Raw genomic sequence first — 144,179 nt, 5'->3', positions numbered from 1 at the left:
TTTTCAGTCCGGGGGACTCTGATGACCTCAAAGCTTCCGAACTTGCCGGCCAGGACACGGACCCTTTGCAGATATTTTATCATTCGCTCTTCACGGGCCTCATATACTCCTTGGATCTGACATACGACTAGCTGCGAATCGCAGTACGCCTTCAGTTTCTGAGCGTGGGCCTGAGTGGCGAGGTTCATTCCGGCGATGAGCGCTTCGTACTCTGCCTCATTGTTTGATGCACGGAATCCAAACCTCAGGGCATAATTCAGGACGAAATCATCTGGTCCTATGAGAACTAGCCCGGCACCGCTGCCACTTTTATTTGAAGACCCGTCAACATATACCTCCCAGAGCGGCTCTTCAGAACACGGAAGCGGACTGGTCAGAGGAGCTGCCCCCTCGAGTCCGGGAAGCGGAACCGCTTCGGCTTCGATCTGCTGCTCGGATATAACCGGTTCTGCTGCTGAAGGAAGCACTGCTTCTGACCCGGGGTCTGAATCTGGCATGGTACATTCAGCTATGAAATTTGCAAGAACCTGAGCTTTGATTGCTGGCCTGGGCAGATATTTGATGTCAAACTCGCTGAGCTCCACGGCCCACTTCACAAGTCGACCTGAAGTGTCTGGACGGTGGAGGATCTGCCTCAGTGGCTGTCCTGTCAGGACTTTGATCGTATGCGCCTGGAAATACAGCCTTAATTTTCTGGCCGCCATAACGAGGGCGTATACGAGCTTCTCGACCCATTGATATCTTGTCTCTGCATCATGGAGGACCTTACTGACATAGTAGATCACCTTTTGTTGGTGGTACTCCTCTCTGATCAGTACTGCTGCAACTGCCAAAGGTCCCGCTGAGAGATACAGAATCAGCTCTTCTCCTGGTTCTGGCTTCGACAACAACGGTGGAGAGGACAAGTACTGCTTCAGCTCTTCAAATGCCGCTTGGCACTCCGGAGTCCAGGGCGCGGTTTTTATACCCTTGACTGCGTTGAAGAAGGGAAGACATCTTTCTGCGGACTTAGAGATGAACCGTCCCAGGGCAGCTACTAATCCGGTCAGGCGCTGTACTTATCTGATAGTTCTGGGCGGAGTTAGCTCCATCACCGCCTTGATTTTCTCAGGATTTGCTTCTATCCCTCTTTGGCTTACCATGAAGCCCAGAAACTTGCCCGCTCTGACGCCGAACGTACACTTGGTCGGATTGAGCTTCATGTTGTGCTCCCTCAAGACTTGAAACGCTTCTTCGAGGTCGGCAACATGATTGCAGGCAGCTCTGCTCTTGACCAGCATATCGTCCACATACACTTCCATATTGCGGCCGATCTGCTCTTTGAACAACCTGTTGACGAGCCGCTGGTAGGTGGCTCCTGCGTTCTTCAGTCCAAAAGGCATAACTCGATAGCAATAAGTCCCCTGATCGGTTACAAAGGATGTCTTCGGAATGTCGGACTCATGCATTATGATCTGATTATATCCTGAGAAGGCGTCCATGAAGCTTAGCAGCTCGTGACCTGCAGTAGCGTCGATGAGCTGATCAATCTTTGGGAGCGGGTAGCTGTCCTTCGGGCATGCCTTATTCAGGTCCGTAAAATCTATGCACGTCCTCCACTTCCCATTAGACTTCTTCACCATCACAACATTCGCGAGCCAGTCCGGATACTGGATCTCGCGGATGAAGTCGGCCTTTAGAAGCCTTTCCACCTCTTCTCTGATGGCCCTTCGCCTTTCTGGTGCAAAGTGCCTCCTCTTCTGCTTCACGGGCTTACAGGTCTGATCAACCCCGAGCTCATGGGTGCTGATTGCAGGGTCGATGCCGGGCATGTCTGAAGGAGCCCAGGCAAAGACATCTGCATTGGCTCTGAGGAACTGAGCGAGATCCTGCTGCACGGCCTCTGGCAGGGCAGAGCCGATCTGAACAACCCTCTGGTCGTCGCCGCTATACAACGGGATAGATATAACGTCCTCAGCCGGCTCGTTTACTGTGATCTGGGCTTCGTCCCTTAGATCAAACAGCTCGATCGGCAGAGACTCGGACGCATTCTTCCCTTTCAGTGCCGCTGCATAGCACTGCCTTGACTGGGGCTGGTCCCCTCTGACTTCCCCTACACCCCCTGATGTACTGAACTTCATCTTCTGATGATAGGCGGAGGGAACGGCTCGGAGGAGATTCTGGCCAGGGCGGCCCAAGATAGCATTGTAGGCCGACTTGGCCCTTACCACCAAGAAGTTCACCATGGCGACGGACTGGCAGGGCGGCTCCCCGATAAGAACTGGAAGCTCGATCTGCCCTTCGACTTTGACAACTTCTCCGTAGAACCCGAACAGATCCAAGTTGGCCGGCTTCAGACGGTCGGTTCCGATCAGCATCCGCTCGAAGGCGTGATAATAGAGGATGTCTGCGGAGCTCCCGTTGTCGACCAAGATCTTCTTCATTTCCCAGTTTGCCACCAGCATGGTGATGACCAGGGCATCATCATGCGGGAGGATCAGGCCGTCGAGATCTGCATCTGAAAAGGATATCTCGTTCTCTAGCCTGGCCTTCTTGCTGCAGGTATGCACGGCGTTTACCTGCCGGGCATAAGTCCTGCGGGCTGATGAAGAGGTTCCTCCCGCGGTCGGCCCTCCTGAAATGGTACCAATAACACCATGAGGTTGAGGTTGAGGTACCTGAGGAGGGGGGCTGACCGGGGCCGGAGCTTGAATGCGGTCGCCTAGAGGTTGAGCGCAGCGAGGGCTTCTGCCTCTGGGCTTCGGCTTCTCCTTGCGTTCTCTTTTGTTGTCATCATTCTTCAAGTACCTTCCGAGGTACCCTCGGCTGATCAACTGCTCGATCTCCTCCTTCAGATGAAGGCACGCGTTGGTGTCGTGGCCGTGGTCCTTGTGGAACCTGCAGTACTGGGACATGTTTCTTTTTGTGGACGAGGTCTGCCTCTCCGGCCACCGGATGAAGTCCTCTTCCCGAATGGCTGCCAGGATCTGTGCTCTGGACGCGGTCAGCCGCGTGTAATGCTCTCTCGCTTGGGGGCTTTTCCCCTTTCGTGAAGGGCTTCTCTCCCTGCGGGAAGGGCTTCTCTCCTTCTTCTGAGACTTATCATCCCTACGCTGCTTGGTAGGGTTCTTCTCCTCGGGCCTTCTCTTGCTAGCAGAGTCCAGGGCGGCGAGAGTTTCCTCCACCGAGATGTACTCCTCCGCCCCGGCCATCAGGTCTGCGAGGGACTGCGGGTTGCGCCGGGCCACTGCTCGCCTGAAGTCAGTTGATCGGACGCCGGCCAGAAGGGCGTTCGTGGCTGCGGAGGGATCCAGGTTGGGAACCTGAAGAGCCTCCCTGTTAAAGCGACCAACGAACACTTTCAAGGCCTCATCATCTCCCTGCCTGAGGGCCATCAGCGAAGCGGTCGTCTTCCTGGGTCTCCTGCTGCTCATGAAATGGCGGGCCAGGTCATCCCCAAAATCATCAAAATTGTCCACTGACCTGGGCTTAAGCCGCGAGTACCAGTCCCGCGCTGCTTCGGTCAACGTGGTGGGGAATGCCCGGCAAAGGAATCCATCCGACGCCCCGTGGAGGAGCATTGTGGTCCTGAAAGTCTCCAGGTGGTCCACGGGGTCGGTGGTCCTGTCATACTGCGGAATCTGCGGCATCTTCCAGCCCGCAGGGGCCTCTGCGCTGAGCACTCTGTCCGAAAATGGTTGAGCGCTTGTGAAGATCCGGGAGGCAGGTCGGCCCTGCTCTCTGGCGAGCTCTTCGATCCGGTGGTCGATCTGCTGGATCCTTCGCAACACCGGGTCCTCTCTTTCCTCAGCCCGGTGGATGGGCCTCTCTCTCCTTGCTGGCGGGCTCATAGCCGATCCGGACTGACTGGCCGGACTCCTTCGCCGGTGCCGCGATCCCTCTCCGTGCGTGGCGTCTCTCTTGCTACCATGCCTTTGTACGGAGGGAGATCGCGACCGGTGATGTAGGCGAGGCTCGGGGCGCACATGCTTGTCCCAGGAGAAGTGATCTCGTCTTGTAGAGTGACGAGTCTGCTCCCAGGGCGGAGGCGTGTGCTCTCTGCGGGAGCTTCCCCTCCCCTGGGCGGGCTGAGAGGCCTCGGCCGGGTGCTGCTGGAGTGCGGTGGCCGGATTCCTGAACTGCGCAATCACAGCAGTCATTTCTTGGAAAAGGGCCCGCATCTCCCTCGGGGTCGGGGTAGGGTCTGAATGGTCCGAGCGAGTCGGACTGCGCTCCCCTGGCGCCCCGACCTCTATCTGCGAGGCCAATCGCTCGCTTCTTCCTTCGCGGGGGGCTGTAGCCCGGGTCGTCCGGGAGGTTGGCACATGCTTTCCGCTTTTTCCTACCATTGCTTAAGTGAGGTTCCGAACAGCTTTTTGTTGCGGGGTCCCACGGATGGCGCCAAATCTGTTAGGTCTAAAATTGGTAACAGGTTATGGTAGGGCCGGAAAGGCTGATTTGACAAGTCACAGCTGAAGGGCTGGTGGAGTCCTGCGCTGCACAAGGGCACAGACAAGAAGATAAAGGGTCAGAGGACCAACCCGGAGTGGTGCTCCGGACGGGCGCTTCGACACTTAAGTCAGTATGAGCAGGAGTGCAGAGCAATGTCAGAGCAAAAGCTTAGGGTTTTGATTTTCAGATCCCTCACCTTAGCACAAGTGAAGGCTATTTATAGTGATTCTGAGCCACCTGTCTAGGACAGGTGGTAGTTCTAAGCCACCTGTCCAGGACAGGTGGTGGCCTCTGTATGGACCAGGTCTCATACCTAGGAAGGGTAGGTGGAAGTCCCTGATTGGTCCAGGTGTCACACCTAGCAGGGACAGGTGTTGGCTTTGCAACGGTCCTTGTGAGGGCCACGTGCCAGCAGCCAATTGGTTGCTGAGTTCGGACCTTATCAGTGCTGAGTTCGGACCCATCAGTGCTGAGTCCGGACCCCATCAGCTGGTATCGAAGGGAGTATTGAAACACCGGTTCAGATACATAATTTGTGCTTCACTGGGTCCAATTGGTTGGAAGGATTCAAATGAAACCAAAGTTGTCTTTGCTTACGGGTCTCTCTTAGGAGTCAAGACACTCTTGAGGTACAAGGGAACTCCATGAATGTTGCCTTTAAAGGGGAAGTCTGATGGCCCATGGAGGCTTATAACCATAAAAAAATATTAGGGATCCGAACAGCCTGCTTAGTATTACCTTCGGACATACACCCCCCCCAAAGAGAGAATGAGAATGCAGAGATGCTCGCCAAGGGAGAATGTAAAGGCAGTCTCTTTGTTTGAAGTGAAATCTCTGCCCCTAGTGTAAATATTTAAGATCTATGTCAAATGTTCTAAAACATTTGAGAACAAAGAAAAATAATTTAAAAACATAAAAAAAAGCAAAAAAAAAAAGTCGATAAAAAATGGGCACAGACAAAGGGGCCAATGGTTTAACCACAAGCTGGTGAGAATCAATAGCATAAGAGTCTTTGTGTATGCTCTATGTGTTGGTTAACATGAGCATTTCATCAATGTACATGATCCTTTCGTCGGCAAAGTATACAATCACAGTGCTCACAAGTATAATTCATCTCAACACATTTTTGCAGAGGAGAGAACATGAATGTTCAAATTCAAGCATGCTGTAGATTGTACATGTGTATGATGTGTAAGCGGTATGTGCATCTTTTTTGGATGCATGTATCCACATGTATCTAGTGTGTTAGTTAGTAGTTATAAGCAAGGGTTTATATTATCATTTTAATGTGCACAAGAATGGCTGTGCAAGTGCAAGAATGCATACAGACGTGGTTCAAATTATGTGTGCGTGTGTGGAATTGAACATTTACATGGCTACATATCAAATCATGCAAGTTAGTCCTGAACATATGTCTAACTGTTTGTCAATGTGTTCATAAAAAAAATGTCCAGTCTTAAGAAACTATACAATAGCATGAGTATTTTGGCTAGAATGGATCGAAAAGGATGTCCTATATATCATGATTGGGGACCCAAACCTTCCTCAGGTTCCCTCTCATTGCCACCAGAACCACAGCCTTGCTCAGCATCAATGATAACATGATCTGAACTTTGAGTAGTGTTATCTATTACAGAATTTTCCAGAATGGACTCATTCTTGGGTACACTAGCCAATGGATCAACTTCTTCTTTGGATTTGTAAAGAAGTGCACACCCGTATTTATAGTATGCAATGGCACATTCTGGAGCAAGTTCAACATATTGCACAACCCTGAACAAATAGGAAAGCATGAAGAACAATTAGCATCACTGTACTGCTCTTTTGACAGAAATAAATGCGTCAAACAATATCGACCAAATAAACTATCATATATTTATTAGGTAAATTGTAAATATTTAATACCAACATGTGTGCAAATATCAGTGCACAACTCTGTAAGTGAAAGCCCTTGTTACAATGCTTAAACTGAAGCACTCTTCTGTGCGCTCAGAAGCCTATCTGTGGTTAAAAAAAAAAAAAAAACGGGGGCCCTAATGTTGATTACTAAAGCTTATTAACATGCATTTCGAAATTATGATTAATCATATTGACATATTTTTTCCATTTTTCTTTTGAATCTTGATATGCCTTTGTATGCTATTGTTTTCAAATAAAATTTTCATTTGATCACAAGAGTTGTTGAAAAGAAAAGAACTAAAAAAAATAACACGAAAAAGAAAATGACACATCAAAAGAAGATATAAAATAACTGTAAATATAACAAGAAAAAGAAAATGATACATCAAAAGAAAAAACAGATACAGAAATTAATTGAACCAAGATATTCAGTTTTTACGGAGAAGAACCTTCGATCTATAACAAGAAAAAGAAAATGATACATCAAAACTAGAAACTCTAACATGATGTTGAGGGCACGGCCGAAACAATCAACGGCAAGGATGAAATCGGCATCTTCAAAGGCTTTGGAACCCTTGTGCATCAACTCCTCAGCATACTCTACTGTCTTCTCAAAATCTCCTTCAAATTCCCCAGCAAGTTTCTTTGAAGAATCCATGGAGGAAGAAAGAAATGTTACCTCGAGCAGGGTTTCGAATTGTGTCTTTTTCTCTCTAATTTCATAGGACTGAGGAAATTTGAAAATGGCGGGAGAACGGGTGGAATAGCTTACAGCGGCTTATTTAGACCGATTTTAATGAAAATTTACTGAAGTACCATTGGTTTTTGTATTGGTAAGAAAATCATATATTGGTATGAATCCAAATGGACCATGTTAGCCTTGATCTAAAGAAAATCACATAAGTGCCATTATTATTGTAAGAAAATGATCCAATGTAAAAAATCTGCTTGGGCTGACCTTTAGGGCCCGTTTGGATACCCCTTGGATTTGGATTTAGAGGCGAATCCCTTTATGACATTTGGATTTGGATTTGAGTGAAATCCACAAGATTTACAAATTCCTCGTGTTAGTGTAATTTTTTGGATTTATAAATCCTTTCTGCGAGAGGTTATTTATAAATCTAAATCTGACCAGTAAGAGGTTAAAATGACCAAAATATACCAAAAAAGTATTAAATAACTTAAGTACCCACATGACATTAAAAACTGATCAAAATACATCGTATTAGGTAAAATGACTAGAAAAACCCCGAGTCAGGAAAAATGACCGAAATACCCCTATACCAGGTAAAATGACAAAATACACCCTAGTCATGCAAAATTACTAAAATACCCTTATGACATAAAAATGATCAAAATAACCTCTACAAGGTAAAATGACTAGAATACCCCAATATCATGAAAAATTACTAAAATACCCCTATATCAAGTAAAAATGACTCATGACTCATAAAAAATTGACTAAAATGACTAAGCCTTTAGGCATTTAGAAGGAATTTTAAATGCCATTCCTCATTTGGTTGCCAGTATTCCGTAGAATTCCCAAGAGACTCTTAAACATGTTTTCTAGGTAATTATTGCATGTCATCCCATGAGCCAATAATGATCATCTATATATGTTTCATTCCATGAAAATTTTTCACTTCGTTGGGGCCCACTATTTTACGCATGATGATAGATGGAGCACATTAATTTATACCCGTGCTTAACATGGTGGGACCAACCATTTTATACCTGATGTTTTGAAGGAGTGGGTCCAGCATCTCCACCCAAACCCATGCATAAGGTGCGGCCCACCATTTTACACCTCATGGTATTAGTAGGATGGGACCAGACCTCTACACCTCATGTTTTTGTATGGTATGGTGCCTACCATTTTACACTTTAGTCTTTGATGGGGTGGGACTCACCAACTCTACCCTAACAAATTCATGCGAAGGGTGGCCCCCAACATTTTGCCCTTAGGGCTTTGGCTACCACGAATATTGTCTCCCGGAATATTAGTTTACCTAATGGCGAGGGACATTGGGAGAGGCGTAGATAGGAGAGGGACTGAGTGAGGAGAGGGCAAGAAAAGCCTAAAAAACCATGAAACAAAAAACTCCCCTCAAAATCTGATCGATTTTTTCCTGGTTTTTAACTTCTCACCCTCAACCTATTCTTGCCCTCTCAAGTCTCTCCTTCTCCCACCCTATCCCTCTCTTACGACTTTGGAAACACTAATTTATCAGGAAAAAAATTCCTAGCTGCATAACCTACGCATTACTGCATGCCTACCAATTTAGACATGCATAGCATGGCCTCGAATACTAGTTCTATACTAAATATGTCCTTTCCTTTGTCATTCGTTTTCTTTTACGATACATTTGGCCACCATGAATTTTTTTCCATGATAAATCGGGGTCTCCAGGTGGAGATGAGGGTGAAGTAGCTAAAAATCAGGAAATTAAAAAATAGGATGCTAGTGTCTTCGATGATGGGCAATGACCAAAAAAAATCAGGAAACAAAAAAGTCTACTAAGATCTCAACGAGTTTTTTGCCACTTCCCATCACCGGAGACACTATCATCTTTTTTTCTTTTTTCTTTTTTTTTTAATGATTCTTAAGCCACTTCACCATCTCCACTTGGAGACCCCCGATTTACCATGAGAACAAATTCATGGTAGCCAAACGTTCCTTCAATGAAACATTTCTACTTGAATCTTTGATGGTGGATTTTCTTACACCTCATGCATAACATGGGTGGGGCCATCATCTCTACCCAACCCATGCATATGGAGAGACCCACCATTTTACATCCATCAGTGGACCCACCCTTCCCCACTCGTCAACTTTTGTAGTCTTTGTATGCTATGTCCGCTTTTCATGAGATCAATACCATCTGGGTCGGCTCATGATGATCTACAAGATCAACGATCTGGATTGCATAACATTTCCCTGTGTGGGACCCAAAACTTGCTTTTTAGCAACAGTGCAGACTAGTGACGGTTGGCCCGTTGTTCTCTACGAATAATTATTCCTTTTGATATGGGCTTTTCTTCTACACTTAGAATGTAATTACTCTTTTTTTAAAAAGTTGTGGCCCACCTGTTATAAAGATCCACCATTCATTTGCTGGGCCCCAACGTAAATAGGGTATGCCCCAATCATCATCTCTATATGTTAATCCTAACCCTCCGATCCATAGAGGGGCAGTACGTTATAGAAATTTCTGCAGACAGTAACGTAGGTTTACTAATAAAGTTTAAGGATATGAGGAAAAAACAATTTTTTCTTGAGGAAATTTTATTCTTAGGCCACAATTTTAGGAAAATTCCTGCAATCCAAAAGGGCCTAACTCTGTTTGGATTGCAGGAATTATCTGGAAAAGAAAACTTTTACAAAATATCCTAAATTTCTATTGTTTAATTACACATGAAAAAAGTAACCTGAACCATCATAGTTCAAGTTTCATTTACCGTGATCTTCAATTTACGATAAAATCCCTCTACATGAGCTATAGTCAAAATTTCCCACTAATTCATGAAAATGAAAAAAAAATAAAAATCCTATCAAAGAAAACTCCAAAATAAATATCTTCCCTGCAATCAAAATATGGCCTAAAGGTAATCAACATGCATTTCTATAATAACTAAGACAGCCATTTTAGAAAACCACTTACCTGTAACATGTCTACGATAGATTGCGCGCATTGTTAACATTTTGGAAAACCACTTAATAAACATGCCCATATAAAGATTTAATGACACCGACCAACCATAGTAAACATTTTAGAAAACCACTTACCAACCATATTTAAAAACCACTTACTTAAACTATAACTAATCACATACTTCTTGCTTTCTCATCAGATAAAGATTAAGGAGGGGATACAACACAAAAACCTCAGAGGGTGATGAAAAACATGTTTTAGTTTGCTTAGCTAGTAAGATATTTCAATCAATAAGAGTAAATAATTGAGTGTAGCTATTCATGCCCCTCCAGTTATTTTTTACTCAAGAGAGACTCAAGAAAGATCAGTAGCCATTTCCCAAAGTTCAGTTTCATAATGCCCATCGAAAAATTAAACTTAACATCAAGGTTTCAAATTTCGGTTTCGGAAAGCGTTTTGGTCCTCACCGAAACCTAAATTTTCGGCCGAAATTTTGGGTGAAATCCATGGAACCAGATAAAATAATATTTTATTACGTAGAAAATTGCGTCCGAAATTACTGTTTCGGTTGAAATTTCCGGAAAGTAATAAATAATTAAAACAATCTAGATTTTTGGGTGAAATTCCTTAAATTTTGGCTGAAATTTCGGGGAAAACAAATTTTTGAACGAAATATTGTAACGCTTCGGGTATATCCGATTTCGGTTTCGGGGTAGACTGAAACCTGAAATTTCGGTCGAAATTTAAAACCTTGCTTCACATCAGTTCCGGTTTGGATTCATTTACCATGCCTGCCCCCACAATTTTGGAATCCAAAAGGCCTTAGTAAAATCGCCAGTGGTCTGGGCAATCCCCTCTATAAGGACACACAAATTGCACAAGCTTCAAGACTACATTATGCCCCTTTGTACATAGAAGTGGAAGCAGATTCCCACCTCCAGAGTTCATCACCATAAAAATTTGATTGATCAACCAATAAGTCGAGTCCGAATGGCGACCATCCTGGTGCCAGAGCTGCCTGTAGACACCCAATTTTGTCAAGGTGGTACTAATGATAGGTTGTCGGAGGATGAGTCCCACGACAAGCCCAAGGCCCCTGCTCTATTTCTCTCGATCTCTCTTTGGTTTACGAAGTAGGAAACACTTCTCAAAAATGAATTTGCCTCAAAGTTAAGACCAAAAGCCTGTTGTCACATGGCACCCGCCCGCCTTTTACGGCACAACCAAAAAGCCCGTTTTTACACGAAATTCGCCTAAAACTTAACTTTGAGTAAAAACGTGTAAAAATTGCGTAAACCATTTCAAAGCATATAACTAGGTATATTGGATTCTTCTTTCCACAAGGAGTCCAACGAATCTGACCACGCGTGATTTGGAGTCCAAACGAAGGAGTTATGGTCTTTCAAAATTCTAGAAAACTCCCAAAAAAATCCTGGAAACCTGATTTCAGATACATCGAAATTTATTACACCGCTTCAAAGCATGAAAATAAGGTACATTGGATTCTCCTTGCCGCAAGGACCCCATCGGATCTGGCCGTGCAAAATTCGGAGTCTAAACGGAGGAGTTACGGCCCACCGAAAACACCCAAAAATACCCAAAATACACTCAACCGACCTAGGGAGGTCCCTCAAATCGCACCAGGTGATTTCAAAATTGTAAAATGTGATTTAAAATCATAATTTGCGATTTTAAAATCGCACTCTACCATTTGGCACCGAGCTTTATAAATGGGGAGGAGGTAAATGTAAAAATTAGATTATTAACCCATCCAGATCAGATTTCTAAACTCTAGAGAGATTTCTTCAGTATAAACCCTCTGACCTTTTGTTTTTCCGTCATTTTCGAGAAAACACTGTATGTAAACCCTAGTTTCCTTTCCAGAGGGTGAGAAACAAGAGAAATACTTAGGGAGCTTACACCAGGCGTCGGCATTCTGATGAATTTTTGAGGACTCAGAGTGACATCAATCAACTAGTGCCGTTGTTTTGCCAAATTTCGGAGAACTCAGAGCTACCCTAATCAACTAGCACCGTTGTTCTGCCGAATTTTCGGAGAACTCAAAGCTACACCGTCCAACAAGCGTTGTTGTTCTACCGAACTTTTCAGGGAATTCAAGGCCACACCATCCGACTTGAGCCGTTACGCCCCCGACTTTTTGGAGGACATTTTCACTTCATCGGTAAAATTACATTTGTTTCCCTGCTTTCTGTATTTCTGCTATCAAACCAGGTATAGGGTAGTTATAGGGTCCAGGGTTCCTCTTGCCCCGGATCCTATAATGTAAATCCCATACCTCTCTTTGTAAATAGGGTTACGTTCCCTCTCCTTATCACGCCGCCCTATCTCCAGTCCCACCATAGACAAAAGAGACAAAGGAGAGAGCCTAGCGCTCCAACGACGTTGGGCAAATAGATCAAAACCCACCCTCTTTTCTTTATTTTCGTTGTTTTGGTTATCCCGATTAAGGCCGTTACTACGAGATTTAGGAGTAATCCCTCAGGACTCAGACCACGCAATATACGCCCTCACTTCGGATAACTTTTAAACCGATTCTTTTCCTTCCTGTGTAAATCCATTCCTTTTCCACTTAGGAACTAAGCTCAATTGCAATAAAGGATAAAAAGATATGGTTTTTCGATAAAGATTTTTAAAACAGCCAACTCAAGTCAAGAGATCGGGTTTACCCGGGCATGAGGGGTGCCTAACACCTTCCCCGAATGTAAACATATCCCTTACTCAGATTTCTGTAAAGACCATGCCCTAAAAACATAGTAGAATTACAGGTTCTAGGCCCTGACCTAGAGGACAACATTGGTTATTGTGCTTCCCATGAAATTCAGATCTTTATTCCTAATTCATCGGAAAAGAAGACACGGGTCCTAGGCCCTAACATAGGTGGCGACTCTGAGAGATTCTCTTTTGCGTGGAATTCGAACCTCGGCCACAAGTCCACGGAAAACGCAGACACAAAAACCCCCTACACGCACCCCGAATGTGGCGCCTGCGGGAACCGGCACCACAGGCTAGTGACTCTGCTGGGGAAAAAGGTTAAAGCTCTAGAGTGACTTGAAATTGGCAGTTGTTAGAAAATTATCAAAAAAAAAAACTTAGCTTTCTCTGTCTTTATTAGGAATGATCTTAAACCCTATATTCATGCTTGGGGTAATCATAAGGTACGAATCTCTCTCAAGTTGCAGCTACACCTCGAAAGCAAAATAAAACAAGAGGTAGGTTTACTTTATGTACCATATGCTTGCTTTATTCTTCAGGATTGCTTGAGCCAATGCTCAAAATTGCCGCCAATTGCGTGGGGGTACTTAGGGTTTCCTATTTAAATTTCTGTCAAACACTGCACACGCCATATTTTGCATACCTATTACCCTTAGGAGTAACTAGCGCTCAGTTTGGATTGATGGCGTTTGGGATGTCATTACCCTGATTGCCGTTTGTCACGGTTCCGTTTGACGTGAAAGCACCACTTCTTTGCACGTCACCCTTGTGGTGGCGCTAAATCGAAACTGTACTGAACTTCCCGCCGCACCAGGGCCTCCTAGTAAGGGTTGTTCATGCATTTCAGCAAGAGGAACCGTCAAGCCTTTATCACAATGCATAAGCTAAGCATATTCATATAGTTGTATACCACGCCCATATAGGGTATATTGAGCTTAGAGTTAGGCTAATCCAAAACCATTTACTATCGAGAGATGTGAGCATGTTCCCGAATAAGGATACACTAAACCTTTGGCCCACATAGGGCATGTCCATTGAGTCTAGAAAGGTGTCCCCGGATTTCCTCAATTCTTGCTAGGGATTTCACTACCCTAGCCCAATGCGCATCGGTCACAGCTTTTTACCCAAAACAAAAAGTTATTTCAAAATCCTTTTGTATTGTTCAGGAGAAATTTTTTTTTTCAAAAAAGGGTCACTGTTTCTCCTCGAAACCTTGACCTCTCATTCCTCATTTTCTTGACCATCATTATGGTCAAAACATGTCTGAGCTCTGCTCAAAATTCATTCTTTTCACACAGGGTTAGATTATTCTCTAAACCCTCATTATTCTCGTCTCTGTGTTCTTGTCAGGGGTATTTCCCCGTGCTCATTCAAATAAAAAGGGCAGACCTCGGTTGAATCTCAACCCCTCACTGGTCAAAATTTGTAAAACTTACAAGAATCATAAAAATACAAAAAACAAATATTTTACCGTCTTTTGGTCTTTTGTCTCCTGTGTAGCAAAGTCATGGACTCGGGTAAGTTGATTGATTGGATCCATCGCTTCTATCCCTGAAAGTCTCGAATATAACCAGTGGCTAACCAGCCCAACCGAGCAATTCTTTACTTTGCTACCTTCCATCAAGATCGATTGGAACCTCCTTAGGGCAGCCGCCCAGTTTTGGGATAGGCGTAATCATGTTTTCCGCTTTGGTTCAGAAGAAATCTGTCCCACATATGAGGAATTCTACACCTTGCTTGGAGTACAGCATGAAGGTCCTACAGTCAGACTGTTAGCCCAAGGGTTCCCCATGGGTTCAACTAATCACCTTGTTTTGATGACTAACAAACCAAAATTGATTAGTCCTTTATGGACTGATGAGTTGCCTTGAGTGTTGTGATATAGACAGGTTTCACAGGTTAACATATGCTAGCATACCATCATACATGGACTATACTTGAGGATGAACCATTCAACTATCAAAGGAGCAGGAACAAACTCGGATCATCATTCCTTGAAGGTACAATTAAGGTGGAGCTAAAATTCAAGCATCACAAGCAAGTGAACATTCAAAGGAACATCATTGAAGGCCAAATCTTGAGGATCAACATACACAAAGGGAAAAGAGCTTGAACACAGTGGTGGCATCCTCCATGGAAGGTGTCAAAGTAAGAAGCTCTACTTGAAGATCTTATAAGCAAGCATTGCATCAAATGAAGATCGAAGGCTAGTTTAAGAATCATTCAAGAGAGTGCATAGAATGGTAAAATGTATATCCCTCTCTCTTAGGACTTATTCTTGATCAAGGTACACTAAAAAATACAACAAAATATTTTCAAAAGTGACCCAAAATCAAGTGGGCCCAAAGTCCAAGTGCTAATTTAAGATTTAAATTGGAAAGACATGAAATTAACACTTAAAATATGAATCCAGCAAATAAATCCTATCATAACCTGTTCAAAGTATTTTCAAATATTTTTGAAAATATTTTTAACAGAAAGATTTTCAAATATTTTTAAAAATATTTTTAACAGAAAGAACTCATCGTTTCCATTCAAATCGAGTACAAGAACGTCAAAATCTGATAAGAAACGAAGGAGATATAAATTTTATAAGTTTCAAGTTGAAATTTAGAATCCAGGTACGAAATTCCCTGGGATCCCACGAGAACCCCGCAAAGTTCCATGAACCACGCTGAAACTTAAAAAATATAGACGTTAGTTTTCTAAAAGTTTCACAGAATTACCGTTTTGCAACTGTAATTTCAAGTTTTTATTTTTGGCTATATATATGGGTCTAAACTTGCATTCTAACTTAAGAAAAATATTTTTCAACATATCTGAGGCCTATACAAATACTTGCAAACCTTCTTTGCCTTGAACATCTCTCTCCACCTCATTTGTGCCTTGATCTTGATTAAACCCTTTTGAGAGTGGATTAAGCTTTACTTGTAATTTTTTTTAGAGAATTTTTGTGTGAGCTTCAACTTGTAATCAAGCCTACATAAAGGCTATATATTCTTCTTGTTTCTTCAAGATTCTAAAGAGTATATTCGATTCGGCCCACTAAGAAAGGTGAATCAAGATTGTAAGAGGGTTTTACACTTCGGCCCTTAAGAAAGGACAAGCTTGCTTGTAAGAGGGTCTTATGCTTCAGCCCAAGAAAGGTGAAGCTTGTTGATTGTAATTGGCTCATTGATCCGTCCATTTGAAGGAGTATCGAGATAGTGATACCCTTGAGTACGACCTCAAGAAGAGTGGACGTAGGCTTTGAAGGCCGAACCACTTTAAATCTTGCGTGCAATCTCTTCTCCTTCTTGGTGCACTCACTCTCTATTCTACTCTTTTATTTGTGCTTTCTTATGTTTGCATTTACTTTGCTCTAATTCACTGAACATATTACAAAAAGGAAAATAGATTAATATTAGGTAATCCATAGTTATTTTGCTTTTTATGCTAATTACAACTTAATCAAGTTTGTAAGTTAACAAGGATATTAAGTGTTCATCATTTCTACCTATCTTATCTATTCAAACTTACTTGATTAAGATAAAGATAAAACTAGGGTGAACTTGGATAAGTTTTTAAAAGGAAAAATTTTGTAAGACAACTAATTCACCCCCCTCTTGGTTGCCCAACTGGGATTTCATAGACCCATTATCAGACCATGCTACGTACGAAGAGTCAAGCAACTGTTCTGCTTATGATACCAGGATCCTTCAACATTCATGATCCCTTGCGGCGTCTTGACTAATCGCCTCATCAGTACTTTCTCTACTACAGGAGATATAGAGGACGTCTCTTATCAGATGGTCCGGCACAAAGCCCTAATGTTCTCCATATATGCCAAGTACCTGACCAGGCAAAACTCTGATGAAGCCTATTAGGCATTCTTAGTATACTAGATCAGATTCCTGATGGAGCCAACCTCGTTGCCATCATCTTGGCAGAGACTCTGATTGGACTGGATAAAGTCCGTGGTAGCCCCGGTCATTCTTTCACAGGATGTCCAATTCTACTCTACATGTGGCTTTGTCTAAAGCTTCATATCGCCACCCCAAGGTCACGGTAGATATCTCTATCTACAACTACAACACTTGGCGTCATTTTAAGCACCATGAGACTGTACCCGAATGGGTTGTATGGCTGACCGATATTAATTTTGATAGCATCTTTTGGAGATTACGCAGGTACAATTCCACGGTTACGTCAACACCAAGAGCCAGCTATGTCCAACTCCTTGGTTTAGAGAGCACCTCGTTCTACATCCCAAAGCGCATCATGTGCCAGTACGGAGCCAGGAAGGAGGTTATCGAGCCACCCAGTCATTTCTTCCCCCCGTAAGAATTTAATAATGAACTCGCCAAGACTGTCGCTTCCAAGTGGAGGAAAAGGATCGCCATCCCACTGCTCGAGATGGCTGCCGCACGTGGTAATGAAGTTTCCACTGGCCACTACCCATTGCTCGAGATAGATGTCCTTCATAGGACACTAGATCTCGATCTCTGAACCACTCCTCACAGGAGGCAGGGGACACTGTTCTCTTTTCCTTTTTACCGCTTTATCATGTTTTGTTTTCAGCCTGCTACGGGCCACATAAAAAGGAAAGGAATATGCAAAAAAATAAAGTATGTGCATAAGGTTTTGTACCTATCATTTGTCTAAAAAATCCTCTTTTTATCTTCTGTATGAAGAAGCCCATAACTGCAAAAATGATGTCCGAATGGATTCGAAGTTAAAACTCACCTGAGAGTTCTAGAATCTTCAATTGTATGTTTTACAATGAGAAGTTGTTCCCTTTGTTTGAATCCATCCAAATAGAGTAGAACCTCCTCATAGCGACGATAAGGTTTTGGGATCCCCGGTATCACGTCTTTCGCTTCGGTCTTGAGGAAATTTGTCCTACCTTCGAAGAGTGTTGCACTCTATTACAGTTTCTCGATGATAGACATGTTTTCCTTCCCGAACTTAGGTACGGATCAAACAACTTCTTATGTCGTAGATTAGTCTGTATGACACACCAAGACAGAGTCGTCTTCATGACACCAGAAAGTGTCTCCACAGATAGGCTCATCCAAGCCTATGCTCCCAATGGAAACTTAGAAGACATGCTATTCCAACATTGTCGTCACAAAGCCTATGTATTCTGTGTGTATGTGAGGTACCTGTTACATCAAAGATCAGACCTAGATTCCCTTTCTATCCTTAGTGTGGTCGATCAGTTATCGGAAGATGCAAACCCGAAACCTACCATACTCGTAGAAACCTTTAATGGCTTGATGATATCTTCCTTTATCCTCGCCTCCCATTCACAGGGTGTCCATCCAACCCTCCTTTATATTTGGCTCTGCCTGAAGTTTCATACCGCATTCCCTCGACCTTGAACAATCCCTTCCATTCTGAACTTCGAATCATGGAGCTCTGTTGTTTATTTCAATAGTGAGATTCAGTGGTCCAACTGGTTAGGAACTTGTACAAACGAAGACATAATTTGGAGACTTCGAGGTCCTGATAGCGCCACTACGACCACATTCAAGACCAACTATGTTCGTCTCCTCGGCCTTCAAGACATTTCTTTCTACATCCCTCACTGAGTCATTCGTCAGTTCGAAGGTAGGCAACATCCATGAGAACCTCTCCCTCGATTTCACCCTCCAAAGGAATTTGATGCAAGGATCGCCAAAGCTGTGTTTTTGGCCTGGCAAAACTGCAGAGTAGTCACGATCCATAACATTTTCGTTCCTTGTGAAGAAAGCATATGTCCAGAGTACTACTCAACACTTCGCATGCTACTCCCTTCCAATACCAAGCCTTTGGATTCTTCCACTGAGTTAGAGGAATGAAGAATTACTCAGCCTCCATTGTCATCCACACGACTCAGATCCGCAAGTCTGGAGGCTACCTCAATACAGAAGATGTCTTTTTTTTCCCCTTTAATAACTTTTAAAAAGTACTTTCAAACTCAGGCAACCACAGGCCTTTTGTAAAAAAAAATGTAAAGTTGGTCAGACATGTAAATAAATAAGAAAATTCCATTGAAAATCAGTTTGTTTCTTACCTGTATGATTCTTTCTCCTTGCATGAAGAAGCTCTAAAACTAGTGTATGGATATTCCCATTTGCAGGTAGGAAGTTCACACACTTGAAACCATTGCACCTAGGAAAAAGAGAACCTGGTCCCGACCTACTACTCGTCTAGTAAGAACTTCAGAACCACCCAATCCTCTAACTCCTACTCCTATAGTAAGAGTAACGGAATCACCTAGTCCTTCAACCTCCTTCCCCGTCATGGCAGAACCTGTTGACCAGTCCTAGATCATTCAGGATTTGCAACAGGCAGTAGCAGACCTCTCACAGAAATTCAATCAAATATTTGAAGAGAATGCTTTGCTGAGATCACATCCTCAACCCACTACCAGACCCGAGACATCCCGAGAACCTCATTCCCCTACTGTTCAGGAAGTCCGACCTGCTCAACCTGCTAACCAGTCCACAACCCAACCTCTGGACTTGTTCCTAGAAGAGCAGTATGCCGATGATAATCATCCCTTTGCACAAATAGTCAAGCATTGGGAAGATAAGTTTGCCAAGGTTAATCAGGAGCTCATGGTCATCAAGTTTTAGCGGTCATCGAGACTCACCATGCGGGAAGTATATCTGTTCACTGATGTACAACTCCCTGCAAACTTTAAGTGGCCAGACATTAACAAGTACGATGGAACCAGATGTCCTCGCATGCATCCCGCAGTGTTTGAAAGCATGCTCCGGTCACAAGGTCTGTCCCCAAATCAGTTAGCCTTAGTCTTTCAGATGTCATTAATAGGAGTGGCTCAGAAATGGATTTTGAGTTTGTCTGAGTTACCAACCATGGGCTGGGACCACATAATGAATGAGTTTGTTAAGCAGTTCTCCTATGAGGATGGCACAGAACCCTCTCGCCGTGATCTTCAGACCACCAGGCAAGAATCCATGGAGTCTTTCTCAGACTTCATAAAATGTTGGCGTCAGAAGACAGCTCAGATGCTGAAACGACCTTCCGAGGAAGAGCAGATAGATATAATGCAAAATTCCATGGGTAAGTTTCCTAGTCTAAGCTCACATGAGTGATTTACACACATTTCCGTACTATATGCATGCCCTTAAAGGGTAGGCTAGGGTTCCCTTGACACAGTCGCTCCGATCAAGGTTTTAAATTTCGACCGAAACCAAAATTGGGTAAGCCCGAAACGTTAAAAAATTTCGACCTAAAATTTCGGTCCAAAATTTTAGGAAGATCAACAAAAAAATCCGGATTTTATTCATTATTTAATATTTTCCCAAAATTTCAGCTGTAATTACTTTTTTGGATTTCATCTGAAATTTCAAAATTTCGGCTTCGGTGAGGACCGAAACGCATTCCGAAAACGAAATTTGAAACCATGGCTCCAATATCCCCCTGAATGGCCCTTTTGCAAAGGGTCACTGTAGACACCAAATTTTGTCAAGGTGCCACTAATAATAGGTTGTCGCGAGGATGAGTCCCAAAGCGAGCCCAAGGCCCTTGTTCTCTTTCTCTCGATCTCTGTCTGGTTCGCGAAACAGGAAATACTTCTCAAAAAAAAATTTGTCCCAAAGTTAAGACCCAAAAGCCCGTTTCCACAATGCACCCGCCTTTTGCGGCACAATCAAAGAAGCCCACTTTCACATGGCATTCGCCTAAACTTAACTTCGAGTAAAAACTTACAAAATTACGTACACCATTTCAAAGAATGTAACTAGTTTTACTGGATTCTCCTTGCCGCGAGGTGTCCAACAGATATGACCACGTGCGATTTAGAGTCCAAACGAAGGAGTTGTGATCTTTGAAAGTTCCCGAAAACTCCTGAAAACCTGATTTCGAACTAGTGGGAGCCAGTTTTTTCCCGTTCTGCGCAGGACGACAGGGGATCACCACATCGGGTTATAAAGGGAGTGTTATTTGATCTGCGCTACTTGCGAACTCGGGACCGTAGTCCTAACTTCGCAAGTTAGAGAAACTCAGAGTTGCCACCTAGATTAGGGACTACTACCCATGTCTGTTCTTCTAAGGAAATGAGCAACAAGGTTCAAATTTCGTTAGGAGGACAGTAACCAAAGGGTTCTTTTGCTCTGGGCCTTTGAACCTTATAGTTTACTATGTTTTTAAGGCGCGGTCTTTACAAATATCTGGGTAAGGGTTGTGGTGACAATTGGGGAAGGTGTTAGGCACCCATTTTGCCCGGATTAATCCGATCTCTTAACTTAGATTGGCATTTTCGAAGGATTTGAAATGAAATAATTGGATTTTATATCCCTTGTTTGGTTATGGTTAATTCTGAATGTAAATGAAATGGATTTACAAAAAAAAAAAAAAACGCGAGGTTTGGTTCGATCCAGTTTGAGACCATATGTCACAGACTCCAAAGGAATACTGCACCTGATCCCAAGTAGGCCCCCTCTCCGTAAATCAAACGAAAAAGACAGTACTGAAAGTAAAAGAAAGGCAGAGGGGTTTATATTATAAGATCTAGGCAATTTACACCAGGGATCTTATAACGTCACCGCCTCGTACCTTACTTTGTAAAGTAAATTACAGAAAGCTGTAAATTGCAGTAAGCAAAAGAAAGATAGAGGGATTTATATCATAAGATCTAGGCAATTTACACTAGGGATCTTATAATGTCACCACCTTGTACCATACTTTGTAAGAGAAATTACAGAAAGCTGTAAGTTGCAAAAAGTAAAACAAAGGAAGAGGGATTTATATTATAAGATCTAGGCAATTTACACCAGGGATCTTATAATGTCACCACCTCGTACCGTACTTTGTAAAAGAAATTACATTGAATTAAACGTAATCTTTACCAGTGGAATATTGGGCAGCGTAACTGCGATTGTTTGGAAGAGGAGGCTTCGGTTTTACCAAGATTTCGGCAGCGTAACGGCGCTATATAGCCGAAAAGCCTCCGAGTTTGTCGAGATTTCGGCAGAACAATGACTCTGCTATTGAAAAGCAGCTCGTAGTTCTGTGAAATTTGGCAGAACAACAGCGTAAAAAGAGGGTGTCGTTCCGAACCTTCTGAATTTCGGCGGAGTGCCGACGCCCAGTGTGAGCTACCAGTGTTTATCTACTTTCTCTCTTCTAAAAAGCAAGCTAACTAGGATTTTTTCTGAATTTCTACAGGCGTTCAGTGCAGGAAAATACATCGAAGAGAGGGTGTATACACCCCAAAACAAAGGGGGATGGAGAGCAGAGAAGAGTGAAAAAAACCTTACCCCCTATCCTCTATTTATAGAGGAGGGGGGGGGGGTAAAAAAATATCTGGAAACGTCCAGAATTCATCCTAGACGAATTCAAATATTTCTGGGACGAATTTGGGGCGTGGTGCCATTCCCGGTTCCCTCGATGGTTTGTTTTATATCTTTTCGTCTTTTATCGGTAGTTTAAAATGCGCATAATTTCTTTGTTTGAACTCCGATTTACGCGCGGTCAGGTGCGTCGCGTACTTTCCAATGAACCTAATATTTCTTGATTTTGGGAGACAAAGTGTCTATTGGTTTGCCGAAAAAGGCGGGTGCTATGTAAAAATAGGCTTTCTAGTTGCCGAAAAGGCGGGTGCTGCCTAAAACAGGCATTTCAGTTGTATTTGTGAGATAACACGGTTTTCCAAAATCATTTCCCTTTGTAAATACCCTAGAGAGAGATTAAGAGAAGCACTACTGGTGCTCTGAGACTCGTCATAAGGTTCTTCCTCGCGACACCTATCATTAATACTTCCTTGACAAAATTGGGTGTCTATAGATGCCCATCTTTGGTAGAGGCTGCAAGGCACTTGAATCCAAAAGTAAGGAGACAACAAAATTTTGTCACTGGAGACTAATGATAGGCTTGCAAGACTCACATTGGATCCTAGGACGTGCAGCCCTCACCGAGGAATCTTGCTCTCAGGTCATTGAGTGGAAACCTCTCGCCGACGATTTTTGGGTTTTGAAAATGCGACCGTTAGAACAAGCCCTGGGATGGACGTCATTGCTAACAACCGGGAGGGTCATCGGAAGTCAGCTTTAGGTCACCTGACTTGGGAGGGTCCTCTGGGTCATCAGAAGTCAGAATCAGGACACCTGACTTAGGGAGGGACCTCGGGGATGTCACTTTGACATCCAGTGCGAATACTGATAACAGAAATGTCAGAGTAACACCTGTTGATTGATACGATGGATGGTATGCATGATTTTGGTTTGATGCTGTGGTTCGACAGTATACATGATTTTGACGAGTTATCATGTACAGACGGACTAACTCGGCTTTGAATTGATTTGCAGGCTCACTGCATAGGAACATACTTATTTTGATTTGGAGGGCTACCGCGTAGAAACAGACTTAGTTTGGAGAGCTACCGTATGATAATGGGTTTGCTCCGATTCGATACCATATGATAATGGGTTTACTCAGATTTTGAGGGGTATGTTTGAACATTGACTTGGTTGCGAAGGATCCAAGGTCAACGGAATCGACCAGGCAGACGAGTGAGCCTGGGTCGATGAGGGATTGGCTTGGCGCATGAGTGTGCCTAAAGCCAAAGGAATCGACTAGGCAGACGAGGGAGCCTATGTCGATAAGGGATTGGTCTGGCGAGCGACGGATCCAGGGCCAACGGAATCGACCAGGCAGACGAGGGAGCCTGGCATTAGGGATTGGCTTGGCGTGCAAGTGTGCCTAAAGCCAAAGAAATCTGTAAGCCCAAGGGTACATCCCTCTCTTGTTTTGATGATCAACAAACCCAAATTGATGGTAGTTTGCTAATGGTTGCTCTAGTGTTGTGATTAAGACATGTTTCATTCATATCAACACTTGGAGCAAGAAGAATAAGGGCCAGTCTTGGAGAAAGTCAAGTCTTGGTGGTTATCCTTCAAGCCGTATGGTGTATTGAAGAATCAAGGGAACCACAAGTGCAACAGCATGTTTGAAGACTATCTCAAGACAAGGATAAGCTCATGCAAGCACCCAAGAAGATTGAAGATCAAGATGACTCAAGGTTTATATGTTTAGAATGCATATGAATACTCTTGGCATTTAATGTTTGCATGTTTTGATGTTTTCAAATCATCTTTAAAAATATTTTTCTAAGTGCATTAATGTATTTGAAAATACATGTTTAAAGCCCAAAGACTAAGGCCCAAAGTCCCTTGCACAAATATTTTAAAAATAAGATTTTAAAGCAGAGCCGGTCGACCGGGCTGGGCCGGGCAACCGCGGGATGGAACCTGAAATTCCAGGACATCTCGAAATTTATCGGGCCGGTCGATCGGGACAATCCGGTCGACCGCAGAATGATTTCTCAATTATGAGAAATCATCCAGGTTGGTCTCGGCGGACGACCGCGACCCCCTCAGTCGACCGCGGAATGTTTTCCAGCCAAAACGTTCAAATCTTGAATTAGCCTAGGGCGGGCGACTGCCATAGGTCTGTTGACCGCGACAATATTTTTGCGCGAAAAAGTTTTCAAACAGGTTGTCCTCGGTGGGCGACCGCGGGGACACCGGTCGAACGCAACAGTTTAAAGTTTTAAAAATAAAAAAAGGGCGCCCGATACGAGCGGATGACCGTTGTGGCCCGGTCGACCGCGACGGTCTGACGATAGAGTTGTTTGAATGTGACAGTGGTAGGTGTACCTACCCCACTTACCCAGTTTTATTACAGATTTGTCATTGAGGGTTTAAAAATCATCCATTGGGTATTTATACTTCATCAAAAATCCTATTTTACACCTTTTGAACATTTATCAAATCCTTTTGCTCTCTTCTTTGAAAATCGAAAGGATTCTTCTTCTTCCTCTTGAGTATTAATCACTTGCATCCATTATTTGTCAAGAGGTACTCCCTTAAGCATTTAGTTTCAATCCTTGGGAGTTTATTGTGAGCTTGAGAGTTGTATATGCCTTAAAGAGGCTTGAGTGCTTTACTTTCCTTTTCTTCTTTCTTTTTTTGTATTTGGAGTTGCAAAGAGGAGTTTCTTTCTTCAAGGCGGTGGTGCAACGAAGAAGAACGTCCTCGGAGGCGGTTTGTATCCAAGGGTGTGTCCCCTTGTTGAGGTGGTGATTGTTGTATACGCCTTGTGAGGCGGCGTTGAGGAGTCTCACCGTAGTGGAGAAAATCCCAAGGAAAGACTAAGTACTTGGGTAGTGGAGTAGGTCAAGTTGTGACCGAACCACTATAAATCATTGTGTGGCCTCCTTACACTTCCCTCTCTATCTTGTGGTGTATGGTAATCTCTTTCCTCTTTCTATTTGAATATAATTTTGAACAAGGGTTAGAACTAACTAGGATTATTTCACAAGCCCTAATCCTTTAAGTAGAAATTTTTTGAAACACTCAATTCACCCCCTCTTGTGTGTTGTCCTTCGGAATTTCACTTGTATCAAAGCTAAAGGCTCTTATAGAGATTTTTGATCAAAACAATCTACAAGAGAAAGATCCATGGCAATCGATCCTCCTCCATCCTCATCCTCACCAAATCCTCTTCCGATAGCTCCCTCCGGGTACATTGAGGGTCACGCTTCAAATAGACCTCCATATTTCAATGGACTAAACTACGGATATTGAAAAATTAGAATGGCTTTTTATTTAAAATCCATAGACTTTAAAATTTGGGAGCTAGTCCAAGATGGGTACATTAAACCCACAATGGATAGGAAGGAATGGAGTCCCGCCGACAAAAGAAAGGCTACATTGGATGCTAAAGGAGTGACACTACTATTTTGTGCTCTCTCCCGAGGAATTCAATAGAGTCTCAACTTGTAAGACAGCTAGGAAAATTTGGACCACACTTGAGACAATCCATGAAGGGACAACTCAAGTGAAGAAATCTAAAGTTAATATGCTTATTAGTGATTTTGAGGCCTTTGAGATGCATGAAAGAGAGTGTATCTTCAACATGTTCACAAGGTTTACTAATATTATAAATGACTTGAATGCCTTAGGAAAGACATATAGAAATTATGAATTGGTCCAAAGACTTCCGAGATGCTTTCCGGACTCGTGGGATCCAATGGTCACGGCAATAGAACAATCTAAAGACTTAGACACCCTAAGACTTGATGACCTCATGGGGAACTTAATCACCCATGAGATGAAGATGAAGAAGAGGGAAAACAAAAGAAAAGAAAAGAAGGAAGAATCTAGGAAGAAGGATGTGGCTTTCAAAGCCAATATGGAAAGCGAAGAAGATTATAGTGAGAGGGAATTGAGCATAGAAAATTTAACATCGGAAATAGCTCTCATCAAAAAGAGGATAAGTCGATTCGGAAGATTCAACGGGAAGCCGAACAGAGACAAAGATAGAAGAAGAAGAGAAGATGATGATCCAGTTCGATGCTTCGAATGTGGCAAGGAGGGACACATACGTCCCAAGTGCCCATTACTCAAGAAGGATTTTGATAAAAGAAAAGGAAAGGATGACAAGAAGACGAAGAGCTTCAGTGCCAATTGGGATGGATTGAGCGACACCCTGGAAAGCAAATCTAGCGGAGATGAAAAGTCAAACCTTGTATGCTACATGGCAAGTGATCCATCTCAACTCAATGTAAGTCAAATTCTAGACTCTTTTGTTCAAAGTAGTGATAGTGATAGTAGTAGTGGTAGTGAAAGTGATAATGAAAATGAACAACCTACCATGAATGAATTAATAGACACTTGTCAAGAAGTCAAGAAAGCATTACTTCTTGAAGTTTTAAAAAATCAAAGATTTAAAAAGTCTCTTGAAATGATGACTAAGGACTTTGAAACCTTGAAGAATGAGCTTGATGAAAAATCTTCCTTAAATGATAAACTCTTTATGGAAAACACTTTACTAAAAGAAAGCATGAAAATCTAAGGTGTAAATTTGATCACTTAAAGGAAGAAAATGAAAAATTGTATATTGATATTGAAAAACTATGTGATGAGAACAAGAAACTTAAAAGTAAAAATGATAAACTTGTTGTTAGACATGCAGGTGAAAAAGACAAACTTGATGAGATTTTAGCAAGCAAGGTTTCTATTGGGAAACAAGGTCTTGGTTATCAAGATTCCCAAAAGAAAGTTGCTCATAAAATCAAGTTTGTTAAGTCCAAAACTCCTTACAAGAATTTTAACACTTATTCTCCTACATGTTATTATTGTGAAAAACTTGGACATTATAATTATAAATGTAGATTTAGAAAATCATCTAATCTTGTTTGGGTAAGAACGGATAAGTCTTTTGATACTAACAATGGATGACCCAACATAGCTTGGGTACCTAAGGGCAATACTTAAATCCTTTTTTGTAGGGGTGCTTGAGCTCAGGAGCTACACCGGATAGATGGTACTTGGATAGTGGATGCTCAAGGCACATGATGGGAGACCTCACCAAATTCTCAAGCATTATCATGGGAGACCAAGGACATGTCACTTTTGGAGACAATGGCAAAGAGAAAATCATCGGGGAAGGTACTATTAAGTTTAAAGGCCTTAGTATAAAAAATATTTTTCTTGTTGAAGGCCTACATCAAAATTTGCTAAGTATTAGCCAGCTATGCGATGTTGATTGTGAAGTTTTATTTAAAAACAACAAATGCATAGTTAAGAAAGAAAATGAAAGTAAAATCAAATTTGTAGTGGCTAGAGAAGGAAGTCTATATTCTTTGGTCCTAGAAGAGCTAGATGACCAAGACGTGAAATGTCTTTCCTCCGTGGAAGACAATTCATGGATTTGGCACAAAAGGCTAGGCCATGCGAATATGGATCTAATGTTTAGGCTTGCTTCAAAAGAGATTGTGAAAGGTTTACCCAAGTCAAAATACAAAAATGATCTTGTTTGTAGAGGTTGTCAACTTGGTAAACAACATAAAAATTCTTTCAAACCAAAGCATATTATATCTACTTTTAGACCATTACAATTGTTGCATATGGATTTGTTTGATCCCATGAAAATATGTAGTCTTAATAGTAGAAGATATGTGTTTGTACTTATTGATGATTTTTTTTATTTACTTGGGTTTGATTTCTTGCATCCAAAGATGAAACGTTTGAAAATTTTTGTACATTATGCAATAGATTACAAGTTGAAAAAGGTTGCAAGGTTTCAAAAATTAGGAGTGATCATGGAATCGAAGTTGAAAACATTCACTTTAGTTCATATTGTAAAGAACATGGAATTGATCACAACTTCTCAACACCTAGAACCCCACAACAAAATGGTGTGGTGGAAAGGAAAAATAGGGTTCTGCTCGGTTTGTGCTTATCTTTTGGGCGGAAGCCGTTAACACGGCTTGCTATGTCATTAACAGAGTCATGATTAGACCTCACACTCACAAAACACCTTATGAGATTTGGAATGATAGAAAATCAAATATTAAATACTTTAAGGTGTTTGGGTGTAAGTGTTATATCTTGAATATAAAAGATAACCTTCATAAATTTGATGCCAAATCCGATTAAGGTATTTTCCTTGGATACTCTACTAGAAGCAAATCATATACAGTATTCAATAGAAGAACACTATGTGTTGAAGAAGTCATCCATGTGAAATTTGATGAACTTAGTGAAGAAATAAAAATGTCACATGATGATGAAGATTATGAAGTCACCCCCAAAACACAAACCAAAATGAAATTATAAATGAAGTGCCTGTTGATAACATTAGTGAAACCTTAGAGACACTAGAGTTAGATAGTACCCCTAAAGAGGTTGATGATAAAGAAAAAATGAAACAGATTCTATCCGGTCACCCAAGTACCCAAATCATTGGTGATACCTCTCAAGGAGTCAAAACTAGGTCTCATTATAAAAATGTGTGTGAATTTGCTGTATTTTTGTCACATATAGAGCCTAAGAGTATAGATGAGGCGAAGAAAGATTTTTGGATTATTGCCATGCAAGAAGAACTAAATTAATTCAAAAGAAATAAAGTTTGGAAATTAGTTCCTAGACCTAGAGACCATCCAATGATTGGCACTAGATGGGTCTATAGAAATAAGTTGGATGAGCAAAGGTAGATTCAAAGGAACAAACCTCAATTGGTAGCCCAAGGTTACAATCAAGAAGAAGGAATTGACTATGATGAAACTTTTGCACCCGTAGCCCGGTTAGAAGCTATTATGATGCTTCTTGCATTTGCTTGCCTTAGAGGATTCAAGTTATATCAAATGGATGTGAAGAGTGCATTCCTAAATGGATACATAATGAGAAAGTTTATGTTGAACAACCTCCCAGATTTGAAGATTTTAAATTCCCTAACCATGTCTATAAGTTGGACAAAGCCTTATATGGATTAAAGCAAGCTCCTAGAGCTTGGTATGATAAGCTTAGTTCATTCTTATTAGATAAGGGCTTTGATATGGGTAGGGTTGATAAAACCCTTTTCATCAAACGACAAGGAGATAACATACTCGTTGTACAAGTATATGTTGATGATACCATTTTTGGATCATCAAATGAGAGTATGTGTAATGAGTTTGTCCAATGCATGCAAAATGAATTTGAAATGAGCATGATGGAAGAACTTAAATATTTTCTAGGTCTACAAATTCATCAATTGAAAAATGGCATATTCATTAATCAAGAAAAATATAGAAGAGAATTGCTTAAAAACTTTAGGATGGATAGCTCTCCAACAAAGCCTACTCCTACGAGTACATCCACCAGACTAAGTAAAGATGATCTCGACCCATCTATTGATCAAAAGAAGTATAGGGTTTTAAAAAAAACATAACCCAAAGAAGAACATAGTTCTTACCTTGTTATTTGCTTTCTTCTTCGAAAACTTGTTCTCCTCTTTCTTTCTCACGGATCTTCTCATAGGGCTGCAAAGATGGTTTATGGTTTCTTAATCTCTCATAAGATGTATTTATATGATTTTCTAAAGAAGCCCTAATCTAATTCAAACTCTTAAGGACAAAAACGCCCCTCACTAATAGAGGGGAACGAATTTTGGAGGGAGGGTATTTCGAGTATTTACATAACCCCATCTTTGTTTGCATAAAAATGTGAAATAATTAGTAAACTACCAACTTTATATACACAAAAAGAATAAGTAATCATTACCCTTTTGGAAACTCTTTTAAAAACGTTGGATTGTTGCATGGCGTGTATTCCAAGAAAAGGAATATGGCATGTTGCCATAAAAGACAAACATCTAATATTAAAAGCTTCTCTTTATCTTTCCATGCACATACACATGCTTATGTGTGTACTTTCCATTTAAATAATGCAACCTTCTCTTTCTTCCCATGCATATATATATATATATATATATATATATATATATATATATATATATATATATATATATAGGAAACGGTTCCTACGCATATGTGTAGAGAGTTCTCTACACACTAGCTTAAAATACAGTGGGGGCCCACATTGTTTGGGTGATCCAAGCCATCCATTTTAAAGGCCCTCACATAGATAGGGTGTCTACAAAAAATCAGATCCATAGGATCATCCCAACCCTACGATTTGTGGAGGTAAAATGGATGTCTTTAAACCTTCACAAATTAGTCCATTTTTTTCCTCCACAGTTCGAATGGTTAGGATGATCCTATGGATCTGATTTTTTGTGGACACCCTATCTATGAGAGGGCCTTAAAAATGAATGGTTTGGATCACCCAAATAATGTGGCCCCCACTGTATTTTAAGCTAGTGTGTAGATAACTTATCTACACATGTGTGTAGGAACCGTTCTCTCATATATATATATATATACCTTGCCTTATTATATATTATCTCTTTCCAAAGAACACTCGTTTGAGACAAAGCAATAAAGCAACAGACTTTAAGATGCACATTCAATAAAGACAAAATAGTGTTGGACTGTTTTAGATGGGACCCACACAATTTTGCCGCTATATTTTATATTCACATATAATGTCCATCTTAATTTATATCCAATAAAGCTCCATTATTTAAGTCCCTTAATGGATTTAGTTAACATTTAACTAATCTAAGTAATTATATTAAATACTTTAATATATACATATTACTTTTATGTGTATATCTTTCCCTTTCAAATGTCACGAACCTAGTTCGGATGTGCAACTCTATAAATGCGGGACCCGTATCCAATGGATACACATGGGTCATCGAGTAGTGAGTGAGATAGTTGCAGGGGTTCTGAAATGCAGGTGTGACAATCCAAGAGGGGGTGAATTGGTCAATTAGAAATTTTAGGCTTAATTAAGGGAGATTAAAAATTAATCCATTTAATTAAGCACTAATTAGTCTAACCCTTGTTCAAATAGGTATATCAATAAAATCTAGGGTTTAGACTTTCTAATCATGCACATTTAGCTAACCCTTGTTCAAATAGATATTGTAATGCAATTTAGGGTTTAGACATTTAACTTAAGTGCATTCATTAACCCTTGTTCAATTAAAGCATAAATATAAGTAAGGTTAGAGATTATCAATCACCACACGTGCGAGAGAGAGAGAGAGATAGAGATAGAGAGAGAGAGAGAGAGAGAGAGAGAGAGAGAGAGAAGAGCAAGCATCCACAATGCATAAGATTTATAGTGGTTCAGTCACAACTTGACCTACTCCACTCTTCCAAGTTTTACTCATTGGGATCTCCACTAAAATGATGAAGCCGTACACCCGACTCCTTCATCTCCAAAGGGAACAAACCCTTGCTTTTCGATTCTCAAGGGACAAAGCAAAGCCCATCACACGAAGCCTTCAGCGAGGGGACAACCTCTCATATGCCGTCTTCACCTTTCTTAGGCCGAAGAGGAGACCCTCGTCTTCACCTTTGTTCACGGGCCGAAGAGAAGACCCTCTTCTTCACAATTCTTTCCGGGCCGAATAGAAGACCCTTAATGAAGAACAAAAACAATGTAAAACTCTCAATGCCTCTTAATAGGCGGATTACAACATTGTAAGATCACAATCACTCCCAAGAAATAGCAAAAGAAAAGCCCTATGGAGTGTCTCTTGATAACATGTAGAAATGGAAGATCAAAGATGTTTTTAGCTTTACCTTTTCAAAAAAAAAAGATGTTTTTAGCTTTTGAAATAAAAATGTTGAAGCTCAAAGAGAAATGGGATTTGATCTTTCTCAAATGTTCAAAAGCTTGTAGAGATAGGTTTTAATCATGTATATATAGTGTATTTGAAAATATGACCGTTTGGGGTAAAACTGTAAATTATTGGCTTGAAAAAGTCAAGCAGAAAATGCCCCAACGGCTAGTTTGCTCGACCGCGACGGTCGACCGAGCTACGACGGTCGTCCGTCCCTATCGGGTGCCCTATTTTATTTTCAAATTTCTTACCGTCGCCGTCGACTGGCCACATGGCGGTCGCCCGACGAGGGCTAACTGTTTGCTCAAAAAATTTGGCTCAAAAACCTATCTCGGTCGACCGACCCACGGCGGTCGCCCGCCCTAGACCCAAATTGGATTGCCTCTATAGAAATAGAAGCGTATCTGCGGTCGCCCGGATCATCCCGGTCGACCGGCCCGATAAAATTCGAGATGGCCTGGATTTCCAGGTTCCATCCCGCGGTCGCCCGGAGTAGCCCGGTCGACCGGCCCTAAGTGAAATTCCATTTTTAACTTTAAAATTCAGGGGCTTTTGGGCTATGGTCTTTGGGTTTAAGTCCAAGATTTTCAAACACATTTTTGGGTGTGTTGATAGTTTTCAAAGATGTAGAATGTCAAGTATAAAAACCATTTGAAAACCTTTTGAAAGTGCATTTAAACATAAAATCAAGAGGATTCCAAAGACATTCTAAAAATAAGAACCTTGAGTCTTCTTGGAATGTCTTGGCTCCTTTGCACTTTCTTGGACTTCTTCAGCTTGGGTGAACATCTTGTCCTTGTCTTGGCTTTTGTGACTTATCATCCAATCTTCCATGCATGTTGAGGTACATGAGGTGTCACCATGGCATGTTCAACTCCAAGCTCCTTCTTAATAGGAACTTGTGGAATCTTCATGATAAGCTTCTTGATTTGAACATCTTCAAATGAGGATGAATCCAATGTAGGTGTGAGCTCTTGGTTCCTTTGATCCTTGATCCACAAGTCATGTGTTGTGAATAGTTGTGTAATGGCGATTATGACATGAAAATCTTGTATACAACACAACACCTCAAAGCAACACATCAGTCCATAAATGCTAATCAATTTGGTTTGCTAGCATCAAAACAAGAAGGTAAGATGAATGATTAACCCATGGGAACCCTTGGGCTTACAGACTCAACGGTAGATCCTGCATAACCGAATAAGCGGTCCCACTGCGATCTTGCTCCGTAGTCAACACTACAATCGCATTGAGTCAGTGGCCTCCATCGAGACATAACTCTGAAGATTAACCGTTAAACCTTCTTACCCTAAACCACATCCAAAATGTGCAAGTCCCTTCTCCATTCCTCATCTACCGAGTTGGGTCGGAGGGTGCACTGTGTTTACCCCCTGGGCCCACTCTTGGTATACCGTTTAGTCACACAGTTTTGACCCCCAAATGCATTTGTAAAACCTTTGATAAACCTTTTATCAAATCCACCTGGCTAGGTAATATCATAGGGCTACTGCTCTTGACAAAAACTGTAGATGATCCCTAATAATTTGGGCGGAGAATCCCATGTCGAGTATATTTATTAACCTTGAAGGTTTGTCAAACATTCCAGTACTACCCTTAAGTAATCCTTAGTGGAACCACTGTTAGATAGACCAAGAAAGAAAGATGTGCCCACAGACTAATATGATTTCTTAGGTCAAAGGACATGTAAAGGGTTCTGTCCGGTAGAATAGCCTTACTATCTCCTATCCACAAGCTAATCTAATGTGATCATGTTCAGTGCGGGATCCCATCGTCGCACCCACTCTTCCAGCGAGTGACTGAGATAAGCCACTCCATGACATGTGCATGTAGGCTAGATTGGTGCTAGTTGTATACAGGAAAAGATGTCCAATCTTGTCCCCAACTATGAACCTTTAAGGTCTGCAAAGAACCGAAATTCCATATCTCCTTGCTTCCTGAGATCTGTGAATCTCTCAGCATGGGATTCCTACTTTGCTACCTAAGGACAAATATGTGTCAATATCTCAAGCACATCTCACATATTCAAATAATAATACCCAATATTATCATGAAATATAAAAACTTTATTGATATTCAATCAATTTACACTGGTTTTTAGGGCACTAACTCTAATAATAGGAGGACACGTATTAGAAAGAAGTGGATAGCTGTAAGTTTTAAAAGGGAAGCAAGGATGTCGCTGCATATATATTTTCCGATTTTCTCCTCTGCTATATACAATAATTATATAGTTGTAAATGATGCTAAGGTCATTGAAGGAAAATTTAGAAGGGCAATAGATGTAAAAATTAATGCTGACATGTAATTCTCATAGAAAAAGAAAAGAAATGTCTTTTTCCTCTCGCTATATATATATATAGAGGAATAGAGGAATATGTTCGTGCGCTCAAGCTCTAATAAGGAATGGTGCGCTTGAGTGCACCAATCACATGGGTCCCACAATTTCTGTGAGGATCCAAACCATTCATTTGCAAGGGCCTATCATAGATAGGGTGCAAGTATACACATCAATGAAGTATAGGTGCAAGTATACACATCATCTCAATTTTGGAATGAATTAGAAACAACAATGAAGTATTACTTATAGGCAGCAGTTGGAATTTGCATGATGTGGTTGGCAATCACCAGGCTGTTGGATTGGTTTCTGGCTACATGAACTTCCAAATTGATTGATTTTTTCCCTTTATTGGGCTTGCTGAGTTACACATTGAAGGATCAATACATGCCTTTTTTTTCTCCTTCATTTCTATATTTCATTCCTTATACCGTTTAGAAAAAAAATCCTTATAGATCTGTGATTTTAGTCTCATTCCATACTGGTTTTGCTCATTTTCCCCTTGTATATATATATAGAGGAATATGTTCGTGCGCTCAAGCTCTAATAAGGAATGGTGCGCTTGAGTGCACCAATCACATGGGTCCCACAATTTCTGTGAGGATCCAAACCATTCATTTGCAAGGGCCTATCATAGATAGGGTGTGTACCAAAAATCAGCTCCATTGAATCATCCTAACCCCTCCAAAAGTGGAGGGCAAAAATGGGCAGATTTGTGGTATGTCCATTTTGACCTCCACAAATGGATGGGTTAGGATGATCCTATGGAGCTGATTTTTTGTACACACCCTATCTATGTAAGGCAATTGTGAGCTTGAGCGTTGGAACATATTCGTGAGCTTGAGCTCAAAAACCATTGAGGCCCACATTGTTAGGATGATCCAAAGCATTCACTAGAAAGGGTCTTACATAGATAGGGTGTGTACAAAAAATCAGCTCCATAGGATCCTAATCCATCCATTTGTGGAGGTCAAAATGGACAGACCACAAATCTGCCCATTTTTGCCCTCCACTTTTGGAGGGGTTAGGATGATTCAATGGAGCTGATTTTTGGTACACACCCTATCTATGATAGGCCCTTGCAAATGAATGGTTTGGATCCTCACAGAAATTGTGGGACCCATGTGATTGGTGCACTCAAGCGCACCATTCCTTATTAGAGCTTGAGCGCACGAACATATTCCTCTATATATATATATATATATATATATATATATATACAAGGGGAAAATGAGTAAAACCAGTATGGAATGAGACTAAAATCACAGATCTATAAGGATTTTTTTTCTAAACGGTATAAGGAATGAAATATAGAAATGAAGGAGAAAAAAAAGGCATGTATTGATCCTTCAATGTGTAACTCAGCAAGCCCAATAAAGGGAAAAAATCAATCAATTTGGAAGTTCATGTAGCCAGAAACCAATCCAACAGCCTGGTGATTGCCAACCACATCATGCAAATTCCAACTGCTGCCTATAAGTAATACTTCATTGTTGTTTCTAATTCATTCCAAAATTGAGATGATGTGTATACTTGCACCTATATTAGGCAAAATTTGCATATCAAGCATAAACAGATTACATCAGGCAAACTTTGCATATCAGCAAAGTTTAAAAAACTGCTTATCAATCAGGAAGCTACAACATTGTATATGGAGTAGACAGAGAAAACACTATGAAACATGCCGTAGTATGCAGTACGAACATAACTCCACAGAAAATATTAAATTCATCAATTGTTTAGAAGGTTGATAATTGATAGGAACATGGGTGACACAATAAAACAAATTAAAGAAGAAAAGGTGACGTAAACATGAATCTGGTTTGCCTAAGATCAAGAGGCTATTGAGGGTCAATATTCATTCAATTGTTTATGCTAAGATTGTAAATTCATGGCTTTAAGAGTCCCGTCATATATTGAAACTAAAAGCATCAAAAGAAGCACAAACTTTCAATTTCTGACACAGAGGTATCAAGGGTGTGCAAGGGCCCTTAAGTTTGACATTTATAGATAAGTACTTTCCCTAAGATGACCAGAGAATTGAAGACCAGTTCACATGTGAGACAGTTATCACATGTTAAACTGATGTTTTGAGATGCATGGTGGTGTAGTGCTTGGAAAATGTATTGCCAGCGGGTATCTGAACAAACTGTTGAAGTTTAAAATTTAAGCAACACATTGCAAGTTTCCAATACACATTTACTCCTGCTCCAAATGCAGGAAGCATCATTGTGATCATCTGAAACAGTAAATAGGTTTCCGTTCAAATGAAGTAACCTCTGCTATCATAATATCTTGTAAGTAACCTAAAGGTGTTAAAAGCTAAACGGTTAACACACTGCCTGGTGAACTGTTCCTACTCCCTAGAGTAAATAATAATAATAAAAAGATGGATTGAAACGATTTAGAAAGGAAAAAAAAAGATAGGTAATAAGTCCTACTTGGTGAACTGTTCAAGTCATTATACAAATTACCCATATTTGAACTTTTACTTTTATTTGCTCATTATACAAAAAAGAAATTACATGTTTATTGTTAAGCAGTGTGGAATGTAGAGTAAACCTTATGCAAAGTTACACAATACCTTGAAATATATACAATAAGAATTACTAACTTTTAATATTAATGTTTAACATCATGGCTAATCATACAAAAAAACTTACGAAGATTGAGAATCGAATTGGAGATGAAGGAGAAAAACCAAAATTATTGAAATATCCTTTAATTTCCATTTTCTAAGAAATCCATGAATCTAATAACAGTAGTAGAAAGTTAGAAAAAAACCAGATACAAAACCAACAAATAGTTGAAAGTGAAAATTACAATTTAATTAAGAAGCAACGGCTTCATTGATTTCACAAATAGAAAAGTAAATAATTGCTGAATTTTTTTTTAAAAAAAAATCAACTTTCAAAGCATATTTCTATTATCTTTGTCACTACTAAATAGTAACAATTTCATTCAAGTTATAGATCTAGAAGAAATAGTAAAACCCAACTCAAGTCTACATCTCAACAAATCTAATAATTTAAAGAAAAACCAAACAAAAAGGGTCAAAATATTGGGGAAGGCATGGATTCGTCTCCAGCCTTTTTCCAAACCCCTATACAGACCTGACAACAAATAGCATTAGAATAATTATAGAGAAAGGCGGATTTCACAACACCGGAAACGCCTCTTCTCAATTAGTGAAACCGACGTTTACACTAGCCCAAAATCAACAACCAAAATAGAAGAAGAACAATGCCCAAAAGAGATGTGCTTCAATATATGATAGAAAGAACAACACTACAAGATAAAGAACAATAAAAAAGAAGAAAGCTTCAAGAGGAAAGCTTGCACACAAGAGAGCTTCAATGGAGGTCTAATGGAGTTCTCTTGCTCAGTGGAGAATCTCTACCAAAAAAGGAGTTAATAAGAATAGGCTTTGTCAATGGAAAGTAAAGAGAAAATAGCTTAGGTAAGTGGTAGTGGGTATGGGAAAGTGGTGTCATTAAATGCTTAGGGAAGTAGTGGGTTTGGAGTTCCAAGTAAGGGTTTGAATTTGAAATAGGTAGGTAGTGGGAAAAGATGGAGCAAACATGTGTGGCACACATGTGCAAGCTAGGCCAACAAAAGACCAAAATGCCCATGGACACAAAATACATATTTCTCCTCACTACATCTCTCAAAATAAAATTAAAATAAAAGCTAACCAAAAAATACACTTTAAAATTAACACTCCCCTTAAAGTGATTTTTTAGAAACTACTCCTAGCTTACCCCGAAGTAGCTCAAATGGTCCTTTGGAAAGTGACTTGATAAAGATGTCGGCAATGTTATCTTTGCTCCTCACTTCCGCTACACCAATTATACCATCTAACACCTTTTCACGAATGAAATGATGCTTGATCTCAATATGCTTTGTTCTTGCATGACAAACCGGATTTGTGGCAAGTTTGAGTGTACTTTGGTTGTCACCAAGAATAGTTCTCGCCTTGTGAATAGGTAAATGAACATCTTCAATTAACCGTCGCAACTAAACACATTCTTGAGACGCAAGAGCGGCAACCTTATATTCCGCTTCCGTTGTTGAAAGAGACACCGAGGCTTGTTTCTTATTACACCAAGAAACACCCGGCGATCCACACAAAAACACATAACCGGAAGTAGATCTCCGATCATCCAAGTCTCCTCCATAGTCGGCATCACCCTTGACTGTTATCACCCTGTTGTTTCTGATGAACTTCAGTTTCTGGTGCAGTGAGGAAGGGATAACTCCAACCTTATGGAGCCAAGGTCGGCCAAGCAAGAGAAGGAAAGATGCTTTGATATCGAGCACTTGGAACTCTACTTCAAAGATTTCTCCTCCTATCAGAATTTCGGTTGCTAGCGTTCCAATAACATCGCGTCTGGTACCGTCATACGCCAAAATTCCTTGTTCAGAAGGGATGAAGTCATTCGGCCCAAATCCAAGGACAGCAGCAGTGGCTAACGGACATACGTTCAGTGCGGACCCGTTGTCAACTAATACATTTGGAACCTTCTTACCATTACAGACAACAGTGATATTCAGTGGACGCGTATGATTGTGACCCTCAGATGTCAGATCTTCATCAGTGAAAGAAAGAGTCTTGGACACCCTAGCCATCGCTACCAAACCAACCAGCTCATCAGATGTGATATCTACAGAGACCTGTGCAGCATTCAACTCTCTTAGAACAACTTGACGGTGCTTTGGGGAAGCCATAAGCAAACCCCAAATTGAAATATTAGCCTGGGTCTTTTTGAGTTGGCGTAAAAGACTCTCATCCTCTTCCTCGCAACTCAGCTTGCTCTGCTTCTGCGCTTCTGCGGCTCTTACAACTTCAGCTGGGTTCTCAGCTCTTAACTCGGCGGGTTTGAAAATTCGCCCACCTCGAGTAACATGGCGGACTTTGTCACATTGATCGTTCAAGAAATCAAAGTCATCGTCATCAAAGCTCAGAACATACGGAACCACCTCTTGCACTTCCTCTTCATCACATTGAAGGATGTAGGGACCAGTAGAAGACTCAGCATAATCATCTTCATCTCCACCAAGCACATAAGGCTTCTCTTCCTCTACTTCTTCAATTTCCTCGCCAAATGCCAAGACAGTCGGTGAATCGGAAGCGATAGCACAAATCAAGGAAGCAGGGTCAAGAATAGGCTCTTCAGTAAAAACTGCCCCAATTGTAGGTGGAGGGCGCGCAGCATGAGCTGGTAATGGATTCCGGGTAGTGTTTGGCATAAATACAGCAATTTTTTTCGCTTCTATCATATCCTGAATTTTATGCCTCAAGGCCATGCAGTTATCTGTTAGGTGTCCTGTTCCCTGATGATATGCACAATGCTGATCTTCACGCCAATATCTGGGGAGAATAGGCGGGGGAAGTTTCGGTTCTAAGAGAGTGATCTTTTTGTCTCTTAGTAACTTCTTGAGAGCGACAGATAAAGGGTAAGGTAGCGGATCAAAATGCCTTGGCGCTTTCCTCATGGGCTGCTCTATTTCTGCTACAACTCTTCTCATAGGGCACGCAGCAACCACATTGCTAACTTCAGGCTTTGAAACTACCATTGGCTTCTTTCCATTCCTCGGATCAAAAGATGATTTCGCCAGAGAACCCTTCAGCAACGCATCTTCAGTTATGGTTCCTGTCTTGATCAAGTGATTGAAATCAGAATAATACTGCGTCGCCATGAAGTGGTAGTACTGCGGAGACAGGTTCTTGACCACAATTTTGATCTGATCTTCTTCAGAAGGGCGGTTAGTCATCTGGGCCGCTTTTCTCCTCCATCTTCTTACAAAAGAGGTAAACGTTTCCTGAGGTCCTTGCTTGATCGCTTTCAGATCCCTCTTCGTAACTTCAATTCCTTCTTCCATTGAAAATTGCTCAACAAACTTGTTAGCAATTTCGTCTAAAGTTCCAAGCTCTTCGGGTTTCAGATGAAGGAACCACTTCTTAGCTACTCCTATCAGAGACATCGGAAATACCTTAGCGATCTGCTCTGGAGACAGCCCATACCCTTCTAGATTTGAAATGAACGACCTCAGATGACTCCACGGGCACCCCGTCCCATCATATTTATCAAAATCCGGCATTCTGAATTTTGGAGGAAGAGTGACACCAGGGAAAAGGGAAAAGTCAGACATATTTATCTTCTTTGGGCCCTTAACTTGCATGCTTTCAACTTGCTGAGTCAACTTTTCAACTCTATCAACCAATTCCTTCTTTTTGCCTGGCTTGACTGATTGCGGGAGACAGTTCTCCTCTACATACTGCTCGTCATAGAAATCATTTCAGGAGAGATGACAGACTGAACAAGGCCTGGAATCACATTGGGAGGATTCTGGACGACAGGTTGTTTCGAGGTAGCGGTCCTCTCACTTTTCAACTGAGTAACCTCTTCTTTTAGGGTAGAAACCTCTCTTGTAAGGTTCCTCATCATGTCCCTCATTTCAGCTAACATCTCATTTTACTCGGCCATTTGGTTAAGACAAGGGGAGACAAGTGGAAATACAGCTGGTGAGATAGGTGAAGAAGATCTACGACTTAGTCTCGACGTAGAAGATTGTCGGGACCAAGTAGGCTGTGAAATGGTAACTTTTTTCGAAGCAATGGCTATTGCTTAACTCAGACTCCTGAAATGGAAGTAAGAACACTAATTTAAATTAAGATAATCAGAAAGAATGTTATGCACAAATTGAAACAAGGGATAATACAAACACATCTCCCCTCTGGGTAAAAACCAGCAGTACAACAATTGTAAGAAGGGTCATGACGGCCCATCAAACCTAAACGGATAACCATCACACTCATGTTGTTTCAGATAAAAATCCGATAGCATAACGGCGTTACAAAAGGATCATGGCATGGTAAACTCCTGGTTTATCACTAACACTAGAGCATAAAGTCATACTCAGAAGGTTTTAAATAAGATCCGGCAGCATAACAGCCCCGTAGAAGGATCATGGGAAGGTAATCTCGTGGTTCCTCAATAACCCTAAAGAATACCGGTCACACTCAATATATTCTGGGTAAAATCCGGCAGCATAACGACTGTACAAAGAGATGTGATAAGGTAAGTACATGGTTTAGCTACCAGCCTAAAAAGATGATGACCACACTCAGGACATTTAGAGAAAATCCGGCAGCATAACAGCTGTACTAGGGGATATGGTACGGTAAGCACATGGTTTATCAATAACCCTAAAGGATAATGGTTACGCTTAAGGCTTTTTGGAGAAAATCTGGCAGCATAACGACTGTACAAGGAGGGTCTCGGCAACCAAGCATAAAGAATATGACGACAAGGTCAAGATGAAACATGGCTCTCAGCAAGAACACACTCTATTAGTGATAATGGCAAAGTAGACTCATAATTGGCATGCAGAGCGATCTGATCAAGATCGATCAAAGGATCAAGCTCAGGGAAGAGATCATGGCTATAAAGATAATGATGTGAAACCAATGATCTGATCATAATCCAAAAGACGGATGGACGGGAAAAAAGGATTAGATTAGGAAAGAAAACCTAGCTATGAAGCAAACCCTAATCTAGTAATAAATATATGTACATATATATACACCCTAACCAGGGGCACCAACCCTAGTCTAATCTAGCGGAGTCAAGGAAGTCTCGACTCATGACAGACAAGTGAGTGTACCAGGACCGCATTTGTAGCCACACGAGGTGAACTACCCTAGTCTATAAATGGGTCAAGGCTCCTAACTCTAGGTTCCACATGTGTAAGCAACACATGTTCATCCCCAAATGAATGCAATATATATATATAAACACGGGCACTTCCTAGTTGGATTTCACGAAGTCAGTATGTATATACATAATATATAAAGCAAAGTAGGGCTCCAGACTCAATCTATCGGGTACTATGCTTATGAACCATACTTAATATGTATAACTCAAGTGCACCAAGTGTTATACATAGTATGCTTCATTGCTCATCGGCTGCTGTAAACACAAGTGCACCGAGTGTTTACGGCTGCAGCGCTGACGCATAGCTTGGAAATAGATTCAACAGCACCATCAGGGTGTAATGACATCCCAGTCGGGCACGCATTGAATCAATCCCGTGGAGCAAATAATGAAAAACAAATAAAAAACAATGAAAGGAATAAAAAATATGATAATGCATGATGTGTAGTGTGTGAATCCCTTGTTTTAATTACGCACCTATCTGGTGCCCCTGGATTTCTAACGATAAAGTTCCCATTTAACTTGGTTTTGACCCAAATTTCTCCAAAATTAATTAAAATGGCATTTTTACAGAGTTAGACAATGTTTCAAAAACTCCCCAGCAGAGTCGCCAGCCTGTGGTCCCCAATCCCGAGGACGAATGGGCGAGGGACACGAGGTCCCCCGTCGATCCTCCAAGATCTCCACAATGTGAAGGAGAGCTCTACCAAGGAACTCTCGAAATGGTGCCACTCACAGCATGGGTGGCGATATAAGTGAGATACCTCTCGATTCCAGGACCGGCCCGGAACCCAGATGTACCTATAACAAAGAAGAGTCGCCATCCAGGGAAGTAGGCCCTGGATCCCATGAAATGCTCTGTTGCAACGGATAACCAGAGATACAAAAGTCCGTGCCTGATGACGAATGGGGAAGGTATTAAGCGCCCCCAATTCGCCCAAGTGCAAGCACCTGGTCTCTTATGCCCTTTTTAATTAATTTTGAAGAGTTTTGGGCTAAAATCATGTGAAATGGGAACGAGTATCCCCGATAAAACGTCTATCTAAGCATGCATGACCCGGGGATGGGCAAAAGAAGATAAACATCGAAATTCTAACTCATCGCATCTAGTCCTAACTCATCACATCTAGGAAAGCAGTAACATCCGCATGCACAGCTACAGCTAAGCAAGCAATATCAGATATGGTAAGCAGAAAAGCAGTAAACATCTGCAGCTAAGCATGTGAAACTAAACCCACAAGGAATAAGCAAGCTGAAAGTAAACACACAAGGAATCAAAGACAAACACACGATAAGCTAAAAGATGAGACGAAATAAAGGAATCAGAAAATAGACGGTATGCGCAGGCCCCAAAATGCCAGGGAAAATAAAAGGGAACGTACGATAGGCTCAGGGAGCGACTCTAATGACTCAAGCTCAGCGATCCTGATCCGCTAAAGATCGGATAAGTCTCACGATCGTCATAGCCTATCGTTGGGCTCAGCGAGGACAATCCCTGTAAAGGGGTCACGCTACGTCGTCGCCCGTCCCAAAACCCGATAAAACATCGGAAAACCGATAAAAAAACCGGAAAACCACGATCGAAATCGGAAATGGAATGAAAAAGGAGACTCCGAGTGACCTGGAGATCATCATCCTTGCCCATTTTGGTTTTTTGTATTTTTGAGAAAAGCTTGAAAGATATTTTCAGATGCTGAAATGATTTTTTTTTGAAGGGTTTAAAGGATTTTATTGAAAAGGTTTGACTGAACTTGGGATGACGATCCCAAGCTGCCTACGTACCCTGTGAAAAGTGATCAAGCCAACGTAGTTCGAACCAGCTTTTCGAAAAACGCTTTGAGTGTTTTTTATGTTTTTTGGATTTTTGTTATTTGATTTTTATGTATTTTTATCCCTTTTGATCGAAAGGGGGTTTTGGCTCAAGAGGTTGCCGTCCGTCATCGCCTAAACCCGATGGAAACTCCGAAAATCGATGAAAATCTCGAAAACCGAATGAAATCCCGAAACGCAGGAACTCGAAGGAGAAAACGGAACGGAAGGAGCCCCAAAATGAAAGAAAATCCCAAACTCTAAGGAAAGTCGAAAGCGAGGCAAAGGAAGAGTATTACCTGTTTGGAGGGAAATTGCCAATGCAGAGGATTCCTTGGAACTTTAGTGTCGGCACCGGAAATGGTGGCCGAGCATCTCCCGGATCGTGACGGTGCCGGATCTAAGCGGGAATTGTCGAAGTTTCTGATCCGATGGCGAGGTTGATGAATCGATTGCTGGAATTTTCAAGGATTGTTGGAATGAATGGCGAGGCGGCTTCGATGGTACAGTTGAAATAGAGAGTTAAATCTGATGGGGAGATGAGGCCTCGGTGGATGAAACGGGGTTGATCGGAGAGTATCCAGAAAGTGGAGCTCGAGCTCCCCTTTGGAAAATGCTTTTTTTTTTATATTATATATGTATATATATATATATATGTATATATATATATATATATATATATATATATATATTTATATATAAAAACAACGAGCCCCTCTTCTCTCCCTTTCTCTCTTTCTCTGTTTTTCCTTTTTTTTTTTTGAAAATGGGAGGTAGCGGTGGTGAAGGGGAAGATCGGCCGGCAGGAGGTGGCACGGCGGCTGGTGGTGGCGCGGTGAAGCTCGAGTTCCCTCCCTCTCTATGTTTCTCTGTCTCTCTCTCTCTCTCTCTTCTTTTCTTTTTAGATGAAATGGAAAAGGGGTTTAAGGGTGGCTGCTACTGGGAGAAAATCCAAGTGGGTTTGGTGGGGGAGACGAAGGTAGAAGATGAAGAAAAGGGTAGATGTGGTTGGTGATGGTGGTGGTTCTGATGGTGTTAATGGTTGAAATGGAAGAGGGTTTGAAGGTTATAGACTTGGGTTTTCGAAGTGGGTTTGGGGTGGAGGTGGGTTGCGATTTTGGAGGTGGGGATTGGAGGAGATGAAGGTAAGAGAGGGTTTTCGAATGGGTGGTGGTGGTGGTGGTTCGGTGGAGGTGAGTGGGGGTGTGGGTTTTCGGATCTGCAGAGGTGATGGAACAGGGAAGGTGGATTTGGGTTTCGGTTTTTTGAGGTATAGACAAAGGGGTTTCGGTTTTGGGGTTGAGGGTGGTGGAGGTGAAGAATGGGAGGGGATTTTCGAAGGGTGGTGTTAGGGTGAAAATGGGTTTTGGGTTTCGGGTTGGAGGTTGAGGGTGGTGGCTGGTGGTGGTGCGGCGGCTATGGAGGTGGAAGATGGGTTTTGGGTTTCGGGTTTGAGGTTGAGGATGGTGGCTGGAAGTGGTGGATGTCTGTGGTGGAGAAGGGTGATGGTGGGTTTGATGGGTTTTGGGTAGGGAAATGGTGTTGGCGGAGGTGGTGGATGTCGGTGGTTAGTGGAGGTGGGTGTAAGAGAGGGTGGAGATGGGTTCGGCTGGCAGTGGTGGTGAAGAGGAGGGGTTTTAATGGAGGTGGCGGCTTGGTGGTGGTGAGGATGGTGGTGGTGCCGACGGGGAGGGATGGTGGAGGCAGTGGTGGTGGCCGGAATCCGGTTGGGTGGCCAGGAAATGGATTTGGGGGTGGGTTTGGGTTTTGGGTTTAATGGTCGGCGGTGGCAGGTGATGGTGGCTGTCGAAATGGGAGTGGCTGAGGATGATGGTTAAGAGAAGAAGGGGGTGACTACTGCTACAAGAAGGGGACGGAACTCCGGTGGAGTTGACGGGGAAGATGACCTGAAGTCCTCCCTTTTTTCCTTTTTTTCTTTTTTTTCTCTTTGCCTCTCTCTCTCTCTTTTGCAGAAAAAAAAAATCGAGCCTCCCCTCTCTTCTCCACGATTTGATTTTTGCTTAAATAGCTAGGGTGCCCTCCTTGATCCCATCTCCACCCTCCATTTGCTGCCTTCTCATCTCAGCCATCCCTTTCCCTCTGCTAGCCCTAATGCCCTTTTAGAAACCCTAAAAATCTAGAAGGGTCTAATCTAATCCAAGCCCTACACTTCACTTTTTAGATCCTACAGCCAATGTTTATTGCTTGCAAAGGAAGCAACACCCATTTTATCAAAATACCCCTAGGACAAGGTGATTTTACAACCTCCTACCATTAGCCTCTACTTGCCTTTTCTTCCTATCAATGGGCACCCCCACTTGATTGTTTCACTCCCCTCTTTTAAAAGGGGAAAATATATACGCCTCCCCTTTTCCTCGGACAGCCCTCTTTAGCATATTTTCTAGTTATAGGGGGGGCCACTACCAAAAACTCAAGGGTATTGTGCAAATTTTGCAAATTCCGGAAAAACAATGCAGGGGAAAGCTGGGGTAATTGACCAGAGGATATCAGTGGGGTTTCGGGATCACTTGGGCTTCCAGAATATTTTGAAAATTAATTTTCGAACGGGCAATTTCGGATTTTCATGTTCTTTTGCCATTGGTCCTCAAATTTTAGAAACTTCGGGGCTCAGCTTTCAGGGCACTTCGGGAATCGGTTTCAGGAACTTGAAAGTTTGATTTTGGGGACTCGGGGTTCGATTTCAGGACTCAGGCTTCGGGAATTTTACCTAATTCCGGAAATTTATTCGACTTTGGGAAATTGGGGGAAATTGGGAAGTCAGTAAAATATCAAGGAGAGGTCGAGCTAGCATCATCCACACTTGAGAAATTCGCATAGAGGGGTGCCAATACCAAAACTCAGGGGTATTTTGTAACTCTTTCAAATTTTTGCGAAAATGAGATAGAGGATCAGGGCAATTTGAACGAGGGATGCCAATGGGGTTCAGAGATCATCCAGGCCTTCAAACGATTTCCAAAATATATGGGAATGTACATTTTTAGGATTTTCGGGTTCGATTTTTCGAAAATTTTGAGATTCGGTTCCGGGATCTCGACTCAACTTCGGGATTGGGATTTTATTCGATTTCGATAATTTATTCGATTTTGGGGAAAATGGTCTGGTCAAAATGGGGTGTCTACAGAGGCTCAAACTCAACAAGGATGTGCTCACCTACACCCACACCATTAGTGGAACCACCATCAAAACCATAATAAGAAGAGACTTCATCAAACACAACATCTCTTGAAATAATGGACTTGTGAGTTGTAGGATCCATGCACTTCCAACCTTTCTTCCTTTCATCATACCCAATGAAAATACACTTCTTCGCCTTAGCATCCAACTTGGTTCTCCTTTCATCCGGCACATGCACATAGTAAAATTGAACCAAAAATCTTGAAATGCTTGACATTAGGCTTCATCTCAAACATCAACTCATAAGGAGACTTCATATTAATCGGACTAAGAGGCACCCGATTAATCACATAAGTTGCACATGCCATACCTTCCGCCCATAAGGCCTTGGGTAAGTTCTTTGCATGTGTTAAAGTATAAAATATAAATAACGCTTTTCTCCAAAAACTTAAGCTTTTGGAGAAGTTGGTAAGTTAACATAGTATCAAAGCCAAAGGTCTCGAGTTCAAACCTCCCATATAGCAAAAATCCACATGTGATGGTCGCCCAAAGTGGGACCACATGTGCCACGTGTTTGCCGAGTGGGCCACACGTCCGGGGGAGTGTTAAAGTATAAAAGATAAATAACGCCTTTCTCCAACAGCTTAAGCTTTTGGAGAAGTTGGTTAGTTAACAGCATGCAACCAACTTTTACAAGTTTCCACAAGATGCCTAATCTTCTTCTCCGCAACTCCGTTTTGTTGAGGCGTATAGGCACAAGTGAGATCCCTTTGGATACCATGATCACAACAAAACATAGAAAATTCATGGAAAGAAAACTCCCCACCATTATCGGTTCTCAACCGCTTGATCTTCTTGTGAAGTACATCTTCAACGGTCTTCTTGAACTTAATAAACTTAGACACTGCATCGGATTTCTCCCTCATAAAATACACCCAAGTGAATCTAGTAAAATCATCAACAAATAATAACATATAGCGGAAGCCAAAAAATGAAGGTGTCCTACAAGGTCCCATTACATCACTATGGATAAGCTCCAATGGAGCCTTGCACCTTGAAAGAGACTTGTCAAATGGAAGACGGTGTGGCTTACCATATTGACAACCCTCACACACCTTTCCACCACCAAAAGAATTCAAATTTGGTAGCCCATTCACTAGATTCTTAATCACCATGACCTTCAATTTATCCATGCGAATATGACCCAATCTAGCATGCCAAATTGAAGCGCCATCATTTGTTCATTTTATCAACATATAAGGTTAAAACCGATAAAACAAACAAATCTTTAACTCTCTTACCGGTGTAGACAACATCCGCCTTCAACCTTGAAATATTTCGAAGAAATTTCACCTCCTTAGGCCCGAACAAAACATAATTTTCCGCATCTACCGCATTTGAGACCGAGAAAAGATTATTTTTCATACTGGGAACATGAAACACATTCTTAAGTGTAATAGGATCCTCATTTGCACCACCAATGGTAATGACCCCTTCTTTCTCTACCGGATGTACGGTGTTGTCCGCCGTGATGATAGCATCCCTGCCTTCATATTTTTGGAACTTTGAGAACTTAGACTCGTCGCCAGTAAGATGATGCCCACAACCGGAATCGGCAATCCAATCATCCTCAAAATTGATGGATGCCAAAGCACCCACCGTAGTAGTTTGCCAACTTATTCTCCAACATTTGTAGACGAGCCATATTTTTCTTGTTGAGCAATCCATCAAGGGTAATCCAAATCTCACTCGCTGATTTACACCCAATGATGTGTTCAAACAAGTCATGTGTAATAGACCGCTTCAAAAGAAATTCGGCCTTCGCATTCTTCATCCTCCACGCCTTTAATACCTCGGCATTTTCTTGTGTGTCTTCCGGCACTATAACGGCATTTCCACGAACAACCTCCCATAAATCTTCTCCCACTAGATAAGAGTCCATACATGTTCTCCATATCTTGTAATTTGATTGATTTAGCAACTCAATGCCGAGTCCACTAACCCTTCCACTCATATCCATCTTCAAAGCACCGATTGAACTTCTTCACCAAGGAAATCTAGACAAGCACCTACTACCACCCTTGTGGCTCTGATACCATATAGAGAACGGCGGATTTCACAACACCAGAAATGCCTCTTCTCAAATAGTGAAACCAAAGTTTTTACTAGCCCAAAATCAACAACCAAAGTAGAAGAAGAACAATGCCCCACTACAAGAAAACAACCAATTAGCGACGTTCTATTTCCGGCATTACAAAAGAGTGTCGCTAATAGTCAATAAACACCGACGTTTTTATAAAGAACGATTGTGAATGGTTATTCCCGCGCCACTAACTTCTCCCGCCCAAAAAATCCTCCTTAAGTATTGACCGACGTTTTAAGAACGTCACTAAACATGTTTATATACCGACGTTTTATAGTTAAAACGTAGCTAATTAATGGGTTAAATAAGGTTAGGATTTAGCGACATTCACGAGCGTCGGTGATTATAGTAATCTCTGGTGTTATTTTTAAAACGTCGGTGTGTGGGTTTCTTAATCGTCGAAAATCATGTCGACTTCCTCGCGCAGAAAAAAGCTATAAACGGAATAGCTCTCTAAAAACCCTCGACAAAAAAAAATCGCCTCTGCCCTAAAAATCAGATATGAAAGAGCTCTAAAAACCCAATTTCTTCCCTAAAATTTTGGGTTTTACTTAGTTTCTACACCTAAAACATTGGGGTTTGCTGCCATAGAGCAGAAAGGAGCCCTAAAATCTCCGTTTTTGTTCAGAATGGAGGAAGAAGAGGAAGAAGCAGAAGGAGATGGAAAAAAGGTAGGTTTTTATTTTAGATTCTGCTCTTTTCTTCACAAATATATAGATCTTTATTTTTCCCTCTTTTTTCCCATACAAGACCTTATTGATTGCAAGGATTTTAAATGCAAAATCTACTGATTATGAGCCCCATAGTGGTGTGGCCTGATGGTGGCTGGCTTTCTTCCATGGTGGTGTGGCCCAATGCAAAATCAAAACCCTGATCTGATCTAACATCATCTGCACCTCCCGAAAGCTATTACTGAAAGCCTCCCATACCTTGCTTCCCTTTTCATCATTCTCTTCATCTGCTCCTTCGTCTCCAAACCCTCGAAGAACAAGGGGTCTATTCTGATTATGAGCCCCACCTTCGTGATGGAGCTTGTAGGGCTGAGATGGGTTTGGTTGGCTTTCTTCCATGGTGGATTTTAAATTTTAATGCGTTTTTTGAAAATTGTCAATCTTAGTTTTATGTTTTGTCATATCCAGAGACATTGTCTTTCTTCAAAGCATTATTAATAGTCCAATGTCTTTTGGTGTGCATTGTTAATTGGAGTGATGTATTTTGATGCAGAAGGGGTAACAAATTACTGAGATTTTGACGAATTTTATAAGGAGTTTGTTGCTCCTATTATCTTTGGTAAAAATGTAATGAGGTTTTATTGAACTTTCATTCAGCTGTATACATTTAGATTATTGGAAATTTGGGAGTCAAACAAATTATATGGCTGTTATCTTTAAAGGTTTCTGCATTATTTAGTTTGTACTTCATATTTGTTTAAGGGTGTATTGAATGATTTTTTTAATTCTGAGTTGTTATATATGTGGTGTATGACACTTCTCAATTTTTGTCATCATTCTATTCATGTACCATGATAGTAGAGAGGCAAAATGTTTGAGTAAACAGGTACAATTGTATTTAAATTACTTGTTTTACCATATAGAAAAATAGATGTTATTTTATAAAAATAGGGAGTATATGTTCAGCTGCATTAGATTCGAAGTCTTCTTGAATGTTTTAATACATACAGAGAGCATGTGGTAATTCCAATCTCAGTTTTCTTCTTTTTCATATGAAATAAATTTCTGAAATAAAAATCTCTAGGAAATTATGGTATAGATTATTTGTTAGTGTCGGCTTGGATTATTATATTACTTGAATCTAGATCGATGCATGAATTTAGGTCATTAAATTATGCCATGGTAGAAAGTTGCTCAGTTAAGTCATAATTTAAAGGGGAAGTTTTCTGCTATAATTGCTCAATCCTATTAAGACATTCACTCTTAGTAAAAGCTTTTTCAACTGATAGCTTTTTGTATGACGTAATATATCTTTAGGTGTAAGGTACTTAGTTTAATTTTCTTCCTATAATCCTCGTATGGGAACTAGCTTCAGCTATTTTGAACTACTTTTATTACAATTCATGTCCAGGAATCATCTTGAATATTTTCTCTAAAATTCATCTTTTTTTAGTGCTATGGCTCACTGTGGTTATAATATGGCACAAAGGGCCAGGGGTACAACTTGGGCCAGGTTAGGTTGGGTTGAGCTTTTACTAAAAAAATGAATTGAAATCAACCTGATTTTATGGTAATAGCTCAACTGATTTTATGCGACGTTTTTAAACGTCGGTAAATACCAACTATTCACCAACGCTCGATAAACCGTCGCTGAATGTTAACATATACCGACGGTTATGTAAACGTCAGTGTATATATTATTTCAGGCATTTTAAAAGTCCTTTTTTGGGATGTTCATAAACGTCGCTGAAAGCGCTTTCACCAACGTTTTTTCATAAACGTTGCTATAACCCTTTAGCGACAGTGGATTTACCGACATTTTGGGTTGAACGTCGGTGAAAATTACTGCGGCATTTTTAGACGTGTACAGTGACATTCTGGAACGCCGGTGAAAGTCAATTTTGCTGTAGTGCCCAAAAGAGATGTGCTTCAATATATGATAGAAAGAACAACACTACAAGATAAAGAACAATAAAAAAGAAGAAAGCTTCAATGGAGGTCTAATGGAGGTCTCTTGCTTAGTGGAGAATCTCAACCAAAAAAAGAGTTAATAAGAATAGGGTTTGTCAGTGGAAAGTAAAGAGAAAATAGTTTAGTTAAATGGTAGTGGGTATGGGAAATTGGTGTCATTAAATGCTTAGGGAAGTAGTGGGTTTGGAGTTCCAAGTAAGGGTTTGAATTTTAAATAGGTAGGTAGTGGGAAAAGACGGAGCAAACATGTGTGGCTCACACATGTGCAAGCTAGGCTAACAAAAGACCAAAATGCCCATGGACACAAAATACAAATTTCTCCTCAATACATCTCTCAAAATAAAATTAAAATAAAAGCTAACCAAAAAAATACACTTTAAAATTAACAATAATTAACCTCCTATGGGGATACACGCCCAAAATCAATTATAAAAGAGTGTCACATGATTCACTATTATAACAACTAATGCTAAGCTATTGACTCTCAACAATTTAAATAATCCAACACATGTTTAGGCGGCAATAGGACAAAAACATATTTCATTCCTAACATGTAAATATTTAGATGGATGAAACCTCAAGCTTATAACAGAATCCAAATTTCAACAAAACAAAAATGACATGTAAACCAATCTCCTAAGCAGTTCAAAATCTAAAACATTAGAACAACAACATAGTGGCTATCTTACACACAATGACCATCTCTAAAGCATGGGGTTCAGATTAGCAAAGCTTCAACTACAACTAACTTCTCTTAGCTCTTAGAAAATATGGGGGAAATATTTTATAGAAAATAAAATTCCAGGTTCTAATAGCTTTGCAGTTTTCTTTCAAGAAACAAAGGAAATTCTCTATTTTGATAAAAGAAATCAAAAATAGAAAATTAACCCAAATATCTAATCCTATGTACGTAACAAAAATATAGCTAAGGAGGAAGGGGAGGCTGACACGTATGCGTGTACCCTTCCCTCTATATAATTGTTAGCCCAAGGGTTCAACAAGTACTCCCATTGAAATGTTTTGATGATTAACAAACTTAATTTGTTATAAAATAAAGGTTTTATACACTAATGATTTCCATTAGCAAAGTTATGATGTTCATAGCGTAGCATCTTCAAGAGTGCATGACAAATGGCAAATCATTCAAGCTCAAAGTGATATCAAAGGCATGAAGAAGGCATCACCATCTCAAAGGTATTCAAAGACAAGGTTGAACTCTAGCCTAACAAGAATGGCAATCAACTCAAAAGTTCAAGCTTGGCTCAAGCATTAATGGAGTTGAGTAAAGACATGTCAAAGCCTCTACAAGGTGCCAACAAGATTGAAGACCAAGTAGAATTAAGATGTAAATGGTCCTTCATGAATAATCTAGGTCTATGGCACAAAGGAGAGTTAAAATCAAACCAAGTAGAACTTAATGGGTTTGTGAATGTTCATAGTGGTGTCCCAACATTGTTGGACCCTCATGACATTCCATTTAACTTGATAAATTAGAGTTCCAAAAGCCCAAATAAAATCAGCAATAAAAACAGAAAATTCTGCTGATTATAGGCTTCTCGGAACTCCGAGAGTATTCTCGGAGCTCCGAGAATTGTTCCAGGTTCAAAAAAATAAGGCCTCGGAGCTCTGAGCCCGGAGTCCGAGAAGACCATTGGGGAGCTTAAAAATTGTGTATTTTTCTCCCCTCTATATATATGAACCTTGGGGCTTTTGGGTAAGCAAAAAAAGGAGTTCAAAAAATATTCTAAGAGCACTAAAAGGCTTGATTCTCTTTCTCCTCAAGATTTCCACTCTCCATCTCTCTCTTGTGCCTTTACCTTAGATTATTCTTGAGAGACTTTTGGGTTTTCATTTGTTGATCCTTTTCTTAGGAGACTGAGTGACCTTTACTTGTAATTAGCCTATCTAGAGGCAAGCAAGCTAAAATCTTTCATCTTCTTTGTATTTGGCACAAAGGGCGCCGTAGTAGACCCTTGGAGCTTGAAGCTCGATTTGTACAAGGCGGAAGGAACGCCGTATTTAAGTTCCTTGGAGAAGATAGTGGAATCCTCAAGGAGAGTAACTTGAGAAGAGTGGAGTAGGTCTTGAGCTAAGACCGAACCATTATAAAAATCCTTGTGTCAAAGCTTCATTGTCTCTTCACCTCTTCTCTTGTGGTAAGCTTTTTACTATTGCTTTAAATACTATTTTTGATTTCCTATTCAATCTAAAATTAGTGTAATCTAAGTTTTCAAAATTCTTAAAATTTGAAAAGAAACCCAATTCACCCCCTCTTGGGTTGCTAAGTGAAATTTCACTTGGTATCAGAGCATAGGCTCTTACATAGGATTTCTCTTTGAAAACCTACAAGGGAAAGATCCAAATGGCAACATTTTCCATAGCAATGAGGGGCAATCCACTACTAGACCTCACTTCTTCAATGGCTCAAACTATCCATATTGGAAAGCTAGAATGAAAGTGTTTTTAAAATGCTTAGATTTTGATGTTTGGAGAAGCATCCAAAATGGATATAAAGAACCTAGTGTTGATATGGAACTATGCGATGAAAATGAAAGAAAATAGTCCACTATCAATGCAAAAGCAATGAATGCCTTGATTTGTGCCTTATCTCCCGAGGAGTTCAATCGAGTTTCTACTCTTGAAACCGCTAAGGAGATTTGGGATATGTTAGAGATAGCTCATGAAGGAAAAAATCAAGTGAAAGAGTCCAAGATGAATCTTCTCTTTAGAGAGTATGAACTGTTCATGATGGACCCTAATGAAACCATTGCCGAAATGCATACTAGGTTCACAAACATAACAAATGGTTTGAGATCATTAGGTAAACAATTGTCCAGCAAGGACTTAGTTACCAAAATACTTAGGTCATTACCTAAAGATTGGGATCCCAAGGTCACCGCCATTGAAGAAACAAAAGACGTATAAAAAATGGGCTTAGAAGACTTAATAGGTTCCTTAATAACTTTTGAAATGGTTTTAAAAGGAAGAGAAACCTTAAACAAACAAAAGGAAGATACAAAAAGGAAATGAATAGCTTTTAAAGCAAGAGTTGAGAGTGAAGAGGAAGAGTGTGAAGAAGACACACAAGATGATCTTGCTCTCTTCACCAAGAGATTCAAGAAATTTCTGAAGTTCAAGAGAGGAGGCAACTCTAGCCAAGGAAGAAATAGGCCTTCAAGCAAAGAGGAGATGAGATGCTATAAGTGCAACAAGGTTGGTCATATAAGGCCAAATTGCCCACTCATCAACAACAATGACAAGGATAAGAAGAATAGAAGAAATGGCCAAAAGGCCTTATGTGCGGCGACTTGGGATGAAGGGAGTGCTTCATTCGGAAATGAATCCAACGGAAAGGATGAAGATAACCTTTGCTTCATGGGACTCGCCGATGTGACACAAGATATCTCTGTATCCGAGGTAAATGATGTTGATGATATATCTCATGAATTCTCTAATGATGAACTAATATTTGCTTATGAAAAACTTCATGAAAATTTAGATTTACAACTTGCCAAAAACAAAACAATGAAAAAGTCCTTACAAGATATAACTAGGGATTTTGGGTTCTTGAAAAAGGAATTCGATTTGCAAACCAATACAAGTGAAAAATTGATTTTGGAAAACAAAGCTTTGAATGAAGAAGTAGACAAATTAATTTTTGAAAATAAAAGCTTGAAAGAAGAAAATGAGAAACTTGTTTTGAAATGCAAAGAACTTGATTTAACGTTTAGAAAATTCTCATGTGGCAAAAATAAAGTAGATGAAATTCTTGAGAATAAGCTTGTATCTCTAGAAAAAATTGGTCTTGGTTACCAACCCCTCTCTAAAGGAGAAGCCTCATTCAAAAATAAGTTTATAATGAATTCCTCCCACATCCATGCTAACACTAGTGCTTTTATTCCTACTTGTCACTATTGTGGGAGAATAGGACACTTAAGGTTTGCATGCAATGTTAAGAAATCAAAAGCATCTAAATTTATGTGGGTTAGAAAAGATGAGCTTTATGATGTTGCTAAGCTTGAAGGACCCAAGAAAAAGTGGGTACCTAAAACTTCAACATGAGCTTTGGTTCTTGTAGGTGTGCTTGAAAGGAAAACCCTCAAATGACAAGTGGTTCTTGGATAGCGGTTGCTCAAGGCACATGACGGGAGATGTAACCAAGTTCGCCTTTGTCACCATGAGTCATCAAGGAAATGTCACCTTTGGGGATGATACAAGAAGCAAAATCATCGGTGAAGGTACCATTAAAATTAAGGACATTAAAGTTGAACATGTTTTGCTCGTTGACGGTCTTTCATTTAATTTGATAAGCATTAGTCAACTATGTGATCTTGGTCACAAAGTTCTTTTTGAAAAAGATAGATGTAAGATTTTGAAGGTTAAGAATAATGAAGTTGAATTTGTTGCATGTAGAGATGGCAATATGTATTCATTAGCATTAGAAGACCTTGAAAATCAAAACATCCAATGTCTCTCCTCCATGGATGATAACCCTTGGTTATGGCATAGGAGACTTGGTCATGCTCATATGGATTTGATTTCAAGATTATCTTCTAAGAATCTTGTGAGAGAGTTACCTAAACTCAAATACATTAGAGATATAGTTTGTAGTGCTTGCATTCATGGAAAACATGCTAAAGACTCTTTTAAAACCATAAGTGTATTATCTACCTCTTGTCCACTACAACTCCTTCACATGGACCTATTTGGTCCCATGAAGACTCGTAGTAGAGGAGGCAGTAGATATGTATAAGTGATTGTTGATGACTACTCTAGGTTCACTTGGGTATTGTTTTTAACTAGTAAAGATGAAACCTTCAAGAAATTTGTCAACTTGTGCAAGCGAATTCAAAATGAACAAGGGGTTTTCATAAATGAAATTAGAAGTGATCATGGAACCGAGTTTGAGAACATTGAGTTTGATACCTTTTGTAATGAAAATGGAATCAAGCACAATTTCTCGGCTCCAAGAACTCCCCAACAAAATGGGGTAGTTGAAAGGAAAAATAGATCACTTATTGAAATTGCTAGAACCATGTTAAATGAGCACAATGTTCCAAGAAACTTTTGGGCAGAAGCCGTTCACACGGCTTGCTATCTTTTAAATAGAGTGCTCATTAGACCTCACCTTAACAAAACACCTTATAAACTATGGAGTGGAACACCCCCAAAGTTAGCTATTTCAAAGTTTTCGGTTGTAAATGTTTTATATTAAATATGAAAGACACCTTGCACAAGTTTGATTCAAAAATCCGATGAAGGTATCTTCTTAGGCTATTCAACCCACAGTAAAGCTTATAGAGTCTATAACAAAAGAACTCAAATTGTGGAAGAATCCGTGCATGTCAAATTTGATGAGTCATTTGAACCTCTTAAAGTCATTAATGAAGAAGATGATGGTGTTAATCTTCTAGAGCCTCATAGTCAAGTAGAGTCCATTGTTCAACCCTTATAAAATCTTGATTGAGAAGGTCAACCTATAGAAGTACTTGAAGTAGAAGGTCTTCCCAAACATAGTAGAATCATGTCTAGTCACCCTTCTACGCAAATCATAGGTGAAACCTCACAAGGAGTCAAGACAAGATCTCACTATAAGAATGTTTGTGCCAACATGGCCTTTATCTCTCAAATAGAACCCAAGTCCATAAAAAAAGCTGAAAATGATGAATTTTGGATGATTGCTATGCAAGAGAAACTAAACCAATTTGAGAGAAACCAAGTATGGAGGTTAGTTCCTAGGCCTAGTGATCACCCGGTTATAAGGACTAAATGGGTGTTTAGAAACAAACTCGATGAGCATGGAGATATTCAAAGTAATAAAGCTAGATTGGTAGCCCAAGGTTACAACCAAGAGGAAGGTATCAATTATGATGAGACCTTTGCTTCGGTTGCTAGATTGGAAGCCATAAGGATGCTACTTGCATTTGCATCCCATAAAAACTTTAAGTTGTATCAAATGGATGTGAAGAGTGCATTCCTAAATGGGTATATTATGGAGGAAGTTTATGTTGAACAACCTCCCGGTTTTGAGGATTCAAATGGGCACAGTTGACAAAACCTTGTTCATTAAAAGAAAAGGAAAAGATATGCTTATTGTTCAAGTCTATGTAGATGATACAATATTTGGTGCTACAAATGATAAGATGTGTGAAGAATTCGCACAATTTATGCAAAAAGAGTTTGAGATGAGTATGATGGGAGAGCTTACCTATTTCCTAGGACTTCAAATCAAATAATGTAAAAATAGAATTTTCATCAACCAAGAGAAGTATACTAGGGAACTCCTTAAAAAATTTGGCATGGATAGCTCACAAATCAAGCCAACTCCTATGAGCACTTTCACTAAATTATAAAAGGATGAAAGTGGCAAACCGGTTGATGAGAAGAAGTTTAGAGGAATGATAGGTAGTCTATTATATTTGACCGGTAGTCGGCCGGATATAATGTTTAGCGTGTGCATTTGTGCTAGGTTTCAATTGGGTCGTAAAGAGTCTCATTTGAGTGCCGTTAAGAGGATATTCAAATATCTCAAAGGAACTCCTTCTTTAGGTTTATGGTAGGAACGATCGAATGAATTCAACCTAGTAGGATTTTCGGATGCCGACTTTGCCGGTTGTAGAATTGATAGAAAAAGCACAAGTGGCACTTGTCAATTTCTAGGAAGGTCTCTAGTGTCTTGGTTTAGCAAAAAACAAAACTCGGTAGCCTTGTCTACTACTGAAGCATAATACATTGCGGCCGGCGCTTGTTGTGCACAAATCCTACGGATGAAGAACACTCTCATGGACTACAATCTTGCATTTAGTAATGTTCCAATCCATTGTGATAATACAAGTGCCATCAACTTGACAAAAAATCCAATTCAACATTCTAGAACTAAGCACATAGAGGTAAGGCATCATTTCTTAAGAGATCATTCTCAAAAAGAGGATATTGAAATTAAGTACATCCACACCAATGAACAATTGGCGGATATTTTCACAAAACCCCTTAATGAGGATCGATTTTGTGACCTTAGGAGTGGACTCAACATTTGGAGTTTGGTTCAAGTCAAAGAGTTTGCACATGAAGCATGAATAGAAGACACAATTCTCCTAGTATATATCTATATATATATATATATATATATATATATATATATATATATCTCTTGTTTTGATAGTGACTACATGGTTTTAGATGATCCAACCCTAACTCTAAAACCCACTCAATTGGTACCCATAGCTCACTTCATTTCAAGGGGGAGTCGGTACCATCACCCTTAATTAAGATACCTAAAACTTTGGCCATGTGCCATCATCTAAACCTTCGGTAAGTCATATGTGTAATTCATGCATTGGATCATGGTTTGTACTTGCAATGTCACCTATATACATATCTATCTATGTGTATGTGTGTAACTATGTCCTCCTTACATTTTAAAAATAAAAAATAAAATAAATTCTCGGAACTCCGAGAATAGGGGCAGAGGGAACCTGGAAAGGTTCTCGGAACTCCGAGATTTCGTCCAGGTGGTCCTCGGAGCTCCGAGAAAATTTCTCGGAACTCCGAGATTCGGGCAGTAGAAAATAAAAAAATCCGTGTGTTCTCGGAACTCCGAGAGTTTTTCTCGAAGCTCCGAGAATCGGGCCAGGAGCGTTATAACCCTGGACCCGGTTCAGTTTTTCTTACTTTTCTTCTCTTCTTTCCCTCTTCCTTCCACTTCTCTTCAAACCCTAACTCCATTTTCCTTGTTTTTCTTCATTTTCTCCCTACATCTTCCTCCAAAACCCTCTTCTCCCTTCCAAATCCCTCTCTTCTTCCTAAAACCTTAGTTTTTTCCATTCAAACCCTAGGATTTCACCCCTTTTTTGTTTTTTCTTTCTTCATTTCTCTATTTCTCCTGTTTTCCTCCATTTTAGGGCTATTTCTCTCTTCGTTTTTTAACATATTATTTTTCTCTCCACCCACATTTTCTCTCACCATGCCTCCTAAAACCAAAAATCTCAACATTGGAGGCTCCTCCCAAGCTGCAGATCCCGAATACGTTCCTGAAGACATTCCCGAGGAAGAAGGGCCTTCACGAAAGAAGGCCAAGGCCAAGGCTGAGGCGGCCGAGGTTGTGTCCAACTCCTATTTCACTGGGGATAAGGCCAAGAAACTCTGGGCCGACGTCGGCACTAGAGGCATCCTTACCGGTAGGTACATTGATCCCCTGTCCTTCAAAATTTTGATTTAAAGGCCAAATTTGATGCCCTTCATTGGACACCCATCCTTCACCTCAACGAACCCGTTTACCCTCGATTGGTGCGTCTCTTCTATGCCAATCTCACCATTTCTCCTTCCTTCTTCAAAATCGAATCTAAGATCAAGAAAACTGTCATCAAACTCAACTATCACACTTTTGCCACACTTCTTGGGATTAGCCATGATGGCCTCTTACACTATTTTTGGCCGGAAGATGGGACACATTCACTTGATGATATTGATCATGACACTGTCTATGGTCGGATAACACGGCGCTACCACCCTAATATGCCCGTACAATCTGCCGACCTCATTCCGGTTGCGCGCATGCTCCATAACTTCATGTACCACATCTTCATACATCGTGCTGGGATGCGTGAAGCCCTAAGACCCTTAGAGGCATATATTATCTACAACATCCTAGAGGGCCGCCAGCTTTATCTGCCTTATATCATGTTTCGCTACATGTTTCAGACCCCTGGCCGCTACCGCTCTTCCTTGCCATATGGCATGATTCTCACCCGTGTCTTCCGCCACTTTGGCATCATCTTGGATGGAGAGATGACCATGACTCCTACTGCCCCGTTTGATGATCAGACCTTTAACCGCATGGCTCTTAATCAAGCAACGATTGACATTGATTCTGACGATGAAGGAGGCTATGAAGCCGAGGACCAGGCTGCACCGGCACCCCAGCCGTCACAAGATACATCTCAGTTCTGCACTCGCCAGGATTTGGTTCACATGTAGGAGGCTATTGAGCGATTCATGCCCTCACAGTTTGAGCGGTTGTCTACCCATGTCGACTCTGGAATTTCTACTCGCTTCCAGACCATGACTACCCACGTTGATGACCAGTGGGCCGCCTATTATCGCTACATCTCCAGTGGCCAGTGGGGCCAGGCACCGGGCAGTTCTTCTCATCAGCCACCGCCTCCTCCGAAGCAATAGATGGCTCTCGTTCTCTGATGATGGATCCTGTTGTGCTCAGACTTCTCTTTATATTAGGCTTATCTATATGTTTCTATTTGCCTCGGTCATCTTTGGATTATAAGTTGGTTGTATGAATCCTATTTAGCTAGATGCTTCTATAGTCAGTTGGATCTTTTTGGGATGTATTCGGTTTATCTAATTCTGTCACTGTTATGATGTGTCGTGGATGCTATGTCCTTTGACTGGTTGTGTGCACTTTTATGTATGCCATTTCACATCATCTATATATATATATATATATATATATATATATATATATATATATATATATATATCTCTTTGGTTTACTGTGCGGTTTGCTTCTCTATTATATTTTTTTTGCTTGCATACCTTGTCTTATGCCTGCTTTCTCTATTGCATTGCAATTCACTTGTCTCATTGGCTATCACCTACACTCTTTCCTTTTGTTCCACCTTTTTGGTGATGACAAAAGGGGGAGAATATTTGAGCTCCCAAGTCATAATAATATGCATATATTAAGGGAGAGCAAAGCTCCATGCTTATAATTTTGCAATCAAATTTCCATCATTAAAAGTAATGCCTTAAATGTTCGATTAAATCAAACTCTTAGGGGGAGCACAAATTGTTTTATTCATCCCTAAAGGGGGAGCTCCTACCCTAAAAAAAATTATGTTTGTCATCATAAAAAAGGGGGAGATTGTTAGCCCAAGGGTTCAACAAGTACTCCCTTTGAAATATTTTGATGATTAACAAACTCAATTTGTTATAAAATAAAGGTTTTATACACTAATGATTTCCATTGGCAAAGTATTGATGTTCATAGCGTAGCATCCTCAAGAGTGCATGACAAATGGCAAATCATTCAAGCTCAAAGTGATATCAAAGGCATGAAGAAGGCATCACCATCTCAAAGGTATTCAAAGACATGGTTGAACTCTAGCCTAACAAGAATGGCAATCAACTCAAAAGTTCAACCTTGGCTCAAGCATCAATGGAGTTGAGTAAAGACATGTCAAAGCCTCTACAAGGTGCCAACAAGATTGAAGACCAGGTAGAATTAAGATGTAAATGGTCCTTCATGAATAATCTAGGTCTATGGTACAAAGGAGAGTTAAAATCAAACCAAGTAGAACTTAATGTGTTTGTGAATGTTCATAGTGGTGTCCCAACATTGTTGGACTCTCATGACATTCCATTTAACTTGATAAATTAGAGTTCCAAATGCCCAAATAAAATCAGCAATAAAAACAAGAAATTCTGCTGATTATAGGCTTCTCGGAGCTCCGAGCTCGAAACTCTGAAAAAATTCTCGGGGCTCCGAGAATTGTTCCAGGTTAAAAAAAATAAGGACTCGGAGCTCCGAGCCCGGAGTCCGAGAAGACCGTTGGGGAGCTTAAAAATTATGTATTTTTGTCCCCTCTATATATATGAACCTTGGGACTTTTGGGTAAGCAAAAAAAGGCGTTCAAAAAACATTCTAAGAGCACTAAAAGGCTTTATTCTCTTTCTCCTCAAGATTTTCACTCTCCATCTCTCTCTTGTGCCTTTACCTTAGATTATTCTTGAGAGACTTTTGGGTTTTCATTTGTTGATCCTTTTCTTAGGAGGCTGAGTGAGCTTTACTTGTAATTAGCCTATCTAGAGGCAAGCAAGCTAAAACCTTTCATCTTCTTTGTATTTAGCACAAAGGGCGCCGTAGTAGACCCTTGGAGCTTGAAGCTCGATTTGTACAAGGCGGAAGGAACGCCGTATTTAAGTTCCTTGGAGAAGATAGTGGAATCCTCAAGGAGAGTAACTTGAGAAGAGTGGAGTAGGTCTTGTGCTAAGACCACTATAAAAATTCTTGTGTCAAAGCTTCATTGTCTCTTCACCTCTTCTCTTGTGGTAAGCTTTTTACTATTGCTTTAAATACTATTTTTGATTTCCTATTCAATCTAAAACTAGTGTAATCTAAGTTTTCAAAATCCTTAAAATTTGAAAAGAAACCCAATTCACCCCCTCTTGGGTTGCTAAGTGGAATTTCAATAATAGAGAGAGACAAAGGAGGGTTCGTTGAGATGGTGAAGATTTAACTGGAAATCTAAAGAGACGGAGTAGGGCGGTGAAAGGAAACAACATAGATAGCATTTAGGAGAGAGATAGGTAGACGTGTAATGTCAAAAGTATCTCTGATGCTAAAAAAATTATCTTTGACGCGTGGTAAATGGGGGGTAACAAAGGAAAACATAATTTGTTGGGAGGGTTAGACCGGAAAGAAGCGACCAAAAACGCCCACAAAATTCCACGTAGGAAATAAAAAAACCTAAAATTCTGTTTTATTAATTACCATAGATTGATTCAATGGAAAAAATCCTAATTGAAATGATGAATATATAGAGAGGGAGAAAGAAAACCTGGAAAAAAAAACTTGAGCTTTTTCTTCTAGTTCATAGATATGGAGGGTTAGAGCGAGAGAAGGAAGGGAACAAGGGCTTCACGCCTTGGTTGGCCGTACACTACGCGTCTTTGGACAGTGAGAGAGACGCGTAGAGGTCAAAAGGGCACAGATTAGCCATTGATTTGACATAGGGGTGTACTTATCAAATAGGGGCGGGGCGATACATATGGTAAAGAAAAAAAAAATTTCGATGCCAAAAAATCTCTGACACGTGGTAAATGGGGTAACAAAGGAAATCAGAATTTGTTGGGAGGGTTGGACCGGAAAGAAGCGATAAAAAAAGCACACAAAATTCCACGTCGGAAATTAAAAAAATAAAAAAAGCCTGAATTTCCTTCCAGCTTATTATAGTGGTAAATGGGGTAACAAAGGAAATCAGAATTTGTTGGGAGGGTTAGACCGGAAAGAAGCGACCAAGAAAGCCCACAAAATATCACGTCGGAAATTTAAAAAATAAAGGGAAAATTCTCAAAAAATTGTGATTTTTATGCGAAAATCTCAAAAAGGGTTAAGTTGGCTAATTTCTCAAAAAGGGGTGAAACGCATCCCCAGGAGTGTTTTAGGACGAAAATGCCCTTGGGTTACTTTTCACCTACCATGGACTTACCTTCTCCCTTTTACATCTCGTTTTTTACGTTTTTTTTTAAACAGAAATCTCCCTCCTCCTGAAACAACGAGCTATTGGCCGGAGAAGACGAGATTTTCACCGAAAATCTCCTTCCTTTTGCTACAAATCATCTTCCTTTCGTTGCAAATCTCCTTCTCTACGGTATGAGTTCGAATTTGAGATTAGGGTTTCCTTGTTTATGGTTTCTTCATCAAAATATTTTTATAGTTTGATTTGGTTTATGGTTTTCCTTCTTTATGGTTTCTTCATCAAAATGTTCGAATAAGAAACCCTTGAAGCCATTAATTTGTTGATTATTTTAGGGTATTTGTTCTTTAGGGTTTCAGATAGGGTGTTTATGGTTTGATTTGGTTTGGTCATTTTCGCAATCGTTCAAATTTGTTGGAGGGTCTGTAATTTGTTAGTCATTTTAGGGTATTTCTTCTTTAGGCTTTCAGATAGGGTTTTTATGCTTTGATTTGGTTTGGTCATTTTCACAATCGTTGAAATTTGTTGGAGGGTCTGTAACCCTTTCAATTCAGTGATAATTAGTGGTTCCATATAATTTTCAGCCTTGTTATAATTAGTGGTTCCATTTAATTTTCGATTTAATTTTGTGGTTCCATTTAATTTAATTTCTTGGAGGGTCTGTAACCCTTTCAATTCAGTGATAATTAGTGGTTCCATATAATTTTCAGCCTTGTTATAATTAGTGGTTCCATTTAATTTTCGATTTAATTTTGTGGTTCCATTTAATTTAATTTCTTGGAGGGTCTGTAACCCTTTCAATTCAGTGATAATTAGTGGTTCCATATAATTTTCAGCCTTGTTATAATTAGTGGTTCCATTTAATTTTAAATTTAATTTTGTGGTTCCATTTCAATCCAGTGATAATTAGTGGTTCCATTTAATTTTCAACCCTTTCAACCCATTAATTTTCAACCTTGTAACTGTGGTTCAAAGGATGCTATTAATTTTCAACCCTTTCAACCCATATACTTTTCAGCCTTTCAACCCATATATTTTGAATAATTTTTGTAGTTGTATGAGGTGAGAATCAGTAACAATTAGTGGTTCCATGGATGGTATTATTGTTCCTTGCATGTTTAGACAATTGTTACTGACATTTTGGAGACTGTAGGATCCTTGGAACCACTAAGTGCTTCGTAGGGTTGTAACAGTGGTTTCAAGGCATGTAACTGTGGTTCAAAGGCCTTTGAAACCATAACTCTTACATTTTGTAGAGTCTAGAACTCCTGGAACCACTAATAGCAGTAATTAATTTATTAGTGGTTTCAGTGACTGTAACTGTGGTTCCAAGTATCTGAAACCAATATTGTTTACATGTTCCCTTGAAAGCACTGTGGTTCCAGGCAATTGTTAGTATTTAATTATTGTTCCTTTAATGTAAATGTAATTCCATGGACCCTACAACCCAGTAATAATTGTTAGAAGGAGGTGATACAACTGTTTCCGAGAGTTGGGAGAGTTTAGGACCCTTGGAACCACTAGATTGATGCAAGTTTTTAAACAGTGGTTACAAGGGTTATAACTTTGGTTCCAAGGCCCTCAAAGCAATAAATTTGAGATGTTTAAGTGTTTTGAACCATTGAAACCAGTAATTGAAGGCACTAATTCTGGCTTCCCCCTGTTTCTCCAGATAAGGGCCAGAAGTTGTTATTCCATCTGCAGCTCCTCTCATGGTGATGAACTTTTTCCTTTTCCATTTGAATCTCCTCCAAGTACCACTTCAACTGTTAATGCTTCCATGTTCCATTTGCAGGCAAACTATGTTATATCTAGATGTTGTCCTTCCCGCTTTTACGACTCCGTCGAGGTGTTTCACTTTGGGGAGGCAGATAGAAATTTGATAAGTAAAACCCCGTTTCGAGATTTGATACTACACCTTGGAGATGTTGAGTTGCACAAGAAGATTTTGACGACATTGGTGAAATCATGGGGGAACCGAAACGGAAAGCTTTCAAAATAGGTGGCATTTTGGTTCAATTTGTAGCTAGTGATGTAGCAAAAATTTCAGGTTTAACTATGAGAGGCGAGAGGCCGAAATTAGTTTGGGATAGCACGACCGTTGTGGATGGATGGAGGTTCGAGGGTCCAATAGCCACTTTTGAACAGATTTTAGAGCTAATAAATGACGAAATGATTTCAAATGAGGAAGAATCGATTAGGTCAACTGTGAAGTATGTGATATTGCTATTTTGTAGCACTTTCTTGTTTGCACAGAGGGATCAGAAGGCATTTTCTTGCCTATTTCCATATATTGATCTGGAGACGGTAGGAAATGTTGCATGGGCCTACGTTGTCTATGACTTCTTGATAGAGTCATTAAATTCATATACTGGGAATGGAAAGGGGCATATAGTGGGATGCTCTATCTTATAACAGGTAAATTTCACATGCAGTCTTTAATATTTAATTTTTGTTAAGTATTGGATTGTCTAAACCATATTGGTTGATTTCAGGTATGGCTATTTGGGCATACCGTGTTATGGGTACCTTCTCATCCCGATGCGTATCCACGTCTATTGAACTGGACCTGTAAGATGGATACGAGGAGGAGGGAGAATAGAAAGTTGATTACGCATATTGCTGACGGGGTGTTGGAAGCATCACAGGTGAGAGAATAATTCCTATTGGTCGTTGTATTACATGTCTATTGGGTTATTATAGTCGAATTTGTGATAAGAAAATGAAATGCATTTCAGGTTCTGATGCGGCTAGAAGCTGTGGGAAGAGAAGAATGCCTCCTAGTCGCCAAGGATGAGGTTGACGGCGTTGGAGTTGCGGATGATAACATCGGTCTAAATATTTCTCTGGTGGGAGATGAGGGGAGAGAGGAAAGTTTTCTGTTGAAGAGGGAAGAATGGAGGAGGAAAAGAAGAGTAGGAGATGGGAAGGCGGAGAGAGGAAGTTTATTGTTGAAGAGGGATGAAAGGAGGAGAGAGAGGAAAGGAAGAGCTTCAGATGGGAAAGCAGGGAGAGAAAGGTTTTTGTTGAAGAGGGTAGAGAAACTTGAATGTCAAGTTAGGGAGTTAGATAGTGAGGTGAGAGATTTAAAGAAGAGGAAAGTGAGATATTTAATGAAGAGGAAAGTGAGATATTTAATGAAGAGGAAACTGAGAAATTTAACGAAGAGGAAAATTATAGGGTCAGTGAGTGTCCCTGATAAGGAGGAGATGGGGGAGGATGGAAAAGAAGATGCTTTAAAGAAGAGGAAGATTGTAGAGGAAGAATGTGACCTGGAGAAAATAGTGGAGGGTCAGAAGAAAGATGTGGTGTTGGATGAAATAGTGGAGGAAATAGGGGAGGGTCAAAAGAAAGATGGGGACAGCGATGAAAAATACCCTTTGTACGCTAACAGCCTAGTAAGCATAGATGGGAAAGACCATATCTACAACGTTGATAGCCAAGTCAGCATATATGAGAGGGATGATGTTGACATAGTTCATATCTTAAGTGATACTCAAGAGAAGAACCTTCTGGTTGGGAGCATTGAAAAAAAAGTGAAGCAACACCAGAGAAAAAGGAAACCTAGTAAGGCATTGAAGTCACCATACACCGTACGCAGGCGGAGGAAGAAGGACGATGTTGGCATCGTCACCGGGCTAGATCCCAACATGTTGGCGTCATTGAAAGCGCTTGAACCGGAGTAAATTTTCTAACTTACTGTGGTTGATTTGTCATAGATAAGATGCTAAGATTTAGGACAAACTAAGGTTCATTTGTTTCCTAAGGATCAAATATGCTAAGGGGTAACTGTTTTTTTACTGCTTCATTTGTTTTTGTTTCCTAAGGATGAAATCAACTAAGGTTCATTTGTGTTTTTGCAGTGAGAAGGTCATTCATAGTGATGAGTATTACATGTGTTCACAGGACTTGCTTATACTTACCAAACGTAGAGGGTGGTTAAGTGCTCCGGTATTATTTTCATAGCAATGGCTGCTTGATAGTGTTAATTGGCTTTTAAAAACTGAATTATGCTTTGTTTTGTAGATTATTAACGTATATACAGACTATTTAAACAAGCAGGATGAAGATTGCCAGAAAGAAGGAAAGGGAGCAAGCGTTTGCCTTTCTACCCATCTATATGTAAGATAATACTGATTCATATCTCTTGCATTCTATGTATAAACGTACATTAAATTATGACATATCTTTTTGTGTTTACAGCAATGTATAAGTAATAGTGGTTATCCCGGACCTGAGGCATGTACGAGGTTCGTACAACGTCTACAGACGATCCCGATTAAAGAGCTTAGAAAAGTCCTTGTTCCAATCAACACTTCGGTTCATTGGATTCTTCTAGTCTTGGATATGGTTCTGTGAACCTTCTTTCTATACAACTCTCTTAAAGGTCCCGTGTTTTCTAAAGCAGCAGAACCTGTTGTGACTAGAACCCTAAGGTTTATTTATAGGCAAAAGATTAATTCGTGGGAAGTATTGCACTAACTTAGTAATTATTGATTCCTAGGTTGAATTCCTTGTTGAATGGTTCAAAAGAGTAAAGGATGTTGATATAAGTGCATAGAAGGGGCAAAAGTACAGCAACGGCGTCAAGGGGAAGGGGGGGAAGCGGTGAGGGCTCCTCAAACCCAACCGCAGAGGCCCAACCCACCCAGATCGAATTGCTGTTCTTTGTCAATGATGAAGCGCGTACACTCTTCCACGAGTTTGGCTTCCGTGACATCCTATCTGGTAGGTACGTAAACTTTCCCGCACTGAATCGTTTTGCTATTGCTCCATATTTTGATGATCAAGGATGGACCTCCCTCTTATGTTTGGATATTCCCATCTACCCTAACCTAATCCGTTTATTCTATGCCAATCTTAGCCTTTCTGATGACCACCTCACCATTCAATCGAATGTGAAATCCATCCCAATTGTACTCTCTAGGAAGCGCTTTTGTCAACTCCTAGAAATTACTGATAGTGGTGAGCCTATTTTTTCTGGGAAATGGGTCTGCTTGACAAACAAGGTGTGGACAAGGATCGTTTCCCACAACATCACACCCCGGGCTGGCAGCCATGACTCGTTGCATCCGTTTGAAGCATTTATCGTCTATTGCCTCATCTTCAGACAGAAACTTAACCTTGGTCACATCATCTTCCGTTTCATGGATGAAGCCCGTACTCGCGCAAGTGCTTCATTGCCCTTTGGAATGATCCTAACCCGAATTTTTGAACACTTTAAATTACCCGTTGACCAGGAATTAACTTAGGATCCATCCCCTCCGTTTGATGGCTTGTCATTGAAGAAAATGGGCCTCGAAGTAGCCGAGCCCGTTCAACAAGCTCCCGCTGCTCCCCCGAATGAAGGACAGGGTCTAACTCTGGAGTTCTTCGCTGAACAAATGTTGGCTGTCCGTAACCTTCTGGCCATTCAACACAATGTTGTGCTCACCCGCATAACAGAGCAGGATCAGCAGATCGCCGCAATTGATGCAAAGGTCGTCACCCTTCAGAATGAAGTCAGTGAATTAAGGCGTAACGATGACGAGGATTTTGAAGAGGAGGAGGAGTAGATGGAGACATCTTCTGTTTTTTTTGTTCTGATTTAAGACAAAACTCTCTCCCTTTTGGTGTTGTCCTTTTATTAGTTGTCAATTGGCATGCATATCCCTTTTTGTTATTAATGTATTGTTTTAAACTTTTGGTCATGTGTTCCTTTGGAAATGGAATCACAATTCTATTACTAAGTAGGACCAAAGACAATTGAGTAGCATCAAAGACATTGAGAAGCTTTTTCTACCAAAATAAACAAAAAAGTTGCCTTGGTACAAAAAAAATTCTTAGAACAAACTACCTGATAAATATAATTGACTGGTGGACATATCCGCCAAAATTATCAATGGTCACCAAGGAATGCAAGGGCAAAATTTTGTGCACGAAAATCCAACAATTCCATATTCATCCCTAACAAAAGAATGGAGGTGGGAACGAAACGCCGGACCTACAAAAAAGATGGCACCGATCAATTAAATAATGGATGTATTATGGAAAGTCCCTACTCACTAATAATTCCACACATATATACCACGTACCTATCATGTGTAGGATCCGCAGGACCGATAGGAGTCATATTTAATTGACGATTTACAATGGGCGTATTTTTGCACGTTCTTTTGTTATGTCCAAGTTCCCCACATGTTTTGCAGTTGTTATGTTTTTCAGTTTGCAGCACTCTTTGTATTTGTACTTTTTTTGGCCGTCCAGGCTACTTTTTTGCTCGTGGTGGCAATACTTTTGCCAGATCGTGGGAAGGCGTCGCCCATTGTGTTCGATCTAAAGTAGGATGAACCACCTCCTCATATGTGCTCCGATACTTTGAGGCGAAATACCATTCCTGGCAGTAATCATATGGGTCCAAATTGTTCATTCCCATGGCTGCTATCGCATGCCCACACGGTAATCCAATCGTTTGGAAAAGACCACAAGTACATGTTCTCTTTACTAAATCCACCGATCAGAATTAGTTAATGATTTTACTTCATATAAAGTGAAACTACACGCATATGGTGTATTCTTACTACCATACTCACATGACTTTTGTAACCACTTTTCTGCCTTACGAGTCAAACGCGTTCGCCATTTAGCCCCCTCTTTCCGACGGACCTGAAAAAAGTTTTGTACTTTCCATCTACAATGATCAACCAGCGAAGCAATCAGCAACTCCCTTGCGCCCTTTAGTACGTTGTTGAAGCACTCTGCTGCATTCGTTGTCAGCACATTCCACCTAGCCCCTTTAAAATATGCGTTGGCCCAGTTTTCTTTAGGAATCTCAGATATCCATTTCTCCGCTTTTGCATTCTTTGATTTAGTACATTCCATCGCCTCCTTAAACTCACTCTCCCTTAGGGAATATGCGGCTTTCGAGAAAAGTTTATGAAGCACTACATTCTTAAAGGTTGCATAAAAATTTGCAGTCAGGTGACGAATACAGTAGCTGTGGTATGCACCAGGTAATGCTTCAGATATTGCTCTAGGTATACCCTTCATCCGACCGGAGCTAATTGTAAAGTCATCGTTCTTCTTCTCTGCTGACATAACCATCTGGCGAAATAAACGCAGGAACCATAGCCAACTTTCATACGACTCACTCTCAACCACTGCAAATGCTAACGGAAATAACCCACCATTACCATCTAGTGCAGTTGCGACTAGTAAAATTCCTTTATACTTGCCTCGCAAGTGTGTCCCATCAATTAGGACCAACGGTCTAATTGTTTAATTAAACGCACGTATGCTAGGCCCCAAGGACCAAAATAAACTGCCAAATGTCTCATCTCCATTCCTCCATAGCTCTCGACTTCGGTATACACGCATATTAGTACCAGGATTACATCTTTCCATCTCATGAGCATATGCGGGAAGGATGCGGTAAGAAGCCTCGGCATTTCCACACTTAATTTCATGTATAAGGACCTTCGCATTGAAAGCTTTTTTGTAGCTTATGGTTACACCCCACTGATTCTTGATGTTCTCTCTTATTAAACTAGGCTTCACGTCTTCTGGACGGGGAAATAACCCTAGGCAGGTTTCAGCTACCCAAGCTGCAGTGACAAGAGGACGATTATTACCGCTCAAAGTACTTGAGCATTTGTGCTCTGCCACAAACATTTTCACCTTCACATAATCCAAGTACTTTGTCCCAGTGATTCTAAAAGGGCAACTTGGAACCTTGCATTTAACAGCATACTTTCTAGGTTTTGTCTCAATTGGGACAAATGCAAACTTCCGTCCAATTGCATACTCTCTAACTATCCTCTTAAAGACCTTCAAATTTGGAAAGATTCCCCTGACCTTCAACTCCTCATCTCCTATATTCCCCTCAATTAATTCATCAACAACCATTTCATCCATTTCTATCTGGTCCCTTGCTAAGGCAATGCTGAATGGATCGCCCACAATGTTATGTACGTCATCCTCTTCCTCATCTTTGTCCTCATTGTCCTCACGAAAGTTCTTACCAACGTCTTCACCAAAGTCCTCACTAGAGTCCTCACCAAAGATCTCATCATCCTCAACAACGTCAATAGCATCATTAACACGACTATCGTTATGGAAGAAATTCCTACTGAACTCTGCATCGTACCTGCATGATTGGGACTAATAAGTTAGAATATTTTATGCGACAAACTTAGAAGTTTCAAATAAAGGAAAGCAATACATTACATTGCAGTGGTCGTATGTTGAGTTGTGTCGTACTATGTGTCATTACGGTTAGGATCTTCACAATCTTCATTCAAGTCCACTGAAAATCTGCGCAATCGATCATCATTACACTTAGAATACTGGAATGACATTTACATCAATGAATGGTACAAATTCCCCTACGAATCCGTCTCTAGTTTACCTATGCGTAGTATGTCCTTCACCGTATCTTCATCGTTTTCCAGGAGCAACTTCAGTCGAGTAGGTGTTGCAGAGACTGCAGGGACAAAATTGTTCCCATCTATTCTCTTCTTCTTCTCTTTTATCCCCTTTCTTCTATTTCTCTTCCCTATCCTACATCAAAATTAGTATCAGATCCAAAAGGTCCAACTCTCCGAAGATCAAGCTGCGAATCGCCTGTATATTCAAGTTCGTTTATCACTTTTTTTCCATTAAAAATCAGTCCCCAACCTATCTTTTTCCCTAACCTAGAACCCTTTTCCACCACCTCACTGCTGCCCAACCAGCCACCCATATCCATAAACCCTAGCCTAAACCAAATTTCCACCCCTCCTTCATTAACTTTAACCCATCACCATCGTGCATCAGCCGCAACCCACGCCACCACAGCCACCCACCTTGCTGCCCTTACATGTCAAGTTTTCCTTAAATTAGTCCCCTATGATCAACAAAAGCCTCTTTGTATGAGTTAACTAAAGCCCGAACAGTTCCCAATTCCTCCCTGAATATTAGATCCCAAGCCCCGGGTGAAAACCATCTTTCTCAACCCCTGTTTTCCTACCTTTTCAGTTCTTGAGGAAGAAACCTGCAAGAATAAGCAGATTTCTTATATGGGTTTCCATTCCTGTTTGGGCTTACTGCTCGTCTTTTGATCCTACATCTCTCAAATTCGGCACAAGGTGGTGCACGCTTGCCGAAATTTGTGCTTCCGATTTGCCAGAGACAATCGCGCGAATATTGCGGTACCTATTCTCCTGTTTGTCAATGGATTGCTCCATCACCTAGGAGTTTCCACGAAGATCGTGCTTACTTGGAGGAGAAGATTTTCCATTTTTCACAGCTTCCGTGCGGAAAGAAGAAACTGGAATAGTTTTCTTGGATAACAATCAACGAAAGGAAAGTGTTTACTGACTTTTCGGAGAGAAATAAGGAAAGTTGCTTATCTGTGAAGCAAGAAAGATTAAGTCCCAACAGACTTTTAGGAAAGGTTACTTTCTACAATAGCTGACTTTTCGGGTAAGAAAGAATTTCCTAATGCCCTGTTTGGTTGCTCGAATTTAATTGGAAGAAGTAGTCAAAGGGGGAGGTGACAAGCATGGAAGTTGTGTAGGCTTGTCTAGGGAAGAAGAGTGGTAGTCAAAAAGGAAAAAAAGCAGTAGGCATTTGGTTGCTAGAAGATGTGTGAAAATAATTGGGTGTCATTATCAAAATGGGTGGTGGAAGAGAGAGAAAGGGAAGAGAGAGAAAGAAAGGAAAAAGGCAACGATTATATAAGACAAACAAATTCCACTATTCTTCTCACAAAAAAACTTCAAAAATGAGGTTTGCCATTGGAATTTTAGTAGAGGGGACAACTCCTGTCACATCAGCGCCAACTAGCCCCTGTTTGGTTGCAAAAAAGGTGGAAGACGGTTGGGCATTTTAGGGGATATGGAATGCCAAATGTTGTTTGGTTGCAAAATTTGAGCTCAAATTCCATTTGACTTTAAAACATTGAGGAGACATCATCATTAGCTTTTTTTTCCTAGGTAGCACTGATGTGGCGGAGTTGTCCCCTCTACTAAAATTCAAATGCAAAACTTCCTTTTTGGAGTGTTTTTGGGAGAAGAAGAGTGGAATTTGTTTGTCTTATATAATCATTTCCCTTTTCCTTTCTTTCTCTCTCTTCCCTTTCTCTCTTCAACTACCATTTTTTATAATGACACGCAAATATTTCCACACCTCTTCTAGCAACCAAATGCCTTACCCCTTTTTTCCTTTTGACTACCACTCTTCTCCCCTATACAAGCCTACACAACTTCCATGCTTGTCACCTCCCCCTTTGACTACTTCCACTAAAATTCCACAAACCAAACAGAGCACTAGGAAAAAGTGTAATGATGATGTCTCCTCAATGTCTTGAAGTCAAATGGAATTTGAGCTCAAATTTTACAACCAAACAATTTTCCATGTTATTTAATTTTTAGGCTTTTATTTTTCATGTTATTTAGAATTAGGAAGTATAGTCTTTTAAAATTCTTATTTTAGTAGGTTTCTATCTTTTAGGTTGTTAATTGCCTATTTATAGGCCTCTTTACAGTTTTATTGTGAACTTTGATGCTTATTGAATAAAATTGATTGGCTTCTCACCTCTATAGGTTTCTTCTCCTCCCTCTAAGTTACTCTCATCTTCTCTCTCAGATTTCTTCCCCTATTTGTCTTCTCTTCTTCTTCTTCCCATATTCAAGGTACACCAATATTTTCATACAAAATAGGATCTTCATAATGTTCATTCATATCCACTTCATTTCTGACCAATGGTGAGTTATAATAATGGAATTAGAATTTCAATAATGGATGCAAAAAAACCCCAGTTTGTTTAATATTTTACCTCTGGATGGGTGCAATTGCTCTAGAATACGGTACACCAATATTTGTAGGGTTATGAGAAGTAATTCCTCCACCTTTGTACTCTTTATCTATGTACGGGCTCATAGAATTATAGACACCATTCTCAAAAAGCATCATCACCATATGTAGGTCATCATCATCTCCAATGTCATATAATAAGATTTGATATGGATCCACGACATATCGACATTTTATAGATAATGACACGTCGGTTCCTGTGGTCCCAATTTTCTGGTGAATAAGAGACTGCAATTCCGAAAATTTAATTTCGCGATTTACAATTAGACACATCTTCGTCCCACCAACATATTGGAATGATACTTCATCCTTCAAGTACCCATCAACGTGTAAGATAAAAGAAGCCCTTCTTTCTACCATCTTTGCAACAATCTACCTGTAAGATCAAAGAACCACTATTAGGACATCTAAACTCTGAGCCACCATAACATCTGAGGCCCAATGAAATACTATTAGATTGTGTGAAGCAATATTTGTACTATGGAACAACTATTTATACCTTGAAAACACTATTTATACCTTGAAACTACTACATATTGCTAAATAGTGGTTCCTAGGTAAAATTAGTGGTTCCTAGGTATAATTAGTGCTTCCTAGGTATAATTAGTGGTTCCGAGTGTTTAAAATCGAATAATACAGTCATTCTCACTTTTTATAATGATTTTAACTGCATAATTATTTCAATTTTATTGGAATTTAAACTCTCGGAACGGAATAAGTATTAGGTCATCTAAAATATGAACCACGATAAGATCTGACTGTTTAGACAACTATTTAACCCATTGTTCATACATTCATTGCAACTTTGACATCCACTGAAGTAATATTAGATTATGTGAAGCAATATTTTTACCTTAAAACCACTATTTAAACCTTGGAACCACTAAATATTGGTAAATAGTGGTTCCTAGGTATAATTAGTGGTTCCTAGTGTTTAAAATCCAATAAATACAGTCATTCTCACTATTTATAGTAGTTTTGACTGCATAACTATTTCAATCTCACAATTTAAACTCTCAGAACGGAACAAGTATTAGGCCATCTAAACTATGAACCATGATAAGATCTGACTGTTTAGACAACTATTTAACCCGTTGTTCATACATTCATTGCAACTTTGACATCCACTAAAGTAATATTAGATTGTGTGAAGCAATATTTCTACCTTGAAACCACTATTTAAACCTTGGAACCACTAAATATTGGGAAATAGTGGTTCCTAGGTAAAATTAGTGGTTCCTAGGTCTATTTAGTGGTTCCGAGTGCTTAAAATCCAATAAATACTGTCATTCTCACTATTTATAGTAATTTTAACTGCATAACTATTTCAATTTCACAATTTAAACTTCCGGAATGGAACAAGTATTAGGCCATCTAAACTATGAACCACGATAAGATCTGACTGTTTAGACAACTATTTAACCCATTGTTCATACATTCATTACAACTTTGACATCCACTGAAGTAATATTAGATTGTGTGAACCACTATTTATACCTTGGAACCACTATTTATACCTTGGAACCACTAAATACTGATAAATAGTGTTTCCTAGGTAAAATTAGTGGTTCCTAGGTATAATTAGTGGTTCGTAGGTCTAATTAGTGGTTCCGAGTGTTTAAAATCCAATAAATACAGTCATTCTCACTATATATAGTAGTTTTGACTGCATAACTATTTCAATCTCACAATTTAAACTCCCGGAACAGAACAAGTATTAGACCATCTAAACTATGAACCACGATAAGATCTGACTGTTTAGACAACTATTTAACTCATTGTTCATACATTCATTACAACTTTGACATCCATTGAAGTAATATTAGATTGTGTGAACCAGTATTTATACCTTGGAACCACTAAATACTGGTAAATAGTAGTTCCTAGGTAAAATTAGTGGTTCTTAGGTATAATTAGTGGTTCCTAGGTCTAATTAGTGGTTCCGAGTGTTTAAAATCTAATAAATACAGTCATTCTCACTATTTATAGTGGTTGTAATTGTATAGACATGAGTTTCATCCTGGTTTACTCTAAATAGAAACATAGAGGGCAATAGAGAGATAGAGAGATTATAATAATAAACCATAGCATTGGAAAGAGGATGATGACAATAACAAATGCCTAACACAACCATAACAAATCCCTAATAAGTAAACAAGATGACAATACATCATAGCAGTGTAAGGAACATGTTAAATGTATGCACAATGGACCTACTTGAGAAGCTTAGGTTTGATAGCCAAAGAAAAGATCCAATAAAATCTACATTTTCACCTCTCTGTAATGGATTTTCGTTTGGGATTTTTACAACAGCCAATGGAGTTTGATTTTGGTGTGGGAAGAAGAGGGTAAAAAAGTCAAATCGGTTGGTGAAATGCATTGGGATTTGTTGCTCATTTTCTTGGAGGGAAAGGCAACATAAGGGCATTTTAGTCATAAAACACTCCTTGGGATGTGTTTCACCCATTTTTGAGAAATTAGCCAACTTCACCCTTTTTTGAGATTTTAAGATAAAAATCACAATTTTTTGAGAATTTTTCCAAAAATAAAAAAAGCGTGAATTTCCTCCTAGCTTATTATAGCACACATATTCTCCGTGTTATACACGTTGCTTCAAATAACACCCTGGGCTTTTGGCAACTTAACTAGATACATAGATACATGAGTCAAATACGCTATCCTCGTGGGGTCATGCTTGCATAGATACTCTAAAACAATCAAGTCATTTTCGGCTTTTCAACGATACTCTATAAAATCAAGTCTCATAAAAACCAGTGGTAAAAGGTTGAGATTGTCTTGCTCTCAGTTTTCAGTGAACACAAACAAAACATAGCCGCCACGTCCTTCTTATTTTTTTCAACACTCGAACTAGGGCTGCAACTCGGGTCGGGTTTTGGAGAACCCAACCCTACCCGAGAAATATCTCGGGTCGGGTCGGGTCGGGTTTTTTTTCGGAAAACCCACGATTCCCAAACCCGGCCCTACCCATGATAAATCTCGGGTCGGGTCGGGTTTTTTCACGTTGACGCAATTTTTTAAGGAAAATTCTTGTTTGGCAAGGCAACTCAACTCATAGAAGCAGAAATTACACTCACATTACACTTGAATCAAACAATGTTATAATTACACTCACATTACACTTGAATCAAACAATGTTGTGATCAAACAATGTTGTAATTACAATCAAACAATGCTGAATCAAACACTTGAATCAACTCAACTCATAGAAGCAGAAATTACACTCACATACAATAACAGTGGGTGCGTGGGTTTTCACTTTTAACTTTTAACTTTTAATTAACAATAGAAAAAAATGTACATACTATAACTTATGTAACTCGGGTCGGGTCGGGTCGGGCCCCTTCAAACCCGGCTCGACCCGAGATTCATGCGGGCTTCTGAATGCTCAACCCGGCTCGACCCGAAACCCATGAAACCTGAACCCAACCCAGGCTATTTTCGGGTCGGGTCGATGCGGGTCCGGTAAAACCCGGCTCGAGTTGCAGCCCTAACTCGAACCATAGCCACATCTTCGTCTAAGATTCTTTTCTTCCAATTTGATATAACCATATAACCCACCTAACAAATGAACATATTTCCCACCTAACAAATGAACATATCTCCTTGCCCTCTCCGTTAATCTTTCACCCAGCTATGGACTTTCTACTCCCACTCCAAGCTCTTACTGGGCTTATTGCCTTGGTTATTTTATTCAACCTATGGATGGGAAGGACCAAGAATAACAAGAGTAACAGCAAGGAAGCACCGCAACCAACCGGAGCTTGGCCTATAATTGGCCACCTCCATCTCCTCGGAGGCCACAAGCAACGGTGTCGAACACTTGGTGACATGGCAGATAAGTACAGCCCAGCCTTCATGATGCACCTCGGTATGCGTCGCGTGCTTGTTGTGAGTAGTCCGGAGCTAGCAAAGGAGTGCTTCACTACCAATGACAAGGTTCTTGCTACTCGCCCTAGAATCGCAGCTGCCAAGTACATGATGTATGATCATGCCGTGATTGGCCTTGCACCATATGGGCCATATTGGCGCGAGACTCGCAAGATTGTCACCCTCGAGCTTCTATCCAATAGCAGACTTGAGATGCTCAAGAACATCAGTGTCACCGAGGTTGAATTTTGCATTAAACAGTTATATAAACTTTGGGTGAAGAACAATCAGAATCCGGTGAAGGTTGATATGCAGCGATGGTTTGATGACTTGGCATTGAATGTGGTCGTCATGATGATTGTCGGAAAACGATATTTTCGGGAATGATGTTGCCGATGATGACTGTGATGCAAGACGATTTCGGGAAGCAATCGATAAATTTTCGAATGTTTTTGAGGTCTTTGAACTGTCGGATGCACTACCTTTTCTTGAGTGGATGGATTTGCAAGGGAACTTGAAAGTCATGAAGAAGATTGCTAAGGAAATTGATTCTTTCCTCGGTAGTTGCCTGGACGAGCAGCCGGAAGAAACTCTCCGGCGAAGCCGAAGGTCATAAAGACTTCATGGATGTGATGCTATCAATCCTAGAAGGTGCTCAGTTTCCCGGCTATGATGTTGATAGAGTCATTAAGGCAATTTCCGAGGTAATAAGCCACAACTTTTATTTTGTAATTTTTCATTCAAGATATATATCGTATTGCCACAGTAAAAATTTGGCACCCAGCATCATTGGTCCTATGTGTCAAGGATGGCATGAAGGCTAGGGATGTCAAACACAGTTCGGGTCGGACTCACGTATCTCTTGGTCAGGATCGATTTGGATTCCTTATCAGCTGGATTTTATTATTTGCTCGAAGAGCTTTTGGGATCCTATTTTTTGATTGAGTCACGATCCGTTTCAAATCAGACAGTCCATTGGAATGTCATAGGGCCTTCTTACATTTCACACAATTAGGATCAACCCTCTATTATATATTCAGTCCCTCTATAGATCGGAGGGTTGGGATCAGCCTATGGAAATGATTTTTCAGTCACAACCTATTTAGGCATTAGCCCATCTAATGGACGGTTTGGATCATCCTCTTGTGCAGGCCATACCATACTTTTTGATAAAGTGAAGAGTACGATCATCAAAATAGAGTAGTGGTGAAATGCCTTTTGCGATGGACGCTAGCAATTCCCATATATATATATATATATATATATGAGGAAAAGGATTGTGAGCTTGAGCGTTGGAACATATTCGTGAGCTTGAGCTCAAAAACCATTGAGGCCCACATTGTTAGGATGATCCAAAGCATTCACTAGAAAGGGCCTTACATAGATAGGGTGTATACAAAAAATCAGCTCCATAGGATCATCCTAACCCATCCATTTGTGGAGGTCAAAATGGACAGACCACAAATCTGCCCATTTTTGCCCTTCACTTTTGGAGGGGTTAGGATGATTCAATGGAGCTGATTTTTGATACACACCCTATCTATGATAGGCCCTTGCAAATGAATGGTTTGGATCCTCACAGAAATTGTGGGACCCATGTGATTGGTACACTCAAGCGCACCATTCCTTATTAGAGCTTGAGCGCACGGACATATTCCTCATATATATATATATATATATATATATATATATATATATATATATATATATATATATGAGAGAACGGTTCCTACACACATGTGTAGATAAGTTATCTACACACTAGCTTAAAATAGAGTGGGGGCCACATTATTTGGGTGATCCAAACCATTCATTTTTAAGGCCCTCACATAGATAGGGTGTCCACAAAAAATCAAATCCATTGGATCATCCTAACCATTCAAACTGTGGAGGCAAAAAATGGACTAATTTGTGAAGGTTTTAAGACATCCATTTTACCTCCACAAATCGTAGGGTTGGGATGATCCTATGGATCTGATTTTTTGTAGACACCCTATCTATGTGAGGACCTTTAAAATGGATGGCTTGGATCACGCAAACAATGTGGGCCCCCACTGTATTTTAAGCTAGTGTGTAGAGAACTCTCTACACATATGTATAGGAACCGTTTTCTCTCTCTCTCTCTATATATATATATATTGTGCTCCTTTTATAATGAAGCAGATATTTACATTGCCCTGCTTCCTTTTTAAGCAGGGTTCATTATGAAGAAAGCACGGTAATTGTGTCTATGCCAGTTGCCTTCTTTAATGTGAGTTTTTAATGAATGGCCCTAATTAATCATCTGATGAGTAGGACATCACAATTTAAAAACTCTACAGATTAGAGGGAGAGATGGATTTTGGGGCCAACCTATTTACGTTTGTTCGGATCTTGGAACAAGGTGGACATCTATACGTTTTGAAAAACACACACACAGACTCTGATAATAGCTGGCCCAGACAGCACGTCGATCACTCTAACATGGATACTCTCTTTGCTACTAAGCAATCCCTATGTAATAAAAAAGGCACAAGATGAGTTGGACCTCCACATTGGAAAGAATAGACAAGTGGATGAATCGGATATCAGGAACCTCGTGTACCTCCAAGCCATTGTCAAGGAAACTATGCATCTCTACCCTGCGGCCCCACTGGCAATACTCCACGAGGCTATCGAGGATTGCTACATCGGTGGGTGCCACATCCAGGCAGGCACACGAGTGTTTGTGAACCTGTGGAAGCTGCACCGTGATCCTCGTGTTTGGTCAGACCCATTAGATTTCCGACCTGAGAGATTTCTAACCCACAACATTAATATGGATTTGAAGGGTCATAATTTTGATTACATCCCTTTCGGGTCGGGCCGGCGATCGTGCCCAGGCATGTCGTTTGCTTTCCATGTCATGCACTTGATGCTCGCTCGTCTGCTTCATAGCTTCGACATGGTCACCCCCTCCAATGCGCCTGTGGATTTGGATGAGGGCATAAGCGTAACAACAACGAAAGCAACTCCACTAGAAGTACTCTTCACCCCTCGCCTCCAATGTAATCTTTATTAAGTGGCATAATTGCAGTACATGGTGTGTATTAACTAATACATTGTAGTAGTTCTATAAAAAATGTTTGTAATGAATAAATATTGCATTTCAAATAGGGTGAGGTACACTAAAGAATAGTTCGTATTATGAAAACTGAAATTGAATAGAATTCTAGATCTACGTCCAAAAAAAAAAAAAAAAGAAAGTTCAATCTTTTCCTTCATATATGATTACTTTTTTAACCTAAAAAAGAACGTGGAGTCGGGCAGACATCTTATAATTAATTCAAAATAAAAGGTGGAGGGAATTTCTCCTAGCATTTTTTTTTTGACATAGGGTATCCTCACCCCATTTTAGAGCGGGACTAATCCTGTTCAATCACCCGTAAACCACGTGCATCGGGTTTACTACAGGGGATTCGAACACTCATCACAGGGGAGCATACCCATGACTTCAAACCAAAGAGCCACACCCGCCCGGGTTAACATTTTTCCTAGCCTCATAATGCCAGGAATAAAGAGTATAGCCCCTACAAAATTATATAACCTCAAGACAATAGCGACCGAATGAAAAAGCACTAGACGGCCTCATTTGGCTGGATGAAAATTGGAAAGCCCCAATTCATTGCATTTTGGCAGCCCCATAGATTCCTTAGGCATCTCCTTCCACGAGAGGAACACATGATTAGTTTTTACATTGCAGGCTTCATTGGTTAAGGTATCTACCTCTTCTCGGAGGGAAGATCAACCTCTTTACCCACTTTGAGGGAAGGATCGTCCTCCTTTGTGCGCAAGTCATAGTTTTTCGAAACAAATGTTCTTCCTGCCTTTTTTCCCACTAACAACAAAGCTTTAAATACAATCAAAAAGATTATACGCTTGAAGCGCATTTCGTTATTTACGCTTGAAGAGAGAGAAGTACGCTGATTGGCTGAAATGGTGGGCCCAATTGGCATTTTTGAAAACAAATGTTGCGGCGTTACAGAGGGTACGTCTTCGACGTACCCTCGAAAAAAAATTAAAACAAAAAAATGTTCGTCTCTCTCACGGAGTTCTCTCTCTCTCTGTGTTTTGAAAAACTAAAAAAAACCCAAACCCATCGTAATTTCTTCATCTCTCTCGTTCTATCGCACGGTTTGGATCACCCAAAAATATCTTCATCTCTCTCGTTCTCTCTCACTCTCACTGTGTGATTTTGGTTAACAAAAAAACCCAAACCCATCGTAATTTCTGGAAGAGAATCTCTCAAATCCATCGGCTCTCTCTCACGGGTACGTCGCAAACCCATCGTCTCGTTCTCTCTCACTCTCACTCTGCAGCATCTTCTCCAAGGTTAGTAGCTTCTCCTTCTTCAACTCTCTATTCCCTTTTTTTTTGTTTTCAGCAGCCATTTTCATATTATTTTCGTCAAATAGGGTTTTAAGGAGACAAATCTTGTTTCGGTTTTTTCTTGATTCTGAACATAGGGTTTTGAGCAGACGTATTTCATCTTGTTAAAAAAAAATTTGGGTGAAATAGGGGTGCTGAAAACCCTAAGCCTTCGATTTTTTTGGGGCGAAATAGGGCTGAAATAGGGGTTTGATTTGGGTGAAATAGGGCTGCGGAAATAACCTTTACATGATTGAAATCTTGTCTGGGTTCCATCGTTTCCGTCAAACTGGGTTTTCACCAACCCCATGTCATCTTGTTAGTTTTTTTTTTGGGTGATCTCATGAGTTTCTCTTGAGACATTTGATCTCTCTGAAATAGGGTTTTTCTTCTTCCTTTCACCTCTTACCTGGTTTTGGCATTGATTTTGTAATACCAAAAAAAACCTATTCAGAAACGACATTGTCAAAAGTCATTGTGTTTTTTCATGTGGGCATCTTCCCTTTTTCTTTTTCTGTTTTTTTTTTACCTTTTATTCTGCCCATAATAATTGTGATTGGGCCATCGAAGAGAAAAAAGTGTTGAGGACAACAACTGAATATATAATTTGGATGAAAAAGTAAGAATAGGGGTGATGAGAAGGAAGATCACAGTGTTTACACCCATTTTTTTAACATATGTTCAGCCTTGTTTAACATAGGTTCAGCCTTGTTTAATAGGTCTGGCCTTGCATGGTCCAATAAATGTTGTTCATATGGTTCACACCGAATTTATTGAGTAGGAAGATCACAGTTTTTTCACTCATGAATTTGGATGCCATAGAAGGGCAATGGGATCATCCTAGATGATAAGTGTTTCCTTTTAGTTTCATATTCTGCATTTACACATTGGTTGTTGTTCATCCTCATTGTCATTTGCCAAAGGGATATTACTTGACTGTTTCCGCTTGCATTCTTGCATTCCTGTCTATTTTTGCTTGCATTTTGGCACCATTTGGTTCTTTTGTTTCTTTAAAAAGGCATTAAGAGCCAAAGGACCTGAATCCTGAAAAATGTATTCTGATTCTTTTGTGTCGAGTTTTTTATACTTGGGTATTAAATGAGACCCTTGAGCATGTACTGAGTTAGCAGATTCCTACAACAATATTTTTGTGAAGTATTGGCAAAAAACAAGTTCTGCAGGTTAATGGCAAAAAACAAGTTCTATGTCGTTTTTAAGGGAAGACAGGTAGGAGTATATGACAGTTGGCAATACTGTCATGTTCAAGTTAACGGGTTTAGTGGAGGGTGCTTCCGTTCGTATGGGAGTAGGGAGGAGGCAGAAGCTGAACTTACTGCGTATTTACATGCCATTAGTGGTCTCAACAAAGATAGAAAAGAAGAGACCAACATTCCTCCGGATTCCCAAGCCTCAACAAGTTCTTCTGTGACGAGTTCCTCTTCCAGTTAGGTTTTATTGTGGTCTTTGTTACTATGCTTTCCATTTTATTTCTTAACATGTATAAATTCTAATGTTGGAAATGACATGCAGGGCTACCCGTGTGAATATTTTGAATGGGTTGATATTGATTTCGACGGTACCGAGTCAGCCACTTACCGAAGGATTCACAATCGACGAGAAGGCAATGGCGGAAAAAAATGATCAAAGACCGCGTAACAGCACTCGAGCATAAGAATACCATGCGAAAGAATGAATTTAACATATGTTCAAAGTGTTTGTAATTATGGGGTTTATGTTTGTATTTATGGGGTTTATGTTTGCATTTTTCGTGTCTTTCTACCTTGAGGTGAGTAGTAGTAGTATCCTTTGGTAGGGTTCTACCTTTAGGTAATGAGTAGTAGTAGTATCAAGTGATCCCACATGTGCTATTTTTAACTTTTGGAAATAATACTCTGTTTATGCTTCTGTTACTTTGGGTGGGAGAAAGACTCCTGGGAATGGATGGATGGACTTTATAGCAATTAGCTATTGTGATGTAATCTTTGATTTTTGATGGGTTTTGGGCTTTCTCTGTTTATTCCCATGTTTCCATTTTCATCTTTGAAAATCTTAGTTGCTTCTTCTGTCTGTGATGGAATTCTAGGCTTTTTTACATCATAGCAGTCAATTTACTACTTTGCACCATTAGGTTTTTTAGGTCATCACAGTTATTGCATTATCTCTATTACGCATGTAATTTGATCCAGGTCACTTGCCCTCGTATTGGACACAAAGATGACATGTTTAAGCTGAAAATATATATCCCGAAAATTCAGTGGATAATCAAGGACTGGAGTACTGGTTCATACAACAATTGCAATGTTGCAGTCCTGGTCGCTCCCTCACCAACTGATGTGCATAGCTGCCTCTACAGTTCATGGCCATGTTTGACTATGTTGAAATTTTATAAAGAAGATTCAGGGAAAATATTGTAGCAAAAAACAAAAAAACAAAAAAACACAACTATAGGATTGGTTGCTTCTCGCTATTCAAAAAAAAAAAAAAAAAACGAAAAGGCATTGGTTGCTTCTTTCAAGGTGTCTTGATGAATTTTTTTACCTGAGGAGTTTGGCATAGAATGAGATCATGGGCCATGTCTATGTTTTACTCTGATTTTGTAGTACCCTATTAAACCCTTAATTTACATCCATTTTACACTCTGTCATAGAAAATAATACCAAAGTCATTGAATCAATGAAGCCATGACACTGGCTCGTCAGATGTGCTTGAATGCAGGATAGGCCAATGATTTGGTCATTTCCACAGCTTTTTTTTTTAACATTTGGTAGGGATTCAAGCTCACTTCCTTGTCTTCTTGAGCATGTGTGACAACAGACTATTTCATCTTTTTTAACAAAACAGATTTCTGTTTTTGCTAGCAGCCCTCTTCTGAAAACTATCAATGCATCCAATGTGCTGTATCCATAACTAGCTTTTTTGCCCTCTAGTCTCTACCTTTCAGTTTTATGGCCCGTTTTTAAGCTGTGATTTGGTCATTTCCAATGTGTAGTATCAATGCATGGTCCATAAAACTGTGATATGGCCCGTTTAAAAGCTGTGAAAAAAAACTATCAATGCATCCAATGTGTAGTAGTTCTATTCAGTTTTATGGACCAAATTTTTAGTGCAAATACAGGTCCTGAAATGCATATAATTGAATAGAATGGCACAAATTGCTACTGCAAATACACGTCCCGAATTGTATAAAACTGAATAGAACTACTACTCACTTATCAGAACGTGCCAAAGATGGGTTTTAGTAAGTTCAATAAACTAGACTATCATTCAAAAAGAAGTTCAATAAAGTAGACCTCAGAAGGTACTTCTGCATAGCATAAACAAGAATTAAAGTGACAGAACTGATATATGATTGTCACGGCAAGAAGGATTCCAGTCCCAGAACCAATGGCGCCAATGAAATCTGCTAGCACTCTCAATGCACCAATGCACAACCCTCCAAAGGCAGCCACGGTAGGTATGTACCTGTTCAGTTCCCCCTCTAGATTTGAATCTCGATGCCCGGCCAGCACCATTTGTTGCTCCTGAATCAGTAATAAGAACACAAAACAAAGAACTCAACTACATGATAATGAAAGGTTGAAGGATTATTTAGTAAATACAGATAGATACAGTACTCCAGTTCAGTGTACTGTAATGGATAACGTTCGATTTCATGATACAGTACTCAAGTTCAGTGTACTGTAATGGATAACCAAATACAGATAGATATTTATCTGTGGGACATTTTGTCCCCTTGGCTGTAACATACTATTTAGTCTTTAATAAATCGTTACCATTCTCAAAAAAGTCATTCGAGCATGCAGATCCAAAGAACTTTTGGGCTGTGTTTCATAACCTCGAAGTGCAGAAATGCTCATAAAATGCTTTAAGAAATTATACATATATGAGAAAGGGAAAATTGAGCTTTAAATCTCTGGTAAACACAACATCATCAAATATGTCACCCAAAGAATTGACAGTAATTTGAAGAATATTAACACTTACCTCAAATGTGATGCTTCTCCACCTTTATTTTCTCCATTGAAAATGCTCCTTTTCACCTGAAAAATTAAGGCAGTTCTTTTAAACTTACAACGCATAATATACTTATGATGGCTGAAAAGAAGGTCAACAACAATTTTTTGCACTTAATATCAAAGTAAATGAGAGCACAAACATGGCAATGCTTTCAACATTTTGGTCCCCCTCAGCTTCTTCTCCCTTATCATCCTTTTTCTTCTCATTTGCAGCCACCTATTAGCAAGCAGATTAGTAGATATTTAAACAAAAAAGAAAAAAATGCGGGGCATAATAAAAATGACGAGTAATAACCATATTTTGTTTCACCTTAGCCCTCTTTTGACAGCTTGTTCTGTAATGTCCATATTCCCCACAGTTTTTGCATTGGCGTTGCTGTTTTTTTGCTTGAGTGGCCTCTATGCCAGATACATGACGCGTGGCACGCTTTGGCCTGCCCTTCGTCCTTACAACTTCGGGGTCGCGAATTGTAAACCCAAGTATTTGACTGGAATCAATGTTTGACAGAGGTATTTGACAGGGACCAATGTTTGACTGAGGTATTTGACTTGGACCAATGTTTGACTGCACTTGGCTACCAACTGTTACCAAGTCACTCTGCGGAGAGACAATCTCCTTCTCCTTCTTTTCAACTTCTACAGCAAGCTCTGTACAAAAATCAGTCATCTTCTTGAAGAGAATCTCGTCATTACCAACTTTTTCAATCAATTGCTGCCATGTTGACATTAGACACCACCTCTTCAGTCCATTCACGCCACTAGTATTGTTGTGCCCCCAGCTCGATACCTTGCATCAATTGACCATCTCTTTAATAAATAGTGTTTGGGGATAGTAGTTACTTGCTTTCTATCCATAACGTGAATGACATGTCTGCATAATATTCCTTCCCTCTCAAACTTAGCACATTCACATGTCGCAGTTGCATCGTTAGAACTGTCAAACAGAACCCTGACGTATTTCTTCTTGTCATCTGTCCTAATTCCTACACTGTATTCCACAACATTACCGTTCTTTCCCAACTTATCTTTCCATAAGGCAAAAGTACCCATCATCTCATCTTGGAATATGGTGAACATCTTCTTCGTATAGAATGCCCCAGCCTTTCATTCTAATGGGCTGGTTGTGTTCAATTTGGCACTTGTATTTTTAGACTTAAAATATTCTTCGGATTCAGCTTTACGCCGCTCAACCAGTGCCTTATCGTATTGACTCAAGAATTCAACTAAAGAGGTGTTCTGGTTAACATAACCATCAAAGAATGAATTTATACTTTCACTCCGTTGACTAGATGTCATTCCTGCTGTGAATGTGTCTCTCCAATAGGCGGGGACCCAATGCTCACGGAGATCCCACATTTTTCCTAACCAATGACTTTCATCAATACCATATTTATCAACCATAGTTTTCCATTTTGTCTCAGAATCCTCTATTTTCCTCCTAAAAAACCAATGATTGTAATCCTTGTAGAAATTACTGTCGGCATCTCTCATGTCTGCAACATGCTCAAGGAGATGCTTCTTTATGTGCCACGAACAAAACCGATGTCTGGTCTGTGGAAACACTTTCCTAATTGCATTTCGCATAGCTCCGTCCATATCAGTTATTATAGCACCTGGAGCTTTACCAAACATACACGTGAGCCACTGCTCAAATAACCAGGTGAAAGTCTCCTCTCTCTCGTCTGCAAGAAGTGCACATCCAAATAGAGTCGACTGCCTATGATGGTTAACTCCAGTGAACGGTGCGAACGGCATTTTAAACCTATTCGTTTTGTAAGTGACATCAAATATGATCACGTCACTAAAGGTAAGGTATGCTTCTCTCACCCTTGAATCGGCCCAGAACATCGAACGCAAAGTCCCATTCGTGTCTAACTCCAACTCAAAATAGAAGTTCGGGTCTTCAGACTTTCTCTTTTGGAAATGGTTTGCCACTGTCACCGCTTCTTTACCTATATTGTTCTCCCTAAGTGCTCTCAAATGGGCAATAACTTGATTTGTTGAGACCACGGGAGCATTGGAAGTAGAGTTAATGGCGTTTTTTATCTGAGCAGGCTTGAAATTACTTCCACCGAGCTGTTCAATCAAATTCTTATAACTTTTGTTCTTACGGAACTGACTATGTGAATGATGCATTTGCCTTTTAACTGGAGAAGTAAGCTCATGAGAATGAATGTCGTCGAAAGTTGTAATTTTCCACTGATTATCTCTCAACTTGATGGTTATCTTCGCTTTACAATTCATTCTGGTAAGGCGACGCTCCCTCAACTCCTTCACATCATCTCTCTTCTCCTTAACTCTTTTCTGTCCCTCTTTGTCACATACGTATTGTCTCGATATCACCTCCTTCGTTATATTTGACTTCATTGTACTAGATATTCGTACTCCAAAACCAGTAGCGTACGCATAATTATTGTAGAACTCATATGCAGCTTCCCAAGTTTCAAAAACTTGATCCACAAACGGCTTATTCATAACACTTTTCTGACTGGCAACCTCGTTGGGACTACTAACTTCGTGACTACAACCCTCATCTCCATCTTTCCCATCATTACCCTCCGATACTAGCTCATCATTATTGAGATTCACCCCATCATTAACCTCAACCGTAGTCCCTTCCCACACTAAATTATCATCACAGAGATCAAATCCATCGCCAAACTCAATTAAACCATTTGCATCTACTTCGTCAATAGATGGATCCATTTTTTATACCTAAAAAATACAACATAGACATGGCCCATCATCATAATTAGAAATGGTTAAATGTACAGTAAGAAAATCAGAGACAAGAATAGATAATAAAGATAATGACATTTTTTTTTCACATTGCCAACAATAGAACCTAAAAAATGGATCCATCTATTGACACGACACAAAAGAATCAGATTACATATTTTTCAAGAAACTCTGAACAGGGCAATTGTTATAAGACTCAAAATATGTATCCCCATGAGAACAAATGGATAAAAGTATAAAGACAGGGTAATCCTATAAAACATGTACCTGACAGAAACTATGGGCATGAGAAGTCTACAATCCAACAGCCAACAATCCAAGATAAAAATATATAAAATATCCCAGAAAAGTAATTAAAAAAAAAGGGAGTATTCTCACCAAATGTTACTCCCAGATCATGCCCAATTGTCTAATTTTATTATCTAAAAAAGAAAAAGAAATCTACACAATTCCAAATAGGCACAGATCTGGAACCCATCCCACCTAAAAACCAATTTCATACAAAAACAGATTCATCCCCCAATACACATATTGATTAACCCTAAAATGTGAAAACACATATTTCTACATAGTTATACTCCTAAAAGAAAAAAAACCCCTTCTTCTTTTACAAAGATTGACCCAGATGGCCTTATGGAGAGAGAGAGAGAGAGAGAGAGAGAGAGAGAGGAGAGCGTACCTGTGCGATTTGGGGGTTTTTTTTCACCCAAAAAATTGTTGCGGCCTGATGGACTCCGATCGGAGAGAGATCGAAGAGAGAACAGAGAGAGAGATTGGATCGAGACAGAGAGAGAGAGAGAGAGAGAGAGAGAGAGTGCGAAGAAACCCAGATTTGGGTTTTTTATTTTCGCCTAAACAGACAGTGAGAGAGATGAAGATGGAGAGCCGATGGGTTTGGGTTTGGGTGATCCAAACCGTGAGAGAGATTAAGGTTTTTTTTTTCTTTCAAGGGTTTGGGTTTTTTTAAGTTTTTAAAAACACAGTGAGAGAGAGAGAACTCCGTGAGAGAGTTTGGGTTTTTTTGTTAACAAAATCTCACAGTGAGAGTGAGAGAGAACGAGACGATGGGTTTGGGTTAATTCCGTGAGAGAGAGCCGATGGGTTTGGGAGATTCTCTTCCAGAAATTACGATGGGCTTAGGGTTTTCAGCAGCCCTATTTCACCCAAATTTTTTTTTAACAAGATGAAATACGTCTGCTCAAAACCCTATGTTCAGAATCAAGAAAAAACCGAAACAAGATTTGTCTCCTTAAAACCCTATTTGACGAAAATAATATGAAAATGGCTGCTGAAAACAAAAAAAAAGGGAATAGAGAGTTGAAGAAGGAGAAGCTACTAACCTTGGAGAAGATGCTGCAGAGTGAGAGTGAGAGAGAACGAGACGATGGGTTTGCGACGTACCCGTGAGAGAGAGCCGATGGGTTTGAGAGATTCTCTTCCAGAAATTACGATGGGTTTGGGTTTTTATGTTAACCAAAATCACACAGTGAGAGTGAGAGAGAACGAGAGAGATGAAGATATTTTTGGGTGATCCAAACCATGCGAGAGAACGAGAGAGATGAAGAAATTACGATGGGTTTGGGTTTTTTTTAGTTTTTCAAAACACAGAGAGAGAGAGAACTCCGTGAGAGAGACGAACATTTTTTTGTTTTAATTTTTTTTCGAGGGTACGTCGAAGACGCACCCTCCGTAACGCCGCAGCATTTGTTTTCAAAAATGCCAATTGGGCCCACCATTTCAGCCAATCAGCATACTTCTCTCTCTTCAAGCGTAAATAACGAAATGCGCTTCAAGCGTATAATCTTTTTCCTCTTACTAATACATTGTAGTAGTTCTATAAAAAATGTTTGTAATGAATAAATATTGCATTTCAAATAGGGTGAGGTACACTAAAGAATAGTTCGTATTATGAAAACTGAAATTGAATAGAATTCTAGATCTACGTCCAAAATAAATAAAAAAAGAAAGTTCAATCTTTTCCTTCATATATGATTACTTTTTTAACCTAAAAAAGAACGTGGAGTCGGGCAGACATCTTATAATTAATTCAAAATAAAAGGTGGAGGGAATTTCTCCTAGCATTTTTTTTTTGACATAGGGTATCCTCACCCCATTTTAGAGCGGGACTAATCCTGTTCAATCACCCGTAAACCACGTGCATCGGGTTTACTACAGGGGATTCGAACACTCATCACAGGGGAGCATACCCATGACTTCAAACCAAAGAGCCACACCCGCCCGGGTTAACATTTTTCCTAGCCTCATAATGCCAGAAATAAAGAGTATAGCCCCTACAAAATTATATAACCTCAAGACAATAGCGACCGAATGAAAAAGCACTAGACGGCCTCATTTGGCTGGATGAAAATTGGAAAGCCCCAATTCATTGCATTTTGGCAGCCCCATAGATTCCTTAGGCATCTCCTTCCACGAGAGGAACACATGATTAGTTTTTACATTGCAGGCTTCATTGGTTAAGGTATCTACCTCTTCTCGGAGGGAAGATCAACCTCTTTACCCACTTTGAGGGAAGGATCGTCCTCCTTTGTGCGCAAGTCACAGTTTTTCGAAACAAATGTTCTTCCTGCCTTTTTTCCCACTAACAACAAAGCTTTAAATACAATCAAAATCTACACACCATATTCATATGGTAGTAACTTCTAATGCCTGTCCATAACTGAAATCTAAATCCTACACCTACAAGTCGTGGATAATTTCCACTTTATTACTCTTTATCAAAAGAAATCTAACAGCTCATCTTTATCACTTCCTACCCAGATAAGCATGCAACATGAAACATCCTACCCATATGGCACACATGCCTAGATAAGCACGCACATATCATTCCTCCACCCTTACAAAACGACCTTGTCCTCAAGGTCGAATTATTAGAGTTAATACTTCATTCCACCGGGGTCCCAAATCTTATTGGGTGCAATTTTTTCGAACGTAAATGACATCATGCCTTCATGCTCCTCATAATTGATGAGCACGATCTTTCGAATCTCCCTTTCGAAATCAATTGTGATCAAAGTTACAAGAAAAAATGATTTTTCATTGCGGCGCTTCGAAGAGATGGAGTGATCGAATGGGTCAACAACATCATGATGAGGCTTGGCATGGAGTTCAACTAATCATCTTCGCTGGCAACAATTTTCGCATTTTTCAAATTTAGCTTTCCTTCTTCTCGCAATTCCTTGATCATTTTGTTGATTTTGGTCAAGCCTTCCGCAAATCGTTGTTGCTCATCTATCATTTTTGAAGCAAATGATTTGAACTATTCACCCATGGAATCCAAAATTTCCAGTTACGTAGCCATGGCACAAGATCGACGGCTCTGATACCACTTGTTATGAACCCGGATTGGTCCGCAATGGATTTGATCTTCTTGGAGGGACGATCAACCTCTTGACACACTTCGAGGGAAGGGTCGTCCTCCTTTGTGCGCAAGTCACAGTTTTTTTGAATAAATTTTCTTCACGCCTTTCTCCATTAACAACTAAGCTTTAAATACAATCAAAATCTACACATCGTATTCATACGGTAGTAACTTTTAATGCCTATCCATAGCTGAAATCTAAATCCTACACCTACAAGTGGCAGATAATTTCCACTTTATTACTCTTAATCAAAAAAATATCTAACAACTCATCTTTATCACTTCCTACCCATATAAGCATGCATCATGAAACATCCTACCCGGATGGCACACATGCCTAGATAAGCACGCACATATCACTGATCATGGGTGTTAGATTTGGTTGATTAAGTAGTTAGTTTAATACTTATATTATAAGGAGTCTATTTAAGCATTGTTTGTGATTAGTTGTAATTACTTAAAATCAAATCTATGATTTCTTCATGGTATCAGAGCAGGTCGATCCGACCTTGCCCTGACCAAAGAATCTTTGTTCCAGTTCTCCAGCGGACGACGAATCTAGCCATCGGCCGAGCCACATCGATTCCCGTCGCGATCTCCATCTTCATGGCCACTGCAAATCAAACCCCAACAACATCCACATAGACATTTCCTAAAAAAGGGGGAACTCTCATCCATTGTTCTACTCGGCCACCATGGATCCCAGCCACTTCTAATAATGCAACCCACATGTCGAGGGTTTCCATCCATGGCCATTTGCCTTTTGTTGCAGGCCTTCTCCACCGATGTGTATTCAATCTTGGTATGGTCGATCATAGTTGTTTCATTCCGGCATCTAGACTCCTTCTAGATTCGACATAGAATCAGAACATTATTATCTGATTCAACTTGTCGCTGAAGAGTGTTTGTCACATGTTAAAAGCAGTTTATTTTGATGGACTCGTAGAGATACGGAAGATCGAAGGATGGAAAGAAAATTTTGGGGAGCATGTCGATTTACATTTTTTATGCGAAGGTTATGTTGCCCCCACTTTGATGGATCAATTATGCATGTTGTAATCATAAGAGAAAGGTCAGGGAGCTTTGGAGATACACTGCCAAAGGGCTCGTGTAGATCTCCACCAAAACAACAAATGTAACACAAAAATATAAAGAACTATATATATATATATATATATATATATATATATATATATATATATATATATATAGGGAAATGATTTTAGCACAAACATGTTTTGATACAAAACGCTCATGTTTATTGGTCGACCGGGCTACGGCGGTCTCCCGCCCTTATCGGGCGCACTTTTTTATTTTCAAATTTCTTACTGTCGCGGTTGACCGGCCCATGGAGATCGCCCGGCTAGAACCACTTGTTTGATTAAAAATTTCACTAAGAAACCTATCCGCGGTTGATCGGCCAATGGCGGTTGCCTGGCTCACCCCGGTCGACCGACCCGCCTTTGTTCGGAGGATGCTAGAATTCCAGCCATCCTTCCGCGGTAGCCCGGGACACCCCGGTCGACCGGCCTTGTTTGAAGTTTCTTTTTAACATTTAAAAGTTCAGGGTCTTGGGCCATGGTCTTTGGGCTTTAGTCCTACGTTTTCAAAACACATTTTAGGGTGTGTGTGTGTGGTTTCCAAAGAGGTAAAATATTAAGTACGAAAACCATTTGAAAACCTATTGAAAGTAAATTTAACATAAAATCAAGAAGAGTCTAAATACATTTTAAAAATGATACCATTGAGTCTTCTTCAAATGTCTTGGCTCCTTCGTACTTCCTTGGACTTCTTCAACTTGTGAGTGAACATCTGCAACTTGTCTTGGCTCTTGTGACTACTTCCAATCTTCAATGCATGTTGAAAGGTGCATGAGGTGTCACCATGTTGGTTCATCTCCAAGCTTCTACTTTCACTTGCTAGGTAACTTGTGTGATCTTCGTCTCGAGCTTCTTGACTTGAACATCTTCAAATGATGATGTCTTCATTGTGAATGCAAGCTCTTGATCATTATGTATGTGGATCCGCAAGCCATGTGTTGTGTTGAGTTGTGTAATGGCGATATGACGTATCAAATTCTTGTATAGAACACAACATCTCAAGGCAACACATTAGTCCATAAATGATAATCAATTTGGGTTTGCTAGCATCAAAACAAGAAGGTAAGGTGAATGATTGAACCCATGGGAACTCTTGGGCTTACACTTTGTGATTTCTCAATAAAACGACATAATCCCCAAAATCTTCCAAGATTTTGAAAAATCATTAGGATATATTTATATTTTATTTTTACCATAAAATATCATAAAAATATTATGATAAATTCAAAATATTATTTATTTTCCTAATTTTGCTCTTAAATTCTATTTTTATATGAGAAAAGGGTTTCCGCGCTCGAGCACAGAAACAGGAGGGTGGGGCCATTGGGGGAGTGATCCAAAGCATTCATTTAGAAGGCCCCATCATGGATGGGGGGCCTATAAAAAATCAGCTCCATTGGATCACCAATGGGTGTCCATTTGTGGGGCAAAAATGGACAGATACTGTTTGTCCACAAATCTGCCCATCGTTGGCCCCACAAATGGACACCCTATGGTGATCCAATGGAGCTGATTTTTGGTGGACACCCTACCCATGAAAGGGCCCATCAAATGAATGCTTTGGATCCCACCCAAAATGTGGCCCCACCCTGTTTCTGTGTTCGAGCACAGATAAGCTTATCTGAGCTCGAGCGCAGAAACCATTTCCTCTTTTTATATATTTTAAATATTTATTTTCCCTATTTTTTATATAAACCTAAATTTAACAAAAAAAATTAAAATATCCCGAGATACACCTTTGCCGAGAAATTCTCCAAACAAATATTTGTGACTACGATCGCTGAAACTTCAGGATAACAACCGTTAAGTAGTCAAGCCATCTCCAATGTGTTGATTAGCTATAACTTGGGTTGCTTGTGTAACGGCCCTTCTCTTCGACAAAGTATAAGTATAAGAGATGTGAACAGTATTTTAAAAATTACTTTTAATAGGATGAGGATGCGATAGTCATTTAAAAGTTGATTTTTTTCCTCTTCTTTTTTTATTTTTTATTAATTTTTCATTTTTTTTGCCATGTCATTTCCTAGGATTTCCAACCTGAGGACAACATGTGAACAAACCCTATGTTAAAAAGTCATTCTTTGAAAGGTTTCTCACCATGTGCCACGTACCATGCAACCATCAAAGACCTCACAAAGAGAAAAGTACGGAATGCGGGCTGATGTTTGGACAAATTACGAATTGCGGGCACCTTTTAAAACAAGAACTAGAAATGAGCAAATCTTCAAAATCGGGTTGGAAAAAGACCTCAATACCCTTCTGACACCATCAGGAGTCCTCGTATTTAGCGCCCGGTGGTACATCTCAATCATTCTCTTCGAAGGTAGCTTTTTCAGTAAAAAAATACACTTCTTGGGAAAAAAATGGCGCTGCATTTAATACACATCTCGTCCTCATTAATGCATGGCGCGGCGGCGTCCTAAAGAAGATGCCGGCATACTTAAGTAAACGGTGGCATCCATATCTAAGACGTTGGCGTTATTTGTTAAAAATGTGGCATTTTTAACGTAGATGACGGCGTACCTATACAAGACACCGTCATTTCTTTGAATATGTCAGCGTCTTTGTAGGTACGCCGGCGGTATTATGACGAAAAGCATGTTCAGAAAGGGTACAGAGCGTCCAATTTGAATTCTTTTACACTGACTTGAAGGATGGCTAACAAAAACACATCTCCCTTAGACTTACAAGTCTTCCACAAGAAGATATTTGCAATGTGGTGATGGAGAAAACTATGTAAGAAGGGTACTTGAAGAACCTCTCCTTGAAGTTTGTCTGCTAGAAATAGATCTTAGATGTCCTCACATGGCCTAGGGATCAAATTTACATGTCCATCATAATCCCATAGAAGAGAGAAAAATAGGAGAAAATTAGATTGACCACAAAATCCCTTAAAAATACTAAAAAATTAGAAACAGGGGTGTGGCGGTCGACCGAGCCTCAGCGGGCGACCGCGGTAGGAAAATAGGAGAAAAATAAAAACAAACAGGTGAGTCGTGGCGGGCGACCGACCTGCGCAGGGCGACCGTGGAATGTCTCGAAGATAAAAATAAAAAGGGACAGTAGGGTCGCGGCGGGCGACCGCTAGACCTGGTCGAAAACTGCTTTTTAAAAACATTCTGTCGTTCATTTCTCACCTTTCGCAATCGTTTCTTCTCCTAGTGTTTTTTGGTTTCCTCTTCTCCAAGTCCATTTTCGGTGCCAAAACTTCAAGATTAGAGTATCTAGGTTAGTTTCATCCATCTTCTTCCTTCATTCTCTTATTCTTCATCTTCCATTTTGTGTTTCTTTCGCTATATCACCCCATAGTTCATCTTCTTCATTTCTCTTGCCATTTCTCCCACAAATCCCTTGTTTTCTCCTTGTTTCCATCTTCTCTATCCATTTTCCATCATCCCTCACCAAAATGCCTATTTCATTTTGGTTTTTATTCATCTTCCTCACCAAAACCCTAACTGAGAATGTCAACATCAAAGAAGACTTACGCACAAAAGGGCAAGCGGGTTAGAACCGAACCGGAAGAAGAAGTGTTTCCCACCGAACATTTCTACAACAAGAAGGCAAATGATCGATTCACCGAATTCACAAAGCGACCCATCATCTCGGGACGAAAAGTCATCTTCCAGGACTTCAAAAAGTTCGACCTCTTATCACTGTTCGAATTCCAAGGTTGGACTTTCTTTCTTTCATATAGCACCTTGGTTTATCCTGAGTTAGTTAGATACTTTTATGCTAGCTTGGATATTGCACATAAAGGAGTGGTGATGAATACATATATTCAAGGGGAATTTGGCTTAAACCTGAAAGATTTTTGCACATGGCTTGATGTGCCTAATGATGGCAAAATGATCTTCTTTTGGAAAGGGACGAAATTGAAAAACATTAAGCAAGGGAAAAAGTGTATGAAACACTAGGAAACATTCCCCCTCCTGCAGATAAATTGAACATCAATGCTAATGTGATGAATCCTACTGCTAGGTTGATTCACAAAGTTATAGCCTATAACATCACCCCTAAAGCTAGAAATTTAACGCCGTAAAGCCTTCTTGAAATACGAGTGTGACAATCCAACAGGGGGGTGAATTGGTCAATTAAAAATTTTAGGCTTAATTAGTTGGATTATTAAAATTAAATAATTAATTAAGCATTTATAGTCTAACCCTTATTCAAATAGTCAAGATAATGAAAGCTAGGGATTAGATGTTACTTTAAGCCTATAAACTCTAACCCTTGTTTAATAACACATGAATGCAAGCAAAGGGTAGAGATTACCAATCACCAAGTGCAGAGAGAAGGAGGAGAGACAAGCAACCACAAGGCACAAGATTTATAGTGGTTCGGTCTATCACAAGACCTACTCCACTCTTCCAAGTTTACCTCCTTGGGCACTCTACTAAAACAATGAGATTCTTCAATAGGGCGAATCTCCAAGCCATACTTCCGGACACTCATGCCCGATCGTGAGACTGCCTGTTGAACGTCTGATGGCACGTTGCTCCGGGAGATAAGGCTTTTAGGTCGATACAGTTAGTGACCACAAATCAGTCATACCAGTATTGGCACTCAACTCCTCTAACTCCAAAGGGAACAAACCCTTTCTGCACAAACCATTGCGAAGGGACACACCCTCTTAGAATGTCTTCTCCTTTTTTAACAGGCGGAAGAGTAGACCCTCATAATGTCTTCGTTTCTTAACAGGCCGAAGAGAAGACCCTCAAATACAAATGAAGAAAATAAAAATGAAAGAACTCTCAATGCCTCTTAGATAGGCGGATTAAAAACTTTTATAGCTCACAAACACTCCAAGGAAGAATAACAAGTAAAGCCTATAGAGTACCTCTTGATAGAATGTGCAAATACAAGATCAAAGAGGTTTATCTTTTGATAAAAAGGTTTTGGCTCAAAGAAATGGGATTTTGTCTTTTTCAAATGTTCAAAAGCTTGTTTAGATAGGTTTTAATGGTGTATATGAAGCCCATTTGAAAGTATGACTGTAAAACAGGGTTGAAAAAGTCAACCTGTGAAAGCCCCAACAGCTAGTTTGCCCGACCGAGCCACTGCGGTCGTCCACCCCTACCGGGCGCCCTTTTTTATTTTCAAATTTCTTATCGTCGCGGTCGACCGGCCCCATAGCGGTCGCCCTGCGAGGGCTACCTGTTTGCTCAAACATTCGGTTCACAAAACCTATCCCGGTTGACCGACCAAACCATGCTGGATTGTTTCTGTTTGAAATAGAAACATATCCGCGGTCGCCTGGCTTGACCCGGTTCACCGGCTCGCCAATGTCCGGCAAGTGCTGGATTTCCAGCTACCTTGTCGCGGTCGCCCGGGCGACCCCGGTCGACCAGCCTTGTATAAAATCCATTTTTACTTTAAATTTCAGGGGTTTTTTTGCCATGGTCTTTGGGCTTAAGTCCTAGGTTTTCATACACATTTTTGAGTGTGTATATGGTTTTTAAAGATGTAAAAACTTAAGTATGAAAACCATTTGAAAACCTATTAAAAGTGCATTTTACAAAATATCAAGAGAACTCTAAATACAATCTAAAAATGATACCGTTTAGTCTTCTTGGATTGTATCAGCTCCTTTGTACTTCCTTGGACTTCCTTGACTTGAGAGTGAATATCTTGAACTTGTCTTGGCTCTTGTGACTTCCTCCAATCTTCAATGCATGTTGAATGGTACATGAGGTGTCACCATGGCATGTTCAACTCCAAGCTCCTTCTTGACACTTGCTAGGAACTTGTGGAAACTTCATCTTCGAGCTTATTGACTTGAACTTCTTCAAATGATGATGTCTCCAATGTAGGTGCAAGCTCTTGGTTCATTTGATCCTTGATCCTCAAGTCATGTGTTGAAATGAGTTGTGTAATAGCGATTATGACACGAAAATCTTGTATATAACACAACACCTCAAAGCAACACATCAGTCCATAAATGCTAATCAATTTAGTTTGCAAGCATCAAAATAAGAAGGTAAGGTGAATGATTAACCCATGGGAACCCTTGGGCTTATATTCTCCCCATTTTTTATGATGGCAAACAAATTGAGTAGGAGGTAGGACATATCAACCAGATAGATGAATAAGCATGATATGATATAAATGATAGAGCATAGCTCCCCCTCACTATATTCACAAGTATAATACATGAATGTAAAGCATGAAGTGCATATAAAATATGGACAGCTTAATCAATTCTAAAAACTCTCCCCCTTTTGGGAACAGCAAAAGGTAGGGATATGCAAGTGAAAGTGCAAGTGGGGTGTCAAGATAAATGATAGCTTATATAAGCTATATATATAGTATATGATATAACATTCAAGCTCATATGATGCTTATCAAAATAGAAAACAAAGTAAAATGCATGATAAGCCCCCTTTTTCATTTTTTCTTTTTTTATTGTAAAGGATTTAAAGATTAAGCACAAGTATGGGGGCAGTAAACCATGTAAGTACATCACAATGATCTATATAAACATGAGTATGTAACTATTTTGCTCTCCCCTTATGAATTTGTCAGAGGCTCTCGGTGAAAACTATGTGATAGGGCATGTCAGGACACTATGATGGCAAAGGTGAATAATTTGATCACTTGGGCTCCATTTGCAACTTGTAAGGCAGATAAGTCTCCAGCTGAGCATGGGTATACTCAGATCTATGATATACCTGTTTGGATTCACAAGTTGCTTCATGAGGGGATCTCTGGACAGTAAGTAGACAAGTCTCTTCCAGAGCATGGATATGCTCTGAACTATAATATAACTTTTAGAGATCTTAAGTTGCTTACCCTTAGAGATTTACATGTATGAAGATGTAAGCTCCCCCTGACTATGTGTATCCAATCTGAATGTGAATTCCGTGCACATAGGCCCTTGATTTGAAATCACCTTAACCATTCAAAAATTTTGCTACATTCAAATGATAATCATAGTTTCAATTGGAATGGATGATTATTAGAAAAAACACAATGATAAAGAATAGAGCACAGTTCAATAACCTCATGGATACAAAAGAATGAACAACAAAGGAGTGCACATCCATGGTAACCAAAGAACATGTATACATAGATAAGAACCATAAAGCTCTAAATACATGAACACAAAAAAAAGAAGATTGATACAACATTTCAATTAATACTTCTTGAAATGATGAAAGTGGTATTTGGAAATCTCTCGAAAGAAGTACAACTGAATTGCATATTCTTCTTTCCGGAACTCTTCTTCAAACGATTGAGATACAAGACTACTAATGAATGTTCAGAAGTTTCTTCCATATAAGGGTAGCATCTTTAAAAATCTTCCTGGATTGAGAGGATTCAGGAATCCTCTATCTCATCAAAAGGTTATCCTTGAGAGAATTCAGGAAATGCACATGCCAGCCTTTAGTCATGAATCTTCAATTTTCTTAGTCTCTGTTCATCCTTCAATGTGGAAAGAATGTCCTTTGCATGAAGAACAGAGGAAGATTTTGTACATTTACCATTTTATTGCATCTGGCATTATGGAGCTAGACAAGTACCTTAGACAAGCTGTGAATGACTAATTATTTGAAATCAATCAACTTAAGTCCTCCGAAGCTAAAATCTTGAAAGAGATTATGGGACATGACAAACACAAGGAATCAACTCTCTCTCCCAAGAAATTGTTAGTTGCCTTTGATGAAACCTATGAGGCAAGGCATGACAATACAGAATGACTATGGATATGTCATGTGAAAGTATAGTCATAGGATCTTATCGTGATGGATGAAATATTTTCCTTCAAATACACATGAGAAGAGACTACTTCATAGGTAATGAGATGATCACTCAAGCACTATCCTATGAAGGAGAGTTCTATAGATTTTTCAAACTTCTAGAACAAGATACTTATCATTGGAGATGATGATACCATGTGAATTCATCCAAGATAAGTTCCAAGCCTAATAAGATATAACACTAAGGCTAAGGCTGAGGGTTCTTGTCACCGGTGAGAGAATTTCATAATGAAAGCCTAAGACAAGACCCTAACTACACCACAAATGGAGCATTAAGGCTCCAAATGAGTGCACTTATCATATGCAATGGAGTAGACATATCAAACATCATATGATAAGATAGAAGAACAGATATTTCACATATAACCCCCCCTTTGTTAAAGACTCATATAGAGTATGAATCCAAAGGGTTGCCCTACACAGAGGCATCAAGGGATTTTGAGGCGAATGATTGACAACAACCCTTGGGCCACTAATGCATGATTGCTTGGAGTAATTAAGTGATACCAAATTAGATGACTACCTAGCAGACCATGCACCCCCTAAATATGTGCATATATGTATTACATATATAAGTAGCACTTCAATTCACATATGGCTTATCATGGTGAAGATGTTGGCTTGAATCGAAAAGGATTAGATGTTTTAATTAAAGGTGAGTGTACGCTCTCCAACTTACTAGGTAAGAGGACTAAGAGTACCAATTGAGTGATTTTTAACTTTAGGTTTACCATCTTTACCATGAAATAATACCATTCAAGGGGATAAAAATATAGATTATAAAGATATGCCAATTTAGCTCAAATCTATAAAACTCAGACAATGGAGGGATATGTCTGAGAGAGACATCCATGACTCATGGATAGTCTACCGTGTTTAGACACAATGATCATGACACACGAGAGTTCATAGTCCAAACATCTATACCTATATCCATAAACCACCATACAAAGGTAGGGTATTAAGCACCAAGTGCATAATCTCATGGAAAACCAAAGTGTGTGGGAGACAAGAATTCCAGAAACTTCTAGATATATCCAGAATAACGTAGAAGATTCTGGAATGTCCTGGAATGTTTTAAGCATCTCTAGAATTATGTAGAGTGCTCTAGAATATTCTAGACCCTCTAGAATTATGTAGGTTATTCTAGAACCTTCTAAAACTTGGTAAAAGGGTAGAAGGCTCTAGAAGTGGGAATGTGTGAATATTCTAGAAGAGGGTTAGACATTTTGTAACGAATATACTTGAAATATTCCTAGAATAATCTAGAGAAAGAAGTATGTAGAAAGGGATCTAGAATGATCCCTTAAGGCCTATAAAAGGGGAAGAGCCCCTCATTTGTGAATAACCTCAGAAAGTTGTAACCATTCTTCAACTAATAAAAGCTCTCTTTCTATACTTTTAAGTGTTCTTCTAGCATTCCCCTAGTTGGGTAGAAGGCTGACTTGTACTAAGCATTGGGGTGCTAAGTGCAAGTGCCGCACGGTTTTAGCTAATGAAATTTCTAAGCCCGTGACACAAGTGTTCCCATTAAAATGCATTATATGCCAACCACCAACATGGGTAAATGCCCAACAATGACACTAGATTCCTATAGCATATTCAGCTTTAGTCAAGTGAGTTTCATATATTGAATCTAGACTCATTTTCAACTTTCCTATATAATATATTCTTATATGAACTTAGGAAAAGATCCAAGGACTCTTTAGAGTATGTTAAGAGATACACACCTTGGACAAATGCATTCCAAAATGAACTACCATGACTAGATAGTTTCGTCTTAGCCATGAGAAGATATTCATTTTAAGTCTTTGGAGCACATCTATTTAACCCATCAAGAGTTCTTATGCATTTAATGATAATCATTAAGCACACAAGAATGGGTTAGAAGGACAACTAAGTGCAAAGTAATAGATATGACTACTCACCTAGGGCACAAGAGATGACTAAGAAAGGATTTGAGTGGATTTCCTTAGACATGGCTTTTAACTCATTAATTTTGCTAGAGATGACATCTCAAACAAGTTGAATGTTCTAACATCTAGCAAGTGCCAAAATTGTCCTAGATAGAGTTCAGATAAGGAGGAAATGGGCATAATAGATCAAATTGAACTTAAGGGCAATAGAGTGTGGTTGATTTCCATGAAGGCACACACATGGTTTTCACATTAAATTTTCTATTGTGGATGTTCTTATGGATGAATACTAAGTGCATAGTGATGTGTTTTTGCACTTAGATGGATTCTTCTAAAAGATGTTCAATAAAGCACAAAATATATAGTCTAAGATAATTATAACTTTGTTTTACTTATAGACTATAGCATGAATATGATGTGATCATTAAAGCACAATGAGCAAAGAGACATTCTATTAAATCATGTATAATGGTATGTATCTAAGCTCAAAAATAAAATAATAACACCTTCTCCAATCTCCAAAGGGGACAACCCTTTCTGCACAAAGCCTTGCGAGGGGACACTCCCTCTTACACCAGATTCAACTTTGTTACCGAGCCGAATCCAAGACCCTCAATACAAATGAAGAAACAAAAAATAGAACTCTCTCTTTGCCTCTTGATAGGTGGATTACAAACATTTAAGCTCACAAACTCTTCAAACAAAAATACAAATGTAGAAGCCTACGGAGATCCTCTTGATAGAATGTAAAAATCAAATTCAAAGAGGTTAAACTTTTGATGTGAAGGTTTTAGCTCAAAAGGATGGGATTTTATCTTTCAAAAGGTTCAAAAGCTCACTTAGTTAGGTTTAGATGGTGTATATAGTCCATTTTAAAATATGACTGTTTGGGGGTAAAACTTAAAAAAAACTGGGTTGAAAAAGTCAAGCCCCGTAAGCCCCAACGACTAGTTTTCCAGGCGACGGTGGTCGACCGAGGTACGGCAGTCGCCCGCCCTTATTGCGCTCATTTTTTTATTTTCAAATTCTAAGCCATCGCAGTCGACCGACCCAGTGGCGGTCGCCCGGCGAGGTCTCCCTGTTTGTTTAAATATTAAGCGCAAAACACTATCCGCTGTCAACCGGACCATTGCGGTCGCCCGCCCAAACCATGCTGGATTGTTTCTGTCGAAATAAAAACATATCCGCAGTCGCCTAGATTACCCCGGTCAACCGGCCCGCTATTTAAAGGCAAGTGCTGGATTTCCGGCACTCCTTTTGCGGTCACAAGGGACACCCCGATCGACCGGCCCTATATAAAATCTGTTTTTAACTTATAAAAATCAGGGGCTTTGGGCCATGGTCTTTGGGCTTTAGTCTTAGATTTTCAAACACATTTTTGGGTGTGTTGATGGTTTCGAAAGATGTAAAAGTTTGATTATGAAAACCATTTGAAAACCTTTGAAAGTGCAATTTACATAAAATTAAGAGGACTCTAAATACATTCTAGAAATGATACCATTGAGTCTTCTTGGAATGTATCGGCTCCTTTGCTCTTCCTTGGACTTCTTCAACTTATGAGTAAACATCTTCAACTTTATTTGGTTCTTGTGACTTCCTCCAATCTTCAATGCATGTTGAAAGGTGCATGAGGAGTCACCATGTTAGGTCATCTCCAAGCTTCTTCTTGACTCTTCCTAGGGAACTTGTGGGATCTTCATCTCGAGCTTCTTGATTTGAACATCTCCAAATGGTGATGTATTCACTATGAGTGCAAGCTCCTTGATCATTATGTGTGAATCCACTGGCCATGTACTGAGATGAGTTGTGTAATGACGATTGACATGTGAAATTTCTATATATAACACAACACCTCAAAGCAACACATTAGTCCATAAATGCTAATCAATTTTGGTTTGCTAGCATCAAAACAAGAAGGTAAGGTGAATGTTTGAACCCATGGGAACCCTTGGGCTTACACTCATCCACGCCACCTCAAAACCCATTTCATACAAGTAGTTCATGTCGTCATCAATGAGGTCAATTGCATCCCTTGTTGGATTATAATTAATATCGGGAGCCATAGGAGGAACCTCCTCCTCCACATCTTCATTCAAATCAAACCTATAGTAAGAACATATAAAGCATCGTGATGAGAGAGATTCCTTTTCTACGATGATACTTGCAAAAATAAAAATTACAAGGAACCATGATATTTCACCTTATAGCATCATCACATGCATACGAAATTGAGAGAATCGGACTGCTTGAATTGGGGAGGGATGCAGCGGACTAGTATCCTCCGGAAGATTAGCTTCGTTTCAAATAGCTGCAGTGTACATTACAGACTGGAGGAGAAGTATCATCTTGCACATTGGGGCAGTTGCAGCGCACATGATAGACATTGGTGGAGCGTACAATATAAGTATCCTCTTCCACAGGATAATCTGGCCGGTAAGTCTCATCTTGCACATTATTGCTGCGTACAGTATAAGTATCCTCTTCCACAGGATAACCTGGCCGGTAAGTCTCCTCTTGCACATTATTGTTGTGTACAGGATACGCTGGCTTATAAGTCTCCTCCGCCACATTATTGCTGCATACAGGATACGCTGGCTTATAAGTCTCCTCTATCACATTATTGTTGTGTACATGATACCCTGGCTGATGAGTCTCCTCCTTCACATTGTTGCTCCGTATAGAGGACATTGCATCGCTTGCAGCCACTGCAGTTTTTGGTATATATATAATAACAGCATTCAACCCTTGCATGTCAAACATTCTCACAACCGCAGAGAGGTCTTGATCTTAATCGTCATGGATATCGTGAAGAATGTACTTATACGGATCCACAATGTATCGAGAACGGATACGCAGTGAAAAATCATTTTTCCTTATTCGAATGATATTACGGATTGCAGATAAAATCTAGAGCAACGAACTCTGCGGTCTAAGACTACCGCCTTCATAGTACCCCCAATGTAATCAAACGATCAATCCTCCCTCAAACATCCATCATAGTATACCATAAAAGTAACTGTACCCCCCTCCATCTTCTTAACCCAGATTGTCAAGATTCAGTAGAACAGAAGCAAGAGAAAACACAGCAATAACTCACAACAACAAATATGCCAGTGATGTGTAAAGAACTGTGTGACTTAAACCCCTAATACTAATCTTGAAAAATAAAAGAGAGCTTCAAGGAGAACTTCAAATACCTTCTAACTCTCCCAATTTAAGCTCATGAATGTTTCTCTTGAATGTTTCATGTGGATGTGATTTTGATGAATTTTGCTAGATATGGATAATGGCACATGTTTAATCTATGTCTAACAAAGTGTTGACAATGTAAGTTCTCTAATTATGGATGCTAAGTGCACAAGTGATATGATTTTGCACTTAGATGGATTTTTCTAAAGGATATAATCAATTAAAGCATAAATATAGTCTAAAATGAATATAACATTGTTCTCTTTATAGACTATGAATAATAAAGAATGATGTGATCATTAAGCTCTTATGAATATAGATGCATGCAAGTTAAAACTTCATACATATGAGTATCTATATTCAAGGATGACAGAATATACCAATTAAGCTCATGAAATCTAGATACAGAGATATTAATCATGAAATGAAGTATCTAGAATGAAAATTCACATGATATAACTTTTAAGCACAACCCCTAAACTAACATATTCAATGATTAGTTGAAATGGGGAATTTTAGAACCCAAATCACCTTGGTTCCAATCAAGTTTGTTTGTGCGAGTGTATCTTTTCTTATCAAAACTAACTTGCTTGATTTCACAAATCTAAGTTTGCACCTAGATTTGTGATGTACTAATCTACCACAATATGAATAAGAATAAACATTGGTAGATGAGGTACGACTAGAATCACAAGACTTTGAAAGTACACACACATGTTTATCGTTTTCGAAGTCTTTGATTCTTTATAGAGAGTTCTTTATTAACTAATTTTATCTCATTTAATTGATTTTCAAGATAATCTATTTAATGAGATGAACTAGTTTTAAGTTGTTCTTCATTTTCACAAACATGTTTATATTTTTCATTTAATTCTATGTTTGTGTTTTCAAGGCTTTCTTTTTCTTTTTCAAAGGCATTGTATTTTTTAATTAAGTCATCATTTTTATTTATCAAGATTTTGTTTAATTGACTTAATTTTTCATTTCTTTTCAAACCTTCATTTACTTCCGATTTTAAATTATCTATTTGACTTTCTAAATCGGAGATTGAATGTTTGAAAAGGTTTTCATTTGCAAAAGTTTTTTGTGGCGTCTCTTTGTTAGCCCAAGGGTTCCCATGGGTTCAACTATTCACCTTTATCTTCTTGTTTTAATGCTAGCAAACCCAAATTGATTAGTCTTTATGGACTAATGTGTTGCTTTTGAGTATTGTCCTTTAAACAGGAACTTCATATGTCATATCGTCATTACACAATACAACACAACACAACACAAGGCTTGAGGATCAACATGCGCAAATGAACAAAGAGAGCTTGAACACATTGGAGGCATCATCCTTGAAAGATTTTCAAGCATAAATCTCAACTTAAAGATCCCACAAGCATGCCTTGTACAATGCCAAGAGGAGCTTGAAGATGAACAAGTGTTGGTGACTATCTCAAGCATTCAAAGTGAAGATGATTAAAGAAGAAGTCACATGTACCAAGCATTCTCAAGTGGTCACTTCCAAGCCCAAGATCCCAAAGACCTTTGAAGCCAATACTATCAAGGTGCTAAGTAATTTATCTTTCTAGATTGTATTGGAGATCTCTTTCAAGTGGTTTTGCATTTCAAAGTGTTTTTAATCCTCCATCAAAACCAAACTTGAAACCTATTTGTATTACATTTAAAATCATTTTCAAAGGTCCTAAATATCATAAAAATCAAAGTTCATATCCCAAGAACCAAAGCCCAAGTGCTAACCAAAGTTTACAAATGAAAAGACATGACATTAGCACTTGAATTATGAGTCCAACAACTTAAACCTGATTTAATTGGTCCAAACAAATTTCAAATATTTTTGAAAATATTTTTAACAGATAGATCTCATCGTTTCCATTCAAATCAAGTATAAGAGCGTCAACATCTGAAAAGCAACGAGTGAGATGTGAATTTTAAAAGATCGTGGCCAAAAACTGTTTTTGCAGCCGCGGTCAACCGGCCTGGTCGATCGTCGAACCCCGGTCGACTGGGGCAGTCAAAATGCCATTTTTTAAAATTCCAGACGCCCTCCTGAGGGAGACCAGGCTACCCCGGTTTACCGGGACTGCACGATAAACTACCCGTTGGGGATTAAGTGTTAGTTGCTTTTTTAATCCGTTTGGGATCTTTTCTTGCCCAAATCACCCCCAAACTGTCATAAATCACTATAGACTATAAATATGCTATTTTATCATGGATTCAAAAACTTTTGGACTTATTAAAAATCTCATTTGAGCTTTAACCTTTAAAATCCATTGTTTCTCTTCAAGAGCTTTAAACTTGCATTTCCATACTTGAAGAAGATCTCCATAGGGCTTTATTGGTGTAATATTTTGGAGAGATTGTGAGCGTTTGATTGTTTGTATTAGCCTGTCAGGAGGCATTGAGTGAGCTTTATCTTCTTCCATTTTCATTGTAATTGGGGTCTACGATTCGGCCCAACGACAAAGGTGAATCCGGCACGAAGAGGAGCTTTTCCCTTTGAGGCGGTTTGCGAAGAGGGTTAATATCCTTGGAGGAGGTTCACGAAGAGAAGTGATTCCCTTGGAGGCAGTGTGCGAAGAGGTTGATCTTCTTGGAGGCGTGTTTGCAAAGAGGGTTTGTTCCCTTGGAGGCGGTGTTCAGTGTAAAGCTTGGGGATTCGGCATTTGAAGAATCCCATCATAGTGAAGGAAAATCCCAAGGAAAGACCAAGTACTTTGGTAGTGGAGTAGGTCCGTTTGTGACCGAACCATTATAAATCTTTGTGTGGTCTTCTTACTCTCCTTCTTGCCTCCTTTGGGTGTTTGGTAATATCTAACCTTTCTCTATGCTTATAATCATTTGAACAACTGTTAGATTTAAACTTGTATTGCTTTTCAAAATCCTAATTAAACTTATAATTGGTAATTGTTAAAATTGTTTTAACATTATATTTAATTAGGGCAAAATTTTTAATAACCCAATTCACCCCCCTCTTGGGTTGCCTATTGGGATTTCACTCTTTTTGTTCTAGAATTTTATCATTTGAAAAGAGATAAATATTTTCTAATGTGATCCAGATATCTTTTGCATTTTTACATGTAGAAATTTTCTCAAAAATGTTTGAAGTTAAACCAGAACACAATAAAATCATTGCCTATGAGTTTAAGGAACATAATTTTAAATTATTTTTAGTACATTTCCTTGATAAAGAAAATCCCTTTTCAATGACATCTAACATGTCATAATCTATGAACTTGAGATAGGCTAGTATTTGCACTTTCCAAGCTCCATGATTTGTTCCATCAAAGAATGGAGGAATTAGAGCTGATTGGCCTTTCTCAAAATCTATTTAGATTGTCACGGATCTTTTCTCTTGTAGATTTTAAAATTAAAAATCTCTTTAAGAGCCTAAGCTCTTATACCAAATGAAATGCAAGTGTGACAACCCAAGAGGGGGGTGAATTGTCTATTTAAAAAATCTTGGCTTTATTTGGTGGATTATTAAAATTAATTTACTAATTAAGAAACTATTAGTCTAACCCTTGTTCAAATAAGCATGACGATAAAAGCTAGGGTTTAGATATTACTTTAATCTTTATATGCCCTAACCCTTGTTCAATAAAACATAAACATGAGTGAGGTTAGAGATAACCAATTACCACAAGTGCACGAGAAGAAGGAAAGAAAGCACACCACAAGAACACACAATTTTTATAGTGGTTCGGTCTATCACAAGACCTACTCCACTCTTCCAAGTTTTCCTCCTTGGGTGCTCCACTAAAGTTGAGATTCTTCAATGGCGAATCTCCACGCCGTACAAACTCCTTCTCCATCTCCAAAGGGGACAAACCCTTTCTGCACGAAGCCTTGCGATGGGACACCCCCTCTTACACCGGTTCTCCTTTCTTATCGGGCCGCATCAGAGACCCTCAATACAAATGAAGAACTAAAAATAAGAACTCTCTCTTTTCCTCTTGATAGGCGGATTACAAACAATGTAGCTCACAAATTCTCCAAGAATGATAAAATGTAAAAGCCTAATGGAGATCCTCTTGATAGAATGAAAATCACAAGTTTTAGGCATAGAGAAGGATGAAATTTTTTATAGAAAGGTTTAAGTTCAAAAGGATAAGATTTGATTTTGCAAAAGGTTCAAAAGCTTGGTTAGAAAGTTTTTGGATAGTGTATATATAGCCCATAAGGAAATATGATCGTTTGGGGGTAAAACTGTAAAAAATTGGGTTAAAAAAGTCAAGCCCCACAAGCTCCAACGGCTAGTTTTCTAGGTTGTGGCGGTCGACCGCCCTTATCAGGCTCTCTTTTTTATTTTCAAATTTTAAACCGTCGGGGTCGATCGGCCCATGGCAATCACCTGGCGAGGGGAATCTGTTTGATTTAAATTTTAGGCGCAAATACTATCCGCGGTCGACCGACCCATGGCGGTCGCCCGCCCCAAACCATGTTGGATTGTTTCTGTTTCAACAGAAGCCATTCCGCGATCGCCCGACTTACCCCGGTCGACCGGAATACTATTGGAATGCAAGTGCTGGATTTCCAGCACTGCTTCCGCTGTTGCCCAGGACACTTCGGTCGACCGGCCCTGTTTGAAAATCCATTTTAATATATGAAAATCAGGGATTTGGGGCCTGATGGGGCACAAATACGGCTACGCTCCCAGATATCGCCACGTGTCATCCATGCACGAGCAGAGCCCAACCATCATGAAGAAGGGTGTTGGAAAACGGCAAAGACCACACATTCATGACACTTGTCGCCCTCTCACCACCCAGGCCTCATCATCACAAATTAGGGAAGGAAATGGCCGCCAAAGCCACGCGCGCCGGCGAGGCAGAGGGACGGCCCAATCCTGCAAAGGAAGTTTTTCTCACCACCCAGGCCTCATCATCACAAATTAGGGAAGGAAATGGCCGCCAAAGCCACGCGCGTCGGCGAGGCAGAGGGACGGCCCAATCCTGCAAAGGAAGTTTTTCCCTCCATAATGATGAAAATGGCCGCACACCTCCCTTTAAAAGGGGAGGGAAAGGAAGAAGAAGGGGACCTTTTTTCTTTTGGGCCCCTGAAAGCAGGGAATTCACCCATCCTCCACCCCGCAATACCGGAAAAAGAGGCGAGGCAACAACAGAGGAGGCCAGGAATCCCATCCTGCCCTCCCTGCTAGTCCCCTCCGACTCACTCATTTATGCACCCAGAAATTTCCCCGCGCACCGGCCCTGGTAACCCTGGTCAAAACCCCCTCCCTTTCTAGCTGTTCTTTATATTGACTGGTCGAAGGATCTGACTTGGGTGTCGAAGTGGTCGTCCGGGACCCACCCCGGACCCCCTGACCCCCTTTTGTTTGTGATTGCAGACCCCGCGGAGGCCCTCTACCGACCGCGCGATCGCAGACCCGGATCCAGACGCCATCATATTGGCGCCATCGGTGGGACTCGTCGAGTAACTGAACGCCTTATGGCGATGAGAAACCACACCCAACAGCCAGAAACAGGGGTAATAACCAGGAGTCAGGCCCAGCGCGCACAAGCCAGCTCCTCAAGCTCCCAAGAGCAAAACTCACAGCCTTCGGACCGACCCCGACCCTCCTCTAGCACGCCGCAGATGGTCCCCACCATGGAGATGTTCAACGAACTTCGCAACGAACTACTTCAGCGTTTGCCTCTTCCGGCTTCGGAAAAGCCCCGGACGACACAGGACCGGACAGAAGCCTACGACGAAGGCAACGAGGAACAGTCAGAGGAACGACATCCCCGGCGAAAGTGAGCGCCGACTCGCAGAACGCCGTCCCCATCAACAAATAGCCCCTTGCCCCACGCAGCCGGGGGACACCAGCGAGGCAGCGGGAGATAGGTTACTAACAGTCGCGCCCCCCCCTGTCCAAGATACCCGTCTCCGGGAACCGCCCTTGGCTCGGGCAGAAGAAGTTGCAACCTCGGCACAACCGCCCAGCTTGGATCCAATAGCGGACCTGCAAAGGCAAATCCGAGAGGTAAAACTAGAAATGAAAAAACCCTACGCCCACGGCATCCTCGATGAGTGGGAAAGGGAAACGGCATCCCCGTTCACCTCAGAGGTCTTAAAGACCCCCGCAGAAGCAGGCATAGACCTCTCCCCTTCGGTCTATACGACGGGAGCACGGACCCCCTCGAGTTCCTCCAGACTTTCAAGAGAGTAATGACACTTCGAGGCACGTCGGATGGATTCATGTGCAGAGCCTTTGCATCCCTACTAAGAAAAACTGCCAACGACTGGTACATGAGATTGGAGCCCGACTCCATCGCATCCTTCCACGAATTCGGGCGAAAGTTCAGCACAAGGTTCGCCAACAACCGCCTCCGCCATGATCCTGCGGACGCCCTCCAAGCCCTCCGCCAAGGCAGAAACGAGACCCTAAGAGACTTCATGTTGAAGTTCAACGCCGAATTGGCCCAACTCTCCAACATGGACGTCCAGATAGGGGTCGCCACACTAAAGCATGCCACCACCGATCCGAATCTTAAGCTGCACCTCACCCTCAAGCCCCCGCGGGACCTACAGGAGCTTGAATCAAAGGCTGATAAGTTCGTCCGAGCAGAAGAAGCCTGCGCTCGAGAACAGAATCGGCCCGGCCTCGACGAGAGAAAAAGCGACGGCCGAAGGGCCATAAGGCCACGAACCGATGAAAGACAGACAGGCCGTAACCCTGTCCCCGTCTTCGAAAGGCTGGGAACCGCCCCGCTAAAGTTCCCCCTCTCCCACGTTCTATCCGCTATTAGGGATCAGGGTCTCCTGACCCCCCCCCCCCCAAGAAAATGGCCACAGATACAAAGAAGAGGTCCGCCAGGAAATTCTGCGAATTCCACGGGGACCACGGCCACGAAACTGACCACTGCTTCCACCTCCGCCTCCAGCTGGAAAGGCTGGCCGAAGAAGGACACCTAAACCAATACCTCAGGAGTCCTGACAAAAGCCCATGCGAGGCCCAGCGCCCGCTCGACGAACCCAGAGGTAGGCATCGGTCACCAAACCGCCGCCGGTCCACAAGCCGACACCGATCCCCCGGTAGGCATCACTCACGAAGCCGACGCCGATCCCGCAGCAGACACGACACGAGCCGCCACCAGCGCCCCCGAAAAGGCGAGCCCCCCGAACAGCCACAGGCTCGCGAGCAACCGCCTACCATCATAGGAAAAATCAATATCATCGCAGGTGGGCCCGCGGTGGGAGGGCCGACAACAGCCGGTCGGCGGGCATACGCGGAACGGGTATTCTCCATGGATATACCTTCCAAGAAGGCCCGAACAAATCCACCCCATGAAAACCAGATCATCACTTTTTCCAACAAAGACCTCGACGGGCTGCAATTCCCGCATGACGACGCACTGGTCATCAGGCTAGTCGTCGCCAACTTCGATATAGGAAAAATCTTGATGGACACAGGAAGCTCCGTCAATGTGCTACACCTCGAAACTTTCGAAGAAATGAAGCTGGGCAGGGAAAGGCTGGGACCCACGGAATACTCCATCTACGGTTTCTCCGGGGCATCCGTACAGGTAGACGGCAAGATCGACTTGCCCGTAACTTTCAGAGCGTACCCCTTACAGAAAACCATCCTGACCACCTTCCTGGTCGTAGACATACCGTTCACCTACAGCGCCATCATTGGGCGCCCTGCTCTCAGAGACTTGGGAGCCGTAGTCTCCACCCCCCATCTCAAGATGAAATTCCCCACTCCGGACGGAGTAGGAGAGGTCAGGGGACAGCAAATGATAGCACGCCAGTGCTACGCGGCAAGCCCGAGAGGAACCAACGCCCCAGCCGAAAACTTCACAATCGGCAGTGAAGACCCTCGGCAGCGGGCTCGCGCAATCAGAGGAGAGCCCGCCGAGGAGCTACACTCCATCCCCCTGACCCAAGATCAGCCGGAGAGACAAGTCCGGATAAGTTCCATGTTAACAGGCCCCCTGCGAGACCAGATGATCAACTTCCTCAGAATAAACAAAGACATGTTCGCATGGTCCGCCAAGGACATGCCCGGGATACCCAAGGAAATGGCCGTCCACAAGTTGAATGTGAACCCCGCCCTTAAACCCGTCCGGCAGAAAAAGAGGAACTTCGCAGTAGAGCGCCAAACTCACATAAAGGCAAAGGCCGAAGTGGAAAAACTGCTACAAGCCGGATTCGTCAGGGAAATCCGGTATCCCGAGTGGCTGTCAAACGTCGTGATGGTCAAGAAAGCTAGCGGAGGATGGCGGGCCTGTATAGACTTCACCGACCTCAACCGGGCCTGCCCAAAAGACCCCTATCCCCTCCCGCGCATTGACCAACTCATCGACGCCACCTCCGGACACGAACTTCTCACCTTCTTAGACGCGTTCTCAGGCTACAATCAGATCAAAATGCACGAGCCAGACATCCCGAAAACAACGATTATCACCGATCAGGGCGTCTACTGCTACACTGTCATGCCCTTCGGGTTAAAAAACGCAGGCGCCACCTACCAGCGGCTCGTGAATAAGCTATTCCAAACGCAAATTGGAAGGAACGTAGAGGTGTATGTCGACGATATGCTGGTAAAAAGCCTGGAAGCCGCCAGACACATCTCCGACCTTCAGGAAACTTTCGACACCTTACGACGAGCCCGAATGAAGCTGAACCCCGCGAAATGCGCCTTTGGGGTAACTTCCGGAAAGTTCTTGGGGTTCATGGTCAACCAAAGAGGGATCGAGGCCAACCCAGAAAAAATCCAGGCCATCCTAGACATGGAACCCCCGACGACAGCAGTAGAAGTACAGAGGCTCGCAGGACGGATCACGGCCCTCGGCCGATTCATGCCCAAATCAGCAGAAAAGTGCCAACCCTTCTTCAAACAGTTAAAAAACATACGGGAATTCGAATGGACCCCAGCCTGCCAAGAGCCCTTCGACTCTCTGAAGCAATACCTCCAGACACCGCCCGTACTCGCCAAACCCGAGCCGGGGGAAGAGCTATTTTTATATCTGGCCGTCAGCCCCACGGCAGTAAGTGCGGTGTTGGCCAAACAAAGCGACAAAAAGGAACACCCTGTGTACTACGTGAGCAAGACTCTCCACGGTGCAGAAATCCGATACTCGAACATAGAGAAATTCGCCCTCGCAGTCGTCAGTGCCGCTCGAAAGCTCCGCCCCTACTTCCAGGCCCACCCCATAGTCCTGCTAACCGACCAACCCCTCAGGAAGATTCTCCAAAAACCAGAGACCTCGGGTAGGATGGTAAGTTGGGCCGTCGAGCTGGGCGAGTTCGACATACAAGTCCGCTCAAGGCCGGCTATCAAATCTCAAGCCCTCGCTGACTTTATAGTGGAATTCACGGCCCCGGCCGAAGAACCAGCAACAATGGGGAGCGGCGGGGGCCCCACTGCGCACACGGTTTGCGACGACGGGATGCAGGACTCCTCGGAACAGCACAGCGAGACGCCTTGGATCCTGCACGTTGACGGCTCCGCCGGCAATAAAGGACACGGAGCGGGAGTGATCCTCCACGGCCCAGAAGAGTTCACACTGGAATATGCCCTCAGGTTGGGTTTCAAAGCCTCCAATAACGAGGCCGAATACGAAGCCTTACTAGCAGGACTAAGTCTAGCCGCGGAGCTCGGCGCGGGCAAGTTGAAAGTCTATAGCGACTCACAGCTTGTCGTTAACCAAGTAAACGGAATATACGAAGCCAAGGGCTTCAGAATGAAAAAATACCTCCACAAGGTAAAAGAGAAACTGCAGGGGATGGGAGAGGTAGAGATCCTCCAGGTGCCGCGAGACATGAACAACCGAGCGGATGCATTATCAAGAATGGCCGCCGAAGAGACCCATGACTTCGGCACCGTGCTCACAGAAATCCTGCCCCACCCCAGCATCGACGAGATACAAGTTCTGGAGATTCCACCAGGGCCAAACTGGATGGACCCCATCATACGATACCTAAAAGACGGTATACTACCCGCAGATAAGCTGGAAGCCCGGCGCCTAACCGCAAGAGCCGCCCATTACGTTGTCCACGGGCCCAGGCTCTACAAACGGTCATACACATGGCCGTACCTCCGATGCCTGGTACCCTCCGAATCAGACTACGCGCTACGAGAAGTACATGAAGGGATCTGCGGAGACCATGGAGGCGGCAAGACCCTAGCCCAGAAAATCGTAAGGCACGGCTACTTCTGGCCCACGGTCCTTAGGGACGCCAAGGAATTCGTCAAAAAATGCAGCCCATGCCAAAGGTACGCAACCACCCCCCACCAACCGGCTACACCGCACACCGCGATAGCAGGACCCCTGCCTTTCGCCATGTGGGGCATGGATCTACTCGGACCATTCCCCAAGGCCCCCGGGGGGCATACAATGTTATACGTCGCCATCGACTACTTCACCAAGTGGGTTGAGGTCAAAGCCGTGGTGAAACCCAATTCCAAAGCGACGGAGAAGTTCTTCTATCACGACGTCGTTTGCCGTTTCGGCATTCCAAAGACCCTTGTAACAGACAACGGTCCCCAGTTTGCAAGCGCCGAATTTGGCAGATTCTGTGATTGCCTAAGCATCGAACACCGTTTCGCCTCCGTAGCACACCCGCAGGCCAACGGGCAGGTCGAGGTAACCAACAGGATTCTGCTACAAAGTCTCAAGAAGAGATTGGGAGAAGCCGGAAAAAACTGGCTAGACGCACTCCCTAGCGTCCTCTGGGCCTATCGAACAACACCACGGACCGCAACTGGAGAATCCCCTTTTAGCTTAACCTTTGGGACCGAAGCGGTCATTCCGCTAGAAATTGGCCTCCCCAGCTTCCGCACCGCGAATTACGACGAGCAGGGAAATTCCGAACTCCTCCGGAACAACCTCGATCTCGTGCTCGAGAAAAGAGAGCAAGCCCTCTTCCGAACCGCCTCCTACCAGCAAAAGGTGGCACGATACTACAACGCCCGGGTAAAAAAGCGTTCGGTAAAACTCGGAGACCTGGTGCTACGGCGTGCGGAGGTATCAGACCCCCGCAACACGGGTAAGCTCGCACCCAAATGGGAAGGACCGTACAAAGTCGTTCGAGCACTTCGACCCGGGGCCTACCAACTAGAACGCCTCGATGGGACCCCGGTCCCTCGCAGTTGGAGCATGGACAACCTCCGAAAGTTCTATCAGTAAAACGACAGGGTAAGTTCCGTGTCTTTCTTTTAAAAATATGACAAATGTTTTGGTTTCCTTTTTTGTGTTCTAGAAGCAAAGATGTATTGTCGTCAACAAATTAATGGAAAAGCACTTCTACAAAAGCAGCGTACATCTCCACTTTCCGGCCCACGATAAATGAGGGACCCGAAAGAAACAGGGAGTGAGACAGAGGTAACATCGGGGCCGATCCCCCCGAGAATACCCTAAAACGCTCCCCATGAAAAAAAAAGACCTCCCCCTTTAAGGGCAGGCGGGACCCATTAACCCCGAACTGATCATTCGAGGGGAAGATAGTCCTCCCATAAACTGACGTCCTACGGGGTGCACTAAGAATACCCTCACCAACGAAATTCGCAAAAGCCTGAGGAACATTCGAAAACCTCGCGGCGCATCGTATATATGCAGAGATGTCAATACGGTTACATACCAAACAAAAAAATAGGTAGTTCAAAAGTTATTACAGACCAAATAACCAGGAACATTAAAAGAAAAGAGCAAGCCCCCCGAGGCATTCACAACATCACTGGGCCCCCTCGGAAGTCTCGGCAACTACGCGATCCACCGAGGCGGCCACCTCCTCTCCTACCGGCTCCACCACTTCCGCCGGTACCGGCAAAGGATCAACCTCAGACTCATGCATCAGTTTATCGAGAGGGAAGGAAGGATCGACCTCTTGAACGCGCCGCCGGCATTCAGCAAACGCATCAATCTCAATATCCACGCTGAACGCAGCCGCAGCCTTAAAAAACTCCGCAGAGTCGCGCCATTCCTCCCGTGCCTTCGCCAATTCCCGGGCATGAGTTCGCCGAGCCAGCGCCAACTTGTCCGACGCACGGCTCCTCCCCTCCACAGTTACCCGGAGATTGCCCCCTCCATCCGACTTGGCACGTCCTCCGCAAAGATTGAAGGACACGCCACGCGGCCGGCGACCCTCTTGGCAGGATGCTCAGACCCCGGGGGTGAGGAACTAACCGGCCCCTTCTCTCCAACCGCTCGACCAGAGGGGCTGGAAGGCATAGATGTTGCGAGCCTCGCTTGCGACCGACCTAGCCTGGCCGCGGCCATAAAGTCAGAAGGAATTTTCTTACGGCTCGACAAGCCCGTTGTCACCGCCGCAACCTCCTTCCCCTTACCAACGTCACCAGAAGAAGACATCTCTCCTGCCAAAAACAAGAAAATAACAATCGCTCAAAGCAAAAAAAAAAAAAAAAAAAGAGAGAGAGGAAGAGGGGAGGGGCTCACCACGATAGCTGGCTGAACTCTCCCCCGTTCCCTCGCCCGTGCAACGGACCCTCCTCTCCACAGCTCCCACCAAGCCAAACCTCTTCAGGCTCCTCTCCCACCTAAACTCGGAGACGTCAATAGCCTCCCCAGAGGCGAGCTTCCCCAAGTCAAACTTGCTGTAGTCAGACTCGTCGGGAAGGGACTTCCTCCGCCACTCAACGGAGCGCCTCCAAGAACGAGGAAAATCCCAGCCAGCGCCCGATGGAGGGGTAATAAACACATACTCCTCCTTCCACTTCTTAATGGACGAAGGCAAGTTCGCTGCAATCTTCACCTGAGGACGCTGGGTCAGATAAAGCCAGCTGTCCTCCCCCTTCACCAACGGACTGAGGGCAACGCAGGCTCGGAGCAGCGGAAGGGTGGGCTGAACCTTATGAAGACCCGCCTTGGCCACAAAGGCCAGGAGTGTGCGCCAACTATTAGGCGCCAGATGGGAAGGATCCACTTGGTAAAACTCGAGGGCCTCTATTATAATGTCCAAGAGCGGAAACCTAACCCCCGCCCGGAAAGCTTCCACGTAGAAAGCTACCTCTTCCTCCGTGGTACCCCCACACACCCCTTCTACAAAGGAGGGGACTCTAATCCCATAATCGTCGGGGATATGGAACTCCCTCCTAATGTTCTCCGCCGCCCCTTTTTCCAAAGTATTCCTGAAACACGCCACCCGGCCGGGACGAATAACGGCGCCAGGCCGAATGTCCCCAATCTCCGCCCCACGAGCATAAGAAACTCGAGCCGGAGATTCCGAAGCAGCGGCCCCCACCGACGATCCGGAGGCCCCGGAGCTATCCTTCAACTCCGTGGGCTGCCGCACATCTTCAGCGACGCCGCCCCCACCCCCTGCAGACAACCGCCTCCTCTTTCTCACCGGAGCCCTCTCCACCACCTCTACCGACGCGGAAGAGGGGCTCTGAGGCACAGTCGCAACAGACATCGTAAGCTATGAAACAAAGACACAGAACTCACCGAACGAAGCGTGGACGACAAGCAACATGTAGAAGAATCGCCGCGGAGAAAACCCGTTCTAATCGAGGAAGACGAAGGAATAAAGTAAAAAATGACATCCCCAAAAAGGCTTTAAAAAGGGCTAGGGTTTTGACACCTGTCGTTCGATCTCCCGCCCTTTCTAAGTCGATGGGACGCGCACACGTGGCGCCAATTGAGAAACCCAAGGGAACCGCCATAAGTCGAAGCGCCATACGGAAAGGACGTCTCTACCCCTACCCACGACATAACTTCCCCAGCAAGCCATCCATACACCTCCACCAGATGAAAAAAAAAAAAACTGCGTTCATAAAGAAAGGGCTCGGACCCTGTCACAAGGGCCCGGCATACACCTCCACAAGATGGAAAAAAACCACGTTCGATGGCAAAGAGCTCGGAACCCGTCATAAAGGTACGACTAGATACCCCGTACAAAATACCACCGGGCCGAAAATATCGAACGCAGCGGCAAGGGCTCAGAAACGCGCGAGAAAGCAAGCATGCAAAAGAAAAGCAAACACGTAAGGAGAAAACACACATCAGAAAAAGGAAAAAGAAAGGCGCCATTCATAAACCACTTCCTCCTGGCCCAAAGGCCTACAAAAAGGGGGGGAGTAAGGACAATAGGCACGCAGGCCCGAAGCCCCCAAGACCCCTAAGACAAAAAAAGAAAGCGCAAAGACAAGAGGCTTCCTCCAAAAATTCTGAAATCCCACCGCAATCAGCTCAGAGGGACTGGCCGCTGAAAGAGTTTTCCGCATCAGAAAGCTCCCTATCACTCTGTTCCCCGTCCGAAGAGCTTCCCCAACGCCGATTCCCAGCAAAACGGGCCTGGTCATTCAACCAACGCACCCGGTTCCTCAACAGATCGTTCTCCGCGCGCAAAGAAGCAATCTCCCGATCCATGTCCCTCATCCGGCTAAAAACCTCCATTCCCCTACGATGGACGCAGGAAAAGAAGGAACGGTTGCGGTGAATAAACGCTTCATGAGACTCCCTCTCGTGCGGGGGAGGAGGATGATCCATGTCCCCCTCCGGAACCCCTCGCTGAGGCCCCAGCCCGCCAGAGTTTGCCTCCGGGTTATTCGGACGACTCCCGTCGCGATCAGACCTATGATCGCCGCTCACAAAGAGACCCTGAAAAGGCGACGACATCTCGAACAAGCCTGAAGAAAGGCCGGAAGAAATCAAAAAGGCAAAGAAGAAACAAAGGGCGATCTTCCTGACTTCAGGAAAGCTCACCCCTTATAGAACCCTTATAGGAAACCCCGGTGTGGAAAAATGAAGCACTTACTACCCGCGTGTTCGTTTCCTACTGAATAACCAAGCGGCGCCTCGGGCCCGCTCCCCGAGGCCAATCAATGGACTAAAAGTCATATCACGATAGCATACAAAGACGGCGCTATCACCGAAGCACGCCACGCGTCGCCCCCAGATCTACATAAAGCCTAACCTTCATAAAGGAAGTAGAGGGTAAAGGGCAAGATCATACGAATTCGACACGCTTCGCTATCACCAAAGCACGCCACGCGTCGCCCCCAGATCTACATAAAGCCTAACCTTCATAAAGGAAGTAGAGGGTAAAGGGCAAGATCATACGAATTCGACACGCTTCGCTATCCCGACCCCACGCAGGTTCGGCCCCAAAAAAAAAAAAAAGAAGAAGAGAGCGCACGGAAGGGTCGGAGCATAGCAAATCCTTGCAAACACAGAGATTCTCCATCACAAGCCAAGAACAACATTAAGAGATACGGCCCAAATACACATAAACTACCCATTGACATCCTCCTGGCCCATAGGCCTACAAAAATAAAGGGAAACCAAAAAAAAAAAAAAAACAGCACAGGGCACGCAGGCCTCAGAAATCCCCGCCAGAGAAGGGGATAGACACGCAGGAAAACATAGAAAGCCAAAGCTTAATCGGAGAACGACTCCTCTCCAGAGGAGTTCCCCTCCTCCCAAGAGGTCTCCAGCAGGTGGTCCACCTCATATTCCAACAGCTGCTCGTTGAGAAGATGAACTTTCTTCTGTAGAACCTCGTTCTCCCGCTTCAAGTCCTCGATCTCCTGACCCATCTTCAAAACACGTCCACACAGTTCCATTCCCTGACGATAGGCTCGAGAGAAAAACGACCACTCCCGGGCAACGCGGGACCTGGACAATCTGTCCTTCCTAGGCAGGGAAGAAAGGCGAAGGGGGGGGGGAAGCCCGACAAAGCGCCCGGGCCCCTCTTAGCCTTCTTCCGACGAGCCACGAGATCCTCCCCCGGATCGGAAGACAAGTCAGGGTCGCTCTACGACTCCTGCAAGAAACAGGCCTTGCCCCTAACTCGTGAAGAAGAGCCAGACATGTTGCTGAAGAATATACAAAAAGAACCCCTACCGCAAAGGAAAGAAGAAGAGCGACGAGGAGCCACAAAAAGGCACCAGGGTAATTCCCCTCTTTTAAACTCGGGAAAGAAATCCTGGTGCCTCGAGACAACGCAGCCTTCCTAACGACGCTGCCGCTTCCCAAGGACAGCCGCAGGATAAAACGGCACGTCTCCTCGCACCCCGGAGCCCTCGTAAATATCCTCATCATGACTTAGCTCGAACAAAACGTTACTCCCTTGGCCCATTCAATGGACCAAAGGAGTAAGGGGGAGTTATGATGGGGCACAAATACGGCTACGCTCCCAGATATCGCCACGTGTCATCCATGCACGAGCAGAGCCCAACCATCATGAAGAAGGGTGTTGGAAAACGGCAAAGACCACACATTCATGACACTTGTCGCCCTCTCACCACCCAGGCCTCATCATCACAAATTAGGGAAGGAAATGGCCGCCAAAGCCACGCGCGCCGGTGAGGCAGATGGACGGCCCAATCCTGCAAAGGAAGTTTTTCTCACCACTCAGGCCTCATCATCACAAATTAGGGAAGGAAATGGCCGCCAAAGCCACGCGCGCCGGCGAGGCAGAGGGACGGCCCAATCCTGCAAAGGAAGTTTTTCCCTCCATAATGATGAAAAGGGCCGCACACCTCCCTTTAAAAGGGGAGGGAAAGGAAGAAGAAGGGGACCTTTTTTCTTTTGGGCCCCTGAAAGCAGGGAATTCACCCATCCTCCATCCCGCAATACCGGAAAAAGAGGCGAGGCAACAACAGAGGAGGCCAGGAATCCCATCCTGCCCTCCCTGCTAGTCCCCTCCGACTCACTCATTTATGCACCCAGAAATGTCCCTGCGCACCAGCCCTGGTAACCCTGGTCAAAACCCCCTCCCTTTCTAGCTGTTCTTTATATTGACTGGTCGAAGGATCTGACTTGGGTGTCGAAGTGGTCGTCCGGGACCCACCCCGGACCCCCTGACCCCCTTTTGTTTGTGATTGCAGACCCCGCGGAGGCCCTCTACCGACCGCGCGATCGCAGACCCGGATCCAGACGCCATCAGGGCCATGGTCTTTGGGCTTTAGTCCTAGGTTTTCAAACATATTTTTGGGTATGTTAATGGTTTCCAAAGATATTAAAAGTTAAGTATGAAAACCATTTGAAAACCTATTGAAAGTGCATTTAACATAAAATCAAGAGGACTCCAAAATACATTCTAAAAGTGTATACCATTGAGTCTTCTTGAAATGTCTTGGCTTCTTGGCACTTTCTTGGACTCCTTCATTTCTAAGGGAACTTCTTAAATCTTGGTTTGGCTCTTATGACTCCTCCAATCTTCAAAACATGTTGAAAGGTACATGAGGTGTCACCATGTTGGGTTTTACTCCAAGCTTCTACTTGATACTTGAGTAGGCCATTTGTGGGATCTTTATCGCGAGCTTCTTGACTTGAACATCCTCCAAATGACGATGTCTTCACTGTAAGTGCAAGCTCTTTGATCGTTGTGTGTGTGAATCCGCAAGCCATATGTTGGATGAGTTGTGTAATGGCGATATAACATATCAAATTCTTGTATAGAACACAATACCTCAAAGCAACACATTAGTCCATAAATACTAATCAATTTGGGTTTGCTTGCATAAAAAAAAGAAGATAAGGCGAATGATTGAACCCATAGGAACCCTTGGGCTTACAACTGGTGTCTTAAGCACTCCAAGAAATTAAATTTTTCTTCAGCTCTAGAACATGTCTAACTCTTCTCAAGGTTCTAATGGTTCCATCATACATCCTTATTTTCACTGTGCCTATCTCAACTATTTTACAAGTATTTTCATTCCCCATCAAAACCGAGCCACCATTCAATTGCTCATATATAGAGAACCAATGTTTATGTGGGCACATATCAAAAGAACATCCGGTGTCAAGGATCTATGCGTCATGATAATGATCAATACCTGATGATCCGCAGTAAGCACACTGTCGTAGTCTTCATCTAAGTTTTTCTCTGCCACACTTGCCTGATCAGAAGCCTCTTCACCATTCTTTTCCAAATCTTCCTTGTGTTTTCGGCAGTCTTTCTTTATATGCCCAATTTTATGGCAATGGAAACATTTTATCTTGCCTTTCCCTGTTTTGGATTTTGACCTAGTCCTGTCTCGACTTTTCCCATTCTCTTTTTCTAGTGGTCTACCTCTGGCAGCCAACCCTTCTGCTTGCTTCTCACCCGTAGGCCTCTTTCTCATCTCATTAGAAAGAAGAGCAGTAGTAACCTCCACTAATTCTATGGTATCCTTACCATAGAGTAATGTTGTAACCAAATGTTCATAAGATGGAAGTAGAGAAGTCAACAAAATCAAGGCCTTCTCTTCATCATCAATTTCCACATCAATATTCGATAATTGACAAATTATCTTATTATAGGCATTCAAGTGCTCCATCACTTCACTCCCTTCCTTCATCTTCAAGGTGTATAATTATTGTTTCAAATACAACCTGATTGTGAGAGACTTTGTCCTGTACAAGCTCTCAAGTTTCAACCATATATCCGCCGCAGATTTCTCATACATTACATGGTATTTTGTTCTTGCAAATCCACCGACTTGTGCATTGAAGCAGATAAAGATGGATTTTTGGCTATAATTTCTGAAATTCTCTTGGATTTGGAAAGCCTCAAAATTCATTTTTCGGTGGTGGGTTTCCTCTCCCACAGATTTTGTTTGGGATTACGAAAGCCTAGTTGGGCAAGCTGCAATTATATACCCAAGCAGCCCTCTCCATGCTTTGTTTGTACTGGAAAGTGAAAAAAGGAGGGCTGATCTCCCTATTCTAAGAAACCCAAAATCCCTTTGCTGTTGGTTTTTTGCTGCGGCGAATTGGATTATATTCTTGGAGCTCGGCTTTGAATTGGTTCTTGGATTCAGCTTGGATACGGTTCTCCTATCCAGGTGCACTATTTCCAATTTTTATTTTCGTCTAAATTATATGATGGATAAGAGTGGTATGCCTTTTGAGATATTTGTCACCTATTTGGACAGGATATCTATGAGCTATATCAGTTGTGTGCGATATCACCTTTTGGGATTTGCAATTGGTTTTAGACCTGTTCTTGCCAACTAGTTTTGCCGACAGTTGGATAGTCTGAACAACCCTCGCCTCGGGTTTCGCCTTGGCTGGTTCTTTGTTCTTGGTTCACCCCTGTAAGTCCCACTAGGTTGGGTTTGGGTTTTTCCCTTGGTGATAATCTCTTGCTGTTGGGATTCATTTTGGATATCTCGGATTTGAGTTTGGATTTGGTTCGCGACTTAGTTCTTCTTATTTGGTTATCGCGCTTCGCAAATCAGGTGCACTCTTTCCATATTTTATTTTGGTAAATTAGACTAAAATGGACAAGACTGCCATTCCCTTTGAGATGATCAAACGTTAATCGTTTGGACACACCATATAAGGAAGCTACTATGTTGGTAGATAAGGCTGAGCCTAAAAGTTTCACTGCCATGTTGGGAAAAGATAAGGCCAGTACTTCCTCAGATTGGTGGTCGGATACAGAAGCCATTTGTCATGCTTACAACTCAAAGAAATTTTTCACTGGTGTTATCGAAGTAAAGGAGACTGGTACAGTGGCTAGTGGAGCAGACATTGAGGTCACTCACACTGGTACTGTGACCTTGGCCCTTTCTTCAGGTAAACAACTAACTTTATAAGATGTTAAAGTAGTTACTATTATTTTGGTATATCCACTTCATTTCCATGTGATAGAGTACCCAAGAATTTGGTGAGGACTTTGTGACCTACCAATTGGAGAATGATCCATATCCTATCAGGACGTGATGAGATCTATGGAGTCTATATTGTGGGCAGAAGCCATTCATGATGAAATGAGCTATCTGTTAGAAAATCTAACTTGACAGCTAGTTGATTTGCCAAAAGGGACTAAGACTATGAGCTGTAAGGAGATATTTGTATGTGATTATACAAAGTTTATTATGGTCTTAATCAAGCACCTAAATTGTGACATTAGAAATTTGACATAGTAGTACAGAGCTTTGGGTTTCTGACAAATTACTCGGATAAATGCCTTTACTATCATTTTGTGTCAAATAAGGTCATGATTATTTGCTTGTATATAGATGTTGATTCTTATTTTCAATCTTTCTCTGTGGTGAGTAATGTGAAACTAACATTGGGTAAAGAATTCGACATAAAAAGACCTGGGTGTTGTTAACACCATTCTTGGTATGGAAAGTACATTTTTGAAAGGCAAGGAATCACCCTTGCCTAGCCCATTATATGACAAACTACTTTCATTTTGAGGATGCAGTGAGTGCCAACCGATTGAGACACCATTTTGATTATACCAAGAAACTGATCTCTAAGGAAGAGATAGTGTGAGTCAATTAGATTATTCTAAACTAATTGGTAGTCTCATGTATGTTTTGTGTTGCACTAGGCCAGACATAGCCTTTATAGTTGGCATGCTGAGTCATTTTACTAGCAATCCTGGCCATGAGCATAGGAATGCCCTTATGAGGCTGATGAGATACCTTTCGTGTATTCACGCGTCTGCTCAAAACTATGGTGGCCATCCACTTATCGTGAAAAAATATTCTGATATGTCATGGGGATCAGAATTAGGGGACATCAAATCTACTGTTGTTGTGTGGAAGTCGAATTGGAACTTTATGCTCTCACTTCAGTTGCAAATGAAGTAGAAGAGAAAAAGAATCTAATTATGGTTATGGACATTCCACTGACCCTGTTAAGGATTAGATCCTTCAGTGTGTTCTGTGATATTCAAGCTACAACTATGGTTGTGACGAACTCACTCTTTCATGGTAAGAGGAGATATCTTGGGCTGAAAATACCATGCTGAATTATCTCAAGAACACGAGATTATCACTTTGATTGATACGAAATCGAATGATAATATGGCCGATGCTCTCATATAGGGGCTGACCAAAGATCGAATATTCAAAACTGTGGGGAAGATGGGGTTAAAGTCTCCCTTTTGGCCAAGATAAGCACTTGATATGTTTCGACGATGTTTACAGTTGTTGTGTGTCATTCCACATTTGATGACATGTCCTTTTTGGGAAAGGTTGTACATTCCAAACTTGATGATACAGCTTAACTCAAATATGGATAAGATGACTGTAACATTCCAAAAAAGAAACATGAAATGGTTCTTTGCAAAAGAAACTATTTGGTCTTGTTCTTTAATGAAACTTGACAATTAGGAATGGTTATTTGCAAAAGAAGCTGTTTAGGTCTTGTTCTTTATTGAAACTTGACAATGATGCTTATGGTGAGAGTGATACTAATACTTTTTCAGCCATTTTGAATTGTACTAAGTTCTTCTTCATGTAGAACTAGATACTTTCGTGAATTATGGAATTGTACTAAGTTCTTCTTCAGGTAGAACTAGATACTTTAGTGTTTTACACAAATGATTGGATTCATTTTCATGAAATCCATATTTGGTAATTCATAGGGATTGGACAAAAAGGAGGAGCTTGTCTTGATTTGGACTTTGATGAAGATAACTTACTTGATGAGTAAATCTTCTAAAGTCATAAAGACTATGCTTACATTTCAGTATGCATAGAGTTCACCTTTTTGTGGAACTTTATTTTGGATCTCGATGAGAATCATACCTCATGAATGAATTCATCTAAGATCAGTGGGGTTCACTTATATGTGAAACTACCTTTTGGTTGAGTTTAGCTTGTTGTATATCTAAAACTCTTGATTTGTCATAAAAGGATTCATGTTTTCAGTTGGATTACAGATCTTTTATGATATAAACCATATGGTGATGTTGATGATTCAATATTTTATTTTGAACATTACACTATCTATCTATTGGATTGTGCTATATGTAGAACATAGGAGGAGATTGTTGGGTATATAATATAACCCATGTATGTTCTAATATAAGCCCAATAAGATAATGGACCGGTGTAGTGGGCCTATTTGGGCTAGAGCCCACTAACCTATTAAAACCCTAGTGTATCTCTATATATAGGGGCTGGAGGCAACAAACTTGGTATTCTAAATTAGATACCTTGGGTGTAATGCTTCAAGCAACCTCTTTCTTGACCTAATTACTCTAACATCTTTGCCTTCCCCAACAATGCTTTGTGTAATCCTTGTTGAATCAACAAATCACGAACATTGACTTGCCATAAGTTAAAACTATTTTTCCTGTCAAATCTTTCCACTTCAAACTTTGCACTAGAAACCGTCACCACCATTGTAAAACCAAAGCTCTGATACCACTTATTGCGGAATTGGGGCTCCAAATAGCCCTCGGCGGTGAACAATTAACAATCCGAAAACGAAAGTGTGTTTTCGGTATTGTGTATAAATTCCAAACCGTCACCACAATACGCAATGTTCCCAAAGTAGATTTGCAAGAACAAAATAAAAGTGCAAGCCAAACCAAAAGAAAGCACACAAGATTTACGTGGTTCACCACACGATGTGTGTGTCTACGTCTACAAGAGAAAACTTCAAAAGATTTCACTATGTGGAAAATAATTGGGTTACAAGAAGCAATCGCCGGATAACAAAAGCCCAAAGCTTTCTCCGGATTACAAGAAAAACAATCTCTATGCCGTCTAGGATCCAGGCACCTTCGCTCCCTAGATGAATGTGCTTTCTTCAACCTTTTGAAACTTGCCAAGAGAGATCCAAAAAAAAACCTCTGTTTTTTCCTTCTCTTTCACTTTGCCAAAGTGCCCAAAGAACCACACCTTTTTTTCTCCGTTGGAGTCGTATCCCTCGTAGACAATTTTCTTCTACGTTTCTCCAAGCCGTAAGCAAAACCTCAATAACGTTTTGGTTTTGTGGGAACATATCTCATTAGGAGATAACACAAGAGTCCAAAATAGAAAGGACTTTCTATTTCCAAAATCCTACTTGGCACTAATAAAGAAAGTTAAAAACTATTTACGTAAGCTACTTGGCTTACCGATTCATGGCAAACACAACAGAGGGAACACTATCTCTGGTTGGGTTAGGGTTAGCCTCAACCCGATCCAACCCAAGTTGCACCCCTAATTCAAAGTGATCCCACTTCTTCATGGCATCCTCTACCTGCCACATTGCTTCAAATCTGTCAAACTTGTGGTCCTAAAAGCCTTTCAACTTCAGTCGGCAAATGACAGTCGTCCTAACTGATTATGCCCTACTACAAGGTCCCCCCCTATCACCTCCTTATTGCAATGACACCTTTTAACTATACAAAACCCACACCTTTGCAACCCCATCCAACTTACATATATAATGAATAAGAGGAAAACCACAACGACACTAGACTGAGGAACATAGCCCCATACTCCAAGACCTCGGCCATGTGTGCATCAACACATCATATGAAACGTCCTTTTTTTTTATGCACTACCCAGAGAAACTGTCAAAACTTTTTTCAGTCTACAATTGTTGAACTATGTCATGTAGAGGATAGGAAGACTAGTATAATCAATTATTAGGTACACACGAAACTGTTGAACTATGTCATGTCGATATCAGGCGAGCGCCCCGATTGGACCATCTCACCAAACTGCGTTAATAGTTGCACGGACACATAAAATTAAAAGAATAATAAATACAATTTGGTGAGTTGGTCTACTAAAGGCGCTACCTAGTTAAAAACTAGCTACAAGGACACCCCATTTAAAGCAATAATAAATACACACTGGTGAGTTTGTCTAATAGTGGTGCTCTTGTAGCTAATATTTGCAAGGGAGTCCTTCAGTTTAGCATTCCTCGCCTAAATAATATAAAAATGAAGAAACAATAGGGAAAAAAAATAATTCAAGGATAAAAAATAATGCAGAAAAACCAAAGATAAGAACTAATTCAGAACAAACTATGCATGACAAAAAAGGGAGTCCTTCAGTTTAGCATTCAACATGACAATAATTCCACTTTACCTTGTCCTTATAAGACTTTGCTCCTTCCACTTTTGCAATTTTAGTGTAATGATCCCACACATAAGATTTGTAAGGCTTTTTTTTCACCTTTGACTTTGATGCATTGGTTTCTTTTGCAGCTTCGAGGCTCAGTTCGACAGTTGGATTAGAGCCGGAGGTATCTTCCATGCTTGACATCTAATAAGAAAATGAAGAATTCCCAAAGATGTTGTTAGGGAATGAGGTTTTGATGAAGGTGATGAGTAACAAATGAATTCAAGAAAATTGACTAGAAAAACATGGGCAATTAGGAATGTAACAACTAGCCAGCTGCGAAATTGGCAAGTAAATCCCATTTATGCTATGATCACATCCAATTAAATCAGCTCAAGATAAAAAAAATTGAAAATAAAAGAAGCAGTGAACCCTAGTTGAAAAAAGAAAAGAAAAAGAGAATTGAAGAATAAAGGTATCTGGTTAGGTCCAAAAGAAAACTGAGAAAGTAATCTACAATTAAAACACATGAGACAGTGAAATCACCCTTTGATGGCTTTGCAAGGAGATAACCACTATAGCTGATTGGGATTTTGAAATCAAGTTTTCATAAAGAAGGCCGTGCCTGAGAAAATGCAAGATCAGATCCTAGAATCGAACAAAATAATCTGTTTTTAACCAAGCCAAATCATGTTCTAAATAAAGATAAAAAAAGCCCATGCCATTGAATTAAGCATCATCGAAGAAGAACAACCAATCAAGAAAAATCTGCCGAAATGGAAAGAAAAGAACAGAGTCTAGGTGTGAAAGTCCAACATCTGAATCTTTCATTTCCTTTGAAGTTCGGATTCCTTCGAATGGGAAAACCCTAGATTTTTTTCTTTGAATGAAAAAACCCTAAAATGGAAAAACTCTGGTTTTTTTTAATGGAAAAACCCTAGCTTTTTTTTGAATGGAAAAACCTTAGCTTTTATTTTGAATGGAAAAACCCTAGCTTTTGTTTTGAATGGAAAAACCCTAGCTTTTAGTCAATACAACTTATTGAATCAGAAAAAAAAAATCTTTTCTTCTAGTCTGGAAAAGAAGAATCACCGGTTTTTTTAGGAGCTGAAAAAGAAGAGAATCGTCGAATTTTCTGCAGAAATTCTACAACACATTAAATGCTTTATTACCTCATTCGTTCTTTTCTCTGATACTTGGGAATCACCGGAGCCAAGGATCGACGTTGGGTGCTTTGAGATGCGAGTCAAGCCTCCATCTTCTTCGTTCAATTGGCTGAAGGGTTTATGGTTCTGAAAAAAATGATTTAGGTCACTGGAAATGGGCGAAAATTGTGGATCTGATGTTTGGTGAAGAACTAAAGAATGAAGATGGAAATCAAGGGAAGAAATGATGGTGGCTGATGGTGGTTGATTAGGCAAAAATGGAAATGGAAACAGAGAGAGCTAGGGTTTGGTGATAAAGATGAGATCAAGGTCGGCGGAGACAAACAGAGAAGGGAGACTTGCGTTGAAAAATAAAACTTGAAAGAGAGCTAGGGTTTCAACTTTACTTATCTTATTTTTCTTCCCCCTTGGGCCCACTTTCATGGACCAATAAGAATTAAAAAACGACCTTTAAGCTTATACCTCCAGTGTGGTTTTTAACGTTTGTAACAATTGCCGGTTCGGTCCTGTTTTTTCGGATCAAAAGTCTTTGAACCGTAAACCGAACCGATGGGATCGGTTTTGTGAATTTAGAAATCGTAACCGAACCGTTGGGCCAAAAAACTTTCGGTCCGGTTTGGTTCGGTTTATCGGTTTGAGCTGTTTTTTTGTGCAGCCCTAATGATACCTTTTAACAATACAACACCCACACCTTTGCAGCCCCATCCACACCTTTGCAGCCCCATCCAACTTACATATATCATGAATAAGAGGAAAATCCCAACGACACTAGACTGAGGAACATGGTCCCATACTCCAAGGCCTCCGCCATGTCTGCATCAACACATCATATGAAACGTCCTTTTTTATGCACTACCCAGAGAAACTATCAAATATTGATAAGCGATTTATTTATAAAAAAGACTATACACCAATGGAAAGCACTATTAGTCCTTACTCAAAGATCTTTATTACATGCTTCTTCTTGTGGTCGCCTGTGCACTTTTTTCAGTCTACAATTGTTGAACTTGGTCATATAGAGGATAGGAAGACTAGAATAATCAATTATTAGGTACACACGCAACAAAATTAAGTGGGGCCCACATAAATTGGATAATCAAAACCATTCATTGGATAGGAAGACAAGTATAATCAATTATTAGGTACACACGCGACAAAATTTAGTGGGGCCCACATAAATTGGATAATCAAAACCATTCATTTGACAGTGCCTCGTCATACTTTTGGCTGCATTAGACACCAGTCCACCTTTTAGTTAAAGGTCGATATCAGGGGAGTGATATATTCACCCCTTTTTTAATTGAGACAACCCCCTCCATTGTTTGTACGACTTATCTTTTTCACTAGAGGGGGCTGTCCCAGGTAAAAAACGTAGCGGACATATCATTTCCTGTTGGAACTTCTTTAGAATCTTTACCCTCTTGACTTGAGATAACAAATTACTCAAGAGGTGTAAGGAGATAACAAATCAAGAGGTGCCTCCAACTCCGAACATTACTTGTGCTTCAGTATATTACAATGTCTATCAAACTGCAGATAAAACTAATTCCTAAATAGAGTAATGCTAAAATGAAGGACACCCCCGCAAAAAACTAGCTACAAGAGCGCCCCAATTGGACCATCTCACCAAACTGCGTTAATAGTTGCACGGACACATAAAATTAAAAGAATAATAAATACAATTTGGTGAGTTGGTCCACTAAAGGCGCTCCCTAGTTAAAAACTAGCTACAAGGGCACCCCATTGGACCATCTCACCAAAGTGCTTTAATAATTTCCCAGAGACATAAAATTAAGGGAATTGATATATCCACCCCTTTTATTTACTTGGGACAGCCATCTTTGGTGTATCTATGAGAGCCGAGGGGTGATTTACTTCACGTGGGAAGGATTCAATGGGCCTGATTGCCACATACTCTGGAGGTGCGCATGTAAAACAAGGGGCGAATTTATCATTTCCCAAAATTAAAGCAATAATAAATACACTCTGGTGAGTTGGTCTAATAGTGGTGCTCTTGTAGCTAATATTTGCAAGGGAGTCCTTCAGTTTAGCATTCCTCGCCTAAATAATATAAAAATGAAGAAACAATAGGGAAAAAAAAATTCAAGGATAAAAAATAATGCAGAAAAACCAAAGATAAGAACTAATTCAGAACAAACTATGCATGACAAACAAGCACCACTAGGCAAGTGCTTATTTTAGGAAAACTTATCCTAGCAATGATAGATACAAGGGAGCCCTTACATAAAGAGCCGCAAAAGGGCTTTTCATTGGATCCACGTCATTTTCAGTTACATTTTAAAACCACGTGGATCCATTCATGAGCCCTTTTGAGGCTCTTTATGCAAGGGCTCCCTTGTATCTATCATTCCTCAACTTATCTTGCTCATGAGAGATTAAATAACCTTTGGGCTCGTCATATTTTCCCATTATATATTCTTACAGGCTGTCATTATCAAAACCAAACAACATTGGCAACTTCTAGCAAAATCATATTAAAGGGAAAGAGAGGACAAGATTTGGACAATCTTCAAACAGAATTGAGTACTAAATCATACAGAAAAAAACAAAGAGGAAACGCACTACCAAACAGACTTACGGCTGAAATATTTGCTAGGCCTTTTTAATTCCTAAATTTCATAGAAAAATTTCTGGAATCGGACCATGTGATCGGACGGCAGACCAACGACAACAAACAAGCTACCATCATTAATCGGACTGGATTGTATAAATTCGAGACCTTCAATTGGGACCTCTCCCGGCCCGGTAAAAATCGCCTTCCCCCACCCGAAATCCGCATCATAAATCGGGACCCGAACCCAACTGTTAATCATCAGATTAGGGCTAGTAAAAGAGTAAGCTTTCGCGGCCACCCCTTGTGGGTCCGGCTGCAATTCAAGAAAATCCACCGCGGATCTGAGATACGCGTCATCGACCCTAGCCAAGGCCGATCTAATCTTTTGGGCCGCGTAATTCAACGGCTTGGATAATAAATCTCCAACTAGGGCTATCGGGGTTGCGGCAAAGATGGCATTCCCATGGTAACCAGGTGGGAGTGGGGGCCGAAAACGGGTCCGCCCATCTATTGGTATGAAGGCTTTAGTCTCTTGGTCCTCGGCGAGGCCCCGTGCTTTGCACGTGCATAGCCACATGTGGGAGGCTATGCACTCGAAAGAAGTGTAAGTGTTATTGTAGTCTTCTAAGTTGGCTTTGGCTTTGAGGAGGCTAATGTGGTCCGCGGTTAGTTTAAAGTTGCCTATGACAACTGGGGCAGTACTGGGTTCGGCTTTTAGGGTTGGAGGAGGTTGGTATTCGATGTGGTGGAAGGCCGGAGAAGGTGGGTTTCTTGCTCCGAGAAGAGTCCGATCAATCACGGGCGGAATTCCAATATGGAGTCCGCGGGCGATGTCAGACCAAGTGTTGATGAAGTGGATTCCGGACGTGGCATCCGCGGCTTGGTGTTGCATCGAAACGCCCAAAGAAACGCCCCCACATTTGAAATGAGTCACCTGAAACACCCCTACATCAATATTGTTTGTTTCTTTGTTAACGGGTTAAGGGCTTATATTTTTTTTTCGTGTTGGGTTAGAGCCAAGGTTCTATGTCCTTCTCTTGCAATTATTTTTTTTCTTAATAATTAAATTTAATTTGAGTTTTTATATGGTGTAAGCCTGCATAGTCCGGTATTTTTCAAAAAGTACTGCATGGCTTACAGCATACGATGTGTATAGTACAGTATTTTCAAAAAGTACAGTACGGCTAAGGCTTACAGCACAGGATGATCCAAATCCTCTATTTGATAGGCCATGCCCAAAAATTCATTTCCATATATAGGATGATCTTTGCCCTCCAATCTTAAATTGCATATTATGAAACCTCTATAGATCGGAGGGCTGGGATCATCCTAAATGATTATTGAGGCACAGCTTATTTACAGTGTGGCCCATCAAATGGATGGTTTGGATCATCCTATGGTTTAATCCATACCGTAATATTTGAAAATACTGGAGTAAACAGTCTAAACCAGCTTACCCCATATAAAAACTCAATTTAAGATGCCCGGTTCCAAAATAAATTCCGGGTTAAAAATAAAAAAATAAAAAAGTCACCTGAAAAGCCACAAGAGGATAAGAATCGATTCCGCCGGAGTAATCGATTTTGGGTATCAGTGGGTTGTATTGCAAAGGATTAAAATCTTCGAAATCATCGAGAACGAGATCGGAATCGGCATCGATGAAGAGCACTCCCTCGGCGTTACAATTTACAACTACTCGGCCGTCGTCGCCCACCTTCAATCGTCCGGCCATGGGGTAAAAAGGGACTAGAGCTTTGCTAAGGGCCTCTTTGAGAATTGTGGAGTCAAAGAAATTTGAAGAACCACTTGGTTTAAAGAAATAGATGCTTGGAGTGTGAGATCTTGGCATCACAAGGTCTATGTTTGAATTCCAAAGGTTCCGGAGAGGAGTCTCGTCTACCGGAGACACCATGGTCGACTCTCTCACGTCTATTTTCATTTTCATATTGTTGAGAATGCTCTAATTTTGTGAGATGGATGGAAATAGAGAGAGTCTACATAAGTAATTTATAGTAGATTAGAGCTTGCTTTGCCCCTTCCTTAACTTTCAATTTTTAAAGGAAAATGATATATTCACACCATTTTCTTCGTTTTCACACTCTCCTACTTAAGAATGTAGTCATAAATACACTGAAGGGGGTGGAATGAGAAAGATGAGGGGGGGGGGGATATTTATCACTTCACTTTATAAAGTCAGCACTGTAGAGACTTCTTTTGAATGACTCGGACTCCACCATTAGAAAAAGAACAAAGAAAGGCATAACGGGGAATATTTATCACTTCACTTTATAAGGTCAGCACTGTAGAGACTTATTTTGAATGACTCGGAGTCCACCATTAGAAAAAGAACAAAGAAAGGCATAACGGGTGTGATTAATGAAGTGCTAGGCAATTCGTTAGTGGGAGAACTAAGTGCGTGTTTGAGGTACCGTTTAAAACACCGTTTGGCGTTTGAAACACCGTTTTGGGGCCAAACGGCCGTTTGGGAGTGTTTGGGTGCACAGCCACCGTTTGAAACGCCGTTTGAAATACCGTTTTGAACCCTCAAAACGGCGTTTTGCAAACGGAGGGGGGGAGGTCCGTTTGCAAAACGCCGTTTTGAACGGAGTTTTTAGGTTGTGGAATTTTACACGTTTACCCTCACGAAACCCATTATTACACCTTTGTTTTTTTGACAGAAGTTAAAACGAAAATTTTCACCATTCTTCCCCGACTCTTGCTGTTCTCCAAAAAAAGAAGACACGATACTTGTCTTCAACCTCCAGACATCTCCCAAGCAACAACTCTCCAAGCTTCATAGCAGGTACGGATCTCTCTCTCTCCTTTCCACTCATTTTTCCTTTTTTTAATCTTGTTAAATCTCAGAAAATAGGGTTTCTAAAAACCGAAAATTGGATTTCGTGGGTAGTTTCAGATTTTAGTGGATGAGTTTATGAAATTCTGTTGTGAAGAGAAAAGTGGCATCATTTGATCCTAGGCACACGTCTGGTTCTTGGGTTTTGCTCTGCAGAGTTATTTTTTTAATTTTATGGATTTTTAGGTTTTAGTTTGCTTACTTTGAGAAGAATTTTTGGGATTTGAAGGTTTGTATTGCACATGTTCTGTTTGATAAAAGCCCTCAGTGGACTTATACAACACATTATTATTATTTTAATTTTATAGATTTTTAGGTTTTATTTTGCTTGCTTTGAAGAAGGAGTTTTGGGATTTCAAGCTTTCTACTGCACATGTTCTGTTTTTCAAGGCATTTGGCCATTGAACGTATGGAATGATGATTTGAATAAACTTGAGATTGATTACTCTTGAGGTGTGATGCTTCAAAATCCTAGGTGAGATGCCTAGAACACAAAGTGATTATAGGTTTTACTTTCCTATATCTTTCTTGCTTAATTTATTTTAATTTCAATTTCCGATCTCAGCTCTCCATCCATTAATTTTGTTTGAGAAATGATGGCGTCTGGATCCGGGTCTGTGATCGCGCGGTCGGTAGAGGGCTCCGCGGGGTCTGCAATCACAAACAAAAGGGGGTCAGGGGGTCAGGGGTGGGTCCCGGACGACCACTTCGACACCCAAGTCAGATCCTTCGACCAGTCAATATAAAGAACAGCTAGAAAGGGAGGGGGTTTTGGCCATAATTACCAGGGCCGATGCGCGGGGACATTTCTGGGTGCGTGTGTGAGTGAGTCGGAGGAGACTAGCAGGGAGGGCAGGATGGGATTCCTAGCCTCCTCTGTTGTTGCCTCGCCTCTTTTTTCGATGTTGCGGGGTGGAGGATGGGTGAATTCCTGCTTTCCGGGGTCAAAAGAAAAAAAAGGCCTCCTTTCTTCTTCCTTTCCCTCCCCTTTTAAAGGGGGGTGTGTGGCCTTTTTCATCATTATGGAGGAAAAAGCTTCCTTTGCAGGATTGGGCCGTCCCTCTGCCTCGCCGGCGCGCGTGGCTTTGGCGGCCATTTCCTTCCCTAATTTGTGATGATGAGGCCTGGGTGGTGAAGGGGCGACACGTGGCATGAATGTGTGGTCTTTGCCCTTTTCCAACACCCTTCTTCATGATGGTTGGGCTCTGCTCGTGCATGGATGACACGTGGCGATATTTGCTCGTGCAGCCGTATTTGTGCCCCATCATACGTGAGGAATTGGGCAGAGCCCGGGCGGAGAGAGCGGCCTTTGATGACACTGTTGCTCAACTCCGGGAAGATCTCCGGGTAACTGTGGAGGGGAGGAGTCGTGCGTCGGACAAGTTGGCGCTGGCCCGGCGAACTCATGCCCGGGAATTGGCGAAGGCACGGGAGGAATGGCGCGACTCTGCGGAGGTTTTTAAGGCTGCGGCTGCATTCAGCGTGGATATTGAGATTGATGCGTTTGCTGAATGCCGGCGGCGGGTTCAAGAGGTCGATCCCTCCTTCCCTCTCGATAAGCTGATGCATGAGTCTGAGGTCGATCCTTTGCCGGCACCGGCGGAGGTGGCGGAGCCGGTAGGAGAGGAGGTGGCCGCCCCGGTGGATCGCGTAGTTGCCGAGACTTCCGAGGGGGGCCCAGTGATGTTGTGAATGCCTCGGGGGGCTTGCTCTTTTCTTTCAATGTTCCTGGTTATTTGGTCTGTAATAACGTTGAACTACCTATTTTTTGTTGTTTGTTGTGTAACCGTATTGACATCTCTGCATATACACGATGCGCCGCGAGGTTTTTGAGGTCCTCAGGCCTTTGCGAATTGTGTTGGTGAGAGTGTTCTTAGTGCACCCCGTAGGGCGTCTGTTTATGGGAGGACTATCTTCCCCTCGAATGATCAGTTCGGGGTTAATGGGTCCCGCCTGCCCTTAAAGGGGGAGGTCTTTTTTTTTCATGGGGAGCGTTTTAGGGTATTCTCGGGGGGATCGGCCCCGATGTTACCTCTGTCTCACTCCCTGTTTTCTTTCGGGTCCCTCACTTATCGTGGGCCGGAAAGTGGAGATATACGCTGCTTTTGTAGAAGTGCTTTTCCATTAATTTGTTGACAAGAATACATCTTTGCTTCTAGAAGACAAAAAGGAAACCAAAACACTTGTCATATTTTTAAAAGAAAGGCACGGAACTTACCCTGTCGTTTTACTGATAGAACTTTCGGAGGTTGTCCATGCCCCAACTGCGAGGGACCGGGGTCCCATCGAGGCGTTCTAATTGGTAGGCCGCCCCGGGTCGAAGTGCTCGAACGACTTTGTACGGTCCTTCCCATTTGGGTGCGAGCTTACCCGTGTTGCGGGGGTCTGATACCTCTGCACGCCGTAGCACCAGATCTCCGGGCTTTATCGAGCGCTTTTTTACCCGGGCATTGTAGTATCGTCCCACCTTTTGCTGGTAGGAGGCGGTTCGGAGGAGGGCTTGGTCTCTTTTCTCGAGCACGAGATCGAGGTTGTTCCGGAGGAGTTCGGAATTTCCCTGCTCGTCGTAATTCGCGGTGCGGAAGCTGGGGAGGCCAATTTCTAGCGGAATGACCGCTTCGGTCCCAAAGGTTAAGCTAAAAGGGGATTCTCCAGTTGCGGTCCGTGGTGTTGTTCGATAGGCCCAGAGGACGCTAGGGAGTGCGTCCAGCAAGTTTTTTCCGGCTTCTCCCAATCTCTTCTTGAGACTTTGTAGCAAAATCCTGTTGGTTACCTCGACCTGCCCGTTGGCCTGCGGGTGTGCTACGGAGGCGAAACGGTGTTCGATGCTTAGGCTATCACAGAATCTGCCAAATTCGGCGCTTGCGAACTGGGGACCGTTGTCTGTTACAAGGGTCTTTGGAATGCCGAAACGGCAAACGACGTCGTGATAGAAGAACTTCTCCGTCGCTTTGGAATTGGGTTTCACCACGGCTTTGACCTCAACCCACTTGGTGAAGTAGTCGATGGCGACGTATAACATCGTATGCCCCCCGGGGGCCTTGGGGAATGGTCCGAGTAGATCCATGCCCCACATGGCGAAGGGTAGGGGTCCTGCTATCGCGGTGTACGGTGTAGCCGGTTGGTGGGGGGTGGTTGCGTACCTTTGGCATGGGCTGCATTTTTTGACGAATTCCTTGGAGTCCCTAAGGACCGTGGGCCAGAAGTAGCCGTGCCTTACGATTTTCTGGGCTAGGGTCCTGCCACCTCCATGGTCTCCGCAGATCCCTTCATGTACTTCTCGTAGTGCGTAGTCTGATTCGGAGGGCACCAGGCATCGGAGGTACGGCCATGTGTATGACCGTTTGTAGAGCCTGTGCCCGTGGACCACGTAATGGGCGGCTCTTGAGGTTAGGCACCGGGCTTCCAGCTTATCTGCGGGTAGTATACCGTCTTTCAGGTATTGTATGATGGGGTCCATCCAGTTTGGCCCCGGTGGAATCTCCAGAACTTGCATCTCGTCGATGCTGGGGTGGGGCAGGATTTCTGTGAGCACGGTGCCGAAGTCATGGGTTTCTTCGGCGGCCATTCTTGATAATGCATCCGCTCGGTTGTTCATGTCTCGCGGCACCTGGAGGATCTCTACCTCTCCCATCCCCTGCAGTTTTTCTTTTACCTTGTGGAGGTATCTTTTCATTCTGAAGCCCTTGGCTTAACGACAAGCTATGAGTCGCTATAGACTTTCAACTTGCCTCCGACGAGCTCCGCGGCTAGACTTAGTCCTGCTAGTAAGGCTTCGTATTCGGCCTCGTTATTGGAGGCTTTGAAATCCAACCTGAGGGCATATTCCAGTGTGAACTCTTCTGGGCCGTGGAGGACCACTCCCGCTCCGTGTCCTTTATTGCCGGCGGAGCCATCAACGTGCAGGATCCAAGGGGTTTCGCTGTTCTGTGCCGAGGGGTCTTGCATCCCGTCGTCGCAAACCGTGTGCGCAGCGGGGCCCTCGTTGCTCCCCATTGTTGCTGGTTCTTCGGCCGTGGCCGTGAATTCCACTATGAAGTCAGCGAGGGCTTGAGATTTGATAGCCGGCCTTGGGCGGACTTGTATGTCGAACTAGCCCAGCTCGACGGCCCAACTTACCATCCTACCCGAGGTCTCTGGTTTCTGGAGAATCTTCCTGAGGGGCTGATCGGTTAGCAGGACTATGAGGTGGGCCTGGAAGTAGGAGCGGACCTTTCGAGCGGCACTGACGACTGCGAGGGCGAATTTCTCTATGTTCGAATATCGGATTTCCGCACCGTGGAGAGTCTTGCTCACGTAGTACACAGGGTGTTCCTTTTTGTCGCTTTGTTTGGCCAACACCGCGCTTACTGCCGTGGGGCTGACGGCCAGATATAAAAATAGCTCTTCCCCCGGCTCGGGTTTGGCGAGTACGGGCGGTGTCTGGAGGTATTGCTTCAGAGAGTCGAAGGCCTCTTGGCAGGCCGGGGTCCATTCGAATTCCCGTATGTTTTTTAATTGTTTGAAGAAGGGTTGGCACTTCTCTGCTGATTTGGGCATGAATCGGCCGAGGGCCGTGATTCGTCCTGCGAGCCTCTGTACTTCTACTGCTGTCGTCGGGGGTTCCATGTCTAGGATGGCCTGGATTTTTTCTGGGTTGGCCTCGATCCCTCTTTGGCTGACCATGAACCCCAAGAACTTTCCGGAAGTTACCCCAAAGGCGCATTTCGCGGGGTTCAGCTTCATTCGGGCTCGTCGTAGGGTGTCGAAAGTTTCCTGAAGGTCGGAGATGTGTCTGGCGGCTTCCAGGCTTTTCACCAGCATATCGTCGACATACACCTCCACGTTCCTTCCAATCTGTGTTTGGAATAGCTTATTCACGAACCGCTGGTAGGTGGCACCTGCGTTTTTTAACCCGAAGGGCATGACAGTGTAGCAGTAGACGCCCTGATCGGTGATAAATGCTGTTTTCGGGATGTCTGGCTCGTGCATTTTGATCTGATTGTAGCCTGAGAACGCGTCTAAGAAGGTGAGGAGTTCGTGTCCGGAGGTGGCGTCGATGAGTTGGTCTATGCGCGGAAGGGGATAGGGGTCTTTTGGGCAGGCCCGGTTGAGGTCGGTGAAGTCTATACAGGCCCGCCATCCTCCGCTAGTTTTCTTGACCATCACGACGTTTGACAGCCACTCGGGATACCGGATTTCCCTGACGAATCCGGCTTGTAGCAGTTTTTCCACTTCGGCCTTTATGTGAGTTTGGCGCTCTACTGCGAAGTTCCTCTTTTTCTGTCGGACGGGTTTAAGGGCGGGGTTCACATTCAACTTGTGGACGACCATTTTCTTGGGTATCCCGGGCATGTCCTTGGCGGACCATGCGAACATGTCTTTGTTTATTCTGAGGAAGTTGATCATCCGGTCTCGCAGAGGGCCTGTTAACATGGAACTTACCCGGACTTGTCTCTCCGGCTGATCTTGGGTCAGGGGGATGGAGTCTAGCTCCTCGGCGGGCTCTCCTCTGATTGCGCGAGCCCGCTGCTGAGGGTCTTCGCTGCCGATTGTGAAGTTTTCGGCTGGGGCGTTGGTTCCTCTTAGGCTTGCCGCGTAGCACTGGCGTGCTATCATTTGTTGTCCCTTGACTTCTCCTACTCCGTCCGGAGTGGGGAATTTCATCTTGAGATGGGGGGTGGAGACTACGGCTCCCAAGTCTCTGAGAGCAGGGCGCCCAATGATGGCGCTGTAGGTGAACGGTATGTCTACTACCAGGAAGGTGGTCAGGATGGTTTTCTGCAAGGGGTACGCCCCGAAAGTCACGGGCAAGTCGATCTTGCCGTCTACCCGTACGGATGCCCCGGAGAAACCGTAGATGGAGTATTCCGTGGGTCCCAGCCTTTCCCTGCCCAGTTTCATCTCTTCGAAAGTTCTGAGGTGTAGCACATTGACGGAGCTTCCTGTGTCCACCAAGATTTTTCCTATATCGAAGTTGGCGATGACTAGCCTGATGACCAGTGCATCGTCATGCAGGACTTGTAGCCCGTCGAGGTCTTTGTTGGAAAAAGTGATGATCTGGTTTTCATGGGGCGGATTTGTTCGGGCCTTCTTGGAAGGTATGTCCATGGAAAATACCTGTTCCGCGTATGCCCGCCGACCGGCTGTTGTCGGCCCTCCCGCTGCGGGCCCGCCTGCGATGATATTGATTTTTCCTATGATGGTAGGCGGTTGCTCGCGAGCCTGTGGCTGTTTGGGGGGCTCGCCTTTTCGGGGGCGCTGGTGGCGGCTCGTGTCGTGTCTGCTGCGGGATCGACGTCGGCTTCGAGGGTGATGCCTACTGGGGGATCGGTGTCGGCTTGTGGACCGGCGGCGGTTCGGTGATCGATGCCTACCTCTGGGTTCGTCGAGCGGGCGCTGGGCTTCGCATGGGCTTTTGTCAGGACTCCTGAGGTACTGGTTTAGGTGTCCTTCTTCGGCCAGTCTTTCCAGCTGGAGGCGGAGGTGGAAGCAGTGGTCAGTTTCGTGGCCGTGGTCCCCGTGGAATTCGCAGAACTTCCTGGCGGACCTCTTCTTTGGATCTGTGGCCATTTTCTTGGGGGGGGGGGGGGGGGTCAGGAGACCCTGATCCCTAATAGCTGATAGAACGTGGGAGAGGGGGAACTTTAGCGGGGCGGTTCCCAGCCTTTCGAAGACGGGGATAGGGTTACGGCCCGTCTGTCTTTCATCGGTTCGTGGCCTTATGGCCCTTCAGCCGTCGCCTTTTCTCTCGTCGGGGCCGGGCCAATTCTGTTCTCGAGCGCAGGCTTCTTCTGCTCGGATGAACTTATCAGCCTTTGATTCAAGCTCCTGTAGGTCCCGCGGGGGCTTGAGGGTGAGGTGCAGCTTAAGATTCGGATCGGTGGTGGCATGCTTTAGTGTGGCGACCGCTATCTGGATGTCCATGTTGGAGAGTTGGGCCAATTCGGCGT

The 144,179-nt window shown here is 41.7% G+C and overlaps 3 protein-coding genes, 2 long non-coding RNA genes and 1 pseudogene across 8 annotated transcripts; 2 read left to right on the top strand and 4 right to left on the bottom strand.

Annotated features, from left to right (window-relative positions):
• Positions 1 to 38,103: 38,103 nt before the first annotated feature.
• LOC143850638 (uncharacterized) lies at positions 38,104 to 40,544 on the bottom strand. The gene is made up of 3 exons (XM_077359860.1): positions 40,425 to 40,544; positions 38,407 to 40,365; positions 38,104 to 38,319 (listed from the first exon to the last, which is right to left on the bottom strand). Exons 1-3 carry the CDS (start codon positions 40,542 to 40,544, stop codon positions 38,104 to 38,106), a joined length of 2,295 nt encoding a protein of 764 aa, XP_077215975.1.
• Positions 40,545 to 69,601: 29,057 nt separating this feature from the next.
• On the bottom strand, positions 69,602 to 132,432 carry LOC143851238 (uncharacterized). 3 transcript variants are annotated; one of them, XR_013236269.1, is made up of 3 exons: positions 131,825 to 132,417; positions 130,680 to 130,856; positions 69,602 to 69,728 (listed from the first exon to the last, which is right to left on the bottom strand). It is a non-coding gene; the product is annotated as an uncharacterized LOC143851238 (long non-coding RNA). The 3 variants fall into 3 exon arrangements; XR_013236270.1 differs by lacking the exon at positions 69,602 to 69,728 and adding an exon at positions 80,889 to 81,411; XR_013236268.1 differs by lacking the exon at positions 69,602 to 69,728 and having other exon boundaries at positions 130,575 to 130,856; positions 131,825 to 132,432.
• Positions 78,196 to 81,522, top strand: LOC143851237 (cytochrome P450 82A3-like; annotated as a pseudogene). Its single transcript, XR_013236267.1, has 2 exons — positions 78,196 to 79,170; positions 80,886 to 81,522. The product of XR_013236267.1 is annotated as a cytochrome P450 82A3-like (transcript).
• On the top strand, positions 82,505 to 84,859 carry LOC143851382 (uncharacterized). The gene is made up of 3 exons (XR_013236311.1): positions 82,505 to 82,816; positions 84,034 to 84,296; positions 84,383 to 84,859. It is a non-coding gene; the product is annotated as an uncharacterized LOC143851382 (long non-coding RNA).
• LOC143851727 (uncharacterized) lies at positions 86,096 to 87,610 on the bottom strand. The gene is made up of 4 exons (XM_077361210.1): positions 87,179 to 87,610; positions 87,009 to 87,085; positions 86,837 to 86,892; positions 86,096 to 86,373 (listed from the first exon to the last, which is right to left on the bottom strand). The coding sequence occupies exons 1-3, from the start codon at positions 87,593 to 87,595 to the stop codon at positions 86,889 to 86,891; spliced, it is 498 nt and encodes a 165-aa protein (XP_077217325.1). The 5' UTR covers positions 87,596 to 87,610; the 3' UTR covers positions 86,096 to 86,373; positions 86,837 to 86,888.
• A 1,780-nt stretch (positions 132,433 to 134,212) lies between the features above and the next one.
• LOC143851131 (shikimate O-hydroxycinnamoyltransferase-like) lies at positions 134,213 to 136,447 on the bottom strand. The gene is made up of 2 exons (XM_077360460.1): positions 135,928 to 136,447; positions 134,213 to 135,327 (listed from the first exon to the last, which is right to left on the bottom strand). Exons 1-2 carry the CDS (start codon positions 136,336 to 136,338, stop codon positions 134,449 to 134,451), a joined length of 1,290 nt encoding a protein of 429 aa, XP_077216575.1. The 5' UTR covers positions 136,339 to 136,447; the 3' UTR covers positions 134,213 to 134,448.
• Between the last annotated feature and the right edge of the window lie 7,732 nt (positions 136,448 to 144,179).

This window comes from Tasmannia lanceolata, unplaced genomic scaffold (assembly GCF_043159265.1).
Source record: "Tasmannia lanceolata isolate RefF3 unplaced genomic scaffold, GAP_Taslan_0.1 ptg000018l, whole genome shotgun sequence".
Classification (NCBI taxonomy): Eukaryota; Viridiplantae; Streptophyta; class Magnoliopsida; order Canellales; family Winteraceae; genus Tasmannia; species Tasmannia lanceolata.
This window is presented reverse-complemented; position numbering and strand designations above follow the sequence as displayed.

Coding starts and splice junctions, on each gene's coding strand:
- LOC143850638 (XM_077359860.1), bottom strand. CDS start 40,544: ATGAGGGACATGATGAGGAACCTTACAAGAGAGGTTTCTACCCTAAAA. Junction 40,366..40,424: donor TCGTCCAGAATCCTCCCAAT/GTGATTCCAGGC, acceptor TATGACGAGCAG/TATGTAGAGGAGAACTGTCT. Junction 38,320..38,406: donor TCTTTGAAGTAGAGTTCCAA/GTGCTCGATATC, acceptor TCACTGCACCAG/AAACTGAAGTTCATCAGAAA.
- LOC143851131 (XM_077360460.1), bottom strand. CDS start 136,338: ATGAAAATGAAAATAGACGTGAGAGAGTCGACCATGGTGTCTCCGGTA. Junction 135,328..135,927: donor ATCCTCTTGTGGCTTTTCAG/GTGACTTTTTTA, acceptor GGGGTGTTTCAG/GTGACTCATTTCAAATGTGG.
- LOC143851727 (XM_077361210.1), bottom strand. CDS start 87,595: ATGTCAACATGGCAGCAATTGATTGAAAAAGTTGGTAATGACGAGATT. Junction 87,086..87,178: donor GCTGTCAAAAGAGGGCTAAG/GTGAAACAAAAT, acceptor GCTTGCTAATAG/GTGGCTGCAAATGAGAAGAA.